Here is a 144,179-nt window from a genome sequence, read left to right as displayed (position 1 = left end):
GTATCGAACTCTCGCGGAACTTGTGTTATCTGACAAGCTATTTCGGTAAATAGGTGTCTGGTATGAAAAGATGATTGTGGTTATGAACAGGTATGTAAACTATCTATGCAAAAAGAAAGAAAATCGCGCAAGAGAAATGTTGTGTAAAAACAAGTAGAGAACGTGTTGGTCTTCCTAATAGGTTCCTGATGCTAAAACAGATGTTCTCTATCTAACAATGCCCATGTATTCCTATGTTGTCTCCTGGACTGCTAGACCCCGATTCCTCATGATAGCCTAGCCTAATCCTGATCAAGCCTCGTCCGCAGATTCCTCTTGTAAGACTAAACTCAACCAGGACCGCATTAAGACACACATACACAACTAAGTTCTTGTACCCCGATTCCTCGTGACAACACAACAACTTAGCCACGTACTATCAAGGACTTTAGAATCAGACCAATTTTCACTGTTGAATGACCCTAACAAAGCATGCATCTACGTGATCAAGGTAAAGGCATACTGGAATGAAAAGCAGATAGCACAGAGAACACACAAAACATCATTACATAGATAGAAATATATGTACATCAGGTACCTACAGGGAAGATCTAATACAAGATTTAGCTTTCCATGGTCCGGAAACCTCCTTTACAGCACGGAGAAGAACAAGATGAAAGATAGCAAAAATACAAGTGGTAAGGATGTCTCCTTCACCTCTAGGATCTCACAATCACTCACAAACTCATCTCAAGTTCTCAAAACAGCTTCCGCTTCGAGCTCTTGTCTCTGCAGATCTTCACACAACAAAATCTCTCAGAACTCTTTGGAACTTGGACCTTTCTCTCTCTAGAACTTCCTAAACATGCAAAAGCTTCAAGCCAAAGCCAAACTCTTGTGCATGCAGAGGCTTCTTCAAGAAAAATGCCAAACTCCCTCAAAAAATCTGATTTCAAGCTTAAATAGGTGGGTTGGTCCATGCTCGCGCGGTTGGCGCCAATCTGGATCGCTTAGCGTGCATAAGTGGATTATGGCTTAGCACGCTTCTCTCGCTTAGCGGATGAGCTGAAGCGGTGCGCTTGATGACCTGGAGCGGTGCACTCAGCGAACCTGATAGCTCATCTTCTTCTGGATTCTTCCTCGAGCTTAGCCACTGAGTGGCGCGCTTAGCGAATGCTCGCTAAGCCAACAACAGATTGGCTTAGCGAGAAGGTGAAAACAACACTTTTGTCAATTTGCCTAATTAACCTGAAATTGAGAGAAATTGATTATTAAACACACAAAACAAAACTATAAATTATCTATTACCTATATTTAACATAAAGTACTTATAATATTATAAAAAAACTATAAATTGGAGAAGTTTGATACAATATACACAAGTTTTATACACAAAAGTTATTTGTTTTCACCGACTAACTACAGTTTTGCTTGTCCTCAAGCAAAAGAGAACAACTCACTTGTCCTCAAGTGGTAAAACATGCAGTGTTTATGTACAAAGGTGTATGCATCAAAATTTATTGATTGCACAATGAGAAAGATGAAGCAATGTGTACCTATCACTTGTTTTCACAGAATATGCAGCTAGACAAATAGGAGAACAAAATGTGAACTATACAGTTAGATGAAGTTAATCATAAGACATATATCAAGGAAAGTAGCTCAAACCACAGTCTCATGACTACTTTTTCACTCAAGCACAAGTGTTAAACTATTCATTGATAACAACTAAGAGGAGGTCCAATCTTTGCATTTCATCTCATGCCATCAAGTCAGAAATGTATAAACAGAATCAGAAGGACTTTCTCAGGCTTGTAGTGAGGTTTGGCTACAAAAGTTCATTGGTTTTTGTAGGATTCAAAGGTTTAGGTTCTAAGAGAGCACAAATCCTTGACTTATCCCAATGGTCTTGTATTATACCAGTAGCTTTCCCACTATCTTTTCCTTTCAAGTTGCTTTTGACCTTATTGTAACAACACAATTTATTCTTTTCATTCTTATTTTTTAACATACAACTTATTTGATGCTTAACCTTTTTCTTTTAATTGGAATTGACTTCCCTCCCCCAAATTTAGAGTAAATTTGCCTTGAACCATATGCTCTCCTAGAATCTAAACAAGGTATCAGGAGATATTTATTTAAGTTTAGGGTTCAAATTTTTTTACAATATCATTCAGCTCAAAAAGGAAGCAAAGGATGCAATTATCATTTAAGGTAAGTTGTTTGGTCAAAAGAGCTTGTGTATGTACAATCATGGCCTTCATCATGTCCTCATTTATACATTTCTTTTTAAAATTTAGAGATTCATGCAAAGATTATCACTCACAGCTAGTCGTTCACTCACATTTTAAGTTCACACTCTCACCGGTTTTGGTTCAAGCTTTTCTTTCAGAATCAATCTGTCTACTGACTAACAATTCTACTGTGAGTTCACACTCTTGTTCTTTCTTTGTTCAACATGCATATTCATTCAAATTCATGAAAAGAAACACAAATCTCATCTTCAGCATGCATTCAATTTAAAACAAGGCATACATCGATTTTTCAAAATAAATAAACTATTTTACTGCAACACCAACAGAAGTTAAGTTAAACTGTTCCAAATGCTTCAGAATGAGCAACTACACTACTCATGCACAAAACTAACAAGAAGAAAATAATGTACTAAAACCATAATTATACTAATAGATCAAAAAGCACAAAAAGAAGCATAAACTCTTCAGAAATATCCACGTTCTTGTCAAGATGAACCACAACTTTCTCAATTGTCCATCCAGTCAGAAAAGTCCGAACCATCCTCTAGGTAGTAGGCTGGTGAGTCAGGAAGAGCAGCAACTTCAGCATCTTAGTAATTAGGAATGAGTATCAAAGGTGGTGTTGGTGGAGCTGGTGGAGGAGATAGTATCTCAACCTCCGGAGAAGCAGGTGGGTCTACTACTAGAGGTTGTGACTCAGCTGGTGCAGGCTTTGTCCTTGTTGGTATAGGACTGGGAGGAACAACCTCAGGGGCTCAGCCCAAAGGATGCTGGGCTTCAGGCCAGGCCACCTTGTCCAGAAATTGTTCCATGGATATTATTGGCCTGTTGTGAGCTAACTGCTACTAGTTGTATACAATCATTAGCTTCCCCCTGAATAAGCTCTGCAACATAGGAATTATGGGTAGTGCTTGTTGGGCATCTGGTTCCATGGTTTCTGTCAGAGGAAGTGGGTTGGATGATGAAGGGATGTCTTCAGCTCTTGCTCTCATTCTTGAGGCCATCTGTAAGAAAAGAAAAGAATGTGAACATTTACAAAAAAATCAAGTCAACATAAAGATAAAGGTTGCTTAGCGAAATAGCAATCGCTTAGCGGTCCCCACAAAACAATATATATTGCTTGGCGAAACAAAAGCCGCTTAGCGACCTATAAAGCCCGCTAAGCCTAAGACCAGCCACTTAGCTCTCCCTGAGCCACGCTTAGCGGTATTACATAGTAAAATTTTCACAGATTTTACTAAGTCATGGGAGCTCAGCGAACCAGGTCGCTCAGCTCAGTAACTATCGCAAAGAAAACTGCTTGGCGTAGGGATATTGGCTTAGCGTGCAGCTATTAGCACAATATAAAAATTTTCTACGTTACCTGGGCTTAGCGAATCAACCTCGCTTAGCCACAAGTACTTATCAAGAGGATGAATATTCATCCTCTACAGGTCAGATCGCTTAGCACAATGAACATGCTCAGCAAATGCTTTTGAAGAATACAACTACTATTGGTACACTCGCTCAGCACGACATGTGCTCTTAGCGAGTTCTTTCGAAAAATTCAATGAGCATTGATAATCTCGCTTAGTGCGGCAGGTGCGCTCAGCGAGCTCGTTGCATTTTCCAGAAAGACAGCAGGAAAAGCAGTGCATTTCACACATGCAAAGTTCCAAACACATTTTACAACAGACAACCTATACATAAACCTAAAGTTTAACTACTTCTAAACATACTACAATCCTATAATTCCTAAAGCTAATATTAAAGTTCGTCTAACCTGAGGTTGAGCAAAATAACAAAGACAAGGATCATATGGAACTTACTTGAATCGTTGATGCAGTAGACCAAATGCAGATGTTGGATTAGACGAGGGATGAAGAAAGAGGTAAAAGTGTTTATGTAGAAAAGAATTCTCCACTGTTCCTTACACTCAACACTTGTCAAAGTACTGAAGCTACACTTAACCAAGTGCTTTTCGACTCACCCGCTTAGCAAAGAATTCGCTCAACGGGAGAGTCGTTTGATTTCTCAAGGCCAGCTGCTTAGCGGAGCTCGCACTTAGCCGAGCTCTTTTTTTTTAGCTTAGCACGCGAATTCTACCGCTTAGCGAAATCTGCAGATAAGAAAACCTGCAAGTCTCGCTAAGCTGAGATCTAGGCCCGCTTAGCCGAAATCATGTATTTTAAGTGCAGAGGAGTTGCGCTACACGGTTAATAACATCGCTTAGCGCACATACTACCGCAAGCGATTGAGCTTAGCAACCATGAGTGGCACAAAGCTGCATCAAATCCCATTTAAACCGCAAGAATATCCGCTTAGCCAACATATTAAGCGCTAAGCTCCATGACCCTTTAATTCTGGCCGCAATGAATTGCACTTGGCGACACTGGGTCTCGCTTACCCAAGGGAAGCCATCGCTCAGCGATCAGTCTATCGCTTAGCTGAATTCAACTTGGATTGATTTTGGCTTAGCTAAACCTTGGCTAGCTTGGCGAAATTAATCAGCCTCAGATGCCAGGGTTGTGCACTAAGTGCTTGAACTCGTGGCTTAGCGCATAAATGATTATGCGCTTAGCGAGAAATAGACGCTTAGTGAAAGGACTAATTGTCAAAAAGATTTTCTAAGTTTTAAACTTAGTCCTTTCCCAAGAAATTGAAACCCTTAATCTTACCATTCAAAGGGAGGTTGATATGCTCCAATGTTTAGATTATACAGCAAGTTCCTAATGATCAAATGCATGAAAAACCAAAAATAACACAAATTAAAACTGGGTTGCCTCCCAGGGAGTGCTTCTTTAACATCATTAGCTTGACGCTTTTACCTCACTGGGCAATCTTACGTTTTGGTTCTCACCTTCAGAACCTCTTGACCTTCTCCCATTACCTGCAAGAAAACATTGTGTTCTGGAGCAAGCTTGTCTTCAACAAACAAGTCAAAATCAATTTTCTGGTCTTCAAAACCTAACTCCAGCTTTCTTTTCCCCATGTCAACTATGCAGCTTGCAGTCAACATGAACGGCCTCCCCAAGATTATAGGGATGTCAGTATCTTCAGAGATATCCATGACCACAAAGTCTACTAGAAAGATAAAATGCTTGACCCTGACTAATGCATCTTCAATTACTCCGTAGGGCCTGGTAATGGAGTGGTCAGCTAATTGTAGTCATTCGAGTAGGCATAATCTCCAACTCTCCCAATCTTCTCCACATGGAGAGTGGCATCAAATTAATGTTGGCTCCCAGATCAATTAGAGCCTTTCCCACATTGACTTCTCCTATTGAACAAGGAATAGTTACTCTCCCAGGATCTTTATGCTTAGGTGGAAGAATCTTTTGGATCACAGCACTACAACTTCCTTCCACTATGATGTTTTCCTAATGAATGTACTTGTGCTTCCTTGTCAACATATCTTTCAAAAATTTGGAGTAAAGTGGCATCTGCTATAGAGCTTCGCCAAAGGGCATGGTTATTTCCAGTTTCCTGAAAATATCCAAAAATCTTGCCAAATGACGATCTTTTTCTTTCTTGGAAGGTACCACAGGATATGGTACTTCCACACCTTTGTCCACAGCCTTTCCAATTCTACTCTTCTCTGAAATCTTATTTTTTTTCTTTTTCATTTTTCTCATTTTCTTTTTCTTTTTCTCTTTCTCCTTCTTTTTCTTTTTCTTGTTTCTCCATCTCTTTATTCTAAACCATTATTTTCTTCCCTTTTCCTGATTCCCTTTACCTTTCACATCATTTTCCTTAACCTCAGCACCTTTCTTTTCACTCATTTGCTCCTTGTACACCACACTCTCTTCATCTTTGGCTTCCACCAACCTTTTACTCCTAGTCATCACAGCCTTGCATTCCTCCTTAGGATTATTTTCCGTATTTTCTCCAAAACTGTTGGATGACTTGTCAGCTATCTGCTTGGCCAGTTGTCCCACCTGGACTTCAAGGTTCTTTAGTGCTGACTCAGTACTCTTATGATTTGACATCATTACCTGCATAAACTAAGTCAAGGTCTCTTCCAACTTAGTCATCCTCTGAAAGATGTTAGGCCCTTGTTGAATTGGCATGTTTGAGGATCCACCCTGGTCTTTATTGAACTGGTTGCCAGGGTGTGTCCTCCATTGTCCTTGTTGATTATAAGGACCTTGTTGGAAGCCTGAAAATCCTCCTTGAGTATACCCTTACCTTTGCTGATTCCCCATGAAATGAATTTCTTGAGTGTTTTCTTCAGTGGGGATGCATTGGCCTGTCTCATGAGCTTCACCACACATGGTACAACCTGCGACCTGCAAAATAGAAGAATGTGTAGGTTGTCCAATTGACTGTTTAGTTAGCAGCTTACCAAGTGTTTCCGTTTGGATCTCAAGTTGCTTAGATAGCAACTTGTTCTGTGCCAATAAAGCATCGTGTGATGTTACCTCCAACAGGCTCTTCTTTGTGGGTTGATGGGTTTTGTCCCTCATAATAGCATGATCATTGGCTGACATGTTCTCTATGAGCTCAGTTGCTTCTTCTAGGGTTTTCAACTTTATTTTTCCCCCAGCATAAGCATATAGTAATTGCTTGGTTTGTGGTCTCAGCCCATCTATGAACATATTTAGTTGGATTGGCTCGAAGAATCCATGGGTGGGAGTTCTTCTCAGTAAGTCTCTAAATCTCTCGAACGCCTTACTCAAGGATTCATCAGGGAATTAATGAAATGAAGATATTGCTGCCTTCCCTTCAGCAGTCTTAGATTCTGGGAAATATTTCTTTAGGTACTTTTCCACAACTTCTTCCCAGGTTTTAAGACTGCATCCTTTGAATGAGTGGAGCCACCTCTTGGCCTCTCCTGCCAGCGAAAATGAGAAAAGGCTGAGTCTGATAGCTTCATCTGGTACACCGATAATCTTAACAGTGTTGCAAATCTCAATATATGTTGCCAAGTGTGCGTAGGGATCTTCATTAGGTAATCCTTGAAATAAATTCCCTTGTATCAGATGGATCAAAGAATGTGGGTAGGTGATGTTGTGCGCTTGCACTTCTGGATGTGCAATGCTAGTGAAAAATTGTGGTACCGAGCTACTTGAATAGTCCTCAAGGGTAGTCCTCTGATCATGCTCATCTACCATGGTAACAATTTTAGACAAATGATTAGTGGATTCCCTTGATGATGGTGAATCAAAAAATGATGAATCAGAAAAATGGGTCTCTTCCTCAAGAATGGATGCAACTGTTCTGTCTTGCAAAAGTTTCCTTCTCCTCTCAGCCCTATTCCTTCTCAGTGTAGCTTCAATTTCTAAGTCCAAAGGAACTAAAGTTCCTGTGGGAGATCTATGCATAAACAGTACTAACAGAACAACGGTTATCTAGTTCAATAAGAGAAGACAAATATAAATTACAGAACAAATATTCATAGAAACAATCAAAGAATAACAAATAAAGAATAGACACCTAAAAACGAGCAAACTTCCCAAATAAAAAGAAGTTCCCCGGCAATGGCGCCAAAAACTTGTTCACCACCGGCAAGTGTACCGGATCGCACAAGTAGTATAAAATGGTAAGAACCGAGTATCGAACTCTCGGGGAACTTGTGTTATCTGACAAGCTATTTCGGTAAATAGGTGTCTGGTATGAAAAGATGATTATGGTTATGAACAGGTATGTAAACTATCTATGCAAAAAGAAAGAAAATCACGCAAGAGAAATGTTGTGTAAAAACAAGTAGAGAACGCGTTGGTCTTCCTAATAGGTTCCTGATGCTAAAATGGATGTTCTCTATCTAACAATGTCCATGTATTATTATGTTGTTTCCTGGACTGCTGGACCCCGATTCCTCATGATAGCCTAGCTTAATCCTGATCAAGCCTCGTCTGCAGATTCCTCTTGTAAGACTAAACTCAACTAGGACCGCATTAAGACACACATACACAACTAAGTTCTTGTACCCTGATTCCTCGTGACAGCACAACGACTTAGCCCTGTACTATCAACGACTTTAGAATCAGACCAGTTTCCACTGTTGAATGACCCTAACAAAGAATGCATCTATGTGATCAAGGTAAAGGCATATTGGAATGAAAAACAGATAGCACAGAGAACACACAAAATATCATTAAATAGATAGAAATATATTTACATCAGGTACCTACAGCGAAGATCCAATAGAGGATTTAGCTTTCCATGGTCCGGAAACCTCGTTTATAGCACAGAGAAGAACAAGATGAAAGATAGCAAAAATACAAGTGGTGAGGATGTCTCCTTCACCTCTAGGATCTCACAATCACTCACAAACTCATCTCAAGTTCTCAAAACGGCTTCCGCTTCGAGCTCTCATCTCTGCAGATCTTCACACAGCAAAATCTCTCAGAACTCTTTGGAACTTGGACCTTTCTCTCTAGAACTTCCTAAACATGCAAAAGCTTCAAGCCAAGGCCAGACTCTCGTGCATGCAAAGGCTTCTTCAAGAAAAATTCCAAACTCCCTCAAAAAATCTGATTTCAAGCTTAAATAGGTGTGGGTTGGTCCATGCTCACACGCTTAGCGCCAATCTGGATCGCTTAGCGGGGATAAGTGGATTGTGGCTTAGCGCGCTTCTCTCGTTTAGCGGATGAGCTGAAGTGGTGCGCTCATCGAACCTGACAACTCATCTTCTTCTAGATTCTTCCTCATGTTTAGCCACTGAGTGTCGCACTTAGTGAATGCTCGCTAAGCCTGCAGATTGGCTTAGCGAGAAGGTGAAAACAACACTTTTGCCAATTTGCCTAATTAACCTGAAATTGAGAGAAATTGATTATTAAACATACAAAACAAATGTATAAATTATCTATTACCTATATTTAACATAAAGTACTTATAATATTATAAAACAACTATAAATTGGAGAAGTTTGATACAATATACACAAAAGTTAGTCATTTTCACCGACTAACACCGGTTTGAGAGCTTGAGATGAGTTTGTGAGTGATTATGAGATCCGGGAGGTGAAGGAGACATCCTCACCACTTGCATTTTTGCAATCTTTCATCTTGTTCTTCTCTTTGTTGTAAAGAAGGCTTCCTGGTATGGAAAGCTAAATCCTCTGTTGGATCTTCCTTGTAGGTACCTGTTGTAAATATATTTCTATCTATTTAATGATGTTTTGTGTGTTCTCTGTGCTATCTGCTTTTCACTCCAGTATGCCTTTACCTTAATCACGTATATGCATGCTTTGTTAGGGCCATTCAATAGTGGAAATTGGTCTGACTCTAAAGTCCTTGATAGTGCAGGGCTAAGTTGTCGTACTATCACGAGGAATCAGGATGCGATAAGTTAGTTGTGTATGTGTGTCTTAATGCGGTCCTGGTTGAGTTTAGTCTTAAAGGAGGAATCTACGGATAATGCTTGATCAGGATTCGGCTAAACTATCATGAGGAATCGGGGTTTAGTATCTCAGGAGACACCATAAGAACACATGAGCATTGTTAGATAGAGAATATTTTTTTATCATCAGGCACCTATTAGGAAGGCCAACGTGTTCTCTACTTGTTTTTACACATCATTTCTCTCGCGTGATTTTCTTTCTTTTTGCACAGATAGTTTATACACCTGTTCATATTCACACTTATCTTTACACACCAGACATCTATTTGCTGAAATAGCTTACCAAATAACACAAGTTCCCCGAGAGTGCGATACTCGGTTCTTACTGTTTTATACTACTTGTGGGATCCGGTGCACTTGCCAGAAGCCGAACAATGTGCATATTCCTCTTTTCCATCTATCATCGATGATCTTGTTTTTATTTGTAAAGTTTAATCCTAATCGATCACTAGTGCCGCAAAATGGTCTTTAAAAGAGATTGAAAGTCAATAAAGAAAACCAAGATAAAACCAACTAATAGCTAAACTTCATTTCATCAAATATCACTTTAGGCCATTTTAAGGTCCAACGCCTTAATGATTCTCTCCGCTTTTTAAAATTTAAAACATCGTTTCAAGGTTCAACGCCTTAAACGACTTTTTGTTCACAATTAAAATAAATCTATCAAAAAACATAAAATCAATATAACACACAAACATTCAGACTTAAAGAACTACGTAGGTTTGAATTCCTCATCGCACCTGAGATACGTAGGAGCAAGGGCAACACCCTTGTCGACCCCCCAAAAAATAAAAAATAAAAAATAAAAAGGGAAAATAAATAATTCTGAAGTCATGTTGCACACACTCGATTAAAGGTTGTCATCCCTTGTGATAGGCGCATGGGGTGCTAATACCTTCCCTATGCGTAAACAACTCCTGGATCCTTATTTTCAAAATTCGCAGACCTCTTTTGGTTTTTCTAATGTTTTTCCTTAAATAAACGTTGGTGGTAACTCCACTCATTTTTCTCCCTAGGCGAAGGGTAGGTTGCGACAGATGGCAACTCCACTGGGGAAACCTTGTTAGAGAGTTATGCCATTCGATCAGTGTGCAATGTTTTATCGTGACTTCTTTATTTATGTTCCTTTTTCTCTTTTATCTTTTGTCTTGTCCATATTTGTATATAACCTTTGCTATGTTATTGTGTTGGGTGTGTGTTTGCCTATCTATTACATTCATAGTTAGAAATATTTTGGTTTTATGCACACATGGAACCTACACCTTTGCACACACATTGAGATATTAGGCCCTATACCCAAGTCTGTGTAAGACATAGGGAGTGGAGATCGATCTGTAGTCATGTTGGGTCTTTGACTCGCTTGATAACAGTGAAGCCTCATCTAGAGTTTTCCTCTTTTGGTGATACATTGTCACTGGTAGTCCCTATCGCCACAATGTTGTTACCTAAGAGGATGATATCTCTAGAAGCCAGTAAAGTTACATGAAACCACCCTTGGGAGTTGTCACTAGAAGTGGATTGTTGGATCCTTTCCATTAGGTTCCTGAATTAGGGGCATAGAGCAAACTCACTTTGGCTTGTTCCTTGATCTCATCATGCATCTCTTCATGGCATCACAATGGACATATCATTCTTGCATTTATCATTTATTATATTCATGCATTGCATTTGCATAAGTCATTGCATTATCATACATCTTCATTTATCATGCTTTTGTTCTGCCAATTGCATACATTCTATTTTCATCATTCGCATGTTATGTTCACTCATGCATGATCCTGACACATAGTTGCTCATGCTTTGCATTTTCCAAAAACAAAAAAAAAACAACAAACAAAAAAGAACAAAAAGAAAGTCACAATGAAGCACGAAAGTTTACACCACATTTTTAGTTACATGTGTTGGGTACCATGATGATAGCTATAAATAGACCATGTTGGGATTATACACTCATTTCTCTTGAAAAATGATTGAAAATCACGTGAACATGGTACCTAATGCGTTGTTAACTAGGAAAGGATGGTTCCTCGGGCGTCTCATGTCGATCTCATAATTACATGTGCCATGCATAACATGAGTATGCCCTAATCATTCATATCTATGATAGGTTGTCGAAGTATTGGCAATCAAAATTTCTATTCTTGTGAACATAAGGTTGAACCAAGCACATTCTTTTAAGAAAAGGATTCTTGTCCCCACCACAATCCCACACCGCTGATTTTATGTCCAATTCAGAAAATCTAGCTACAAGGCTTTCCTTTTCTCTTTGGCCAAGAGAAGGAAACTGCACACCATCCAGGGTTGGCCTTGTATAATTCTCCTCAGAAAATCTTTCCTTGAAATAATGAAGAGCTGCATTTTTAACACTGCTAGGATCATGCACCCACACACCATCTATGAGGAGACCTTGAATAGCATTTTGTCTCCTTCTATGATTGATCAATCTATGAAAGTAGTTTGAGTTGTTGTCCCCTTCTTTTAACCACTTCACTCTAGCCTTTTGCCTCAACATAGATTCAAATGCATAAGCTAGATTCCAAAGTTGGTCCTGAAGTGATTTCTTAAGAGGACTGCATGTGATCACTCCAAGTGTAGAACATTTCTTACAAGCTCACTTGTATGTCTTGAACAACAGTAATGAAGTTTTGCGATACATACTTAAGCATGAAGCTTTAGTCAAACAGAATAATCCAAAAATGTCAAAGAATTGGGTGTTGAAAAAGCACAACAAGACTTTCTGTGAATGGTTTAAAGATACAATCTTTGCAGATGAGAATGCTTCAAAAACATTAAGAAAGCTAGCATATGGGCCTAAAAGAAATGTTATAACCTGGCAAGGATACAACATGTATTCATTTTACACAAAAGCACAAGATGACAAAAGTACAATGCAGAATAGCGGGGTCACCCTAAGGGCTGAAGCTCAACACTTCACAACTTTAGTTTTGTAAATTACAGTGTAGTTTACAAAAGCAAAGGTGAAAGGAAAGATATTGAGCTGGTAGAGGAGGAAGAGCCATAGATTGGTGCTGATTGTTCTAGAGCAACCTCTAATAAATCTGAGATTTATAAGGAGGAAGCACAGAATACAGCACAGAAGCATAAACCAAAGAGGGTGGAGAGTGTCAATGCTGATGCAGAAGCCTTTGGTGATCACTGGAAAGTTCAGATTGGTCTATGCATTCTGAAGCTGAAGCACTAGAACATATGAAGAAAAGACATACAGGCCATCAAAGTGTGTCATTGGAGAATAAGACAGGAGATTCATCTGTGCTGAAGATAGGAGATTCGGCTAAAGTTGTGACAAAACAAGACATGAAGGGAGGAGAGCATAAATATGGGTTTAACAACAATAAACATGAGAAGCCAAAGAAGGTAAGGGTGGTGAATGATGAAACTGGCTACAAACATGAGCTGTTTGAAGTCCTAAGGATGCCATCTAGATGTGTATTTTTCAAGGTCTTCATGTCATTCCTTCATCATTCAACGTCTTCATGTCATTCCTTCCCCGAGAGTTTGAAGTACTATTCTGAATGATTGGTCTACAATTCCAAAAATCTAAGAAAAGTTTGCTTGCATTGATCCCACTTTGACATCCTTTAAATTCCATGGAAATGTAGCTTTCAGTACACACTATGCAATCTTCACCTGTCTACGATTATTGTTATTTGTGCTACACAATAATTTTCTTTCATGTCTTGAAACAAATTTAAAGCACAAGTATCACAAGACATCATCAACTTGAATTTATCAGACATTTTCACTACTATTACATCTTATCTTGTTTTGAATCACAATTAAAAACCACAAGTAAATCACTTATGACTTATCCTCTTTTGATTAATCCTTTTTTAAAAGCACACACACACACACACACACAGAGAAAGAGACACACACACACACCTACAATAATAAAGCATGACCACCCCCGAACCCCACTATTCTAGATTACTTACATAAAGAACTCTTGATGTTGATAATTGTCTGTAATCAAAATTTACATTTTGTATGTTGTTGTATGTTATTGTATAAAGGATCATGGCTTCTCCACCTGCCTCCCATCCTCCTCCTCCTCCTGCAACTTCGGCCGCATCGGCTTAGCCGTCTTCCGTTAAGCGGACACGCAAAGTCTCACGTTTACGATCATTGTCTACTAGACCACCTGGTGCTGAGAGACCAGTGGTCCATGTTGATCCTGCTACCGACAAGGCCGATGGTCCCCACAGGAAGAAATTAAGAACATATTTGGGGATTATGGCGCGTGATAAGGTGGACGTCACCTACGAGAATTGGAAGGAGGTCCCTATTGCTCAGAAGGACCTGATTTGGGAGGATATTCAGGTATTTTTCTTTTCTTATTTGATTTTGTTTAATTAATAGCCAAAAAATACATTATTGTAACAAATAAACCCTATTTGATGTTGTCAGGCGGAATTTGATATCCCAGAGGCTTTTGACAGTAGGACGAAAAGGAAGTTACTTCAGACCGTGGGGGAGAGATGGAGGTAGTTTATATCAGACCTCACGAGGAAATGGGCCCTTGCAGCCGATCGGGACGGTGTGGAGGACACTGTCTGTGAGAAATATGGCATCAGCAAGGAAAAATGGGCCCAATTTTGCTAGACTCGCAGAGACCCTTCTTGGGAGGTATGTTCCTTGCCATTTAAGTTGTTTTTCAAAAAACATGATGTTGTTATACTTCATTCTACCAATTTGAAAGATTATTATTTAATTTTTGCAGGATGTGCGCAAGAAGGCACAGACCATCTAGAAGCAGAATACTGCCCCCCACGTTTTGTCTTGTGGGGGTTATGACTATTTGGAGCAGAAGCTCCTGGCTGAGAAGACGAAGAAGAAGCTGGAGGAAGCTGCACAGTCAGGAAGCATTGATGGCATCATCGACCCTCCATCCCCGGTCAGATGCCACGTGAAGTGGAAGATGGCCCGCACGAAGAAAACAAGGGAGATGACGACTGAGGCCACAAAGGAAATCGCTGAGAAGATCGTAAGTCATTTTCAACTAACCATTACAATTATATTTCAATATTTTGTGAATGCCATGTACCACTGTGTGTTTTCTGTGCAGGATTCCTTTGAGGAGCAGGCGACACAGGGATCCTTCATCCCCCATGGACGTCAGAATGTTCTCACCGCTTCTATTGGACGTCTAGAGCACCCTGGACATGCCCGTGCTGCTGGAGTCGGTGTCACCATCAAGCAATACTTTTGATCAGCTCCATGGACGTCCCGCAGCTCTTCCTCCCTGCCTCCCGAAGAATTGCAGCAGCTAACCCATCAAATCAAGGACCAGCTAGAGGAGTCCATCACAGAAAAAGTGACGCAACAGCTCATGGCATCCTTCAGCCAGATGCAGTCCCAGATTCAGTCCCAAATGCAATCTTAGGGACTTGCACTACCTCCCGAGCCTCTGGTTGGTCCCTCCGGTCCTCGAGTAAGCACAAAGGGGAGTTGTGTTGATCCCTCAGGAAACGATCCTGAGACGGGTGACTCTGATAGGTGCGGCTTGTACATAGAAGCAGATCCTACCCGTCTGGTTGCCCTGAGGAGAGTTTATGAGGGATCCACTGTTGTTCATAACACTCCTTTGTTGCCTGGCCAAGTAAAGGTGAGTGTGGAGGAAGTTACAGATGCAGATGCTCTAGTTCCTGTACCCACTGATGAGGTTTCCTTAGTGGGGCAGGCACTTCACACCTTCCTTGCTTGGCTGACACATTTGGTCAAGTCTTTATCACAGCAGGTACTTTACTCTTACTATATGTTTCTTCTTTTTAAATTAATTCATTCAGCGTGCCTCAAATTAGGCCATTTAACTTTGTTTCATGAACAGGTAGCTGTGTCTCCGGCAAAACCACCTCCAAAGCCCGATCCGGAGGTCGATAATCCGCTTTATCTGATGACATTGACCATCCCAGAGCTTTTCTTGAGGCCTTACTAGGTTACATGGGATGCCACCATGTTCAGGGTCTTTAATCCAGATTTCCCGCTCTACATAAAGCACGAAGACCTCTCCGAAATCGCACACGGTGGTTAATGTCTCAGCATATCAGTGTTATAGTTGTGGATTCTGTAAGTCATTTTATATTACTTTTAATTACCCAAGTTATTGCTTTCAATTCATAAATATTTAACTTTGACTTAACATAAACAGGCATCTCACTGATACAAGTATGCGAGCGGGGAATTCTGATATCTATGGATTCCTCGAGCCATAGTCCATTCAGAGGTCTGGGCAATCGCAATTTGAGTCTGAAAGTTACATAAAGACTTGGATGCAGAGTTCAAAACGCGATGTCTATCTTAAATGGGTAAGTCACACAAAATAACTGAATTTAATTAATGTTTACTAATATACTAACCCATATTCATCTCTACTGTAGCGGACACTGGCAGATGGTGGTCATCCTGCCCAAGGAACACCTAGTTGTCTGGTTTTGTTCATTGCATGACAGGCCAGACAACTACCTTAAGGGGATTATTAACATGTTAGTGTTTTTTTCAATATATTTGCATTGAAATACCTCAACAACACCAGTTTTTAATTGTAACTCATCTGGAACAATGCTTTAAAAGGTCTTGATGATGCTCCACAGCCTAAATCAAAGGCTCCTGCTAGGTGGATTGTCGTCAAGGTACGTCATTTACATAAAACTTCCACTTATATATATTTCTTATGTGTCTGTACACTAATTGTTTAATTAATATCCAAATTTCATTATGTATTTAGTGTAATAGACAAAAAGGAAGTACTGAGTGCGGCTACTATGTCATGCACTGGATGTCCACCATCATTTTAGGAACTTTTAGGAATAACTGGGAAGCGGTACGTTTATTTCAAACAAATCCAATTTTTTAATAATTTGTATTACATTATTAACTTATTATCATTTATTTCATCATGCAGTATTTTAACGATCCTAGACCATTGGAGCCAGAGAGATTAAAGGCGTTGCGGATCCAATGGGCACAATATTATCTCCGAGTTAGAGATCAGACTTAGGGTATAGGGACATTAAGTTTAGCTTAGTTTACTTTGGTTTAACATTTTTTACATTCCCTATGTAATTTGAACATTAAATTCATTTGTTGATGGTTGTTTATGATAAATCAATTATTAAATGTTTATTGTGTGATTAAAACTGCTTGAAAGCAGAATAAAATGTTTATTTGCTGTGAATTGAGTTTGAAATTGCATTTTACAGGTAGAATTTTGGGTTTATTGTAAACACAGAAAGTTTATATAAAAAAAACTTGAAAACAACATCGGTTATTAGCAAAAACCGATGTTACTAAAGAAAACAACATTGGTTATTAACAAAAACCGATGTCAACATTCACCTTAACATCGGTTATTTATAAAACCGATGTTATCATTTTTATGTTAACATTGGTTTTTGAAAACCGATATTAACAACAATACATTCAACATCGGTGCTTTCAACATCGGTTTTACAATCGATGTAGAATGCACTAAATAACCGATGTTGAAAGTGTATTTTCTAATAGTGTCTTTTGAACCTTAGGTACCTTATAAATGAAATGAAAAATAAAAGTCCTCTCTCTGGTAGCGTCTTACAATTGAAAATAATTTTTTGTAATTGCTATTCCAACCCACTTTTTTCTATTCTCAATCTCACGTGCTCATTTTTTTTACAAATATTATTGTTGAATGTCATTAAAGGATTTAAAGTTTATGTCCTGGAATTAAACTAATGTGAATGCTTTGAAATTGTTTGTAGCAATAAATATGTATATGCTACATATTTGCTTGAACGTGTTTGAATGCAAAAGGCAAATAAATGTGAATATTATTTTATGGCCCGAAATGAAATTAATAAAATGGTTATGAATTGTTAATGACAATAAGTATGTGCAGGCCATATATTTGGTTGGAATTAAGTGTATGATAGATATGTTAGTCACCAAAGTGGCCAAATCTATAAGGTTATTCAATTCCAAATTAATGATTATTTCAATTACTCATAGAATAATGGATGCTAAATTATATGATTATTGGTTTATGGGTACATTGAAATTCATTGTTATACGACATTTACGAATCACCCAAAGGTTGATTAATTGTTCTTATAATTAATGAATATAATTGTAGGCTATTTGTGTGTATCATTAGTTTTATTTATATATCCAAAGGAAATAAGTACTATTAATTGGTGCATGTTTAATTATCAAATAATGTTAAGAATTTTATTAGCATCATCATGTTTGTATGTTGTGTTAGTGTACACCCAAAGGAGAGCATCAATATACATTGACCGTTATCGAAATGAATCATATGAATGACATGTGTTTTATGTCTCAAAACACTTATGTGAATTTTATTATGCAGAGAAAATTCATTATAAAACTTGGGAAAGAACTAACAGACTCAACCTAATATTCATGAGAATGACTATTGTAGACAATGTTAAGACAATTCTCCCTAAGACCGATAATGCCAAAGAGTTTGTGTGATTAGTGGGAGAGCGCTCTCAAACAGCTGATAAGTCTTTTGTTGGGACATTAATGAGTACATTGATCACCATGAAGTTTGATGGTTTGTGTACTATGCATGAACATGTCATTGAGATGAAACACATTCTAGCAAGACTTAAGACCTTGAGAATGGCTGTGAATGAGAATTCAATTTATTCTAAACTCATTACCGTCTGAGTATGATCCGTTCCAAATGAGCTATAATACCATGAAAAATAAATGGAATGTGGATGAATTGTACAATATGTTAGTTCAAGAAGAAACGAGGCTTAAGAATCAAGGAAGTTACTCAGTCCATTATGTAAGCCACTAAGGGAATAATGGAGTTGAAAAGAAATTTATGAAGAAGCATGATAAAGGCAAATGGCCATTAAAGATCAATGCGACTCTTTGCAAATCCAGAAGAAGGTATCAAAGGGTAATAATTGTCAATTTTGTAGGAAATTTGGACACTTCCAGAAGGATTACCTAAAGAGTAAGTCTTGGTTCAAAAAGAAAGGTGAGCTTAATGCTCATGTATATTTTGAATCAAACTTAACTGAAGTTCCCCATAATACATGGTGGGTTGATTCTGGATGTACGACTTGTGTTTCTAATACTATGCATGGATTCCTTAATCCAAACCATAAGCCCAAATGAGAAGTTCGTCTTCATGGGAAATAGAGTGAAAGCTCCAGTGGAAGCAGTTGGGACTTATCGTTTAAAACTCAACATTGGACATCATTTAAATTTACTGAAAACTCTTTATGTACCTAGTTTATCTAGGAATTTAGTTTCATTATCTAAACTTGATGTTACCAGATACTCTTTTAATTTTGGTCATGAATGTTTTACTTTATTTAAGCATAATCATATCATTGGTATTGGTGTTCTTTGTGATGGTTTATATAAATTGAAATTAGATGGTTTGTATACTGAAACTATTTTAACTTTGCATCATAATGTTGGCACTAAACGTAGTTTAGTGAATGAACGATTTTCTTTCTTGTGGCATAAACTTTTAGGTCACATTTCTAGAGAAAGCATGAAAAGATTAATAAAGAATGAAATTCTTCTTGATCTAGATTTTACAGATCTAAATATTTGTGTGGATTTTATTAAGGGAAAACAAACAAAACATACAAAGAAATGAGCTACAAGAAGCACTTAGCTTCTTGAAATTGTACATACTAATATTTGTGGACCTTTTGATGTTAATTCTTTCAGAAATGAAAGATACTTTATCACCTTTATTGATGACTATTCACGTTATGATTATGTCTACTTACTGCATGAGAAATCTTAGGCAGTGGATGCCTTAGAAATTTACTTAAATGAAGTAGAAATACAATTAGACAAAAAAAAGAAAGTTATTAGATCTGATAGAGGTGGTGAGTATTACAGAAGATACGACGAACTTGGGCAACACCCAAGTCCATTTGCTAAACTTCTTCAAAAATGTGGCATTTGTGCACAGTGCACAATGTCTGGTACACCACAACAAAATGGTGTATCAGAAAGACGTAATAGAACTTTAATGGATATGGTTAGGAGTATGTTAAACAATTCAACTTTACCCGTATCTTTGTGGATGTATGCCTTGAAAACTGACATGTATTGGTTGAATAGGGTTTGTAGTAAGGTAGTTCCAAAGACACATTTTGAACTGTGGACGAATATGACACCTAATATAAGGCATCTATATGTTTGGGGTTGCTAGGCAAAAATAAGGGTTTATAATTCACAAGAAAGAAAATTAGATGCAAGAACAATCAGTGGATATTTCATTGGTTATCCAGAAAAGTCAAAGGGGTATATGTTTTATTGTCCTAATCATAGTATGAGAATTGTCAAAGGGTTGTAAGAGAGTTGGTTGTAAGTGGGTCTTCAAGATTAAACGGGATTCTCATGGCAACTTTGAATGTTACAAGGCTAGACTTGTTACTAAGGGATTTACTCAAAAAGATGACATTGATTATAAAGAGACATTTTCACCGGTCTCACAAAATGATTCTTTTAGGATTATCATGACATTAGTAGCCCATTATGACTTGGAACTACATCAGATGGATATGAAAACTATCTTTCTTAATGGAGATTTAGAGGAGAATGTTAATATGGACCAACCAATGGGTTTCTTAGTTGAAGGAAATGAACACATGGTGTGCAAATTAAAGAAATCACATACAGTCTTGAGCAAGCTTCCTGCCAATGGTATTGGAGGTTTAATGATACCTTGGATTTAAGGAAAATATTGTTGATTGGTGTATATATCTAAAAGTCAGTGGGAGTAAGGTTATTTTTCCAACTCTGTATGTTGTTGATATCTTGCTTGCAATTAATGATCTTGATCTTCTTCATGAGACTAAGAAATCTCTCTCTAGCAACTTTGAAGTGAAAGATATGGGTGAGGTAAGCTATGTGATAGGGATAGAAATATTCCGTAATGGATCACAAGGATTGTTAGGCTTATATTAAAAATTATATATCAATAAAGTACTAGAGAGGTTTTGGATGGAAAGGTGTTCAACATCACCTGTTCCAATTTAGAAAGGAGACAAATTTAGTCTCACGCAATGTCTTAAAGATGATATAGAATGAAAACAAATGGAAGCAATTCTGTATGCATCAGTAGTTGTTGCATCTTCCATGAAAGCTGAGTTTGTAGCATATTTTGAAGCTACAATTCAGGCTAATTGGCTACAGAATTTTATTTCAGGGCTTGAAATTGTTGACAGTATTACTGGACCGCTAAAAATGTATTGTGATAACTCTGCAACAATATTTTTCTGTAAAAACGACAAGTATTCTAAGGGTGCTAAACATACGGAATTGAAGTACTTTGTCGTGAAGAAAGAAATTCAGAAACAAAGAGTGTCAATAAAACATATTAGTACAATCCTTATGATAGTTGACCCTTGGACAAAGAGATTACCGCCCAAGACATTTATAAAACATGTTGAAAGTATGAACATTATTGTTATTGATGATCATTAAGTGTAATTTAACTTATGTATTTTACTAATACTCTGAGCTCATTTATGATATGTTTCTGATTACCTGTTTGCATGCATATTTGTATTAGAGTAATGTTAAAAGGTTTTGTCTTGAATAAATACATTATGTTGGACCAATTATGTACTCCTAACTAATGGTCATATTAAGGAGAAGAGTAATTTGTAGTACATGGAAGGGACTATATCGATTAAGTGATTGTCGCAACCTACCCTTCGGCGGGAGGGCGACGCGTGACTCGCGGGATGCGTGTTCCACGAAAGGAATACGCGCGGAGTCGCCACCAATGTTTATTTGAGGAAAACGTCGGAAAAAACGGAAAAGACGCGATCTACGAACTTTTAAGTGAAAGGCTCGGGAGTTGTATTTACGCACGGGGAAGGTATTAGCACCCCACACGTCCGTCATAAGAGACGGCAGCCTTTAATCAAATGTGCAAACATGACTTAGATTTTTACGTTCCTTTTTACGTTCTTATATCTTTTATACCCTTTTTATATTTTTCCTCTTTTTGTGGTCGACAAGGGTGTTTCCCTTTGCTCCTACGTATTCCTCAATTGGGATGAGGAAATCAGACCTACGTAGTTCTTTCCTATGCGTGAATCAAGTGATTCTTTTTTACTTGAAAGGTGATCATTTGAAGGCGTTGGACCGTAAAAATGATCCATCTTACTTAGTAAGAAACAGAAATGATAAACTTTCAAAATCCTATTTTTGTGGACGAGCTTGACTAGGCGAGTTGATTTTAGCCTTAGTTTCACTTTAGTTATTAGTCAATTCAATTAAGAATGAGAAATCCCAAAGAGAAAACGTCCGATTGATTTTTCGCTTTATTTTACTAAAAGGTATTTTTTTATTATTATATTATTATTTTACCTCTTTTTTATTTCCAACGTGGTTACGGCACGACCGAACGGTCGGAATTCATTTTAACCGAAATTAACGGATGATACAATTCAAACGATCGGTGGAAATTTATTTTATTTTTAGATTAAGCGACAAATGACTTAAATAAATGGCTTAAGCATGTCAAAAGGGGGTATAAAAAACAAATGAAAACGAGAATAAAAATACATGAAACAAAATGTGGACTACCACGGGTACATAGAATGAATTGAAAAGCTTGGTTTGAGGTACTTACCCATTGAAGACTGAAGAAAACGAAGAACGAACGATGAATCTTGAAGAACGGTCGAGAATCTTCGCATAATTACTCACGGAAACGTTACGGAAGCGCCTCGGCTTGGATTTTCTTCACGGAACTAATTTTCCTCAGCTATTTCGAGAGAGAGAGAAGTGCCTAAGGGGCTGAACCCTTTTCTACTTCACTTCTCCCCCTATTTATAGAAAATTGAGGGAGAAGCTTGCCACCCAGCTCGCCCAGGCGAGCAAGGTGGCTTCCTCCAGAAGCAACAGCCTTCTGGAGGAATCTTCTGGAGGGCCCAAGTGGGCCTGGTTGCTATTTGCACCCCCATTTTTACTAAATACACCCCCTTGCCTTTTTTTGGTGATTCTTTTTTCATAAAGTTACGGAAACTTACGAATTTCGTAACGATACTTGTTTTCTTTCCGTAATGTTACAGAACCTTGCAGATTACATAATCATCCCTTTTTTGACTTACGGAATGTTACGGAACCTCACTAATTGTGCAACGATGCTTCCTTTTGATTTCCAGTGTGTCACGAAACCTCACGGATTGTGCATCAATATTTTCTTTTGATTTCCGGCACGTCACGGAATTTCACAAATTGCCTAATGATGGGTGCCAAGCACCTCAAAATGACCAAACACAAGTTGCATGCCACCAAGCAAAGGTCCCCGGACGAAATTAGGGTATGACAGTTGCCCCTCTTTACTTGTCTTTTATTGGAGATAAAAGGGAAGTAAAGATAAGACACTATTTTCGTTCCTCTCGGTTGACGAGAGTCGCGGGTGACCACAAAATCTCCGCGTGCAAATGACTTGTTGTTCCCGGGGGAACAAAGGGTGCAGAAGATGATGTCAGTCTTCGCATGCTATCAGGCTTTTCGTCTTACAAATAGCAAAAAGAATGTTTATACGAATAACCACTCGGGTATTTCCGCCCGTCAGCGTGACTCAAATGTCAGTATGACAGATCTTGTGAGCGCGGAAGATGACGTAAATCTCCGCGTGTCAACGGGCTTGTCGGCCGCGATTGATGAAGGGCGCAGAAGACGATGTTAGTCTCTGCGTGCTATCAGGCTTTTCGTCTTACAGACAGCAAAAAAGAATGTTTATAAGGATAACCACTCGGGTATTTCCGCCCGTCAGCGTGACTCAAATGTCAGTATGATAGATCTTGTGAGTGCGGAAGATGACGTAAATCTCCGCGTGTCAACGGGCTTGTCGGCCGCGATTGACGAAGGGCGCAGAAGACGACGTTAGTCTCTGCGTGCTATCAGGTTTTTCGTCTTACAGACAGCAAAAAGAATGTTTATACGAATAACCACTCGGGTATTTCCGCCCGTCAGCGTGACTCAAATGTCAGTATGACAGATCTTGTGAGCGCGGAAGATGACGTAAATCTCCACGTGTCAACGGGCTTGTCAGCTGCGATTGATGAAAGGCGCAGAAGACGACGTTAGTCTCTGCGTGCTATCAGGCTTTTCGTCTTACAGACAGCAAAAAAGAATGTTTATACGGATAACCACTCGAGTATTTCCGCCCGTCAGTGTGACTCAAATGTCAGTATGACAGATCTTGTGAGCGCGGAAGATGACGTAAATCTCCGCGTGTCAACGGGCTGGTCGGCCGCGATTGACGAAGGGCGCAGAAGACGACGTTAGTCTCTGCGTGCTATCAGGCTTTTCGTCTTACAGACAGCAAAAAGTTTTGAAAGTGCGGACAACCACTTGGGCATCTCCGCATGTCACGTGACTCCAGTGCCAGCATGACAGAACTTGTGAAGGTGGCCGACAAAAGCGAGGCTCTTGCTCCTATGTATCCTCCAATGAGGAACTCAGACCTACGTAGTTCTGGATAACTTGTGAGACTTGAAAAAGTCTCCACCGGAAGATGCTGACATCTCCGGAAAGGGCGTAGATGACCACATTGGCCTCTGCTCGTCAATCACACTTGGGGTCACTGAATGACGAGGTGCGGATAACTGTAAGGTGTCTCCGCGAGCTACCAGCTCTTGGGTCATGGCAACAAAAGGTGGTGTGGTCGACAAAAGCGAGGCTCTTGCTCCTACGTATCCTCCAATGAGGAACTCAGACCTACGTAGTTCTGGATAACTTGTGAGACTTGAAAAAGTCTCGGTGTTTTCTCCACTAAAATGCAAACATGCTTTAGTAAAGAGACGAATATTCCAACTGATTAGAGCAGCATATGCCTTTTTTGAGTGGAAAACAATGCGTCTACCGGGGAAGGAGAGTCTGCTGGTGAAACCCCCCCATAACCATAAATGAGATTTTGGATGTTAGCATTTCGTTTATAAATGACCATTTAGAGGAAACACTGGGTTCAACAAAAAAATAGAAGAAAATCACTCAGAGTGTATAAACCTCGCACAGGTAAGTGTTTCATCCTAATTCCGAACCATAGATATGTCACGACTTGACTTTGCGAATTATTTCCTATCAAATCAAAGATTACATGCATGACCATGGATCAATAGGACTTCCCTTGGAAATGGGTTCTTTTGGTGGGTTTTTCGGCTTTTGATTTTTTTTCTTTTCTGTTCTTGTTTGACGCGAGGCGAACAAGTCACCGACACACAGGTTTTTTGGTTGGTAATCAAAGGGAGAAGACCACTTTAGGTCATGGTTTCCTTTCTTTCCTTTTGTTCATTTGGTGACAATTCTGTATTGTTCAGATATTGTCTGGTCCAAAGACCTTTCTGCACATTTCTTCTGGTTTCTTTCGATCCTTGATCAGGAGCTTTCTTTCCTTCCTTTTTTACTTTCTCCCATCCTTTGGTTGGGAATTTTCTTTCTTTTCTTTTCGCTTTCTCCCACTCTTTGATTGGGAATTTCCTTTCCCCCCCTTTTTTTTGATTGGAAATTTTCCTTCTCTTCTTTTTTGCTTCCGAGGGTAAGGATTGACATTCTCACCCTGGGTCAAGGTTTATGGTGAGTCAGGATTTTGGCTCAAGGCTTGTAGAATGGCTAGACATGATGTATGTCGGGGTTTGGTTTGGCTCAAGGATAAAAGGGATGCCCCACATTATTTCCATGACACAAATGCAAAAATGATGATTTGGAAACTTTATGCAAAACTGGTCATGCATGCACCTATGCGGACACTCAAGCGTCAAATTTTTATGGTCATGTGATGCTAGGGCTCAGGATTCATTTCCTCTATTTTAGTCAACCCAATGTTTCCAAAATATGCTCTTTTATCCATTTGTGCATTCATCCGAGTCCATTTCGGGCGTCCGGGAAAATTTTCACAGCATTTACCCTTCAAATGTGTACACACATTTTTTTTTTCAAAAACTAGCTATGATCGGCGAATTTTCCTTTCAAACAAAAGTCGGAAATCATCTCTTTCAAAAACATGTTGGTTCTTTATTTTCTATTTTCCTTCTTTTTCTCCTTACTTGCTCTCTCCTTTTTTCTCTTTTTATCATGATTTTTGTTTGTTTTATTTTTTAGGACGATGTTCCTAAGCGAAAAACTCTACACGGTTCCAGAATTTCAAATAAACATCATCGATAATAATGATATAAGCACTAACGCAACAATCCAAACAAAAATATATGCGCTGTACAAAAGACAATCGAAACAACAAAAACAAACATTAGTCTCTCAAGTCAAAAAAATAACATAACATAAAAATGATAAAAGAAATATGAAAGAAAACATGAATCTGGGGATCTCCCAGTCATGTAGCTCCACTCCCTCCCAAGAAGTCAAGCAAATCGGCCATCTCCTCGTCCTCGTGGGCCTCCTCTCCATCGTTGGGAGCCTCTGGGGGTGCCTCTCCTGCTTGGGCCTCGGGCCAATCCCCGGGCCATGCGACCTCTGCCCTGAACTGGTCTGGAGTAGGGCATGAAAAAGAAGCGAAGCCCTGGCTCTGCATGCTGAGGCTCAACTGGTAAAGGCTCTCATTGGTCCGCACATGGGCCCTGTGGTTGGCCGCCTCCTGGCGAACCACATGCCGTAAATACTGCTCCATGTCAAACGACCCAGCTGGGCCAGCCTGATGAGGTGGTGGTGGCGCGCCTGCGGCCTGTGGAGCATCACCCTGAGCCTGCCTCTGGGTGCAGTACTTCTCAATAAAAGCCCGGGTGATGGGCGGTCGAATCACCTTGGTAGGTGCAACGGGAACGCCGAACGACAGGCAGAGTCCTGTGATCAGTGCGGGAAAACCCAGGGCCCTGTTGGACTTATCTGGGTCCAAAGGGTGCCTGGTCGGCGCCATACCTGCAAATAGATAGATGGCATCAGCGATCAACTGAGCCACATGAACACTCATCCGCGTCAGGATGGCGTACACCAGCTGACACTTCGGCAGAGGGAGGTCGGAATTATGATCGCTGGGCAGGATGTTGCTGAGCAGCAACGTCATCCATATCTGGGTCAGGGTGGTCATGTTGGTGCGCATGATCCACACTCGCCTCCCTGTAGCAGTTCGGGCAAAATCCTTCCTCGGTATACACAGCAACTGGGCGATGGCCTCCTCATCAAAACCATCAGACCGGTTCCTCCTCTGGCCATACTCGCACTCCTGGCCCTCTTCCAGCACTAAAGGATATCCCAGGAACTGGCTGATAGCATCCGCATCGAACGGGATCCACTAACCCCTCAACCAGGATCTCATATCTCGCACGCCCTCCTCCGTAGGCCAAGCATTGGCATAAAATTCGAGGACTATGTCTGGGTCGAACTTGGCCATGGGGGTAACCAGTGATGCCCACCGCCGGCGAACTATCTCCTCCTGGAAATCGGTATACTCATCGTCCCTGAGCTGGACGCGTCGCTCCCGGAGAAATGACCATCCCTTGATGGCCTCGAAGCGCTGCTGGTGTTCAGCACTCCTAAAGCGGTGGCTGTCATACTCGGGAGCGGAGCTGGTTCCTTCGGCCGCTTTATCCTTCCTGGACCTCTTTGAGGCAAGCTTCCTCGGGGCCATTTCCTGCGAAGGCAAACATTTGGAAATTTAGTTTTACCAAGAAATGCTACTCTTAAAACGAAAATGGCATACAGCCTCCTCCAATAAACACAAACATCAATGTAAATTTAGAGCAAACTCTAGCACATACTTCCTTACGAACATTCACTCGCACAAGATATTCTTCTAACTAAGAAAAATGCACCCATGCACAATCAAGGCACCTTCGTTACCTAGATCACTTATATGTACTTCCGAGGTGTATTTGCTACCTACATCACATGTATTTCCTTTGCTAAATTTACATACATGCATACTCAAAGCACTTTGGCTACCAAAAATTGCATACGTGCACATTCTGGTATTTCTAATACCTATACATACACAAACTTCGTGATGAATCTTGGCTACCTACACAATAAGGTGCTACATTTCATGCTTTATTCAAGTGTTTTTGCTACCTAAAGCCGCATGCAAATTCAAGTATATTTTCTTTTGCTGACTAGAATTGCATTCAAATTAAAAAGTATCTTTGTAAGGTATTTCTTTACAAAACATGCAACATATATATATTTTTGTGAGACATTTTGACTACCAAAAATTACATGTACATACATCCAAGTATTTTGCTACCATACCCAAAGTGTAAATTGCCAAAGGTATTTTGCTACCTATTCTACACCTACACGTTTATGATGAACAAAATTCCTAAACATCTAGGTGTAAGGAAACTATTGTAGCGTGGCTCATAGCTAATTGCTGGCCAAAAAGGGGAGCTTCACCCAATATGCACCCACTCTTGTGTTCTCTTGCATAAAAACTTTGGTTCCTAGGCCTAGGATATATGTGGGGCAATTACTCTAGCCCTTACGAAACTGAATACATGTCCCAAAAAAATAGAAAACATGTGAAAACCAAATTGTCCCATAGGTTGTTCCCCTACAAAATCACGCGCTAATGCCATTGAGGCATTTCACCGAACACTTGGTGGGCGCGCGTTTAGGCATCAATAGCAAGAGAACGGGGACAATGTGGCATGCCCCATTGCTTCAAAATACATTATAGGCCTAGGGCCATCTCATACAAACCCCCAATTCAACCCAATCAAGCAAGAAAACAAACCAAAATTGCCCCACATATTTGAGCACATTCCCACAATTTAGAGCACCAAAAGGAGATCAAAATACACCAATGAAAAGCTAGAAAGCTTAAGGATGGAATACTTACTCGTTGGTGATGAATAAAAGCGCAAAACGGAATCGAAAAATGCGAAAAATAGTGACCCTAGGGCTGCAAACTCGTAAATTCCGTGGGCATTGCTTTTGAATGGGGGGAAAAGAAGTTTTTGAATGCAAAAACGTCCCCCTTCTTCATTTTTTATATTTTGGTGTAGGGGTTGCTCGCCCAGGCGAGCTAACGTGCACTTTTTTTTTTGCCGTAGTTTATCAACATCGCCCAAAACCTTGATTGGACAACATCCCAGGGGTTTTTAAAAGTTGATTGATTTTAGGAGACGACTGTACACGGGAATGACTCGCGTGAGGGGACCAAAGCTTTTGATGCTCCGCCAGCCACTCCGTAAGGTACTAATCGAAACCCCCCAGGATAGATTAGGCATCGAACAAAGGTAATAATTACTATGAAATCAAAGGATACTGGGCTGCTTTACAGTAGCGCTTTCTGCTTGTCCCGGGCTAGGTTAAGGACGACGACCTATTGGTAGTGACCCTAGCCTCTTTTTGTGTCCGTCCCCAAGTATCTGAAAGTAGGAAACAACGAGGTGTGGCAAATCTCGACCGCGTCGTTGTCTTACCTTGATTGGTTTCTGCTGTTTTAACTTTGTCTCCACCCCAGAAGGTAGCTCGAGATGATCCTGCCCCTGTTTTATCACAACAATATGCATGCGTATGCGTATGCATGAACGTTCTCAAACGCAGCAAATTTTAGTGAAAGTTGGTTTAGGTTCAATTTTAATTAAGCGCTTGGGGCATCCCATGAACTGAGCGGAAGGGCTCAGGTGATCACAAACTAACGCAAGGTTTAAAACCAACGTGAGGACTAAAGCCTCGAACCCACGTTCACTTCTTTAAAAGATTGTAACGAGAGATACAGTAGACGGGGAATCCCTGGGGGAACCCAGAAAACACATAAAGATAAAGAACATGCAGCGACATCCTTAATTGCCCTAGATTCTAAGCACAATATTGCTTGACGACATCAGAGTTCACGGGTGAAGGTAGCTCTTCGCCATCCATGTTGGTAAGCACCAGGGCTCTTCCGGAAAAAGCCCTCTTCACAACAAAAGGCCCTTCGTAGTTTGGGGCCCATTTTCCTCGATTGTCCTTGACAGCATAGGACATCTTCTTTAGCACAAGGTCTCCCTCATGGAACTTGCGCAAGCGTACCTTCTTGTCGAATGCATTCTTCATTCTTTGCTGGTACAAGCGCCCATGACTCATGGCCGTTAAGCACTTACCTTCAATGAGGTTGAGCTGGTCATAGCGTGTTTGAGCCCACTCTGATTCCTTTAATCCGGATTCCGCCAAGATCCTTAATGACGGGACTTCTACTTCAAACAGTAGCACAGCCTCCATTCCATATACCAATGAGAACGGCGTTGCCCCAGTTGACGTTCGTACTGAAGTTCGGTAACCGTGTAACACGAATGGGAGCATCTCGTGCCAATCTTTGTACGACACGGTCATCTTTTGGATAATCTTTTTGATATTTTTATTTGCCACTTCCATGGCTCCATTCATCTTTGGTCGGTAGGGCGTGGAATTGTGATGCTGGATTTTAAATTCCTCGCACATTTCCCCCATCATCTTGTTATTCAGGTTGGTGCCGTTGTCCGTGATAATCTTCCTTGGCAAACCATATCGGCAGATGATCCCTCTCGTAATGAACCTGACCACTACACCCTTTGTGACATTGGTGTAGGAGGCCGCCTCGACCCACTTGGTGAAATAATCTATCGCTACGAGGATGAAGCGATGACCATTCGAGGCCTTGGGCTCAATGGCCCCGATGACATCTATCCCCCACATGGAGAAAGGCCAAGGGGCGGACATGACATTCAGAGGATGCGGTGGAGCATTGACATTGTCTGCGAACGCTTGACATTTGTGGCATTTTCTTACATGGACCCAATAATCACTTTCCATGGTAAGCCAGTAATAACCTGCCCTTAGGATCTTTCTGGCCATAGAATGCCCGTTGGTGTGCGTTCCAAATGAGCCCTCATGGACTTCCTCGATCATGTGGTTCGCCTTTTTGGCATCCACGCACCGCAGGAGTATCATGTCGTGGTTTCTCTTATATAGTATGCTTCCGCTCATGAAGAAACCGGCTGCCAATCTTCTCAATGTCCTTTTATCATTGTCGGCAATCTCTGGTGGGTATTCTTTGCTTACGACATATCGCTTGATGTCGAAATACCAAGGCTTACCGTCCCGTTCCTCTTCTACTTGGCAACAATGCGCGGGTTTGCCACGACACCAAAATTCAATGTATGGTAGATCCCCGTGCGGCGTTAGCTGGAACATAGACGCCAAAGTAGCAAGCGCATCTGCCATTTGAATTTCCTCGCGGGGAACATGATGGAAGGAGATCTCATCAAAGGTCTTAGCCAATTCCTTGATATAGGCTTTGTAGGGTATCAGTTTGGGATCTCTAGTTTCCCATTCCCCTTTCAGCTGATGGATTACCAACGCTGAGTCGCCGTACACCTTGAGTAGTTTGACATTGGAGTCAATCGCTGCCTGGACGGCCAGGGCACATGCTTCATATTTGGCCATGTTGTTGGTGCAGTCGAATCCTAGCCTGGCTGTGAAAGGTACACATTGATTGTCCGGAGAGACCAATACTGCTCCAACGCCATGGCCTATAACATTCGACGCTCCGTCAAACCATACGGTCCATTTGTCCCGATCTTCATCCAATTTTTCCTCAAACAAGGCCATGATGTCCTCATCCGGGAATTCGGGATGCATGGGCTGATAGTCGTTAAGAGGCTGCTGAGCCAAATAATCTGCCAAGGCGCTTCCTTTTATCGCCTTTTGGGTGACGTAAACTATATCAAACTCGGATAGCAGGACTTGCCACCGGGCGATTCGTCCTGTGAGAGCTGGCTTTTCAAAGATGTACTTGATTGGGTCCATCTTGGATATCAACCAGGTAGTATGGCTCAGCATGTACTGCCTTAGGCAATGGGATGCCCATACTAAAGCACAACACGTTCTTTCGAGCAAGGAGTAATTCATTTCACAGGTCATGAACTTCTTACTTAGGTAGTAAACAACGCGCTCTTTCTTTCTGGATTCGTCATGTTGCCCCAGCATACACCCCATTGACTCGTCCAAGATTGTCATGTACAAGATGAGAGGCCTTCCAGGTACTGGTGGCATAAGCACAGGGGGATTCATGAGGCACTTCTTGATCCTTCCAAAAGCCTCTTGGCAACCCTCATTCCAGCGGTCAGTTTGGTTTTTGCGTAAGAGTTTGAACAACGGCTCACAAATGGCGGTGAGCTGCGATATGAATCTGGCAATATAATTCAAGCGTCCCAGGAAACCTCGGACTTGCCTCTCGGTACGGGGTTCCGGCATCTCAAGGATGGCCTTCACCTTTTCGGGGTCTACCTCTATCCCTTTCTGGCTTACGATGAAACCAAGCAATTTCCCTGATTTGACCCCAAAGGTACACTTGGCGGGGTTCAACCTTAATTGATATTTCTTAAGCCTTTCGAACAACTTCCGCAGGTTGACAAGGTGTTCTTCCTCGGATTTAGATTTAGCAATTATGTCGTCCACGTAGACCTCGATCTCTTGGTGCATCATATCATGGAACAAAGCTACCATGGCCCGTTGATAAGTTGCCCCGGCATTCTTGAGTCCAAAGGACATCACCTTGTAACAGAATGTTCCCCACAGGGTGACGAAGGTAGTCTTTTCCATATCCTCTGGCGCCATCTTTATCTGATTGTAACCGAAGAAACCATCCATGAAGGAAAATAAAGTGAAATTGGCTGTATTATCTACGAGGATATCGATGTGTGGTAAAGGAAAGTTGTCCTTGGGACTGGCCCGATTCAGGTCCCGATAATCCACACACATTCGTACCTTCCCATCCTTCTTAGGGACTGGTACAATGTTGGCAACCCATTCTGGGTACCGAGCGACGGCCAGAAAACCAGCGTCAAATTGCTTCTTCACTTCTTATTTTATCTTCAAGGATGTTTCGGGCTTCATCCTTCTCAGTTTCTGCTTTACCGGGGAACACTCGGGATTTAGAGGTAATCGGTGTTGTACAATGTCAGAGCTCAAACCGGGCATATCTTGGTACGACCAAGCAAAGATGTCTTGGTAGTCTCTTAGCAGGGTTATTAATTCTTTACGGATAGGTGCGGTAATACCTGTGCCTATCTTTACTTCCCTTTTTCCACTGCCAATTCCCAAGTCTACTAGTTCTGTTTCTTCTTGATGAGGCCCCATTTCTTGGTCCTCATGGGCGACTATCCTTTCTAATTCCGGGGGAAGTCCCACATCCTCGTTCCCTTCATCTTCCGTTTGATTCGTTTCTTGCTCGAAGTTGATAGGCGGGTCCCAGGTATTAGTACCTTCGAGGGACTCGTCATCGGATCTGCCGTTTTAAAAATAAAGAAGTAAACATGCAAATGGATGAGAATGGGTAGAGACGTAGGAACAGATGAAGAAAGATCCTTGTATTATAAATTCAAAAACAAAAGACACAAAGCCTTAACAAAAGAAAAAAACTCTAAAGCCTAGGCCCAACTATAGAGCTTTTAAAACCGTAAAGGTTTACATTATGCTCGTCGCGTAAATGCCGGGGCGTTCTTCCACTCGCCAATTTCCCAGCTGGAAATCAGGAGGGCATGGTCGTACCAAATCCAATGTACTCGGAACATCATCTTCGTATATCGCGACCACTTGTCCTTCGTCCCTCAGACCCGCGCTTATAAAGCTCCTACTTATGTGGCAGGATAGGCTTCCTTCACCTTCTTGTCTCAACCGCGAGCTTTGACTACCGCTCTTCCTTCCCGCGATGCTTCTCTTTATATCTTCCTGAGTGGGCTTATATCAGTTGCCGGGGGCGGTCCTTCCATGGACAAAACTATTGGTTGTGTCGTGATGTTGGGCTGAGGCAACGTGCTGGGTGCCGGCCCTTCGGGGATCGGGGGATAGAACTCGACATCCCTTCGAGCATAGTCTTGAGAGTCTTCGTGGACCTCGTCAGGCTGTTGAGGAGGCTCTCTTTCAAGAACGGGAGAAGCAATATGGCCCACATCGTCTTGCAGGACAGGTGGCGAGTAGTTGGGCGGTAATCCATAAGGGTAAGCCGCTCAGTTGTATCCCAGATGAGGGTTGCCGTCATGCCCCAGCGTGTTCCTTCCCCGTCCTACTATGTTTGACGGAGGATGGCGCACGGTAGCCAAGAGAGTTGGGTCTGCTTTGGCAGCCAAACTGACAGCGGCAGCGGTGGCCACGTTTTTCTCCATGAGCTGCCTCATTCCTAACATGGAAGCCATCTGTTCTTTCAGAGCCGACATGTCGGCTTTCATATGTTCCTGTGTCTCCTCTTGATCACCCATCGTTCTAGATTTGGATCTGGTGCGATAGGGATGCCTTGTGGCGCATTTAGTTATGGTGTTTTTCCCTAAAAAACCAAACGTGAGGAGTGGGTAAAGAAAGAAAGAATGCATGCTAGAGATAAAATGCAGGAGTGATTTGATTCGCACAAGCTTTTTGGAGTAGAAACATGGGACCAACTCATTTTATTTCAGAAAGTCGTATCTAGTCAAGATCTGAGAGACCATACAAGTTTCCTAGCGGTTTCTAATTATATGGGCCATTAAGTCTATCATATGCTGACAATAGCCGAGAAGCCCATGAATTTCTTCGGGGGCGGAGTAGGTGTCCGCCATTGCCTTGGCCTTGGCTAACAATCGGGGAAGTTCTTGACTCCCGTTCAAGGTAAGAGCAAACCGATCCATCCACATGGTTGCCTCTTGGTGTAAAGAGTCGATCACCCTTCTTCTAGCCTCTTTTTCCGTGTATACTTGGGCATACTCGTCCGCGACCCTATGCTCGTGGGCCGTGGCTAGACTTAACTCTTCTTGGTACTTGGCGATGATAGCTAGCATGTTGGTCTCCGTCTCGCGTAAACGCTGAGACAAGCTCCTTTTGGACCTTGAACAGACAACTAACTCCTCTTTCAAGACCATGCTATGTGCTCGCGACTGGTCCCTCTCTTCCCTTCGCAGCTTGAGTTCACTGTTGCTACCCCATAGAGCTCCGCGAAATTTGTTACGGCCATACTCTTCCTTGCAAGCCCTCTTGGTCTCTTGTTCAAGGGCTCTTGCGGTAGCTGCATTCTCTTCCCGTAATCCGGCACACTCCTTCCGGATGTGTGTAGCGGCTAACTTGAACTTCTCCTTGGCAAGTTTCGCCTTTCCTAACTCATTTTTGAGAGCTTGGACTTCTTCGTCCTCTTCCGGTACTTCGAAACTGTCTTCGCTGACGGCTTTTAACTTGACGAGCCAATCTAAACCTCGTATATGAACTTTCAGCCATTCATGATAACCACCAATGATGCCATTACGAATGCCCCTAAGTTCTTGATCTTTCCTTAACGGGGTTTCCCATGCCTTATGGATTCTTTGTATAGCCTTGAAATTTTGCGCGCCGAAATCTCTCACAAGGAAAGGAGACATGCTTTCTTCCATCGGTGCTCCCTTCATAGGGTACCCTAGCTGTCTTATAGCGAGCGCGGGATTGTAGTTAATACAACCCCTCGTTCCTATCAGCGGAATGTTTGGGTACCCTCCACATGAGAAAAGGACTCCCTCCTTTCCTTCCTTCCATCGGGGGAACCAACTGATTGTTCTACCTCTTATCCCGGCCAAGAGCTGGTCCCAATCTATTCTTCTCTTTTCAGCACACGAGCGATGGCTTTGGAGCGGACATGGATGCCTCGTGTCTTGCTGGAACAGGTGTGAAACCAACCAAACACAGAGAGCGGGCAAGCAACAGATGATCCGTGCGCTACTCTTCTCGCACCTTTGGTCAAATGTGTCAAATAAATCTGCCAAGACAGCTACCACCGGGCTTTCCTTGCTATGGTGGTATGCAAGGAAAGCGTCGATGGCAGCTAGGTCCACCAAACCATCTACGTTTGGAAAGAGGACGACCCCAAAGATTAGTAATGCTAACACATCCATAAACGGGACCCAATCTTCTTGATTTTCCATATCCCTCGCCTTGTCTTCTAGGTACTTCCGTGGTAGGCCCGCTATGCCGTTTCGAGTTTGTTTTACGCGGTCCAAACCTCTTGCTGAATCCTTGATCGCAGTTGCAATTCTGCTCAAAGAGGGGAGACACCCGGAGAAAAGATATGGTTTTCTTCCCCCGAGAGGACATCCTAGAATCTCCTCAAATTCTTCAATGGTCGGTACCAATTGGAAGTCTCCGAACGTGAAGCATCTCAAAGGCTGGTCGTAGTATTGGGTGAGTGACGCAATGGCCTCTATGGATACCTCTGCTATGGTCAAATCTAAGATCTTTCCGTAAGTCTTACGGAAGGCTTGCATTTGGAGAGGTTCCATCAACCGCCCTAATTCCTTGACGCTGGTGGTATCTAGGCCTTTAACCTTGACTTGGTAAAACCTCTTGCCGGTTTGATTTGTCCCCATGCTTACTAAAGTGAGACAAAAAGCTGGTGCAAATCAAAACTCCGATATCTCATGGGTGGAATGGATGAATGCATGAAGGAATGCATATGACACAGATGTAATTTAGGAATACGGGAGCCCGGGAAACTGTCTCCTTCTTAGACACAACGTCTAGGGGTAGCAAAGTGCCCCAACGTATGTATTTAAGACGGTGACCCGGACCCTCGGTTGATTTGTCTATAGAGGGGATCAAGACAGAACCCGTGTGCGATGCATATGCAAAAGGTGCAATACGGGAATGTACATAGTATGACAATACTTACTGAATATAAGCAAAAGGGTATATAATACTTATGCATGGCAGTGTGAAAAAATGGCACGCAGCGTGTTTGCTCCGTGCCCCTATTTAAGGGACCTATAAGGGAGAGAGTTAACTAGGCTTTTAGTGATAACCCCCAAGGTAGTCATATCTCTCTTGATGGTTTCTAGAGGTATTATCCCATTCGAAGAACATACAGCAGCAGTAGGGACTACTAGCAACAATATGTTTTCAAAGAGAAAAACTCTAGATGAGGGTTCACTGTAATCAAGCAAGTCGGAGACCTAGCATGATCACAGATTCACCTCCACTCCTTATGTTCCCATGAACCCGGGTATAGGGCCCTTTTTCAACTCACAGTGTGTGCAAATAGTGTTGGTGTTTGTGTGCATCAAATGAATAAATATTTACCTCATGCATACATTTTAAAACGCACTAAAAGCAACAAAGAGTTTATATATACAAGGACATAAAAAATAAAGGGAAGCCAACAAAGGAGAAAGTCATGATAAAACATTGCACAAGATTAAATGGCCTAACTCTCTAAAAAAAGTCCCCAGTGGAGTCGCCAACTGTCGCAACCTACCCTTCGGCGGGAGGGCGACGCGTGACTCGCGGGATGCGTGTTCCACGAAAGGAATACGCGCGGAGTCGCCACCAATGTTTATTTGAGGAAAACGTCGGAAAAACCGGAAAAGACGCGATCTACGAACTTTTAAGTGAAAGGCTCGGGAGTTGTATTTACGTACGGGGAAGGTATTAGCACCCCACACGTCCGTCATAAGAGACGACAGCCTTTAATCAAATGTGCAAACATGACTTAGATTTTTACGTTCCTTTTTATGTTCTTATATCTTTTATACCCTTTTTATATTTTTCCTCTTTTTGTGGTCGACAAGGGTGTTTCCCTTTGCTCCTACATATTCCTCAATTGGGATGAGGAAATCATACCTACGTAGTTCTTTCCTATGCGTGAATCAAGTGATTCTTTTTTACTTGAAAGGTGATCATTTGAAGGTGTTGGACCTTAAAAATGATCCATCTTACTTAGTAAGAAATAGAAATGATAAACTTTCAAAATCCTATTTTTGTGGACGAGCTTGACTAGGCGAGTTGATTTTAGCCTTAGTTACTTTAGTTATTAGTCAATTCAATTAAGAATGAGAAATCCCAAAGAGAAAACGTCCGATTGATTTTTCGCTTTATTTTACTAAAAGGTATTTTTTTATTATTATATTATTATTTTACCTCTTTTTTATTTCCAACGTGGTTACGGCACGACCGAACGGTCGGAATTCATTTTAACCGAAATTAACGGATGATACAATTCAAACGATCGGTGGAAATTTATTTTATTTTTAGATTAAGCGACAAATGACTTAAATAAATGGCTTAAGCATGTCAAAAGGGGGTATAAAAAACAAATGAAAACGAGAATAAAAATACATGAAACAAAATGTGGACCACCACGGGTACATAGAATGAATTGAAAAGCTTGGTTTGAGGTACTTACCCGTTGAAGACTGAAGAAAACGAAGAACGAACGATGAATCTTGAAGAACGGTCGAGAATCTTCGCGTAATTACTCACGGAAACGTTACGGAAGCGCCTCGGCTTGGATTTTCTTCACGGAACTAATTTTCCTCAGCTATTTCGAGAGAGAGAGAAGTGCATAAGGGGCTGAACCCTTTTCTACTTCACTTCTCCCCCTATTTATAGAAAATTGGGGGAGAAGCTTGCCACCCAGCTCGCCCAAGCGAGCAAGGTGGCTTCCTCCAGAAGCAACAGCCTTCTGGAGGAATCTTCTGGAGGGCCCAAGTGGGCCTGGTTGCTATTTGCACCCCCATTTTTACTAAATACACCCCCTTTCCTTTTTTTGGTGATTCTTTTTTCGTAAAGTTACGGAAACTTACGAATTTCGTAACGATACTTGTTTTCTTTCTGTAATGTTACAGAACCTTGCGGATTACATAATCATCCCTTTTTTGACTTACGGAATGTTACGGAACCTCACTAATTGTGCAACGGTGCTTCCTTTTGATTTCCGGTGTGTCACGGAACCTCACGGATTGTGCATCAATATTTTCTTTTGATTTCCGGCACGTCACAGAATTTCACAAATTGCCTAATGATGGGTGCCAAGCACCTCAAAATGACCAAACACAAGTTGCATGCCACCAAACAAAGGTCCCCGGACGAAATTAGGGTATGACAGTGATGTACAACCACCATGACTCGAATTGGTTTCTATTCTTAATCATGAAATTATGATGTACCCAATGTATAGAATGATTTAATCATTTTAATGCTCATTATATGTTAGTTTAATCTATTTATTTAGTCTATAACATTTATTAATGTTTGTGAGCCAAGTGGGAAAATGTTAGAATTAATGTCTTATGTGAGAGACATGTGACTTATGTAGAGACTAGTAAATAAATAATTAATAATTAGAAACTAAATTGTAATTGGGTTAATTAGAAGAAGTTTCTAAAAGTAACTGTTACTTGATGTGAGTAGTGGTTATAAAAGGGGTTATTACTCACTAATATGAAATAAGGTTCCCTTCCTGACAGAAAAATGTTCTCTCTGAAATCTAGTCATCACAAACATAGAGTGAGAAAAAAATAGTTAAGGGAGTGAAATCTTTTTTTTTTCTTCTTCCAAGAAATTAAAGTATTGGAGAGAAATATCACTATAGAAAAATATAAGTATTGTTTATATATTATTTGTGAAAAACATAAGTTTCATAATTTTGTTGGTTTCTTATAATTGTTAATCTGGGAAACCCTTAAAATTTTTACATGTAGTATCAAAATATATGTTATGAAATTTATGATTCTTTAATAATGATTTATTTTCTCCCACTTATACATAAAGCTTAATTATAAAATCTAGGAAATTCTTAAAATTTTTATAGATTATACAAGAGTTAATGTTAGTTCTTTGTAAAAGTCTGCTACTCTTAAACCTGCACAAGATCAAAAAGGAAAAAACAGAAAACACATCAAACAAACACAGCAGAGCAATAACCCAAAGATTTACGTGGTTCGACAATGTGCCTACATCCACGGGAAAGTGCAACTCCTCATCATCACATTGATCATGTAATTACAAGTTCAATACAAGCAGCAACTAGCTTTGATCTCTCTTGGTTTCTCTTTTAACAAAACCTCTCTCAATCTCCTAGCTCTCTTTCTCTATTGAACTCTCTATTTTTTTGCAGTTTTTCAGCTTCTCTGTTTTTCAGCCACTCTTAAAAACCTCACCACTGCATTACATGATCAAGAATATATATGTACACTCTAGCTATGCTTTGGTGCCAAAACCAATTCAGTTATAATAACTGAAAACAGTTATGACAACACTACTTTAAAGTCTTCTCACTTGTGTCATTTGTGATTTTGAGTCACACACCACAAATCTCCACCTTGACTCTAAATCAGCAAGTGTCTACCTTGTGATTCAGGGCTGCACTTCTACCAATCTGCTTTAGGCATCTTCAAAATTTATCAAGTCCAAGCAGTGCTTGAACTTGACACTAGAGAGGGACTTTGTGAGCATATCAGCCGAGTTTTCTTCTGTTGAAACCTTCTCCACCTTCACCTTCTCAGATTCAATCACATCTCTGATGAAGTGTAGTTTCACATCTATGTGCTTTGTCCTCTCATGGTACATTTGGTGATTTGCTAAGTGAATGGCACTTTGACTGTCACAATGAATTGTGACACAAGCTTGTGCTATTCCAAGTTCATTAATCATACCTTTAAGCCAGATTGATTCCTTCACTCCTTCAGCTAGGGCCATGTATTATGCTTCAGTTTTTGAAAGAGCAACAACTGATTGTTGATTTGCTTTCAAACTGATTGTTGTACCAAACAAAGTAAACACATATCCTGTTAAGGACTTCCTTGTGTCTACATTTCCTACAAAATCTGCATCTACATAGCCTGTGACTGCTGCCTCGTGTGCTGTCTTCTTGTACCTTAAACCAGCTTTCAAAGATCCATTTAGATACCTTAGTGTCCACTTCACAGCTTCCCAGTGTGCGCTGCCAGGATCTCCCATGAATCTGCTTATAATACTTACAGCATGAGCTAAGTCAGGTCTGCTGCAAACCATTCCATACATTATGCTTCCAACACCACTAGCATAGGGTGTTTGATTCATTTTAGACCTTTCTTCAGCTGTTTCTGGTGCTTGAATAACAGATAGCTTTGTATGATGACCAAGTGGTGTGCAAACAGGTTTGCTTTGATGCATCCTAAACCTCTCCACCACTTTCTTGAGGTAATTGCTTTGGGACAAGAATAGTTCACCCTTTGCTCTATCCCTATGAATATCAATCCCGAGTATCCTCCTAGCTGACCCTAGATCTTTCATCTCAAATTTTGTGTTCAAGCTTTCTTTGAGTTGCCTAATCTCCTCCTTGTTTGCACTTGCTATTAGGATGTCATCCACATACAAGAGAAGGTAAAGAACACACACTTTCCCCTTTTTTCAGGATATACACAGCTGTCATATTTGTTTCTAATGAAGCCATATCTGATCAAGAACTCATCAAATTTCAGGTACCACATTCGAGGACTTTGCTTCAGTCCATACAAAGATTTTTTCAGCAAGCACACCTTGTTTTCCCCTTCTTCAAAACCTTCAGGCTGGTTCATGTAAATGGTTTCCTTCAGATTTCCATGGAGAAAAGTTGTTTTAACATCCAGCTGTTCAAGTTCCAAGTCATATTGATTTACCAGACCAAGTATGATTCTTATTGAGCAATGTTTCACAACTGGTGAAAAAATCTCATTGTAATCAATTCCTTCAACCTGTGTAAAGCCTTTTGCTACCAATCTTGCCTTGAATCTAGGCCTTTCTACCCCTGGAATGCCTTCTTTCTTCTTGAAAATCCACTTGCATCCAACAACCTTCTGCTTCTTGGGTTGATCCACAAGTATCCAGGTCTTGTTCTTTCTCAAAGATTTCATTTCTTCACTCATTGCCTGAAGCCACAACTGGCTGTCTTCACCTTTAATTGCTTCCCTCTAGGTCTTTGGTTCTGAATTTTGAATCTCCTCAGCAACACTCAAGGCATAGCAAATAATATCAGCATGACCATACCTCTTTGGAGGCTTTATCACCCTTTTTTCTCTATCTCTAGTCAATTGATAATTGGACAAGTCATGCTGAGTATCCAGCTCTTCATTATCTCCAGCTTCTCCTTGATCAATGAGATCAATAGCATCTCCACTGCCATGATCTAAAATTTCAGAATGCTCCACCTCAAAATTGGTACTCTTACCACTTGAGCTGTTATCCTTTTGCTCCTTATTTAGCATTGTCATTCTACTCTCATCAAAGGTCACATCCCTGCTGATGATACATCTTGTCTCACCCGATTCTAATTTCCACAGCTTGTACCCTTTAACTCCTTCAGGATAGCCAATGAAAACACACTTTACAGCCCTTACATCTATCTTTCCTTGTTTAACATGAGCAAAGGCTAGCGATCCAAACACCTTTAATTCTGAATAATCAGGTGGTTCACAACTCCAAGCTTCCATTGGTGTCTTGAAATCTAAGGCTGATGGAGGACATTTATTAATCAAATATGTTGTTGTGTTTGCAGCTTCTCCCCAAAAGGTCTTTGGCAGTCCTGCACTTAGAAGCATACACCTCACTCTTTCCAAAATGGTCCTATTCATTCTTTCTGCCAAACCATTCTGCTGTGGAGTGTGAGGGACTGTTTTATGCCTTTTGATGCCTATTTTCCTGCAAAACTCATTGAATTGCTCTGAAACAAACTCCAGGCCATTGTCAGTTCTTAAAACTTTTAATTTTGTACCAAGTTGATTTCCAACAAGAGTATGCCATTCTCTGAATTTTTAAAAAACTTCCGACTTATTTTCCAAAAGCATACAATCATACTCTTCTTGAGAAATCATCTATGATGGTGAGAAAGTATGAGCTTCCACCATGAGTTTTCACTCTAGATGGTTCCCATAAATCTGAATGCACATACTCAAAAGGCCTAGATGAAACATGAATACCCGTGCCAAAGCTTATTCTATGGGATTTACCAAGCACACAATGATCACAAAATTCAAGTTTATCTAGTTTATCACCACCTAACAGATTTTGTTTCTCAAGTTCATGTAATCCTCTTTCACTAACATGACCTAATCTCAAATGCCAAAGTTTTGTTTTATCAATTAATGTATTACTAGCTATCGATGCATGTCCAACAATGGTGGAACCTTCAAGAATAAACAAGCCATTACTTTTATTCTTGTTACCCTTAGCTATGATTAAAGATCCATTTGAAATCTTAAGAACACCATTTAAAATTCTAGTTGAATATCCTAGATCATCAAACACATTTATGGAAATAAGATTTCTTTTGAGTTCTGGAATGTACCTTACATTTTTCAGTAGATACTCTCTGTTATCAAACATCTTCAATCTCACAGTTCCAATACCTTGTACCTTGTAGGGGTAGTTGTCTCCTAGCAATACAGCTCCTGCTGGTTTCAATTCCAAGGTTTCAAAATAGTCCTTTCTCAGGCTGCTGTGATATGAGCATCCAGAATCCATAATCCATTCTGTTTGTGTTTTGGTATTAGAAGCTACTAAAATACCTGCACTCTCATAACCTTCAGAGGCTTCAACAATGTCAGCAGAGTCCAAAGATCCTTTCTTGATCTTGTCTGGGCAGTCTTTCTTGAAATGACCAGTTTTGTGACAATTAAAGCATTTGAACTTTGTTTTCTGGCCATTCTTTGAATCCCTTGACCTTGATCTGGACTTCTTTCCTCTTGTTCCCTTCTTTTCACTCCTTCCCCTTGAAATATTCAGACTTTCACCATTATCCTCAGATTTGGAGTTTTGTTGTTTTTGATCTCCTTGGTCCTTATTGAGGTCTGGACTTCTTCTAGGGCAATGTCTTGATCTTTGCCATAAAGAATTGCATCCTTGAAATGTTCAAAGGATTTTGGTAAGGAATTCAAAAGAAAAAAAGCTTTATCCTCCTCTTCAAGCTTTACTTCAATATTTTCCAAATCATCAAGAATCTTGTTGAAATCAGCCAATTGTTCAGTGGCTGTTCTTGACTCTGTCATCTTGAAGGTGTACAATTGTTGCTTCAAGCATAACCGATTTGCAAGGGACTTTGTCATATACAATGACTCTAGTTTCAGCCACATTGAGGCTGCTGTCTTTTCTCTTGCAACTTCTCTTAAAGCTTTATCTCCAAGGCATAGAATGATTGCACTTCTTGCTCTATCAATCATCTCTGATTTCTCCTTTGAGCTTAGAGATTCAGACATCCTTTCTTCTCCTTTAAGAGTTTCTGCACAGCCATGTTGAATCAAGATTGCTTCCATCTTGATTCTCCATAACCCGAAGTCATTTTCCCCTGAAAACTTCTCTATATCGTACTTTGTTGTTCCCATCTTTCTTGATCTTGATTTCCCCACAGACGGCGCCACTTGTTAGTTCTTTGTAAAAGTCTGCTACTCTTAAACCTGCACAAGATCAAAAAGGAAAAAACAAAAAACACAGCAAACAAACACAACAGAGCAAGAATCCAAAGATTTACGTGGTTCGGCAATGTGCCTACATCCACGAGAAAGTGCAGCTCCTCATCATCACATTGATCATGTAATTACAAGTTCAATACAAGCAACAACTAGCTTTGATCTTTCTTGGTTTCTCTTTTAACAAAACCTCTCTCAATCTCCTAGCTCTTTTTCTCTATTGAACTCTCTGTTTTTCTGCAGTTTTTCAGCTTCTCTGTTTTTCAGCCACTCTCAAAAACCGCACCACTGCATTACATGATCAAGAATATATATGTATACTCTAGTTATGCTTTGGTGCCAAAACCAATTCAGTTATAATAACTAAAAATAGTTATGACAACATTACTTTAAAGTCTTGTCAGTTGTGTCATTTGTGATTTTGAGTCACACACCACAGTTAATGTGCATTTTCAACGGGTTGCAACAAGCTTGGGACTTGGACTACGTTAAAGTTATCATATACACTGATTCCACTTCTGCTATCTCTTTAGTATACCAGCAGCAGTACCATCACTCTCATTTCCAAGAAATCATGAGTAACATTCAAGATATTCTCAATAATGATGATTGGGAAGTTGAAATAAAGCACACTCGGAGAGAAGGAAATTTTGCTAAAAAAAATTGGCTAAATTTGGTGCTAATCAGGATTCTGAGTGGATTGATTGGACTTATCCTGCTGCTGCGATTTTGTCAAGCCTCCTAGCTGATGCCACGAAGGTGCATTTCTTACGGAAATAGACTAAATAGTTCCTCCTTTCTGTTTTAACACCTCAATTTCTTAAAATTTGGATTTAAAACTAAGCTTCTCGGTTAATTTTCGTATCATTGAATCACCTATAAATGTCAGTTATTTTTTGTCATATTTATTTATTAACTTAAATATGTTTTCAGTTTCTAAATTCAAGAAATGCTTTTTAATCCATCAAATGCTTTTTAATCCACCTATCAAGACAACATGATGCAGCAAACTGTTGTATAAAGAGCACAATGGAGAAGGCCACCACAAATGCCACTAGCAACATTATTTTTTATTTTTTGAATCGGTGAGAATTTGAATTAATTCAGAATTCGATGGGAAGTTAAATAAAATTTAACGAAAAATTATTTCGATTAAGGAGTGAACTCAAATAAAACTTAAATAATTTAACTTTAATTTTAATATATTAATCACTTGTATCCAACCAATTAGTTATAATATTGGATTAATGAATAATGGTATTTATATATGTTGCAGATAATTTTTTTTGGGTATGATGGTCAGTTTGATTTGTGAGCTTAATCTAATGAGCAAAACAATGTTTGAAGAGTGCTGTATTATATATTATAGGATCAGCCACTCAGCCCACAATTTCATTTGTCCAAAATTTCAATTGACCATATCCTAGTTTCTAGATTAATGAATAGCCCAGTTTTTTTCTTTTTCTTTTTTATAAGATGGAAATCCCAGATTTTATAAAAAATGTAGTGTCAAATATAATTTCTTATATTATATATTTGAGTTTTTTATAGTAAAATTTTTATTTGACTATTTTCTTAATTAATTCACTTTTTATATTCTTTAGTTTTTAATCATATAGTGTTGTCATACAACTTAGGAAAACGATAATAGTTTTTTAAGATATTATATTTTTTTAAAATTTAAATTATTATTTGTATGAGTTATTATTGTTTTCAAATTAAAATTAAATTAAATTATATTATAATAGTTATTATTGTTGTGAATATACTATTATCTTTAAAATTCAAATTAAATCCTAATTTAGTTTAAGTTTTATATTTTTAAAATTAGCATTTTCAAATTGAAATAAAATAAGCGTAATTGTAAAAATAGTTCTCTTATTTTTAAAATTAGCATTTTCACGTTGGTCTTCTTATTTTTAATTTAGTATCATAATCCTTATTTTAGATGATGACATCTAACAATCAAGTTTTTCTTTAATAGTTAACATTCAATTTTTGCTTTGGGAACTTAAATAGTTAATTTTTTTTTTGCTTTGGGAACTTAAATAGTTAATTTTAAAAAAAAAAACTCTGATAATGAATTAAAAAATAAAAAGATTGATTTAGTGAGTTAAAAAAAATAAAAAGATTATTTTTATAATTAAGCCAATAAAATAAAATGTTACTTTTAAATTAATTTGATTCATTAAAAAAAAAAAATTCAAAAGAGGACACTACTCCCTATTCGTGGAATGTGAATCCAAGAATGTTTAAATTCAAGGAGACCAACGTGATGAACGATTCTGTTGGAGGATGTTTGGGTGATATGTACAAGATAAGGGTGATGACAATTATACGATCCCTTTCCTTCTTTTTGAGTGGGGAGGGCAATAGATTGTTTCCATTTTTTGAGGGCTTAGGTCTATTTAGTGTAAGCATAGTCTGTTGGGTAGGAGTTCTCGGTTACTCATTAATATTTATTGTCAATAGAGTGTAATTGGGTTGATTGAAGTTCGTGAACTTAGTGTTAGTGCGTGTTTAGTTCTCTCATAAATTTACTCTAACACGTCATTTAAGACGGAAGCAAGGAAGAAGATGATGATTCCTCCAAATTGGGGTTGGACGGTGTCAGGACAATTAAAATACAGCTTTTAAACAAGTTTTTTTACTTCTTTTCTCGTTGGTAGTTTTCATACCAGTGGTTCTATTATATATATATATATATATATATATATATATATATATATATATATTTTACTGATAAATTTTTTTTAATATTAATTGTATATGTAAAAATAAATTACCCCACCGTACTTCTAGAAGTGAAAATGCTTACTTGAAACAGTAAAATTAAAAAAAAAAAAAAACTATTTCACAGGAACCCGAACCCGCCCTCTTTTTGATTCACGCCGCTAAAAAATTGAATTTACCGCCTCAATAACATCAAATCTTATTGGTCCATTCACGCAGGCACGGATCACAATCCTAACCGTCCATTACTAACTAATCAACGCCTCAAATTCTATCCTCTCCACAACACAAATTTGCACTTCCCGCTTCTTTCTTCATAGTTTCCTGCAACTGTATAAATAAATCCTCACACTACTCCCTAATTCTCACAACCACTCAAATCTCAATACCTCAATTCTTCGCTTTAACGAAAAAGGACACATTTTCCCTTACAATGGCACGAACCAAACAAACTGCGCGCAAGTCCACCGGAGGCAAGGCACCTCGGAAGCAGCTCGCCACAAAAGCCGCCAGAAAGTCAGCTCCGGCGACCGGCGGAGTGAAGAAGCCGCATCGGTTCCGCCCTGGCACGGTGGCGCTGAGGGAGATCCGGAAGTACCAGAAGAGCACGGAGCTCCTGATCCGGAAGCTCCCCTTCCAGCGCCTGGTGCGCGAGATCGCGCAGGATTTCAAGACCGATTTACGGTTTCAGAGTAGCGCTGTTTCCGCGCTTCAGGAAGCGGCGGAGGCTTACTTGGTAGGGTTGTTTGAGGACACTAATCTCTGTGCCATTCACGCCAAGCGCGTCACCATCATGCCGAAGGATATTCAGCTTGCGCGGAGAATTAGAGGCGAGAGGGCTTGAGGATTTTTTAATGATTTGTCACTGCTAGGATACGTTAAAACTGGATCTGGTTTATGTAGTTTGTGGTTTTGGTGTATTTATTCGACCGTAAGGGTTGTGGTTGTTAGTATGAAGATGTAGAGTTAACATTATCTGGCTAATTAGTTGGTTAATGTTTACTTTGAATTTGCTGTTTGTGTGAATGAATTAAAAGGGTTGATTGCAATGGATTTTGGTTATTTTTAACCCTTTTTACATTTTGGCTTGCATAATCATGAATTCCCATTTGAGTTTTGAGATTGATGATAGCTGCTTTAACAGTTTTTGTGAGGTGTTGGGGAGGCAATTTTGCTTAAGCAAATTATGTGCGGTAAATACTTGTTTTTGAATGCAGATTGCTATACAAATAAATATAAGTGGTAGTTAAAATTGTATTCATTTTATTCATTACCGGATGACAGTGGTGGAGCCAGAGTATTTAAGTTGGGGTGGCCCAAATACATCAAATATCACTAAATTTCAAATTATAAATTTATGAAAGTAATATTGTAATGTACAATTTTTACCATCGATTCAGGCTTCCATTCTTATATGGCCTTCCTTTTGCCGGTTAAGTAATTTTTTCTTTTTCTTCTTATATAATCTAATGAAGCAAAATTGTTTTTTATTTTAGAGGGGTCATGGCTCCCTTACAGCTTAAGGTAGCTCCGCCCTGGCTGGATGACTATGGAAACCTTCATGTATAGGAAAATAATTTATTTCGTGTTTGATTCTTTGTAAATATTTTTTTACTAATGGGGGTCATGCAGGACAAGCTCTATCCGCATTATATATAATTCGATTTGCTACTACTTAATTGTCTTATTTGGCTGGTCTGTTTGAAGACACCAACCTCTGCCATTCACGGTAAATGCGTCACCGCTACGATATGTTAAGTTGTCTTCACTCTAGGTGTTTTAGGTTTAAATCGGATCCAGAGTTATTCATATGTTTATATATATATAAAAAAATCAGATTTGAAACACTAGTTTGAGATTTGAGCAGTTTACTGTGTAACAGTTTTAATTTGTTGATTATGCGAATGAATGAAAAATCTGATTTTAATGAATTTGGTTCTTTTTTATTGATTTATTTCACTTTTGAGTTTTAGTTTGCTATAGGTGTGTGCTTTTAGATTGAATTTGTCAAAATTGTATTGAAATAGTCAACAATTAATTTATTGAAAAATGTGACTAGGGTCACGTGGAGATTATTAATTAAGATATATGGTTGTAACATTTGGCAAAATCACCATATTGGGTCACTTTTACAAATTAATTATCAGAATGAGTCTGTTTCATTCTTATTTACCAAGGGGGTCTGCTATTATAATACAAAGTGCTTATCTGAGGGGCGTGTTCTACCAGAACGCGATACGTGGCGTGGCTTGTAGGCTTTGGAAAGCGGTGCTGACTGGGCTGGAAGCACCCTGCACCCAGGCGCTAACGCACACACACACATATATATATATATATATATATATATATATATATATATATATATATATATATATATATATATATATATATATATATATATACACCCCCACCCCCCAAGCATCCCCTTTGTTTTGCTTCTCCTCCCCAGCAGTCCCCTTCCCGTGAGGTTCCCCCTTCCCCCACAGGTTTTTTTTTTTTTTTTTTTGTATTTTTAATTTATTTAATTTATATAAATTGTTATATTTTTATATATATATATATATATATATATATATATATATATATATATATATATATATATATATTCTGTAGCGAGGTTCTCCCCCCTGTTTGCAGGTTCCCCTTCCCCTGTTTGGTTAGTTTTTATTTTGTGTTTTTAATTTATTTAATGTATATAAATTTTTATATTTTAATATATATATATATATATATATATATATATATATATATATATATATATATATTTTTTTTTTTGCAGATAGACAATTTATATTTTTTTAGTGGATTTATTTGTAGAGGTAATTATTATTAGTTTGATAGTGTGTTACATTTTTAGTGCTTTGTTATATATTTTTGTAGGTAGATAGGCAGTTTAAATTGATATATATTTTTAGTGCTTTGTTTTTTATTTTATAATAATATAAAATTGTTAATTATTGTTGAAGATAATTATAGATAATAATATTATTATTTAAATACTATATAAATTGTTATATTTTAATATTTATATATATATATATATTTTTTTTTTGCATATAGGCAGTTTATTTTTTTTAGTGGATTTATTTGTAGAGGTAATTATTATTAGTTTGATAGTGTGTTAGATTTTTAGTGCTTTGTTATATATTTTTTTGATGATAGGCAGGCTGTTTAAATTGATATATATTTTTAGTGCTTTGTTTTTTATTTATAATAATATAAAATTATTAATTATTGTTGAAGATAATTATAGATAATAATATTGTTATTTATGATTTGTTATTTAAATATTATATTATTTTTTTTGTTAATATTTAATGATATTAATTATAATTGATGTTATTTGCAATTGTAAGACTTTGTTGTTGTTGGGTTGATAATTTTAATTTCTAGAATATAATTTTAATTAAAATTAATGATAAATATTACTATAATATTGCTATTGAGCGTATTTAAATATTACATAATTAATCATAAAATCATTTTTTTAAAAATTGAACTTACCTTCAACATTATATATTAACAAAATAATTTTGAAGAAATTTTTTATTTCAATTTACTGTCATTATAATTCATTTACTTAAATTATGTGTTCATTTCTAAAATTTAAATTATGTAGTTTTTTAGAATATTGTTTGCGTACGTATTTAAAATGTATTTAAATATATTGTAATTTATTATTAATTATTTATGATATGTGTGATTATTAATTTTTTTCTTTTTATGTAGGAGTTTTAATATGGCAAGTTCGTGATCATCTAATCATTATGATGTGACATCTGGACCATTAGAGGATGATTTATTGTGGATGCAAAAAAGCCATATATCACAACATATTTGGAATGATGCTAATCAAAGGACGTTAAAGATTCGATGAGCTACACCACTGTACAATCATAGAGAAGCACCGCCCGAGGAAATTATTCCTCTATTACAAGTTTCGGGTTTGTACCCGATAATGAAATTGGCGCAGTTGAAGGTAAATGGAGCATTAGTTAATGCTTTTATTGAAAGGTGGAGGCCAGAAACACATACATTTCATTTGAAGTGTGGCAAGACAACTATTACACTTCAAGATGTTTCTGTGCTACTTGGTATTTCTGTGGATGGAAGACCTCTAACTGGCAATACAAATATTGATTGGTTTGAGTTGTGCCATGAATTATTGGGTGTCATGCCTGACGATGATGTAGTTGACGGGAACTCACTTTTATTGAGTTGGCTGACTTCTCAATTTGCAATTATTAATGATTTTATAGGCAACCAACAATGGCTTGAAAGATTTGCTCGAGCTTGGATCTTAAGATTCATAGGAGGCGTGATGTTTGTTGACAAAAGCAGCAAAAGGGTGCCAATGAGATATTTGCAATTTTTGAGAGACCTTAGAGAGTGCAGCACTTATGCATGGGAGCTGCTCTTTTGGGTAACCTTTATAGAGAGATGTGCATCGCAACTGACTATAATGTTAAATCAATAGGTGGTTTCACTCTCTTGATAATTATGGGCATGGGAACGATGCCCAACGTTAGCCCCGTCATTTATTCCTCCACAACAACAAAATGCACCACTTGCCTACAAGTATACTTTCCTTTACTATTTTGAATTGATAATTAATAAATATGGTTGCTTCATGTTAATCATTATTGTACGTAACATTTTATTTTGTTATTTGGTTTTTTGTGAAGATGGTTGGGAGGTGAATTGCATCACATAGGCAATGACAATTTACTTGAGTTTCGTCGTAAATTAGATGTCATGAAACGCGACGAGGTAATAATTGTTGGATCGAGTGGCCTCAGAATAATTAAGAAAGGGGGGGGGGGGTTGAATTAATTATTCCTAGAACTTTACCAATTAAAAATTACTCTTTTAAGGCTTTTACTAAATTGTTAAGAGAAAGAGGAGTAGAAGAGAAACTTAACAGAAAGTAAAAGCGGAAATTAAATGCACAGCGGAAAGTAAAAGAGTAAGGAAGAAGGAAACAAACACACAAGGATTTTTATACTGGTTCAGTACAAACCCGTGCCTACCTCCAGTCCCCAAGCAACCTGCGGTCCTTGAGATTTCTTTCAACCTTGTAAAAAACCTTTTACAAGCAAAGATCCACAAGGGATGTACCCTCCCTTGTTCTCTTTGAACCTAGTGGATGTACCCTCTACTAGAATTGATCCACAAGAGATGTACCCTCTCTTGTTCTCAGTCAAACCCAAGTAGATATACCCTCTACTTGTACCACAAAGGATGTACCCTCCAATGTGTTAAGACAAAGATCTCAGGCTATTACACCTTCGATACTTTGTGAATGGGGATACAAAAGAATTCTCAGGCGGTTAAACCTTTGAACGCTTTTGTATTAGGGAATGGGAAGAATCAAAAGAATTCTCAGACTGTGTCGTTTTGAATTCTTTGACAAGGGAGAAGGGAGACACAAAAAAATTCAGGCGGTTAGTCCTTCCTTCTTTTGGAAAAGAGAGAAAAGAGACACAAAAAGAATTCAGGCTATTAGTCCTTGGCGAATTCTTTTTGGCAAAGGGAGAAGAGAATGAAAAGAATGAATAGCACAAGTTTTCAAGGTTTGGAAAACCAGAAAACTTCAGAAAGCTTTTGGTACAAAGAAGAAGAAGAAGTTCAAAGAGATTTCAAGAGATTCAAGGCTTGTAAAAGATTGTATGAGTTTGTTAGAAAGATTGGAAAATGATTGATTCAAAATGCAAAAACAAAGCCTTGCTTTTATAGACTCTTCATGTCTGATCAAGAAGACAATTCAGAAGAGTTATAACTTTTAGAAAAACTTAAAACTCATTTGAAAAAGTCAAAACCTTTTTGAAGAGTTACATCTTTAGATTTTTCAGAAACAGACATTGGTAATCGATTACCAAATATGTGTAATCGATTACACAAAGCTTTTGAGTGAAACAATGTGACTCTTCATATTTAAATTTGAATTTCAACGTTCAAGGACACTGGTAATCGATTACCAAAACATTGTAATCGATTACAGCCTTTTGAAAATATTTGGAACGTTGTAAATTCAGTTTGAAAACATTTTCAAACTTATTTTGCTACTGGTAATCGATTACAACAATATGGTAATCGATTACCAGAGAGTAAAAACTCTTTGGTAAAGGTTTTGTCAAAAACTCATGTGCTATTCAAAGTTTTGAAAAAACTTTTTAATACTTATCTTGATTGAGTCTTTTCTTCATTCTTGAATCTTGAGTCTTAAATCTTGATCTTGATTCTTGAGATCTTGAATCTTGAATCTTGAATCTTGATTCTTGATTGTAGGCTTTCTTCTTGAGTCTTGAATTCTTCTTGATTCTTGAACTCTTGACTTGTTCTTGATTCTCTTGAGATGGATGTTCTTTGATTCACTTGAGCTTTTTGTTCATCACTTTTGTCATCATCTTTTGTTGTCATCATTGTTATCATCAAAACACCTTTGAATCATTGTTGATTCATCATGAAGCTTTGCTTCCACAATAATTTTGACATTTGTTTATTAAATGATGTTGTAATTGTTACTTAATTTATTAAATTTAACTTTTATATGCAATTTGTTTGGGTCCCTTATGCTGGACATGTGAAAATGAATTTGAGTCAAGTTTGTTTTATTGGGTCTGTATTATGAATTTATGTAGTAAATTGTCCACATTGACAGTAGCGCTCATTCAAGTTAACTGCCCATTTATGTCCACCTCATTGAGTCATAGGGTCGAAAGCCTCCTCAACCTCAAATATTATTCTCTGAATATCATATGTCCGAACAATGTGATAACAAGTCTTTTCTTGATTTTCCCGAAGTTTTTTCATGACGTGTGAGCAATATATTTGACCATCGTGTATTTCCCTTTGTGCTTGACGACCGCGATCAACAAAATACTTTCGACACCTACTGTATGTTGACTTCACAAGGGCAGTTATTGGTACATTGCGACATCCCTTAAAAACTTTATTAACACATTCTGATAGATTGGTTGTCATATGACCGTATCTACAGCCTTCTTTGTCATATGCCATTGTCCATTTTTCTTTTGAGATCTTCCCAATCCATGCTTTTACTGGGGGACTCAGCTCACAAAATTTATCAAAATTTCTATCAAAAATATGCTTACACGGGGTGTATCCTGCACATAATAAATTATCCACATTAGTCAAATTTGCATAAAAAATAACATATGTTATATATGAAATAATATATGTTAGATATGAAATGTTACCTAATTTTTTTAACATTTCTTTTTGTTTCCCATTCTTAAACTTGTGATTAAAATTGCTTGCAATGTGGCGCACGCAATACACATGATACGCATGAGGAGGTTGCCACCCAAGTGCTTCATTCGCAACAGCTGACTTTATACTTGCATGACGATCAGAAATGAGACAGATACCATCTTTATCTGTGACATGTTTACGCAAGTGTGCCAAAAACCATGACCACGCTGTTAATGTTTCTCCCTTAACCACAGCGAATGCAAGCGGAAGAACATGACTATTTCCATCTTGTGTTGTTGCAATTAACAGCGTCCCGCGATACTTCCCATACATGAATGTACCATCAACTTGTATGACTGGTTTGCAATATTTAAAAACCTCTTTGCATTGACCGAAGGTCCAAAAGACTCGATGAAACTGTCGGTGTTCACGACTGACAGTATTGCCAACAACAAAATCATCATCACAAATTTGATAATACGATCCTGGCGAATGATTTTGCATGTGTTTCAGCCATGACGGAAGAACGGCATAAGACTCATCCCAGTCGCCATATTCAATTGTTATTGCCTTTTGCTTTGCCTTCCACGCTTTCTTGTAAGAAATGTTGTAATTAAACATTCCATTGATCCTCTCTTGAATCAAAGAAATCTTGAGTGACGGATCTTCTTTGATCATCCCTATAAAAATAAGTACGAAAAATTATTGTACACCACACCAACAAACACAAAAAAAGGATAAATAAGAATGAAAATTTATAATCATACCTAGTACACAAGTGGCAATCAAATCAGAATCCAATTTATCATGGTCTTGAGTTATACTCATATTCAAGCAACTGTGTGGTCCTCCCCATTGCGTAACTTTCCATGTATAAGTTTTTTTTGATAAAATTGCCCTCATATAAAAAGGGCATGGGATGTCATCGCTTCTATTTTCACAACAGATGACATATTTCTGTGATTTAGATTCAACAACTTTGAAACTTTGATGCACTTTCATTACATATTGTTGTAATGCATTTTGTACTGCGCTTTTGGTATCAAATTCCATACCAACATATAATTCTTGACCCATATTAAAATTTGATCCCATATCTAAACCACAAATTTCTTCTTGGTCAGGATGACTCCAATTAATATTACTATAGTGAGAAGCAGAATCCCAGAATAGAGTCTGACTTCCACCTACAAAAACAATATACCAAAAATTTATAATTCAAGGGTAGCGAATTGTTTAAATATTATAATATTTATTTATATATAACAATAAATATACCTTCTCCCGATTGCACAACTGTAAGTGGTTCGATCAAACGGGCAGCTTCATCATCTGTGTCAGACATTTCATCAATATCCTCATCCTCATCTAATGAGTCCTCAATGTATGAATTAGATATTAAATAATCATCATCATCAAAATCTTCTTCTGAATTTGTTCCAACTGTTGCACTACCCGATTCATTGTGAGACATATTATTTCCGCATGATAACAATGAATTTGTCAAATTAATTTCAGAAGCACCCGCAACATCAACTTCAACACATAATTCTATGACAGACATTTCTTGTTGTTCAAAACTTTGAATCATTGTTTCAACATCTTCATCGTCACAAATTTGCAGTGCAATATATTTACCTGCAACTAAAAATCTACAAGTGATAGTAGATATACTTTCATGTTTTTGTAATTTTACCTTGTCGTGTATCCTTTTTTTTTTAAACTCTCTAAACTAATACCACACTTTATTTGAATAGCTTTTTTAGGGCCTTCAAATGTGATACCATCATCAGTTTCGTACATCTTACCATTTAAATAGACGAGTGTAATAATTGAATTCATTTTTCAAAAATATACCTACAATAAATAATTAATGTCGTCAACAAACAATAATATAAAAAATATATTAACATAACATAAATTATTAACCTAAAATAAATTAACAACAACAAATTACTCTAAATAAATTAAATTACTGTCACAACAATTTCCTACTTCGCACACTCATGACGCAAAACAATCGACATTTATTTTTAATGTCTATGTATAAATTTTGGTTATTAAAAAAATATACCAACAACATCAATAATTATGAGCTTAACTAATAATAATAATAATGTGCTAGACATAAAAACTACTACAATAAATAATTATTGTCATCAACAAACAAATATAACATAATTATAACAAAAAATTAAATTATTAAGTTACCAAAAATTACTAATTATCACACAAAAAATATAAACAAAATTACTATTTCATTTTATAGTTCTTGTCAATTTGTTTATGCACCTACAAAATATAATCATTATTATCATCAAAAAAATAAATATTAATTAATGCTATAATGTATCGAAGATAAAAAATATTTACTGGTTTTGAGCAAAATTTCTAACCGGTATAAAGCGCTTCAACACGTTTCAACTCAGCTCACTTCAACGATTTCGTATGAAAATGAAACGGAGGGGAAGGGGTTTTATAGGGAAGAGGGATGTGCCTGGGGGGCCCACCACTAGTGGACGCGCCTGACAGGCTACCACTAGTGGTCGCGCCAGGGGCCCCACCACTAGTGGTAGCGCCTGGCAGGCCACCACTTCCACCCCTGTCCCATCATCCTGTCAAGTCACGCCACGTGTCGCGTTCTGGTGGAACGCGCCCCTCAGGTAAGCGCTTTGTAGTAAAATAACAGACCCCCTTGGTAAATAAGAATGAAACAGACCCATTTTGGTAATTAATTTGTAAAAGAGACCCAATTTGGTGATTTTGCCTGCAACATTCCAATTTTTTTAGGTGAAGTTTTATGTGAAAATTGTTTGGGCTTGATTGATATACACTGGAATAGTATTACTCTTAGTGAAATAATGCATGTAAGAGATATAATCATCATTAGACAGTTAAATGACCTAGATTTAAGTTTAGAGCTTAGAAATAAATGGTTTAGATGTAGAAATCCTTAGTCAAACATCAGTTAACAAAAGTCAATTACAATTTAGGAAGTCAAAGTAATGAGATTTTTTATTAATGACAGTTTAGTGATTAAAGGCTTTTAAGCTAATATTAGAGATTTATACTAATTCATGGAAGTTTAGAACATTAAGTGTTTAGATGTGAGAAACTATTAGTTTAAATAATTAAGGAGGAAGAGAATTCATTTTCCATTCACTTCAATCATTTTTAGAATGAGTCTATTACTTTAGAACCAATTTAGAAGTGGGAATTAATTAGGGACTAATTGAGAGTTCAAGTCTTTAAGTATAATTAGTTTGAATAGGAAAAAGAGAGGAAAAAATCTAAGGGATCCACATGTGGGTCCCTATCAAAGGGAGAAAGAGCTCACCCCCCTTTCCCTTGTGCTTGGTGCCATCGGCCATAGAGAGAGGAGAGGTTTCTTTTTCTTCTCTCTTCCTCCATTGTTGAGGGGCTTCAAGGTTCTTGAAACTTTAGGTGAGTTTTCCCCAACCTCGTCTCATACTCCTCTCCTTTTCCCCCCTTTTTCTCCACCCATTAAAGCCTCACATCCCTCTTTGTTCCATTTTTTATGACTAAGCTCTAGGAGAGACCACCCGCACTCATCTCTTTGCTTCCTTGTGTCAACAAAGAGGCGAGGGAGGAATATTCAATTTCTTAGGATCATGTCATGTTGCTAGGCACTTGAACTTCATTTATATGATGATATTTGCATGTTGAACCCAAATCCCATAATCTAGATCTGTGACACTATGTTTGCTGAGAATTGAATTTGTAAACTCTGGGTTCAAATTTGAGTCCCTTGACCTCAAAAACCTAGGAAAGCGTACAAGATTAGGGCAAAATATGTGTTCCTTGACCTCAAATTTTTTATGTCTCATTTAGAGTTGTGTAGCCTTGGGTCTGTTTTTGAAGTTTTTGAATTTGAAGTTGGAATATGTTGATATGAACTTCAAAATTGAACTTATTAGGTCTAAGAACCTATGGTTAGATATAAAATACACCTCATTTGAGTTAGTATAGCCTATGGAACCATGATTTCAAGTTTTGTGCTTTTTTGGTAAATCCTGCACTGTTTTGAACGAATTGTACATATGGGATTGTTTTCTGTAGATTTTGACCATGGAATTTAGTTCCTCATGTTTAAAAACATAGGATTTGATATAAAATTTGCATGAAATGGATTTCTACAACTCTTGGAGTTTAAGAAACAAGTTTGTGAACTTTAGAGGTCAAGTGCAAGGCATTTTCAAAATATGACCAAATAGGAGTGGATTTGGAGAATTTTGAGTCTAAAACTGAATTCCTTACATCCAAAAACCTTGAGAAACATATATGGTTTCCCCAATTGGGTTTTTACATCAATGAGAATGTTGATTTTAAAAGCGGATAATTAAGCGTAATTTCAAATGAGAAAGTATCTTATATGTGTAGAATTGCATGGGAAATATGATATGAATTATGGATTGAATTGTTTGCTTTGATTGAGAACTATTATTTTTTAGTCAAAAGACATTTACATCCGAAAGAATGATCAAGATCCTTAATTATTTTGATTAGATACAAACAAATACAAAGGGAATATGTTGCATGATCTGCATTTGATGTTTTTCAGACGATAAGTGGATAAGATCATGATTTGATATTGCATATGGTATGATATTTAATACTTCATTTATTACTCTGTGTCTGAGATTTTGTCTGCAAAAACATTCTCTTAGGATCTGTCGAATCCTATAAAGAATAAATGAAGTCAACATTTGATATACCATCAAAAGACAAGCTCAGCTATGCACAAGACCTGCTCTGACATAAAGGTGTGACTGTCTACTGCAATCTCTTGTACATGCAAACCTTAAAGGAATAGCTCTCTACATGAGGAAAGGGCATGCATTAAATGCACCAAACGACCCTCTTCCATTATGAGACGAAGATCAAGTGAATATTTATCCATTATGAGACAACGGATTCTTGAAGACGTGATCTATATAAACCAGAAAACTTTTGAAGACTTAAGGAGTTGATTTTGTGCAAATATTTCTTTCTCTTATTCTTTAACCAATATTTTTGATTATTCTTGTAAGAATAGAAAAGCTCTCAAAACATCTTGAACATCCTAAGAGAAAAAGACAGTGTTTAGATTGTTTTATATGCCTGTAAGACAATTTTATGTTAGTCTCTGAGCCATCACTCATCACAAATCTTTTTTGATTTGTTTAGAGCCAACAGTGGTTAGGTAGAACAAAGAATACTGGGTGTTGATCAAACTTAGGGAAGAACTTGATTTATAATGGACAAAAGTGGTCCTAACATAATACTTGTAACTCATGAAAAGTTAGTGAAACTTGGTGGTTTACCAAGAATTGCACACAATCTTAGTTGTAGAAACGAACCAGTATAAATCCCTATGTTTGTTTATCCTTGCTTCCTTTTTGTTTGTTAGTTGACGTTGGGTTTGAATTGTGTTTCAACAGTTATAAGATAAATTGCATTTTTGAAAATTCATTTTCTCATTGTCTGAAGTGTTTTTGTGATAAAGGTTGTCTTTCTTTCTTACAAAGTTCTCTATACATATGAAGAACCCTATTATTTTCAAAAAGATTTGATATATTACGTTAAATCACAATTCAACCCCTCCCCTTCTTGTGATATTTGCCTTTACAATTATGTTGCTTGATTTGACTTGTTATGATTAAATGTTGTAAGACCAAGTGAGTGTGACCACTTGGCAAGGCATGTTGCATGATCATAAACTATTGTGCTTTGGGATTAGGTTCGGGGGTGTTCGATCCTCGATAAGTTTTATTTGAATGTCTTGTGATGAATCAATATTTTGGATGGGTAATTATGAATGTGCAAGTGGTCTTGTCCACTTAAAAGGCCATTTTGATGATGACCCTAGAGAGGGAAGAAAATTATTTCCCCTCTTCTTTTGTTATGTTTGTGTATGTGTGCACAACGGAGGATACTTGTAGTCGGGGACTTCATGAGGATTGACACATATTACGAGGAAAGAATCGAAGAACGAGGTAGTGTGATTATGTTAGAGTTATTATTGTGTTGGGAGTTGGGGCATGACCCTATACTCAGTGGGAATACATTCTCTAATGTCTATTCACAAGTACCAACACAACCATCATCTATACTTCTCATCATGAAGAATGAGTGAAGATTCGTTAAGTAAGGGTAGATGACACACCGTAGATACATTCGGGGACGGTCCGAATGGTTCAAAGGAACCTAGGGGAAATGTTGAGTGATGATAACCAAAAAGGCATTTTTTGGTTAGATCGGGGGACTCACGTGCCTCACTTGACATTCTTGACTAGAACAAAGTTGTATCCATGATTGGTGAGAGTGTCATGTCTTGTATCAACATGTGATGTGTCCTCCCAATCATCATCCATATGTTGCGTAAGACAATGAAAGCCTGGGAGGCTTAGTGGCAATGTTGGGCCCAAAATAGTAATAATGTGAGAGTAAAATGCAGAATAGGATGTTGTGAGTGATGTATGCTAGTAAACCATACGTGGTGATTGTTAGGTCATGTGTGGGACTTAACGTCTAGGTTTGTGGTTTCAAATAGGATCGAGTACTCAACCCTTACACCAACATTTTCAGGTTCGGATGATGAGCATCAGGACAGATCTTTGCTTGTGAGTTAGCATCTTTAAGTGTAGAATGATCCCTTCGAGAGTTCTTCATCGGATTCTTGTTGGTGGGTTCACTTTTGTCTGACATGTACCTTCTTGATGACACGGTTATGCGTAGGGCTTTAATAGATGACTACTCTGAGACTTAGGTTTTCCGCTTTGATGTATTAATTTGAATCGGCCTAGGTTTCAGGAACTTTTATATGTGTTTAATCATCTTATTTACTTACTATTTACCTTTGATACTTGTTTACTTATATTTGGCGGTCATGGAGGCTCATTTCATATCTTTATATATATATATACATGATGTTATTTCAAAGATGTAAGGCGTTATACTTGAAGTTTAACTATTTATTATGCAAATCAACTTGTGGCTTTAAATGAAACAAGAATTTGTAAATATATACATATGTTGCATATGATTTTGAAAATAGATCGTTTTCTTTTCAAGTTAATAGCTTTCATTAAAATGAAAAGGGTTGAGGAGCCTTCATGAAAAGTTTTATTTCGGTGAAAATTTACTCTGTCTTTTCATTTTCTATTACAATATTTATGAAAAGACTTTGAACTCACTTATTTATAAAGATAAATAAAAGGTATTTGAAGTATATTTGTAAATTCATATTTTAAGGTGTTACAATCATGATCTTGGACCATACAATAATTTATTCATTTAGTATCGAATCATCGATTCCTATTCCTAATTCCAATATTGAAAATTGTAAAAAAAAATCCTATATGGGAAATTAGGTGAGTTTTGTTGTATTGAATGTCGAGTTAGACATAGTATTATTTTTCTCTATTTTAGTTTTGGTTTCCTGGCATGCATTGCGCAAAAATTACGTGATTCAAAAAGTATTCCAAGAAACCAAAACTAAAATAGAGAAAAATACCTACCATGTCTAGGGTGGTCCACTAATGCAAGTGGTTCACCAGGGACAAGTTTTACTGGTTGTTACACTCATTTAGGTTTCAAGATTATATCCTACACTCACTATATGTGATTATTCCTCCCCCAACTACTTTCTTCCCCTCTTTCCTCCACAAGTACTCTCAAATGTGTTGTGTTCCGACTCTCGCCCAGTGACGACCGATGAGGTCTCCATTGACAAAAATGTTCAAGGCGACATTGTTGAAGGCAATGGGCCGCGCGAACAGCGAAGGATAGGAACTTCCTTCTCCCACTATCAAAGAAGCATCAATTTTTGATTTCATGTAATGTGGTTACCATTGTCGGCGAGTCCAACAGCCATCACCTTCCACGAAGCTATGCACAAGTAGTTCCCATACTCCCTTTGTGTTTATATTTGTTAAATAAGTTCCTTTCTACCAATTTTGACGGTTGCTTCTCGATCCAACCATCGTGATGTTGGAACAATGAGAAAGAAAGATTGTTATGGTAGATTTTGATTTCAGATCTCGTCAAAGAAGTGTACCCATCAGAGTCCACGACATTGCCTTTTCAAGTGGACCCGATGGCTGGGGTAGCTGCAAGCCCGACAGTAGTGCGTTTCCGACAAGTCAAACGTCGAGGTAATGGTGATGAAGGAAGGAGATGACAAAAGTGGGAGAGAGAAGGGGTTGAGGCAAAAATAATGTGAACGTGCTTACAATATATGGTGGTCATGAGATGAATGCAATGAAAAATAAAGATGGTCCATGAAACACTTAATTTACCAAACCACGCTAGACGTCGTACATAATATATTGGGTTCAGCCATTCAGCTATTACTGCATCAATTGTTACAATTTACAATTGTATGCTCTCAGCTCTCTTACGACAAAGATCATACAACGAAGGTTTGAAACAAAGGACTTGGATGTAATTTTTGTAAATATTTAGTTTTAATTGAGAACACTTTGATTGTAATTATATAGATATTAAATTTTATAACTGGTAAGTTAAACTATATTAGCTGGGTAAAATTTCAAAGTGTAGGAGTCCTCACTTTATGCATTGTACGATAAAAAAAGTAGGTTTGAACTTTGAAAAATAAAAATGTGACTATTCCCCAGAGGCCGAAAAACAAATTAGACATCCGCAATGCTCCTAAGAGATATTCTTGATCTTCAGAAGTCTCTATGTACAAAATAAATTTCCATAATGGAAATGGTGTATAATCTGAGGTAAAGGTGAGAAAGAATGCGAAAAAAAACCTATCCAACTCTACTATAAAAATTTTTTATGGATCAAATACTAGAGATTCCTGGGCTACTTACACCATGAAATATTAAATAAAGGGTCACTAGGTACATAAAAAATGGCAAACCTTCACAGAATAATAAGTACTTCAGGATATGGATGTTAGACTATACTGCACTAGGGTCACTGCTAGCCATCCATAATTTATAGGAACTGTGACAAAAAAAAAAGGTTAGAAAAAAGTAGCTGATAATTATCAATTAAAATTCATGTAACTAGCAGTTTAATATTGACACAAGAACAACAAAAGTATTATCCAACTAAGCGAGATTGACTACAGGAATCACACATTATTAGGCTAGGTCAATAACCAAATTTTCAGGGATATTATTCATTAAAAAGTCTCTTATTAATTTTCTCCAATAACCTTTTTAGTCTTCCTCTATTTTTTTTCAAATGGCTAAAAATCATGTAATCTACTCTCCTCACCAGTGCCTTCAGTGGCCTTCTTTGCATATGTTCAAACTGCCTTAATTGATTTTTTGTTGTCATCTTCAGGATAAGTGTCATATCAATATCTTCTCATATACAATCATTTTGTATCTTGCCCTTTCTTGAATGACAACACATTAATCTGAACATTCTCTTTTATGCTACTCTCACTTTTTTCTTGTGGTCTTTTTAAAGCCCACCACTCATTACTAGAGTATTGTTGGTCGTATAGCAGTACAATAAAACTTTCCTTTGACCTTGGTAGATTCCTTACGGTCACAAATAACCACTCGTGTTTCTACAATTTAACCACCCAACTTATATTTTGTGTGTAACATCATTAATTTTCCCATCATTTTGGAATCAAATAGTCAAGCTTAGAAACTTGTGGTATGACTTCTCCAATTTTTACCTCCAAGGCATTTTCCTCTTGTTTCTTGCTTAAACTGCAAAGCATATACTGTGTCTTCTACTTGATAAAGATCCTCTGGTTCTAATTTTTAACTCCAATTCTTAAATTTAGAATTAATCTCTTACTCAAGAATTATATTGTTTGCAAAAAGCATGCTTTCAAGGATAACCTTCAACGTCCTTGGTAAGTACACATAATACTAGATTAAACAAGTATTACTAACATGTCGTTGGTCAGAGTAAGCAAGGTCTTGAGTGTTAGCTTTGTGGATGGAACAAACGTGATTGGAAGGGAAAATTCCACTATAGATGACCAACCAAATTTTTCGGTGGAGATTAGCCATCAACAAACCCGGTGGATACTCCCACCAACGTCATGGTGAGAAAAAAATTAAGCAAGTATTGGGTGATGTTGCTAATACTTGTTTAAGGATAAGCTTGAGCCCTGATTTAAACATATTGTTATAAGGAAGTTCTTAGTCTTGCTTCTAGGAGTTCTCACACTAATAATTATCTCATATGTCTTGTACAACTTGCATATAAGTCATGGGAACACCTTTCTTTTCCAAAGCATTTTATAACACTTCTCTTGGTACTCAATCATGTTTTTTCAAGTCAATAAAAACTATATATAAGTTTCCTTCTTTGCTTTGGTACCTTACCATCAACCCTCGTAGAAGATACATAGCTTCTATTGTAGACCTTTGCATAAATCCTCCAAATTAATTCTTTGCAATCTCAGTTTTTTTTTCTTTATTTACGCTCAAAAGCCTTTTTCATATTTTCATAGTGTGACTCATAAGTTTTATCCTCTTGTAATTTACACAACTTTCAATATCTCCCCTATTCTTATATATAGTACCAAAATGAAACACTCATCTAACATTTTCTTACATCTCAAAATATCATTAAGTGGCTTTGTATTATTCTAGCAATTATTATTATTATTATTATTATTATTTCAGTGGAATAGCTGGGGAAAAAAGATGATGAAGAGCTTAGAAATTATAACTTTTATCCACTATTTCCAAGAAAAGATAAAAGTGAAGAGCTGGAAATATAATGCTTACAACTCTTATAGCTGCTCCTGGATATAGGTCACAGATCTCAGCATGGAACCCAACGTATCTCTAGAAACTTGGAATTTCAACTCTGTTTGCCCAGTAGTTGTCTTTGTATCCTGGAGCTGGAAGGAGTAGAATTGTAAAAATAAGCCAAAGTACCTTGGACTTATAGAACAAAAAATGAAAATCTTTTAGACTGCAAAAAATGCATAATTAATAATGCCTGTACAAAGAAATATGGAATTGAACTAATAGGGTCAATATCAAGTCCAATATAATACTACTGGACCATTTAAAATCCCTAACACTTGTGAATTCTATAATCAAAATCTAGTTATTAGTAGAAGAAATTGTGTAATTCAAAGGGTGGTTTAGGAAAAGTTCTCCCATAAGTAACGATCCCAAGATTCAAACCCTTAACATGGTAATAAAACATTTTATTTTGCATTTCAAGATATCATATGCTCCAGAATTAACTGCTGGATGTCCCCAAATCAGATAGATGTCCAATACAAATGATAATAACCATGTAGATATAGTTATTAGAATGGAACATTAACTATGCTAGAGAATCTAGTTCTCTTCCATATAATAACAGATAGGAATGGGGGTGTGACCCTGGATGTTGGAGAGGCCTAAGATATGGAGGGTGTATGCTAGGAGAAACAAGGGTGAGAAAAGGAAAGATGAGGTGGCAAGGGGAGTAACAGAATTGCCAAAAGCGTGAGAGGGGATCTGAGGGTATTTAGGGAAGGTATCAGAGAGAGAGAGGGATATCTGGAAATTTAGAATTTAGTTATGGAAAGAGGGCTGTAGCCTCTCTGTAGGAGTCTTGCTCTGTGGCAGTAGGATTATCATCCACTGTATTTCTCTTTTATCATCAAATAATACTTACCCTCTCTCATTTACTGTTCTATTTCCATTTCCGTGTTTTGGTCGCTAACAATTTGGTCTGATCTGCCGGATCCGACGGAGAGGAGACGTGAGTAGAAGGTGACGATACCAGCAGATGCCACCCAAGAAGATGGAGGCTAAGGTTCCAGCACTGGAGAAGGAGGTTGTGGGACTCAAAACCACTATGCAAAGTATGCAGCTCAAGGCTAAGGAGAATCATGAGAGGTTGATTGCGTTGCTGTCCAAAACAAGTATGGAAGATGGTTCTGCTATGAAAACCTCATCACAGTTCCCTAAAGGAGTGTTGGAGGAATTTCGTCAATTGGTGAAGAACGTCGAATTACCAATGTTCAGCATTGAAGACCCCGCAGGATGGATTGTTCGTGCTGAGGTATGTTTCCAAGTCCAGGAGAGTTGTCCTCACGTGAAGGTGAGCCTGGCTCAATTGTGTATGGATAGATCTACGATCCATTTCTTCAAGTCGCTTCTTGACGAACACAGCATGTTGACTTGGGAATAGCTTAAGGTGGAGCTCTTGGAGCAATATGGAGGGATTGGAGAGGGAGAATTTTTCAGCGGTTAACTTCCATCCACCAAGACGAAAGTGTCAATGAGTACATTACAGAATTTGAATGCCTCACTGCTCAGGTTCCTCAATTGCTTGATGATCAGTACTTTGGATATTTGTCCATGGTCTGAAGGAAGGCATCAAAGGCCGTGCCCATAGTATGTGCACCCTGGGACCATCACCGCGCTCAAGGATGATGAACCTCGACAGGGCGGTGGAATTGGAGTTATAGGAAAGGAAAGGGGGATGGACTGGATTTCAATCATCCAATGTGAGAGGTGGTAATGGATTGGGCCAAGGGAACCGGAGTGGTCCATCACACTCTAACGGGTTTCATGGGTTGAGGTCTTGGATCAGATTTTGGCCCACCTCGTTCGAATAGAGAAGGGGGTGTCGATAGTGGATTCAAGTTCGAGCCCAACTATTAACCACAACGCTTTACTTACTCCCAAGGACAGGGGCATCTGACATCTATCCTACCAAGAGCTATCGGAACACAGGAGGAAGGGGCTTTGCTACAAGTGTGGGGTCTATTCCATCCCTATCAATAGTGTTTGGACCGACAACTGAGAGTGATGTTGGTTGAGGAAGGGGATGAAGTGGACAGTGAGGCGAATGCTATTATAGCAGAAGAAGAGATTGACAATGAAGAAGATGAGGGCGAGTGCAGTATCTTATTCTTGGGCATGATGTCCTTGAGGAATGGGTAAAGCCCCAAACGATGAAGGTGAGAGTAAGGATCAATGGGGTTCCTGCCCTCATGTTGGTGGACAGTGGAGCTACGCACAACTTTGTCTCCCGGAAGTTGGTCAAAGCCATGGGGTGGCCTGTGGTAGCAAGCAAAGTCATGCAAACCAAATCGGGAGATGGATATAAAGCTCATGCTCAAGGAATGTGCAAAGGAGTCACCTTGGAGACGGATTCGCTGCAGTTTATAGTGGACACGGTGTTATTTGATTTGGAGGGTATTGACTTGATTTTGGGGGTTGCTTGGTTGGTCCCTTTGGGGGAAATGCAAGTGGATTGGGGTGAGCAGGCGATGAAGTTGAAATAGGGAGAGCAATGGGTCAGAATACAAGGAGAATAAGTGCGACAAGGAGGGCAAGTGGCACTTCAAACATTATTAGGAAAAGGCAAGAGTGTGGTGGAAGGGTTGCTGTGGTCCACTTAGATTGTCATAAGGGAAAACAGTGGCATAGTTGCTGGGGACAGTACCACTGTGGGAAAAAGGGAGCAAGAGTTACAGAATTTGCTGCAAGGATTTGAGGAGGTATTCAAAGAACCTCACGGACTACCCCTAAGGAGGAGCAAGGAGCATGCCATCACCTTGTTGGAAGGTTAGGGGACAGTGAATGTAAGGCCCTATCAATATCCACACCATCACAAAAATGAAATTGAGAAACAAGTGCGTGAGTTGCTTTAGTTCGGGGCAATTCAACCTAGCCAGAGCGCATTCTCAAGTCCTGAAATCTGGTAAAGAAGAAGGACGAGACTTGAAGGATGTGTGTTGATTATAGGGCCCTCAACAAAGTAATGATACCGAACAAATTTCCAATTCCTGTGATTGAAGAACTATTGGACAAACTACATGGAGCCCAATTTTTCTCCAAGCTTAATCTCAAATCAAGACATCATCAAGTGTGGGTGCGAGAGGAGGATATCCACAAGGCATCATTTAGGACTCACAGCATTTAGGACTCACAGAGGTCATCACAAGTGCATGGTAATGCCTTTTGGATTAATGAATGCCCCTTCGACATTTCAATTTTGATGAATGAAATCTTTAGATCCGTGATGCAAAAGATAGTGCTTGTATTTTTTGATGATATCTTGGTATATAGCACAAGCTGGATAGAGCATCTAATTCATTTGAAGGAAGTGATCCAATTGTTGCAGCACCACCAGTTTCAGGCTAATCGAAAGATGTGTACTTTTGGCCAGCAGGAAGTAGAATACCTAGGACACATCATTTCACAAAGAGAGGTGGTCGTAGACCCCAATAAGGTGAAGAGTGTGTGTGAATGACCACCGCTGAAGAGTGTAAAAGGGGTAAGGGCTTCCTGGGTCTTACAGGGTACTACCGGGAGTTTATTAGAGATTATGGCAAGAGGGCTAGATCTCTATCAGAATTGACTAAGGAGGAATGGTTTAAGTGGACTCCAAGGGCACAAGAGGCGTTTGATTGGCTCAAGCAACAGTTGACAACTGCTCTTGTATTGGCTCTACCGATTTCACACAAGAATTCGTCATCGAGAGTGATGGCTCGGGGCAAGAATTAGGTGCGATTCTGATTCAAAATGGCCAACTGATGGCTTATTTCAGTAAGGCTTTGGGGGAAGGAATCTGGCAAAGTCTGCTTATGAGAAGTAGTTGATGGCAGTGGCTTTGGCTATTGAGCACTGGCGGCCATACCTGCTAGGACGCAAGTTTACAGTTCGGACTGATAAAGAAAGCTTGGGGCAGTTATTATTGCAGAGGGTCACCACGATGGATCAACAGAATTGGGTGGCCAAACTATTGGGGTGCAGGTTTGACATTGGATACAAACCTGGATTGGAAAACAGGGGTGCTGATGCCTTGTTGAGGATGTTTGGGGATTCTTAATTGCAGCCATTGGTCCACCAGCCAGCGTGGGAGGGCATCCAAGAAGCCATTGAGGAGGTGCATAGTGATGAGAAGTTGTTGGCTATTATCGATGCATTGAGACAAGGTAGAGAGTCCAAGCCAGTGTTTACTTACAAGAAGGGGACTTTGTTTTATGAAGGACGTTTGGTGCTGTCCTCTACGTCATCATGGATTCCCAAAATGTTAAAGGAATTCCATGAGACACCTCAAGGAGGACACTCGGGGTACTATAGAACATATGGAAGGTTGGTAGTGAATTTGTTTTGGATCGGGATGAAAAGGATGGTGCAGCAATTTGTGATGGGCTGTGATATTGGTCTACGAAGAAAGTACTTGGCAGCAGCTCCTGGGGGTTTGTTATAGCCCTCGAATATCCCTGAGTAGATATGGGAAGAGATCTCAATGGATTTCATCACGGGCCTCCCGAAATCCAAAGGTTATGAGGCTATCTTGGTAGTGGTGGATCGACTTTCCAAGTACAGTCATTTCATTCCCTAGAAGCACTCCTATTCGGCTCGTGTGTTGGCTGAAATCTTCACCAAGGAAGTGGTGTGTTTACATGGTGGGCCAGCCTCCATACTTAAGTGACCGAGACCCAATTTTTGTCAACTCCTTTTTGGCTGGAGCTGTTCAAGTTGCAATGGACTCATCTCAAAATGAGTACAGCATATCATCCCCAAACGGATGGCCAAACAGAGGTGGTCAATCACTGTTTGGAGACATTCTCGCGGTGCTTCATGGCAGATCAGCCTAAACAAAGGGTGCAGCGGTTGTCTTGGGAGGAATATTGGTATAACACCAATTTCCATGCTTCAACGGGAACAACTCCATTTGAGGTAGTCTATGGCGCAAGCCACCAGTGCTTAGTCGTTTCCTGTCCGAGGTGTGCGTGGAAGCAGTGACGAGAAAGCTGAATGATATAGATGAAGCTCTCCGTCAATTGAAATACCAACTTCAGTGAGCTCAAAGTGGCATGAAGACACAAGCCGATCGCAAGAGGTCTGAAAAGCAATTTGAAGTAGGTGAGTGGGTTTTTCTCAAGCTCAAACCCCATGGGCAGTGATAATGGGTGCTCTAATTAATCCCAAGTTAGCACCCCGTTATTATGAACCCTTTCAGGTGTTGAGCAGGGTGGCCGCTGTAGCTTACAAATTGCGATTGCCTGAGGCTGCTAGGATCTGTCCTGTTTTCCATGTGTCATTGTTGAAGAAAGTGGTGGGCGAGCATAGTGTTGAGGAGACTCTTCCTTCCGAATTGGCTAGTGACAATACCATGACACCAGAACCTAAGGCAGTGCTAGGTTGACGACGGTCATTCCGAAAAGGTGGGGAATCAGTGAATCAAGTTAGTTCAATGGAAGGGCCAGGGACTTAAGGAAGCAACCTGGGAAGAAGAGTTCAACATCAAAAGTCAATTTCCTCAGTTGCGACTTGAGGACAAGTCTCCTTTTGAACTTTTGAAGGAGGGGTATTGATAGCGATAGAGTGTGGGCCTAGCCTGGATGTTGGTGAGAGGCCCATGTTGGATCGAGTGGCCTCAAAATAATTAAGAAGGGGGGGTTGAATTAATTATTCCTAAACCTTTACCAATTAAAAAATTACTCTTTTAAGGCTTTTATTAAATTGTTAAGAGAATGAGGAGTAGAAGAGAATCTTAACCGAAAGTAAAAGCGAAAATTAAAATGCACAGCGGAAAGTAAAAGAGTAGAGAAGAAGGAAACAAACACACAAGAATTTTTATACTGGTTCGGCAACAACCCGTGCCTACATCCAGTCCCCAAGCAACCTGCGGTCCTTGAGATTTATTTCAACCTTGTAAAAATCCTTTTACAAGCAAAGATCCACAAGGGATGTACCCTCCCTTGTTCTCTTTGAACCTAGTGGATGTACCCTTCACTAGAACTGATCCACAAGAGATGTACCCTCTCTTGTTGTCAGTCAAACCCAAGTAGATGTACCCTCTACTTGTACCACAAAGGATGTACCCTCTACTTGTACCACAAAAGATGTACCCTCTAATGTGTTAAGACAAAGATCTCAGGCTGTTAAACCTTTGATACTTTGTGAATGGGGATACAAAAGAATTCTCAGGCGGTTAGTCCTTTAAACACTTTTGTATTAGGGAATGGGAAGAATCAAAAGAATTCTCAGACTGTGTCGTTTTGAATTCTTTGACAAGGGAGAAGGAAGACACAAAAGAATTCAGGCGGTTGGTCCTTCGTTCTTTTGGAAAAGGGAGAAGAGAGACACAAAAAGAATTCAAGCGGTTAGTCCTTGGCGAATTCTTTTTGGCAAAGGGAGAAGAGAATGAAAAGGATGAATAACACAAGTTTTCAAGGTTTGGAAAACCAGAAAACTTCAGAAAGCTTTTGGTACAAAGAAGAAGAAGAAGTTCAAAGAGATTCAAGGCTTGTAAAGGATTGTATGAAATAAGTGTTCAAGATTATTGAAATGTAAAACAAAGTCTTGCTTTTATAGACTCTCCACGTCTGGTCAAGAAGACCATTCAGAAGAGTTATAACTTTTAGAAAAACTTAAAACCCATTTGAAAAAGTCAAAATCTTTTTGAAGAGTTACATCTTTTGATTTTTCAGAAACAGTCACTGGTAATCGATTACCAAATAAGTGTAATCGATTACACAAAGCTTTTGAGTGAAAGGATGTGATTCTTCACATTTAAATTTGAATTTCAATGTTCAAGGGTACTGGTAATCGATTACCAAAACATTGTAATCAATTACAGCCTTTTGAAAATATTTGGAACGTTGTAAATTCAGTTTGAAAACTTTTTCAAACTCATTTTGCTACTGGTAATCGATTACAACAATATGATAATCGATTACCAGAGAGTAAAAACTCTTTGGTAAAGGTTTTGTCAAAAAATCATGTGCTATTCAAAGTTTTGAAAAAAACTTTTTGATACTTATCTTGATTGAGTCTTTTCTTCATTTTTGAATCTTGATCTTGATTCTTGATTCTAGGCTTTCTTCTTGATTCTTGAATTCTTGACTTATTCTTGATTCTCTTGAGTTGTTCTTTGATCTTTGAGCTTTTTGTTCATCACCTTTGTCATCATCTTTTGTTGTCATCATTGTTATCATCAAAACACCTTTGAATCACATTCACCATGAAGCCTTGCTTCTACAGCCCAAGATATGGAGGGTGTATGCTAGGAGAAACAAGGGTGAGAAAAGGAAAGATAAGGTGGCAAGGAGAGTAACAGAATTGCCAAAAGTGTGAGAGGGAATCTGAGTCTGAGGGTATTTAGGGAAGGTGTTAGAGAGAGAGGGGTATCTGGAAATTTAGAATTCAGTTATGGACAGAGGGATGTAGCCTCTCTATAGGAGCCTTGCTCTGTGGCAGTAGGATTATCATCCACTGTATTTCCCTTTTATCATCAAATAATACTTGCCCTCTCTCATTTACTGTTCTATTTCCATTTCTGTGTTTTGGTGACTTCTACGTCAAGTATGATTAACTTAACAAATTTTCCAAAGCATTAGACACAATGATTAACACTTTTTGTTTAGGAGCATTCATTTCTACTTTCTAGAGACTATGCAACTGACCTTCTCCATATCATATAGACATCAAGAGTCCACTCAATGTGCTTATGAATCTGATAGATATTGTACATGTCAAGGACCAACTCTCCAAAAAGCCTAACAAACGAAGGTTTGTGATTGATTTGGCATCTAACACATCCCCTCAAAAAACCATTGGACATGTAGTGTGTCCAATACAAAGACCAACTCTACCTCATGCAAAAATTCAACTTAAGAATGGGAGAGACAAAGATTGAACTCTTCACCAATTATCCATAAAATCTCTTATACCACTTGTTGGGATTGGGACAGCCCAAATGCCACAAAGATTTGTTCCAATGGACTTGGCCATTTTTCATGTATCTTCCAACTTGTTACAACTATTAACCAAACCAAGCCATGTCTTCCACCATCTCATCTCACTGATCATCGTTGGCCTAGGACACCTGCTCATACAACCGTTTCTTGAATATTTGTTCCAGCCAAAGCCAAACCAATGGCTTTGATATTGTGTCAAGAATCAACTCCCCTAAGATTTAAAACTATTAGGTCAGGTAAGAGTTTGTGATTTGTTTTCCTAATCTAGCAATGCACATTAACTAGTTGATTCTTATCACAGTGTTGAGTCCCATGTTGAGTAGAATAAAAACCTTAATGTGGTGCATAATCCATGGAACTTTCCCACTTAATAGGGTTTGAAAATTCTTGCACAGAAAAGGAAATGGAAGGGGACATCCTGACTGTATCTATACCACCCCAAGACAATGCTATGCCTATAAAGGAGACTCCCAACCTTAGCACCCGCGGTGGCCAAATAGAACCAAAGGAGACTGAGGGTGTATTGGGCCCAAGGATACTGGGCCCAACAGAATCAGTTACTAAGGTGTACGTTAGGAGGAAGGAGGTGCTGGCTAGTAGGGGAAAGGCCCTTTGCTTTAATCCTGTGGTTAACCCAATACCGGCCTTATTAACAGACTCCACCTCAACTTCGTATGGCGCGATAATGGAAAGGCAGTTTGACCTTGTGAAGGAATTGGGTCTGACACATGGAGAGGATGATTCGAAGATTAAGGAGCTTATGAGGGACATGGACACTAATGACAATAAGGTGGCAGTAGAGATGGGTTCTAAATACCATCAATTATGATCATTCTCTCTTATAATTCAAGAGGCTTGGGGAGGGGAGTTAAATGGACTGCCATTAGAAGGAATATTTTAAAACATAAGGTGGACATAGTGTGCATTCAAGAAACCAAAAAAGAAAGTTTTAATAAAGGTATTTGTCAATCCCTATGGGGGGATTCCTCTGCATCATGGGATTATGTTCCCTCAATTCAGGCTGTCGGGGGCCTGCTTTGCTTGTGGAATAATGCAGTATTCCTGGTGGATAGGAAGGTGAAAGGAGTTAATTTCCTAATGCTAGAAGGAAGGTGTGTTAAAAGTAACCAGAAAATGTTTGTCGTTAATGTTTATGCCCCCTGTGACCTAGCTGGGAAGAGAGTATTGTGGGATGATTTGAAACTGCTGAGGGATTCTAATCCCCCTGGCCTTTGGTGTTTCATGGGGGATTTTAACAGTATTAGAAGCCAAGATGAAAGACTCAGCCTATCCCAAAGATCTGCTGACACTTTGGGTATTTCTGAATTTAATCAATGGATATCAGACATGGAATTGCAGGAAATCAAATGTGCTGGCAGCAGCTTCACCTGGATTCGACCTAATAGAAGTGTGAAGAGAAGGCTTGATCGTTTTCTGGTCTCGGATCAGTGGTTGCTTTCCTGGCCAGATAGCTGCCAATATAACCTCCCAAGGGATTTCTCTGACCACTGTCCCATCATTATGCAAACTAAAAAGGTAGGTTGGGATCCTAAGCCTTTTTGGGTAGTTGACTGGTGGATTCATCAAAAAGGGTATCACAGCATGGTGAGAGAGGCATGGAATAGTGATCAGCAAGGTGGTTGGGGTGGTATCGTGCTTAAGAACAAGCTGAGAAACTTGAAAATGACAATAAAGCAGTGGAGTCAGGAGTATGGGAACATAAATGTTAAGGAGATTCAGAAAATTCAACAGAAGTTAAATGATGTGGAAGACTTAGCTTCAACCAGAATTCTGTCTGAAGATGAAATCAAGGTTAGGAGATCCCTGCAACAACAGCTATGGAATGCTTCCACTGCCTATGAATCTTTATTGAGGCAGAAATCCAGATCAAAGTGGTTACAAGAAGGTGATAGCAACTCGGCTTTCTTTCATAAGGTAATCAATTTCAGGAGAATTTATAATGCTCTCCAAGGTATTCGCATAGATGGGCTGTGGGTCCAGCAACCAGAGGAGGTGAAGATAGGCGCTGTGAACTTCTTTCTCAACAGATTTTCTGAGCAGAATCCCTCTAGGCCTACCCTTGATGGAGTTCAATTCCCTTCTCTTGATCAAAGGCAGAGGGAGGGTTTAATTTTACCTTTCTCAGACCAGGAGCTTAAGGAAGCAGTGTGGAGTTGTGGTGGAGATAAGTGCCCTGGGCCGGACGGTTTTAATTTCAATTTTATTAAGGAATTCTGGAGTGTGCTAAAACCAGAGTTCAGAAGATTTGTGGATGAGTTCCATGTCAACGGTTGTTTCCCTAGAGGCAGCAATGCCTCTTTCTTGGCTCTTATCCCCAAAGTTAACCATCCTCAGTCCCTAAATGATTATAGACCAATATCCTTGATAGGCTGCATGTACAAAGTGATAGCTAAGCTTCTAGCAAGCAGGTTGAGACAGGTTATACCTGCCTTAATTGATGAAAGACAAACAGCTTTCATTAAAGACAGACATATTCTTCATGGCACTTTGATTCTTAATGAGGTGGTTGAGGAAGCTTGTAGGAGGAAGAAACCAGCAATGATTTTCAAGGTGGACTTTGAGAAGGCTTATGACACAGTCTCATGGTCTTTCCTGGACTATATGCTGTATAGATTGGGCTTTTGTCATAAATGGAGAAAGTGGATCTCAGCTTGTCTTCACTCAGCAACCATCTCTATCCTTATTAATGGCAGCCCTACAAAGGAGTTTACCCCATCTAGAGGCTTGAGGCAAGGGGATCCCCTAGCCCCTCTACTCTTTAACATAGTTGGGGAAGGCATCTCAGGCCTAATGAGGGAAGCAGTTAGGAAGAATCTATATAGCAGCTACAGGGTTGGTATGAATTATGAGCCCACAAATATTCTGCAGTATGCAGATGATACTGTTTTTGTGGGTGAGGCTTCTTGGGAAAATGTCTTGGTTTTGAAGGCCATGCTAAGAGGTTATGAACTGGTTTCGGGCTTGAAGATTAACTATGCTAAGAGTCAGTTTGGGGTTATAGGGGGTGCTGTTACTTGGACCTTGGAAGCAGCACAAATCTTGAATTGTGACAATTGGAAACCCCTTTCACCTACTTGGGTATTCCAATTGGGGCTAAACCTTCCAGCAGTGTTGTGTGGGAGCCTTTAATAAAAAAATGTGAGTCTAAACTATCTAAGTGGGCCCAGAAAAACATTTCTATGGGAGGAAAGGTAACTTTAATCAATTCTGTCCTTAATGCTGCCCCAATATATTTATTATCCTTCTTCAAGATCCCACAAAGGGTAGTAAATAATCTGGTAGCTTTGCAAAGGAATTTCCTATGGGGGGGGGGGGACAAAGATCATAGGAAAATCCCTTGAGTAAAATGGTAGAATGTTTGCCTGCCCAAGTCTGAAGGGGGTCTAGGAATTAAAGACATCTCTAAATTTAACATAGCTTTGTTGGGGAAGTGGATATGGGGCCTAGCTTCTGATCTGCAACAACCTTGGGTCAGGTTAATCAAATCTAAGTATGGAGGCTGGTCTGAATTTCAGTCAGGCCGTGTTCAAGGAGGACATTCAAGCTGGTGGAGGGACCTCAGAAAGCTGTATCACCAGGCTGATCAAAATGTTTTTCATCATTGCTTGAGCTGGAAGGTTGGGAACGGGGATAAAGTCAGCTTTTGGAAAGATAAGTGGTTAGGAGAAGGTCCTACTCTACAACAGAAATACACTCAGCTGTTTCTAATTAATAGACAGCAATCTGACCTTATTTCAATGATGGGATATTTCTCTCAAGATACATGGAGGTGGGACTTGAAATGGAGAAGGAACCTGTTTGACCATGAAAGTGATCTAGCTGTCGATTTTATGGAAGAAATCAGCTCTTTCCATTTTCAGAGAAATGTTAAGGACATCATGACCTGGAAAGCTGATCCTAGTGGGGTCTATTCCACTAGGTCAGCATACAAATTCATGATAACCCCCTCTTCTCCAGCCTTTGATCTGAGATCCTCAACATTACTATGGAAATTGAAGATTCCCCCAAAAGCTGCAGTTTTCACTTGGAGGCTTCTTCAAGATAGGCTCCCTACTAGAGCTAATCTCTTAAGAAGGAACGTGATCATCCAGGACACTGTCTGTCCCCTCTGTGGTCTAGATCAGGAGGAGGTGGGCCACTTATTTTTTAATTGTAAGAGGATAGTAGGCCTCTGGTGGGAGTCAATGACATGGGTTCAGGTTCAGGGACCTCTCCCAGCTTCTCCAGTAGATCATTTTCTGCAATTCTGTGATGGCTTTGGAGCTCACATAAACCACAGCTCTTGGTGTGATTGGTGGGTTGCTCTGACCAGTACCATATGGCAGCATAGGAATCTCCTCATTTTCCATGAAAAACCTTTCGAACCATCTAAAGTCATGGAAGATGCTTTGTTCCTAGCTTGGTCTTGGTTAAAAGCTAGACAAAAAGGTTTTAATACTAGTTTTAACCAATGGTCTTCTCATATCTCAGATTCCTTTGGTTAATTCGACAGGGTTAGCCTTTTAGTTGGGTTTGATTGGGTTTTTGGAGGGCAGCACCAGAGGTGCTTTGTATCATCTTCCAGTACCCCTTGTACTGTTTTTTGACTATATTAATACATATATATTATTTGCCTTCCAAAAAAAAAAAACTTAATAGACTAGTCTTTTTGGGTAGGGTTCTCCTCTTGTGCTTAAGTCATAACACACATCTATAACCAAACAATAGTTAAATTCTTGCTGCCTCCATTCTTCTAATTAAGCTATTTTTTTGGCACAAAGTATATGGGTGAGTCTTAACTTTGACAACGTTTAAAAAACTTTTCACGAGGGCACATGTCAATGAAATAAAAAATTCATTGGCCTAAATCTTAGAAATTCAAGGGTTTAGGGTAGTTGGTCATTGACAGAACATCTTTCTACAGTAACAAGTTCAGAACATACTATACAGATACTCCATAGATGGTGACAGCTAATAGTGGTAAATAAATTATAATGGAAGAGTTAAACAGTTAAGCAATAAATAATGAGGACCTCTTGTCTTCTCCAGCAAACAATTAGTGTAGATCATTCAGGAAAAGGAAAGAAAAGAAAACTATCAGTGGAACTACTCAAACTTAAAATAGGTTGTAAACCTCCTATTTTGAGGTTTCATTTAAATGAAATGAGAGCATCTGAAGGAGATAATTATTTTGACCACAAAACTTATAGTTGATTGTGAAATGTTTAGGATCTAGGAAGAGTAGAGGATCATGATCCAAGTTTACATACCCTCAGATTGATGATAGCAACTCTATTGACTGGTGCATTTAGCTGTTGACTGATGTAAGTCATAGACCTCAACATAGGCTCCAAAGTGACCCTTGTCACCCTGAATTGCACTTCTGTCTCTCCTAAAGGGCCCTTACCATAATCTTGAAGCTACAAGAGGGAGAAAAACATAATTAACAGGTAGGAAAGAATATTGCAGCACCTTGTACATGTTATGTGAACATGGAAAACAATATGGTAACTGAAATAACCTAGATTGTTAATATTTTCAGCAGAGAACATGAATGTTAAACGGATATCTGGACATAGACTGATCTCTTCCAACTACAGAGCACATTGTTAGCCACATTAAATTCAATCAGAGTAACATACATAAATATATTGAGATATCTATTTCTCAATAAATAAAAGATGTGAAGACTGTAACACAGAAGAGAACATAGCTTATAGCTTGCAGGCATACAAAGCACCTATATACATACCTTCATGTTGATGACTGCAATTTTACTGGATGAGCTTGAATTCTTATTTGAGATGATCCAAGTCATAGACTTGAAACAAGTAAGGACAACCTGCATCGATAAATGATAGTCAATTAAAGCAATGACCAGTATATCTGAACCAAATAAACTAATAATTACAAGGGTGATTCAAATCAATAGTGTTATCTGGAGGGCCACCATCCCGGTGAATAGAAACAGGAGCCATACTAGGGGTATTCAAATCAGTAACAGGAAGCCCCAGGTCATTAAGATTGAAGTGATGAGACACTGAATCTTGCCAAGGCCATAATGATGGGATGACATCAGAAATTGATGAAGGGCTATTCTTGCTATGGTCTTTCAGGCAGCTTCCATTACCCTGAGTGTTTGGAGGTGTGACTTTTGCAACATTTTTTTTCATAATACCTACCCTTTTAGCCCCCTCTCTTAAAGCATTCATTGTTGCATTATAAGTCTCTACAGAAACTGCTCCTTCTTCAGCAAGCTTAATGGCTTCTCGACATAAACTATTAAAACGTACAGTGAGATTTTCAATGTCAATTGGATCTGTTATTTTTTCATCAGTTCCAATATCAGATTTTGCATTCCTTGTCCATCGTTTCAAAATGTAGTGCGATGGAAGGGTAAGAACATTTGTAACAGTGAAGACAGTCAATATATGTCAACAAAGAACGCCTGAGTATTCAAACATCTGGCAGCTGCAATTCACCTTCATTTCAGAGATATTTAATGTGACCATGTATGCCTTGTGATCATGTACATATTTTGCAACCCTGTATTTACTGATCACACCATCATCCTCAACATTATTTGCAGTATAAGCAAAAGTTTCCACCAGTTCCTCCTGAAATTTTGCAAAAATCTTCTTAGTGTACATATTTGCTGCTTGTTGTTCCATTGGTGATGGAGTCTTCAGTACAGGTGTGTTACAAATAGTCTCATAATCTGCTTCTATTTCTTTTTCCAATGAATGTTCAAGAGATCTTTCATACTGCCTAAAGAATAAGGGTATGATTGTCTGTTGATTTACATATTCATCAGAAAAGGAGCTAACCCCATGGTTCGAAGTAATTGCAGCAAAGTATTACGAAAGTAAACAGGGGCCCATTGTTTGCGAGCATTATACACTGCTTGAAGCCAATCATTTTTCTGGAGATCATATTTATCCAGAAGAGACTTCCATGTTGATTCAAAATCCTCAATGGTCCTCAACAAATTTTGTAACTATCCACAGTTTGCATCTTTCTCTCCACCCTAAGCACTGCATTACAACTAACTATGTTCTTCCTTTTAAATACCTCCCTGGAACACGCAAAATCCCAAGTTATAATTGGACCATCAGGCTTAGCACGATTGAATTGACCAACATGGGTGCTAAATCCTACATGTCTTGCATATGCATTATAAAAAGATTTTGCAGCATCTTCAGATTCAAACAGCATGCCCACTTGTGGTTTCCTATATGCATCACCATTCTGATTATTCACTTCTCTTTCAGCCAAGTTTACAGTCATATTTTGTTCCTGGCCTTTTCCAGTTTCAACATTTTCAGAAACAGGTCTATCACTGTTTTCTCCTTCGTCTACTGCCTCAACATCCATGATAGTCTAGCTAATGATAGAGCACCTCAATGGTTCTCCTTGAAAGGACTCGAAAACATGACTTCTGCTAATCCTTTTGAAGCAATGATGGAAATTTCCTGCATTATCTCTACCTACACAATGCATTGAACAAGAACATCATGTGTGTAGCAGACATAGAAAATATATGATTATGCACTTGGGAAGTAATTTTCAAATTCTAGAACCCAGAAGGTCAAAGGAATTTCCATAAGTTTAAAAATTATAAAATCACCAATACTGTCAACCAATTAGAGATATTAATAGATCCTACTGCATGAAAATGCTAGTTTATTCTAACCTAGAAAGTGTTATTGTTGGCAGCTTGGGTAAAATAATTAAAGACATTTGTGAGTTTTGGTCTAAGATCCACAAATCTCATTTTTTTTTATAAATATTAAATATTAGAGAAAATTGATATTTATATGTTCAGAAAACCCTTGATAGAAAAGTGAAGCATTTCTCATGGAAAAAACAAATTGAAGTTAGTATAAAGTTAAAATTAAATTTCATTTTAATTTGAAAAAATAATTGTACTCATAGCTCACACATTGATGTTAGAGGTTTCTAAAAGAGTGAATTTGTCCTATATAAAGAACAGACATCGTGTTGGAAAGTTGGATATTAAGGAATACAATAATCTTAAAGTCTAACAAGTGAACAAGACTAATTAAATTTTAAGAAATTCACAACATAAAGCCACAAAGAATGTTACTGCAGGATTATTGAATCCTAAATTAAAAACTGCAAGAATTCCTCAGAAAATTTGCTCATGACAATAATTTCATTAAACCACGAGGAACTATCTGCTACAGCATTGAAATTAGACACGGGAATAATCTAGACCAGCTTTGCCTTGTTGAAAGTTGAAACAAAATGTTAATCACATAAAAACCTACAATTTGCAAAGTAAATTATTACACCTATACTTAGAGTCTGTTTTCAGAACACACCTGTCCAAAAAATACACAGAAACTCTTCAATCCAATAACCTTTTTTCTTCATCTCCAGCAACCATTTAAGCCACAATTTGCAAAGCAAATACTTCCATCTATTATTAGAGTCAGCTTTTCAGATCACCTGCTCATATTGTTGTTTCAAAATATATATAGAAACCATTCAATTCAATAACCTTTTCTTTTTCTTCATTTTCAATAAAACTACACGTTGAGAACTATCACATTATCTCCAATAAATACAGTAACTTTCACTACAGTTACTGACCCAAAATCACGTTTACACTTTTACAATTCTCAAAGAGCATTCCCATTACAACCCATTCATAATTATTTGATTCTTGGCTCTTCCAAAAGAGCAAAGGTTAAGAAAAACGATATTTGTTAATTGCCATAATGATAAATAAATAAATTCACTTCCAAAATCCAAACTTATTTGCATTATATGTCGAGAATGAACAAGAAAGCAAAATTCACTCACCTGATACGCCATAAGATAGAGCTGGGTTAGCTTGAGATTGTGAGTGAAATGGAAACGCAGCGTTTTGGTCCACAAACCCTTCGTGTTGATGATTAGGGATTTTGAGTTGAAAGGAAAACGAGCTTGAATTTCACCGTGAAAGAGTGGCAGTATCCAAAAACCAGAAACAAACGCTCTGTACTTCATAGTTCAGAATCACATTTTCCTTTTTTTTTAAAAAAAAAAAAAAAGAAATAGCTTTTATTTGAACTTTTAAAGCTATTTTCATCCACACCATGTCCAAATTCTTTTCGATTTTTGTATTTATGATTTACCTATTGAAATCTAAATATTAATTTAGACATGACGTGGATGAATATATAATATATTTAAGTAAAATAGACTTAAATTAAATATTAATTTTATTAACGTAATATTTGTATAAATATATAAATAACTATATTTTTTCTTACGTATTGTGATATAATTTTCTCATTTAATTTGATTTAAAAAAATTATTTATAAAATTTTTAAAAAATTAACATGTACTAATTTAATATTTATTCAAATATTTAAATAAATAGAAAAACATGACATGATTTTTAATTAATTAATTAAGTTTTTTCTCAAAAAATAGTTTGTAAAACATTTTTTTAAAAAGGATAAATTCAAATTATATTAATATATATATATATATATATTAAATTTAAACAAGTATCACAAACAAGTATTTGTTGTTGTTACGAAATAGGCCTAGTGCCTAACTCGCGTCCTAGATCCATTAGATATGTAAACATGGATAAATACACTAAAAATTAAAGTAATTTCACAATAATTTAACAACATATAACCCTTTTTTGTAGGCAATGGGCATTGAATAGAAATTTAATCCATCTTCACATTTATAAATAGTGTTTGCATTAGTATTACTAGTATGCATATTTATTAATATCATACATTTTGTGGGATTTCTTTGCTGACATAAGCATCAAAATTCCTTTATATAAGTATCATCATCCTCGCTTGCCCTAGTTTGAATTTAGGGAGTTATTCATTTACTAGTTTGGTCAGCTCTGTCATTAAAGTCCGCATGACCACCAACCTCACTTTAAACAAAATAATTAGTTTAGTCTATTGGAATTCGACAATTTCGATTCCTATCACCATAATGCATAGGCAATTAACAGTCAAGAACATTTATCATACTCAGTTGATCCAAATTCAAATGATTTCAGGTGGATTTGCATAGGGTCGGGATTCCTACAAAAAAAATCCTTTTATGTTGGAAATTCAAGCTAATTTGAACCTTCAAAACTCAAGAGTACGAGCGAGGCGTATGATCATCTATTTTCCTTATGAAGATTATAAGAATGCCATTCCTAAAATTGATAAACTAATGTTTATTTGAGTCATCATTACAAATGTACGTAGATATAAGAAAAGTGTTTGTAGACCAAAGAAGTTCGACAAATATTCTATATTATAAGGTGTTAAGCTAGATGAGAATTTATAAGCAACAATTTAAAACCTACAAAAGTGACTTAATAAATTTTACAAGGGACCCGATACAACCCATGAAATACTTGAAGATGTTCCACGCAGTAGGAATAAACAAGAAAAAAAGACAATACCAATTAGGTTCTTAGTGGTTGATTGTATGGCTAATATAATGTTGTATTAGGTCGACTTTCCCTAAACACTCCAGGAATAGTAGTTTCAATCAAACATTTGGCAACGAAGTTCCTAGGTGAAGGATTATAAATAGGGAGAGGAGACTAGCAAGTGACACAATATTGTTATAATTTAAGCCTTAAGATTAGTAAAAAGTAGACATGATAAGTAAATTCAAACCCGTGGGTACCTTTTTGGACATGTTTCAATTTTGACGTGAAATGTTCACTTTGATAGAGAATGAATACGGGCAATATCCGATTTATTTTAATGGATAAGGGTACAAGTACCGCAAAATTAGAACATAAAAAGAATAATGACACTCCATGTCAATGCTTTTCATTTCTCTCTAGCTCTCTCAAAAAGAAGGACAAACAACAAAACAAGTTAAACAAAATACTTTTAGAGCAAAATTAAAGTGTGCTCAATACATGACTCAGTGTAAGCCAGTAATCAAACGAAAATCTTCTTAAGGTAATATTAAAAAAAATAAGACGAACAAGAAATTGAATATAAGATGAACAAACACTATTAGAAAATATGTTTTTTACATCGGTTATTTACGACTTTTTACATCGATTCTTAACCGATGTTGAAAGTATTATGGTTAACATCGATTTTGAAAAACCGATGTTAACATAAAACTACCAACATCAGTTATCTAAATAACCGATGTTATATATTAAGAACTACACAAAAATAAGTGTATAAATGTTGAATGTTAACATTGGTTTTTATACAAAATCGATGTTAAGTTAGAAACTTTAACATCGGTTCTGTATAAAAACCGATGTTAATGTGTGAGTTAACATCGGTTTTTTTATAAGAACCAATGTTAACGTTTTGAAGATTAACATCGGGGTTTGTAAATAACCGTTGTTAATGTACGTAAATAACATCGGTTTTTGGAAGAATCGATGTTAAGTTGTATGTTCACATTGGTTTTTTTCAAAAATCGATGTTGTTAGTGTATATTAACATCGGTTTTTGTAAATAACCCATGTTATTTTAAGGTTTTTTTATATACACTTTCTGTTTTTACAAAAAAACCCAAAATTTAATCTGTAAAAAGAAATTTTAGACCACAATTCACAGCAGACATCATTTGCATTTTGCTTTCAAGCAGTTTTTAGCAGAAAGCTATAGTAAATTATGAATTGATAAATATGAATAAATGATTTATTAAGAACTATCAATAAATAACATTCAATGTTCAAATGACATAGCAAATTGCAAAAATGTAAATCAAGTAGTGTAAACTAATTAAGTAAGCTAAAATGAATTCCCTAACATCCTAATTTTCCTAACATCCTAAGTTTGATCTTTAAGTCAGAGATGATATTGTGCCCACTGGATGCGAAGTTCCTTTAATCTCTCTGGCTCCAATGGTCTAGCATCGTTAAAATATTGCATGATCAAATAAAAGATAAATTAATAATGTAATACCAATTATAAGAAAATCAACTTTGTTTGAAATAAACAATTACCGCTTCCTAGTTATTCTTGAAACTTCCTAAGATGATGGTGGACATCCAGTGCATGACGTAATAGCCGCACTCAGTGCTTCCTTTTTGTCTATTACACTAAATACATAATGAAATTTGGATATTAATTAAATGTTAACTACAATTAGTGTACACACACATAAGCAGTATATATAAGTAAAAGTTTTATTTAAATCACGTACCTTAACGACAATCCACCTAGCAGCAGCCTTGGATTTAGGCTGTGGAGTATCATCAAGTCCTTTCAAAGCACTGTTGAATACGAGGAAAATTTAAAAATTGATGTTGTTGAGTAATGTCAATGCAAATGTATTGAAAACAACATTGACCTGTTAATTATTCCCTTAAGGTAGTTGTTTGGCCTATTATGCAAGGAACAAAACCAGACAACAAGGTTTTCCTTGGGCAGAATGACCACCATTTGCCAATGTTCGTTGCAGTGGAGACGAATATGGATTATTGTAGTAGTATACATTAATTAAATTCAGTTGTTTTGTTTTACTTACCCATTTAAGTAGGCTCCAAGGTATACATCGCGTTTTGAACTCTGCATCCAACTCTTGATGTAACTTTCGGAGCAAAATTGTGATTGCCCAGATCTCTGAATAGACTGTGGCTTGAGGAATCCATACACATCGGAATTCCCCGCTCGCATACTTGTTTCAGTCAGATGCCTGTTGTTGTTAAGACAAAGTTAATTATGTATGAATTTAAAGCAATAACTTAGGTAATTAACAATAAGCTAAATTGACTTACAAAATCCACAACTGTATGACAAATGTGCTCAGACATTGACCACTGTGTGCAATTCCAGAGAGATCTTCGTGCTTTATGTACAATGGGAAGTGTGGATTAAACACACCGAACATGGTAGCATCCCAGTTAACCTGGAAGGGCTTCAAGAAAAGCTCTGGGATAGTCAATGTCATCAGATATAGCGGATCATCGACCGCAGGATCCGGCCTTTGTGGAGGTTTTGTTGGAGAAACAGCTGCATGCTGATCAAACATAGTTAAATAATTACCCTGAATAAATTAATTGAAAAAAATAAGCATATAATCAAAGTAAAATACATGTTCTGATAAAGGCTTCACGAGATGTGTCGGCCAAGCAAGGAAGGTGTTAAGTGTCTGCCCCACTAAGGTAACCTCATCAGTGGGTACAAGAACGGGAGCTTGTGCATCTTTAACCTCCTCAACACCAACCTTCACTTGGCCAGGCAACAAAGGAATGTTGTGAATTGTTGATCCCTTATAAACTATTCCTAGGGTAACCAGGCGGGGAGGATTTGCTTCGATTTACAACCCACACTTGTCTGAGTCACCCGTCTCAAGATCGTTCCTTGAGGGATCAACACAACACTCCTTTGTGCTGACACGAGGACCTGAGGGACCAACCATAGGCTCTGGAGGCAGTGCAAGTCCCTAAGATTGCATCTGGGATTGAAACTAGGACTACATTTGGATGAAAGATGCCATCATCTGCCGAGTCACTTTTTCTGTGATCGACTCCTCTAGTTAGTCCCTGATTTGTTGGGTTAGCTGTTGTAGGTCTTCAGGAGGCAGGGAGGAAGAATTGTGGGACGTTCGTGGAGCCGATCCAAAATATTTCTTGATGGTGACACCGGCTCCAGCAGCACGGACATGACCAGGGTGCTCTGGTCGCCCAAATGGCGACAGTCAGGACATCCTGACGTCCATGAGGGATGAACGATCCCTGTGACGCCTGCTCCTCCAAAGAATCCTGCATAGAACAAATATATTTGTCTTAGGCATTCACAGAATAAAGAAACATAGTTATAATTCTTAATTGACAATGACTTATGATCATCTCAGCGATTTCCTTTACTGCCTCAGACGTCATCTGCCCAGTTTTCTTGGTGCGGGCCATCTTCCACTTCACGTGGCGTCTGATGGGAGATGGAGGGTCAATGACGCCGTCATTGCTTCCAGACTGGGCAACTTCTTCCAGTTTCTTTTTGGTCTTCTACAAGTCGATGAATACGACTAACTTTTGTGTATAAAACCTGTGTAAATTGTATCAAACTCCTCCAATTTATGGTTATTTTGTAATGTTGTAATTACTTTTTGTTAAAGATAGGTAATAAATACTTAGTACTCCCATTTTGTGTGTTTAATAATCATTTCCTCTCAATTTCAGGTAAATTATGTTGGATCAAGTGGCCTCAGAATAATTAAGAATGGGGGGTTGAATTAATTATTCCTAAACCTTTACTAATTAAAAATTTACTCTTCTAAGGCTTTTACTATGTTGTTAAGTAACTGAAGAACAAAAAAGAAATTTAACCAAAAGTAAAAGCAGGAATTAAAATACACAGCGGAAATTAAAAGAGTAGGGAAGAAGGAGACAAACACACAAGAGTTTTTATATTGGTTCGGCAACAACCTGTGTATACATCCAGTCCCCAAGCGACCTGCGGTCCTTGAGATTTCTTTTTAACCTTGTAAAAATCCTTTTACAAGCAAAGATCCACAAAGGATGTACCCTCCCTTGTTCTCTTTGAACAACCTAGTGGATGTACCCTCTCTTGTTCTCAGTCAACAACCCAAATAGATGTACCCTCTACTTGTATCACAAAGGATGTATCCTCCAATGTGTTAAGACAAAGTTCTCAGGCGGTTAAACCTTTGAAACTTTGTGAATGGGGATACAAAAGAATTCTCAGGCGGTTAGTCCTTTAAAATCTTTTGTATATGGGAAAGGGAAGAATCAAAAGAATTCTCAGACTGTGTCGTTTTGAATTCTTTGACAAGGGAGAAGGGAGACACAAAAGAATTCAGGCGGTTAGTCCTTCGTTCTTTTGGAAAAGGGAGAAGAGAGACACAAAAAGAATTCAGGCGGTTAGTCCTTGGTGAATTCTTTTTGGCAAAGGGAGAAGGGAATGAAAAAGATGAATAGCACAAGTTTTGTTTTCAAGGTTTGGAAAACCAGAAAACTTTAGAAATCTTTTGGCAAAGGAAGAAGAAGAAGGAGTTCAAAGAGATTCAGAAATCAATTGACAAAAGTTTGTTGTCTAAAGAATGAATGATTGAAAGAGATGATGGATATGAATGAGATTGTTGTGTGGTTTTCATGCCAAGGTCACTGTCGCAACCTACCCTTCGGTGGGAGGGCGACGCGTGACTCGCGGGATGCGTGTTCCATGAAAGGAATACGCGCGGAGTCGCCACCAACGTTTATTTGAGGAAAACGTCGGAAAAACCGGAAAAGACGCGATCTACGAACTTTTAAGTGAAAGGTTCGGGAGTTGTATTTACGCACGGGGAAGGTATTTGCACCCCACACGTCCGTCCCAAGGGACGGCAGCCTTTAATCGAATGTGCAAACATGACTTTGATTTTTACGTTCCCTTTTTATGTCTTTATATCCTTTATACCCTTTTTATATTTTTTCTCTTTTTGTGGTCGACAAGGGTGTTTCCCCTTTGCTCCTACGTATTCCTCAATTGCGATGAGGAAATCAGACCTACGTAGTTCTTTCTTATGCGTGAATCAAGTGATTCGTTTTTATTTGAAAGGTGATCATTTTAAGGCGTTGGACCTTAAAAATGATCCATTTTACTTAGTAAGAAATTGAAATGATAAACTTTCAAAAATCTATTTTTGTGGACGAGCTTGACTAGGCGAGTTTATTTTAGCCTTAGTTTCACTTTAGTTATTAGTCAATTCAATTAAGAATGAGAAATCCCAAAGAGAAAACGTCCGATTGATTTTCCGCTTTATTTTACTAAAAGACATTTTTTTATTATTATATTATTATTTTACCTCTTTTTTGATTTCCAACGTGGTTACGGCACGACCGAACGGTCGGAATTCATTTTAACCGAAGTTAACGGATAATACAATTCAAACGATCGGTGGAAATTTATTTTATTTTTAGGTTAAGCGAGAAATGACTTAAATAAAATGGCTTAAGCACGTCAAAAGGGGGTATAAAAAATAAATGAAACGAGAATAAAAATACACGAAACCAAATGTGGACCACCACGGGTACATAGAATGAATCGAAAAGCTTGGTTCGAGGTACTTACCCGTTGAAGACTGAAGAACGATGAAGAACGTCGAAGAACGGTCAAAAACCTTCGCGTAATCACTCACGGAAACGTTACGGAAGCGCCTCGGCTTGGATTTTCTTCACGGAAACAATTTTTCTAAGCAAATTCGAAAGAGAGAGAAGTGTCTAAGGGGCTGAACCCTTTTCCACTTCACTTCTCCCCCTATTTATAGAAAATTGGGGGAGAAGCTTGCCACCCAGCTCGCCCAGGCGAGCAGGGTTGCTTCCTCCAGAAGCAACAGCCTTCTGGAGGAATCTTCTGGAGGGCCCAAGTGGGCCTGGTTGCTATTTGCACCCCCATTTTTACTAAGTACACCCCCTACCTTTTTTTGGTGATTCTTTTTTCGTAAAGTTACGGAAACTTACGAATTTCGTAACGATACTTGTTTTCTTTCTGTAATGTTACGGAACCTTGCGGATTACATAATCATCCCCTTTTTGACTTACGGAATGTTACGGAACCTCACTAATTGTGCAACGATGCTTCCATTTGATTTCCGGTGTGTCACGGAACCTTACGGATTGTGCATCAATATTTTCTTTTGTTTTCCGACATGTCCCAGAATTTCACAAATTGCCTAATGATGGGTGCCAAGCACCTCACAAGGACCAAACAAAAGTTTCATGTCATCAAGCAAAGGTCCCCAGACGAAATTAGGGTATGACAGTCACATATTTACATTTTCTTGATGACTCAAGTCAAAACTTGTAACTCTTGGCAATTCCTTTAAAACTAATCACTTGAAAAGATATGACTTTTGAAAGAATCTTCAGAAACAAGTCACTTGAAGAAATGTGACTTTTGGAAATGAATTTTTCGAAAACAGTCACTAGTAATCGATTACCATAAAGGTGTAATCGATTACACATCAACAGATGTGACTCTTCATTTTGAAAATCTTAATGTTTTAAAACCAATGGTAATCGATTACTATAATCTGGTAATCGATTACCAGAGAGTAAAACTCTTTGGTAATGATTTTGTGTAAACTTCTTGTGCTACTCAATGGTTTGAAAAACTTTTTAATACTTATCTTGATTAAGTCTTCTCTTGATTCTTGAATCTTTGAGTCTTGAATCTTGATCTTGATTATTCTTGAATCTTGATTCTTGAAATTAGATTTCCTCTTGATCCTTGAAGTGTTCTTGACTCAATCTTGAACTCATTCTTGAATGTCATCATCTTTGTTATCATGAGGTGATCTTGACTTTTGAGCTTTTTGTCATCATCAAAAATCCTTGAATCCATCTTGATTCATCTGTGTTTAATAACCATTTCCTCTCAATTTCAGGTAAATTAGGCAAGTTTGTGAAGTGCTGATTTTCATCCGCTTGCTAAGCCAATCTTCTGGCCTAGCGAGCCATCCGCTGAGCGCAACACTCCTCGGCTGAGCACAGGGAAGAATCTGGAAGAAGGATGAGTTGTGCATTTGTGCTGAGCAAAGGGTTATCTCGCTAAGCGCACCACTTCAGTCCATTCGCTGAGTGAGAGAAGCACGCATTAAGCCGAAATCCAATAATGCATAAGCAGTCCATAGTCGCGCTAAGTGCGCTAGCACAAACAAAGCCACCTATTTATGCCTGAAATCAGATTTTGGAGAGGATTTTGGCCATTTTCTCGAAGAGCTTTTGCATATGAGAGATTCTAGAGAGAGAAGGGTCCAAATCCAGAGAGTTTTGAGAGATTTTGTTGTGCAAAGACCTACAGAGAACAAAACTTGAAGAGGAAGTCGTCTTGAGAGCTTGAGCTAAGTCTGTGAGTGATTGTGAGGTTCTAGAGATGGAGGAGACATCCCTACTACTTTTATTTCTTCAATCCTTCATTTTTCTCTTCTCTTTGTTGTAAAGGAAGCTTCCTAGATATGAAGAGCTAAATCCTTTGTTGGTTCTTCCTTGTAGGTACTTGATGTAAATACCTATATATTTATTTAATGATGTTTTATGTGTTCTCTGTGCTATCAGTACGTCATTTCAGTGTGCTTTTGCCTTGATCATGTAGATGCATGCTTTGTTAGGATCATTCAATAGTGGAAACTGGTATGATTCTTAGAACTTGATAGGACAGGGCTAGTTTATCGTATTATCACGAAGGATCGGGGTACGGTAACCTAGTTGTTTGTATGTTTGTCTTAATGCAGTTCTGGTCGAGTTGAGTCCAACAAGAGGAATCTGAGGATGATGCTTGATCAGGATTAGGCTAGATTATCATGAGAAATCAGGATTTAGCATTTCAGGAGACACCATAGAACACATGAGCATTGTTAAGTAGAGAATATGCTTTTAACATCAGGCACCTAATAGGAAGACCAACGTGTTTTCTACTTGTCTTTACACATCATTACTCACGTGATTTTCCTTTTAATAGTTAGTTTACATACCTGTGCATAATTGACACATCTTTTTTCATACTAGACGCCTATTCACTGAATATAGCTTTACCAAGAAACACAAGTTCCTCGAGAGTTCGATACTCGGTTCTTACCGTTTTATACTACTTGCGCGATCCAGTGCACTTGCCGGGTTTGAACAAGTTTTTGGCGTCGTTGTCAGGGAACTTTTTTCTATTTGGAAAGCTAGTTTAGTCCTAGGTGTCTATTCTTTATTTTTTTCATAAATTATGAATATTTACTTTCAATTCATATTTGTTTTCCTGTTGAACTGGATAACCGCTGTTGCTGTTAGTGTTTTATATGCATAAATCTCCCACAGACAATTTAGTTCATCTGGACTTGGAGATTGAAGTTATGTTGAGAAGGAATAGAGCCGAGAAGAGAAGAAAATTACTGCAAGACATGACAGTAGCATTCGTTCTTGAGGAAGAAACTCATTTTTCGGATTCTTCATCATCCGACTCACCATCATCAAGGGAATTCGTGACTTATTTACCAGAAGCTGTTTCCATGGCTGATGAGCACCAGCAAAGAGTTAGCCTTGAGGACTATTCAAGCAGTTCAGTGCCATAATTCTTTACCAGCATTGCACGTCCTGAAGTGCAAGCTCACAACATAAACTACCCTCATTCTTTGATTCATTTAATACAGGGGAACTTATTCCAAGGATTACCAAATGAGGACCCCTACGCACATTTGACGACATTCATTGAAACCTGTAACACTGTAATGATTGCAGGCGTGCCAGATGAAGCCATTAGACTCAGTCTATTTTCATTTTCCTTGGCAGGAGAAGCCAAGAGGTGGCTCCACTCATTTAAGGTTAATAGTCTGAAAACCTGGGAAGAAGTTGTTGAAAAGTTTCTAAAAAAATATTTCCCAGAGTCAAAGATTGCGGAAGGGAAAGTTGCAATCTCTTCATTTCACCAGTTCCCTAACAAGTCCTTCAGTGAAGCGTTGGAGAGGTTTAGAGGTTTATTGAGAAAGACTCCCACCCATGGGTTCTCTTAGCCAATTCAATTGAATATGTTTATAGATGGGCTGAGACCACAAACCAAGCAATTGTTAGATGCTTCAGTAGGGGGAAAAATAAAGTTGAAGACCCCTGAAGAGGCAACTGAGCTAATTGAGAATATGTCAGTCAGCGATCATGCCATTCTACGCGACAGAGTTCATCAACCCACAAAGAAAAGCTTGTTAGAACTATCATCTCATGATGCTTTATTGGCACAGAATAAGTTGCTTTATAGGTAACTTGAGATTTTAACAGAAACACTTGGTAAGTTGCCAACTAAACTGTCTATTGGTCAACCTACACATTCTTCCATTTTGCAGGTTACAGGTTATACCATCTGTGGTGAGGCTCATGAAATAGGCCAATGTATTCCCATTGAAGAAAACACTCAAGAAGTTCACTATATGGGAAATCAACAGAGACAAGGATATACTCAAGGAGGATTTTTAGGCTTCCAGCAGGGTCCTTATAACCAACAAGGACAGTGGAGATCACACCCCGACAATCAATTCATCAAGGACCAGGGTAGACCTTCCAATAGACCAATTCAACAAGGGCCTAACATCTTTTAGAAGACGACTAAGCTAGAGGAGACCTTGACTCAGTTTATGCAAGTAACAATGTCAAATCATAAAAGCATCGAGTCAACACTGAAAAATCTTGAGGTCCAAGTGGGACAACTGGCCAAGCAGATAGCTGACAAGGCATCCAACAATTTTGTGGCGAATACAGAAAAGAATCCCAAGGAGGAATGTAAAGTTGTGATGACAAGGAGTAAGAGGTTTATGGAGGCGGAGGATGAGGATAGTGTTGTATCCAAGAAGAAAGCTGCTGAAAAGAAAGGTACTGATGAAAAGAAAGATGATGTGGGAGGTGAAAGCAATCAGGAAAAAGAAAAATAAATAACGGTCAAGAAAAAGAAATTAAATGACCAATAAAAAGAAAAAGAAGTAGAAAAAGAAAAAAAAATGAAAAAAAATGAAAAAGACAAAAAATAAGAATGAAGAGAGGAGTAGAAGTGAACAAGCTAGAGAGAAGAAAAGAGAAAAAGCTGTGAATGAAGGTGCGAAAGTACCATACCCTGTGGAACCTTCCAAGAAGGAGAAGGACCGCCATTTGGCGTGATTTTTAGATATTTTCAGGAAACTGGAAATAACCATGCCCTTCGGAGAAGCTTTACAACAAATGCCACTCTACTCCAAGTTTTTGAAGGATATGTTAACAAAGAAACACAAGTATATTCACCAGGAAAACATTGTTGTGGAAGGAATATTCACCAGGAAAACATCAGTCGCTAATCACTGTTTACAGCAAAACACAAAACTGAAATAGTCGCTAAACAGGTGTCGCAACATGCCCTTTTGCGGGCGAGCGAGGCGAGGCTCACGGGTGCGTTTTCCAAAGGAGGAAAATGCGTGGAGTCGCCACCAACGTTTATTTGTAGAAAACATCGGAAAAACCGAAGGAAACCAGTCAAAAAGAATATTCCAAGTTCGGGAGTTGTATTTATGTTTGAGGAAGGTATTAGCACCTCTCACATTTGTCTCAAAGGACAACAACCTTATTTTTAGAATTGTGTGAAATTGTGTTACCCTAACTTTTATTTCCTTTTTTATTTTTGAGGTCGACAAAAACGGGGCTCTTGCTCCTATGTACCCTCCATCGAAGAGGAAATCAGACCTACGTAGTTCTTCTTTAAGGGTGAATCAAGCGATTCTTTTTACTTGGAAGGTGATCATTTTAAGGCGTTGGACCTTAAAAATGATCCATTTACTTGGTAAGAAAAACTGAGATATTGAACTTTTCAAATCCTTTTTTTTAGTGATTTTTTTGTGGACGAGCTTGACTTTGCGGGTTGATTTTAGCCTTAGTTTCACTTTAGTTATTAGTCAATTCAATTAAGAAAGAGAAATCCCAAAGAGAAACGTCCGATTGATTTTTCCGCTTTATTTTACTAAAAGGTATTTTTTGATTATTATATTATTATTTTACCTCTTTTTTGATTTCCAACGTGGTTACGGCACGACTGAACGGTCGGATTTCATGTTAACAGAAACTAACGAATATTACAAATCAAATGACCGGTGGAAATTTATTTTATTTTTTGATTAGGCGAGAAAACGGCTTAAACGATCGGTTAAAGCTCGTAAAAAATGGAAGAAAAGAAACCGCAATTGAACGAAATAAAAAAGAAAGCCAAGAAACAAGAAATGAATTAAAAGTCTCGGATTTGGAAACTTACCCGTTAAAGAACGAAGAACGGATGAAGAACGGTGAATAACGGAGAAAAACCTTCATGGATTTGCTTACGGAAACATCTTGGAAGCGTTACGAAAGCACCTCGGCTCGGATTTTCTTCACGGAAACAATTTTTTTCACCCAAAACAGCTGAAATACATCACTAGGGGGATTCGGGACCCTTAGAACAACCCCCCTTCAGCCTGTTTATAGGAAAAAGGGGGAGGAGGTTGCCGCCCAGCTGGCCCAGGCGAGCTGGGTTGCTTCCTCCAGAAGCAATCCAGCTTCGAAAATACTTTGGAAGGCCCAATTTCAAAATTGCTATTTGCACCCCCCATTTTTTATAAGTTCAACCCCTTCTTTCGTAATTTACGGAAAAGTTACGGAAGCCTATAGGACTTGATTTTCTTCTTTTTTTTTTATCTTCCTTCTCACCCATATTAAGTGAAATATGCTTATTTAGGATTATGGGAATTTTACGAAAGCATTACGGGTGTCTCGGAAGCCCCGGAAGCCCATTTTTAACAAAACAGGGGAGGTGGTTGCCACCTAGCTCACCCAGGCGAGCTAGGTTGCTTCCACCTTAAGCAAGAAATTGCACAGAAACCCCTAGAAGCGCCCAGATTCAAAAATTACTATTTGCACCCACCATTTTACTAAATACACCCGTTTGCTTTTTTTGGTGATTGTTTTTCCGTAACGTTACGAAACTTTACGAATTTCGTAACGATACTTGTTTTCTTTTCGTAAGGTTACGGAACCTTACGGATCATATAATTACTCCTTTTTTAGCTTTTGAAGAGTTACGAAAACTCATAGATTGCGTAACAATACTTCCTTTTGATTTCCAGCACGTTACAGAATTTCACGGATTGCGTAACAATGCTTCCTTTTGATTTTCGGCACGTCTCGGGACTTCACATATTGTGCAACAAAGGGTGCCAAGTACCTCGAAGCGGTCAATCAAAGGTTGCATGCCATCAAGCAATAGTCCCCGGATGAAATTAGGGTATGACAGTTGCCCCTTTTTACTTACCTTTTATCGGAGATAAGAGGAAAGCAAAGATAAAACACTGATTTCGTCCGTCTTCGCCCTTTCCGTGATTAGTCTATGACGACTCCCATCTCTCCTTCTTCTTTCTCCGCACAACACAAAACAAACACAAACAACAAAAACACCAATAACAAAATATACATATATACGCATGTTTGGCGAAGGAACCGATCGGGAAAATAACAAAAACCACATTTCCCAGCCACCGGAGGCTCCGCACTTGATGGTGGAGGACGCATGAACAACGCTAGGCAATCAATTCATGGGTTTCCGAAAGATTGGAGGATGGAGGATAGGCGAACAGCGCTAGGCAATCAATTCGCGGGGCTCCAGCCTTGATGGTGGAGGACACATGAACAACACTAGGCAATCAATTCATGGGTCTCCGAATAAAAGTGGAGAATGGAGGATAGGCGAACAGCGCTAGGCAATCAATTCGCGGGGCTCCAGCCTCGATGGTGGAGGACACATGAACAACACTAGGCAATCAATTCATGGGTCTCCGAATAAAAGTGGAGAATGGAGGATAGGCGAACAGCGCTAGGCAATTAATTCGCGGGGCTCCAACCTCGATGGTGGAGGACACATGAACAGCGCTAGGCAATCAATTCATGGGTCTCCGAATAAAAGTGGAGAATGGAGGATAGGCGAACAATGCTAGGCAATCAATTCGTGGGGCTCCAGACTCGATGGTGGAGGACACATGAACAGCGCTAGGCAATCAATTCATGGGTCTCCGAAAGATTGGAGGATGGAGGATAGGCGAACAACGCTAGGCAATCAATTTGTGGGGCTCCAGCCTCAATGGTGGAGGACACATGAACAACGCTAGGCAATCAATTCATGGGTCTCCGAATAAAAGTGGAGAATGGAGGATAGGCGAACAGCGCTAGGCAATCAATTCGCGGGGCTCCAGAGTCGATGGTGGAGGACACATGAACAGCGCTAGGCAATCAATTCATGGGTTTCCGAAAGATTGGAGGATGGAGGATAGGCGAACAACGCTATGTAATCAATTCGCGGGGCTCCAGCCTCGATGGTGGAGGACACATGAACAGCGCTAGACAATCAATTCATGGGTCTCCGAATAAAAGTGGAGAATGGAGGATAGGCGAACAACGCTAGGCAATCAATTCGCGGGGCTCCAGCCTCGATGGTGGAGGAGACATGAACAGCTCTAGGCAATCAATTCATGGGTCTCCGAAAGATTTATTGGCAGGACCGAATGGTCCACCGGGTTTTTTCCCCCTAAAAAGGGAAACATGCTTTTTGCAAAGAAAAATAAATCATTCGCGAGAGCACCATATCTTAGAGAAACAATATACCCATGCCAAAGGTAATTTTCCTTGTAACCGAACATGAAGGGCAGGATGTCAACATTTAGCTTTTAAATGAACATTCAGGGGAAACATCGGGTTAAGCTGAAACTGGGAATAAATCACTCATAGTGTATAAAAACTCACACAGGCAAGTGTTTTACCCTAATCCCAAACCATAACTGCACCATGACTTTATTTTGCACACGATTTCCTATCGAACCAAAAGATCACACGCACGATCACGGATCAATAGGATTTTCTCGAGGGTAGTGTTTTTGGAGAGGAAACTGGGTGTTTCGGTCTTTTCCACTTTGTTTAAGTGGGATGGGATATCGCCAGTCGAGAATGACTTTGAATGGAAATCCCAAAGGAAGAACCACCTTAAAATGGGTTTTCCTTTGCCGGCAGCCATTTACCTTGCCGAAAATTTATCTGGTCTGAAGATCCTCTGTTCTCTTTCTTTCATTGATCGGGAATTACTCTATTTTCCTCCGATCTTTTCCTTTTTACTTCCTTCCAATCTTTTGATCGGGAATCCTTCTTTTCCTTTCTTTTCATTTTTTCCTTTTCTTTCTTTTCATTTCTTCCTTTTCTTTCTTTTCATTTCTCCCTCTCCATTTCTTTCTTTGGGAAATCAGGTTTTAGCATTCGTTATTTGCTCTCCCTTGAGGAGATTCCGCTGTCCTTTGCTTCGGGGGAAAGGATGAGGATTCTTTTTATAGGCCAAGGTTCAAAGTAGTCTAAGGTTGTGTCTCAATGGGGTCTTTTATGGTGGGAGCTCGATCTTGATATCTGGGGCAAAACAAATTCGTGGGTCAAGGTGTCGGTCTCGGGTTGAACTTCCATATTATTTCCACAAGGCACGCACAACAATGATGATTTGGAAACAATGTGCAAAATTAGTCACGGCCACAGCCAGGTGGGCACTCAAGCATCCTGTTTATGGCATTGTGATACTAAGGTTGGGAATTTACACAAACAGACCCAACGTTTCCAAATTATGTTCTTTCATCAGTTCAATGAATCCATCCATTCTTATCTCGGTTATTCAGGAAAATAAACTCTTAGCGTCAGTCCCTTGTTTCCAAAAGATATGTTTGCTCTCTACGAATGATTTATGCTTCCTAACCATAACATGCCGACCTTCGAGGTCTTTCTTTCTTTTTCCTTTTTGTTTCATCTTTTATGTTCACAAAAACTATACATCCATTGCCCTCTATGAGAAAAACTTTTCTTTGTACACCTACATTCCTATACATGACGAACTTTTTCTGTACACACTCGCATTAAAACTCTTTTTCTTTACGTCAACACGGTCTATATACAAACCCTATTCATGTTCAAAGATTTCTCTTTTCATTTTTTCAAACACACCCATAGTTTATACAAAAGTTTCTTTATATACACTCGTCGCTCACACACACAAGAATTTCTTTTCACACATTATTTAAACACACAAAATCCTTCTATACACATTTTCTTTTACATATATAAAAAACTCTTTTCTTTTCTTTGGATACATAGACACGACATTCGTTCACAATGCTTTATTTTTGGCGTTATCATGATTTTTTGTTCATTTTATTTTTAGGACAACGTTCCTAAATGAAAAACTCTACATGGTTCCGGAATTTCAACAAACACTATTGACAACAACGAAGTAAGCACTAACACAATAGTCCAAACAAAATATATGCACAAAACAAATGACAATCACAACAACAAAAAACAAACGTTAGTCCCTCAAGTCATAGAAATAAAATAGCATGTAAATGATAAAGGATGAAACATAAAAAGAACATGAATCTGGGGATCCCACAGTCATGTGGCTCCACATGCCACCGGACTCTTGGGTCACGGTAACAAAAAGTGGGGTGGTCGACAAAAGCAGGGCTTTTGCTCCTACGTATCCTCAATTTGTGATGAGGAACTCAGAACTACGTAGTTCTTGATAATTGTGAGACTAAAAATAGTCTCGGTGTTTTCTTCACTAAAATGCGAACATGCTTTAGTAAAGAGACAAAACTTCCAACTGATCAGAGCAACATATGTTTTTTTTTTTGAAAAATGATGTGTCTATCGGGGAAGGAGAGTATGCTGATGAAATTTTCTCATAACCATAAATGAGATTTTGGATGTTAGCAGAGGAAACACTGGGTCCAACAAAGATAGGAGAAAATCACTCAAAGTGTATCAATCTCACACAGGTAAGTGTTTTATCCTAATTCTGAACCATAGATATGTCATGACTTGATTTTGCAAATCATTTCCTATCAAATCAAAGATGACATGCGTGATCATGGAACAATAGGAATTATTTTGGGAATGGTTTTTAGGTGGGGAATTTGGCTTTGAGTGTTTTTGCCTTTTCCTCTTCTGTTTTTGTTTAGTGCGTGGCGAGAAAGTCGCTAGCGCACAGGATTTTTTCGGCAATCAAAGGGAGAGGACCACTTTAGGTCGTGGTTTCCTTTTTCTTGTTTACTTGGTGACAATATTGTATTGCTCAGATATTGTCTGGTCCAAAGACCTTTCTGGATGTTTCTTCTGTTTTCTTCCGATCCTTGATCGGGAATTTTCTTTCCTTTTTTTGCTTTCTCCCACTCTTTAATTGGGAATTTTTCTTTTCTTTTTTTTTTTTGTTGTTTTCCGAGGTCAAGGATTGACATTCTCACCCTGGGTCAAGGTTTATGATAAGTTGGGATTTTGGCTCAAGGCTTGTAGAACGGCTGGTCATGATATATGTCAGGGTTTGGCCAGCGGTTTGGGGATAAAGGGGATGTCCTATATTATTTCCATGATACACATGCAACAATGATGATTAGGAATTTTTATGCAAAACTGGTCATGCATGCACCCATGTGGACACTCAAGCATCAAGTTTTTATGGTCATGTGACACTAGGGCTCAAGATTCATTTTCCCTATTTTAAGTCAACCCAGTGTTTCCAAAATATGTTCTTTTATCAAATCATGCATTCATTCGAGTCCATTTTGGGCGTTCGGAAAATTTTCACAGCATTCACTCTTCATGTGTATACACATTTTTTTTTTCAAAAACTGGTTAAGATCAGTAAAATCTTTCAAAGAAAAGTTGGAAATTATCTCTTTTCACAAGCATGTTGTTTTTTAGCTAGACAACTTTTTATTTTTTTATTATTATTTTTTATTATTTTTTTTCTTCCTTCTTTTTGTTTTCTTGCTCGCTCTTTTTTTTTCATGAGGTATTTTGCTACCTAAACATATGTATATTTTTGTGAGGTATTTTGCTATATACATGCGTGTCCAAGGTATCTTGCTACCTAAACATACATATATATATTTTGTGAAGTATTTTTTGCTACATACATGCATATCCAAGGTATCTTTCTACCTAAACATATATATATATATATATATATATATATATGTGAGGTATGACTACCTTCCGAGCTTGTGCTTGTTTTATTTAAATTCTTAGGATCATGAGCAACTAGGTGTGTCCTGCTATGACTTGAGAAACAAAAGTGATCAAATAACAAGCAGAGATTTAAAAGGTACTAGGTTGCCTCCTAGTAGCGCTTCTTTAACGTCTTGAGCTGGACGTGTGATGGCTTGTCGGTCACGGACCTAGTACTTTGCTTACCTTTGGCTTTGGACTTGGTCGCCTATTGGTCGGCCATGGGTCGTAAGCAACGCTCTAACCTTTTTGTGGATGAGCTGAGGTGAACTCTAGAGGTGATGGCGGTGCATCTGTTGCCCACTGTCGGCCATCCCCAGGCTGTTGTGGCGTTTCGCCCTGCGGCTGCCTGGGGACGCAGTACTTCTTGATGAAAGCTCGATTAGTAGGGGGCCTGATGACCTTGCTGGGGGCGACAGACACTCCGTAGAACTGACAGAGGCCCGTAATTAGAGCTTGGCAACTCCAAGACCCTGTTGGACTTCTTCGGGTCCACTGGGTGTCTTGCGGGCGCGATCCCTGCAAACAATAGATGACATAAGAAATCAGTTGAGCGATGTGCATACTTACGTATGTCATGATGACGTGACCTTGCCGGGGGGAACAGGCACCCTGTAGGACTACAAAGGCCCATAACCAGAGCTGGAAACCCCAGGGCCCTGTTGGACTTCTTGATGGAAGCTTGCTTGTGGAGCTTCTATGGAAGCTGGATCTTTGAGCTTCAATGAGGTCCTTCAATGGTGATTTTTCACCATAGAGATGCAGCGGAAGGCAAAGGAGAAGAGGAGAGGGGAGGCACCATCCACTAGGGAATAAGCCAAGGAAGAAGGAGCTTCACCACCAAGAATTGCCTTGGATAAGAAGCTTGAAGAGGATGCTTTAATGGAGGAAAAGAAAGAGAGAAGGGGGGAGCACGAAATTGAAGGAATAAAAGAGGGAGAGAAGTGGAACTTTGAAGTATGTCTCACAAGACTCTCATTCATCAAAGTTACAACAAGTGTTACACATGCTTCTATTTATAGACTAGGTAGCTTCCTTAAGAAGCTTTCTTGAGAAAACTTCCTTGAGAAGCTTCTTTGAGAAAACTTCCTTGAGAAGCTAGAGCTTAGCTACACACACCCCTCTCATAACTAAGCTCACCTCCTTGAGAAAATTCCTTAAGAAGATTCCTAAAGAAGCTAGAGCTTAGCTACACATACCTCTCTAATAGCTAAGCTCACCTCCTTGAAATGAGAAGCTAGAACTTAGCTACACACCCCCAATAATAGCTAAGCTCACCCCCATGACAAAAAACATGAAAATACAAAAAAAAGTCCTTACTACAAAGACTACTCAAAATGCCCCGAAATACAAGGCTAAAACCCTATACTACTAGAATGGCCAAAATACAAGGCCCAACCAAAGGAAAAACCTATTCTAATATTTACAAAGATAAGCGGGCTCATACGTAGCCCATGGGCTCGAAATCTACCCTAAGGCTCATGAGAACCCTAGGGCCTTCCCTTGGATCTCTAGCCCAATCTACTTGGAGTCTTCTACCCAATGCCCTTGCGGGATAGGATTGCATCACTTCTCCGGGTCCACTGGGTGTCTTTGTGGGTGCGATTCCTGCAAACAATAGATGGTATCAAAAATCAGTTGAACCATATGTATACTTACGTATGTCACGATGGCATGACCTTGCTGGGGGAACGGGCACCCTGTAGGACTGACAGAGGCCCGTAACCAGAGCTGGAAACCCCAGGGCCCTGTTGGACTTCTTCGGGTCCACTGGGTGTCTTGTGGGCGCGATCCCTGCAAACAATAGATGACATCAGAAATCAATTGAGTCACGTGCATACTTAACTATGTCACGATGGCATGACCTCGCTGGGGGGACGAGCACCCTGTAGGACTGACAGAGGCCCGTAACCAGAGCTGGAAACCCTAGGGCCCTGTTGGACTTCTTCGGGTCCACTGGGCGTCTTGTGGGCGCAATCCCAACTGATACATCTGCAGGGGGAGATTGGCATTGGGGTAGCCGGGCAGAATGTTACTAAATAGCAACGTCATCCATATCCATGTAAGAGTGGTCATGTTGGTGTGCATGATCCGCACTCGTCGTTTTGCAGCGGCACGGGTGAAATCTTGCCCCAGTGTGCATAGTAGATGCGTGATAGCCTCCCTCTCTGGATGTGCTCACACAGTTGGTCGCCCTCCAATATCAGGGGGTGGCCCAGGAACTGATAAAAGGAAACTACTGGCCCCTTAACCGGGAGCGCAAGTCTCGGTTAAGCATCTAAGGGCAAAGGACCTTATATTCTCTTAAGGTGTGGATATGGAGCACACTGAAAATGAGGACACGTAGCCCTCTAAAGGCGCGGGCATGCAGCCCTCTGCAGGCGAGGATGTGCAGTCCTCTGATGGCGAGGACATATAGTCCTCTAAAGGTGATAAGTACTAGTACCCAAGATTGGACACGAGATCGACTCATCGAGGGGGCCGGTCATCCAAAAAGATTGGACACGAGATCTAGGAAATCTATGCAGTTAACATGATTTTTAGGGATGCAGACGCATGCAACCTTTGTCATGAAATTTGGTAATGCTGACCTCATATGAAACAATGCAATGCAATGGAAAGTTGTACAATGTTCATGACATTCTTTCCCTATTTTGAGATTTTGATTTTGATTTAATTTTTTTGGAAAACACATATTGAATGTCCTTTTGAAAAAGGTGATAATTCATGCAACCTTATCCTATCTTTTGCAAATCTCTCCGGGAACTCCCTCAGAGTGTATATTCTGTTTGATTTAGTCACTTTACCATTTTGGAGTGACGACAATGGAGCCGTTTGACGTTTAATCAATCTATTGAAATTCCAGGGTTTGTCTCCCCCCTTTTTTTTCTTGTTTAAAAACATTGACGGGTGAGAACTTTTGATCTGCCCCTATGTTCACTTGAGGCTCATGCACGATGCCCCTCATTGCCCCAGTGTAAGGCTTTGAGGTACCAATTGTTATCTTTCGTCATGACCTTGTAGCTGGGAACCTATTAGGTGAGAACTTCTAATCTGCCCCTAGGTTCACTTGAGGTTTTTGCATGGTGCCTTTCATTGCCCCAGTGTAAGGCTTTGAGGTACAATCGTTGTCTTTCATCATGACCTTGTAGCAAGGAACCTATTGGGTGAGAACTTCTAATCTGCCCCTAGATTCGTTTGAGGTTTATGCATGGTGCCTTTCATTGCCCCAGTGTAGGGCTTAGAGGTACCAATTGTTGTCTTGTTTTCACAACCTCGTAGTGAGGAAGAATGAAAGAAACAGTTGATTCTTGCAAAAAGAATTTTTGAAGGACGAGAAATAGTTGAAGGATTTTTCAGTTGATGGATTAAGTCAAATGACTCCTATGTAGAAGCAAGATGTTTTGATGTCTTGATGATGCTAAAGGATCAAGTGCTTCTAAGTTTTATTCAAGACAAGAATCCAAGAAAATAAAGATATATGATCAAGTTGATTTCTAGAATCTTTAGGAAGAAGTTTCCAAATTGAAAAAAACAAAAGGTTTGACCAAAGAATTCTATCATTTCAAATTGAGATTTGCTCTCTAGTAATCTATTACCAGCAGCTGAAAATGTTTATAACAATCACTAGAAATTTGAATTAAAAATTTATAACGTGTAATTGATTACACATGGATGGTAATTGATTACCAGCAGTTTATTGAACGTTTTAATTCAAATTTTTAAAGCCTGTAATCGATTACATAAGTCTTGTAATCGATTACCAGAGGGGATTTTCAGAAAATAATTTCCAAGAGTCACATCTATTCAAATGTTTTATGAATGGCCATCAAAGATGACTTGGAAACACGAATTTAAAGAGAGTTTTCATTGCCCAAAAAGGTTTTATCCTCTCAAAAGATTAAGAGAGTTAATGAATTGAAATGTCTTTATCCTCTCAAAAAGATTCCTTGGTCAACCACTTGCATATTCAATAAGGAATTTTGATTGATCTTCATTGTACAATCTATCTCTTTTAAAAGAGATTTCTTCTTCTCTTCTTCTTATTTCTGAAAAGGGATTAAGAGATCGTGGGTCTCTTGTTGTAGAGGATTCTTGAACACAAGGGAAGGGTTGTCCCTGTGTGGTTCAGACTTTGTAAAAGGAGTTTTACAAGGAGAGTGGAAAATCTCAAGTGGGTTGCTTGAGGACTGGACGTAGGCATGGGAAGTGGTCGTACCAGTATAAATCAAGTTTGCATTCCTCTCTTCCCTTAAAGTAATTCATGTTAAGGGTGTATTGTTAATCCAAAAAGAGAGAGTGAAAGTTTAATTGGGGAATAGTCTTTGTATCTTAATTCAACCCCCCCTCCTTAAGATAACTGAGGCCATTTGTCCAACATCCTATTCTTGATAACTCACTTCTCTCTAAAAAGACAAACTTTCCGAAATGATAAAATGAGGTCACATGAACGTCTTGAAAACACAGTCAATCAAATGCATTTTTTCCTTTTTCTTTTTGAACTTTTTTTTTATTTTTGAAACTTATTTGTTTTGAATTTTACTCATTGTTTTACGGCACCCCCACCAACGTGCAAGTCGAGTAATTTTTTATTGAACGGTCTTGGAAGTCCAAACTCAGGAGCACAGGTCGCTTGAGCAAAAGACCAATGGCTTGCACCCATATTCCAGTGAAAGTTGAATAAGCAAAGATGCGTTTGTGAGAGGATGAGGGACAAAGATATCAAATTTATCCATTTTATTTAGCATTGTAACTGTGGTTTACAATAATGGTATAAACTTGAAAATCCTGATGAGTCATTAGAGACATCTAACAACAGCTTTCAAAATTGCCCCATGTGTGGCATCTCTTGTCAATGTCAGGATTTACACGCGATTCTCCTCAAATTTCAGCCAGCCCGCATCAATTAGACCTTGCACCTTACGCTTCAGGGCCTTACAATGCTCAATGGAACGCCCCGGGGCTTCTCCATGACAAGCACACGTTGCGTTCGAGTCGTATTCTCGGAGAAATGGAGGTTGATGAACCTTGGCTGGGGTTATGGCTACAATTGAATTATCAAGTAGATACAAGAGCAAGTTTAGCATATGACACCGGAATTTGGGGTGAATCCTACAGGCTTTTTGCTACAAAATTCCTTTTTGGTTGGTGTTTTGGTTCGTGCTAAAGGTGGTGTTTAGCATTGGTTGTGTGGTAGACAGACTTTGTGGTTGATTTAGGGATGGCCTTTGTGGATAATTGGGTGGTGGGGAATGAGAAGGTTCGATATTGGCTGAGTAATGACATTGTTGGGTTGGTGGGAAATTTGGTTGTATAGGAATGTGAGTCACAGCATGGGTTTCTCCCTCATTCTCACCCTCTTAATTTGCCCCAGTTTTTTTGCATTTATCAAAGTATGATGATTAGATTTGCCTCTTTTTAGACCCACTTCGATCATTTCGCCAGCGAAGACCAAATCCGCAAAGCTTGAAGGAGTGTAACCCACCATTTTCCATAATAGAACACTAGTAATATGTCTACTATCATTGTTATTATTTCTTTCTTCGTCATTAAGGGAAACACTTGGGCTGCCAGGTCTCTCCACCTTTGGGCGTATTCTTTTGAAAGATTCGTGCCCCCTTTTTGCACATGTTCTGTAGTTGCATCCTATCCGAAGACATTATACTGACACTGCCTAACGAAGGCAACCACTAGGTCCTTCCAAGAATGGACTCGGGAAGGTTCCAAGTTAGTGTACCAGGTAACAGTTATCCCAGTAAGACTTTCTTGGAAGGAATGTATCAGCAATTCCTCATCTTTTGCGTATGCCCCCATCTTCCGATAATACATCTTTAGATGGTTCTTAGGGCAAGTAGTCCCCTTGTAATTGTCAAAGTCCAGCACCTTGAACTTGGGAGGGGTGATGATATTGGGTACTAGGAACAACTCTTCTAGGTTAGCAAAGGCATAATCTTCACCTCCTTCAATGGCCCTGAGCCTTTCCTCTAGATGATCCAACTTTCCCATTTCTGCCATAGCATGAGGGTTTTTACTTGTTGTGGAATGCAAGAGGTGTAGCTGGGGATGATACTGAAGGCCCTCCAAAGGGTTTTGTAGGGGTATACCACTAACTGCTTGCCCTTCAGTGGCATATCCGAGGCGAGGCTCGAAGTCGGCTAGATTGTGGTGGGGAATTTCATGTGTCTCCCCCACGGTTTAAGAGACATGTGCATGATCAGTTTGGGGTTGTTGGCTCTCAATGGGTATAGGAGTGGAGTTATTGACATTCTTATTGGGAGTGTACGCCACATTGGGTGGTGTATAGTTGAGAGGCAAGCCATATGGCGGGAAGGCATGCTCGTTTTGAATTTGCACATCATGGGGGCCGCCCGTACTTCCCAAATCTTTGCCTACCATAGCTGAGGTTGGATGATTCATTTGGTTGAGGCCAAATGGGGGCATCGGGTTCACCTTAGCAACAGTGCTGGTAGCGCAACTGCAACCGCACTGGCTTCCATTATCTTCTTCATGATCATCATGGCCTCCATCATTGTGGCCATTTGCTCTTACATGGCCTCCATGTCGGCCTTCATCTTCTCTTGTACCTCCTCTACTTCACCCATTACTCTAGCTCTAGCACAGGTTCGGTGAGGGCACCGTAAAGCATGTTTTTTTTTTTATAACAATGATTAAGTTCATTTTATTTTATTTTATTTTTCAAGGAAAGAATGTAATGAGCAATGCAACCAATGAAAAGCATGGATGTATGTGAATGATGCATAGTTGTAGTATTGCGAATTTTTACGCAGGACATGGGGTTGAATCGATTTAGATTTTCAACATGGTCCATGACATCTTTGTCAAGGTGAAGCTGGAAGTAACAAGGATATCAACAATCCTAAACGTGTTTGGCAGTAGACGAAGCAATGATGTAACACGATCCATCTTTTGCCCCAATTTTGCAAGATGGTTACTTCCTTACTTCAACTTGACTCGATGAACCTTTTCGTAAAAGCACGAGCTTGGTTCAACCCCATAACCCAGGGAATGGCAATTTTGATCGCCAATACTTCAACAACATTTCATAGGGATGAAAGACTCGGGAATACGCATGCTATGCATGGAAAATGTAATTATGAGATTGAGATGCCCGAAGAGACATCCTTTCTTAGTTAACCACCCATTAGGTACCATGCTCAATCATTTTGTTTTGTTGTTTGTGTTTTTTTATTTATTTTAGAAATGGGTTTATGATCCCAACATGGTTGGCTCATGGTACCTAACACATGCAACTAAGAATGCATCATGAATTTTCATGCTTCCCTTTTTTTCTTTTTTTTGTTTTGTAGAGGAAAACACAAGGATCATGTATGAGCAAACATGTAGAACAAAAAGTATGTTGAATGCATATGCATGATGATGCAATGACTCATGCAAAATGTGAGGCTGGAATGTGATAACAGACAAATGCAGGAACGATATGTTCATTATGATGCTGAAGAGATGTTTATGCGATGCATGATATGAATGCATTTACGGACATGAGAGCCCGGAAAATCATCTCTCCTTACTTGCACATTTGGGGGCGCAGTGCCCCATGTGTGCAGTTAAGAAGACGATATGGATCTTCCGACTTCCCACAACAAAAGACGAGACCCACATACAACGCATGTGTGACGGCATGATCCAGATGCGCAAAAGCGCAACAGGGGGATTTACACAGCATGACAATATCCTCAAATAATCATACAACAAAGGCGTACATGACATTTAGGTTATATGCATGACAGTGTTTAAAAGGCACGCAGCGTGTTCGCTTTGTGCCCCTATTTTAGGGACCTATAGGATAATATCTAGGGGTCTCTAATAACTACTCCCAACGATCCATATCTCACATGGTTGTTTTCTAGAGGTATCATCACTCAAGATAATAATATTGCGGCGGTATGGAATACCAGCGACAACGCATTATAAAGAGAGAAAGCTCTAGACGAGGTTTCACTATTATCAAGCAAGTCGGAGACCTAGCATGACCATAGATTCACCTCCACTCCTTAAATTCCCATGAACCCGGGTATAGGGCCCCTTTTTTACTCAAACCCGTGGGTGCTTAGAATGCAATGTAAAAATGCGGAAAAGATAGCAGTTATTATATTTACACAGTTCAACAAAATTCACACACGAAGTTTCACAATTCCACAATTCCCTAAAATAGGCCTAACTCACAAAAAAAGTCCCCAGTGGAGTCGCCAACTGTCGCAACATGCTCTTTTGCGGGTGAGTGAGGCGAGGCTCACGGGTGCATTTTCCAAAGGAGGAAAATGTGCGGAGTTGCCACCAACGTTTATTTGTGGAAAACATCGGAAAAACCGAAGGAAACCGGTCAAAAAGAATATTCCAAGTTCGGGAGTTGTATTTATGTTTGAGGAAGGTATTAGCACCTCTCACGTTTGCCTCAAAGGACAACAGCCTTATTTTTAGAATTGTGTGAAATTGTGTTACCCTAACTTTTATTTCCTTTTTTATTTTTGAGGTCGACAAAAGCGGGGCTCTTGCTCCTACGTACCCTCCATCGAAGAGGAAATCAGACCTACGTAGTTCTTCTTTAAGGGTGAATCAAGCGATTTTTTTTACTTGGAAGGTGATCATTTTAAGGCGTTGGACCTTAAAAATGATCCATTTACTTGGTAAGAAAAACTGAGATATTGAACTTTTCAAATCTTTTTTTTTAGTGATTTTTTTGTGGACGAGCTTGACTTTGCGGGTTGATTTTAGCCTTAGTTTCACTTTAGTTATTAGTCAATTCAATTAAGAAAGAGAAATCCAAAGAGAAATGTCCGATTGATTTTTCCGCTTTATTTTACTAAAAGGTATTTTTTGATTATTATATTATTATTTTACCTCTTTTCTGATTTCCAACGTGGTTACGGCACGACCGAACGGTCGGATTTCATTTTAACAGAAATTAACGGATATTATAAATCAAATGATCGGTGGAAATTTATTTTATTTTTTGATTAGGCGAGAAAATGGCTTAAACGATCGGTTAAAGCTTGTAAAAAACGAAAGAAAAGAAACCGAAATTGAACGAAATAAAAATGAAAGCCAAGAAACAAGAAATGAATTAAAAGTCTCGGATTTGGAAACTTACCCGTTGAAGAACGAAGAACGGATGAAGAACAGTGAATAACAGAGGAAAACCTTCACGGATTTGCTTACGGAAACATCTCGGAAGCGTTACGGAAGCACCTCGGCTTGGATTTTTTTCACGGAAACAATTTTTTTCACCTAAAACAGCTGAAATACATCACCAAGGGGATCCGGGACCCTTAGAACAGCCCCCTTCAACCTATTTATAGGAAAAAGGGGGAGGAGGTTGCCGCCCAACTGGCCCAGGCGACCTGGGTTGCTTCCTCCAGAAGCAATCCAACTTCGAAAATACCCTGAAGGCCCAATTTCAAAATTGCTATTTGCACCTCCCATTTTTGATAAGTTCTTCCCCCTTCTTTCGTAATTTACGGAAAAGTTATGGAAGCCTATAGGACTTGATTTTCTTCTTTTTTATCTTCCTTCTCACCCATATTAAGTGAAATATGCTTATTTAGGGTTGTGGGAATTTTACGAGTGTCCCAGAAGCCCATTTTTTAACAAAATAGGGGAGGCGGTTGCCACCTAGCTCGCCCAGGCGAGCTCGGTTGCTTCCACCTTAAGCAAGAAATTGGCCATAAACCTCTAGAAGGGCCCAGATTCGAAAATTACTATTTGCACCCCCATTTTACTAAATACACCCCCTTTGCTTTTTTTGGTGATTGTTTTTCCGTAACGTTACGAAACTTTACGAATTTCGTAACGATACTTGTTTTCTTTTCGTAAGGTTATGGAACCTTACGGATCATATAATTACTCCTTTTTTAGCTTTCGAAGAGTTACGGAAACTCACGAATTGTGTAACAATACTTCCTTTTGATTTCCGGCACGTCTCGGGACTTCACATATTGTGCAACAAAGGGTGCCAAGTACCTCGAAGCGGTCAATCAAAGGTTGCATGCCATCAAGCAATTGTCCCCGGACGAAATTTGGGTATGACAATAGGGAACACGACTGAAATGCAAAACAGAACACTACTCAAAACAAAACAACACACACTCACAACCTAAACGACAAAGCTACACACAAAAAAACTAAACACTATTATGAACCTTTGGCCCACTGCTCCCTGGCAACGACGCCAAATTTGATCGAGGCCGTACCCGAATCAAATAAACATTAAAAATGCAGTATCTAGGAAGTGATCCTAGGTCGTCTCCCAACGAGCAATGGTCAACCAAACGTTCATAACAAATAGTAATAAAATAGTAACGAATTGGGGGAGGGTTGTTTGTTTTTGTAAATTAAACAGCAAACAAATTTGAATTAGAAAGTGACAGAATTAAAACATGTTATTTCCCCTTGATTCACAAGCAAGTCTCTTATCCTAGGTTTTGAGAATTTATCCTTAATTAGTTCAACCACTTAATCCAACCCTAAATTAAATTACTAAGTGAAAATTAAGATAAGGCTGTCATTATGTGATTAAGCAACACATACACCAATTAATCATGAACGAAACTGATCATTAAGCATGAACGTAAATTAAGGGCAGAGACAATTAATCAAGTACTAAGCATGCATGGATTAATAGCAACAAATACAGAGTAATTGGTGAAGAAGAAAAACTGATCAGAATTCAATAGTAATAACAAAACCTCAAAGTGAGTTGTGCTTGATCCTCAAGAGAAAACAACACTAGAGACTTAGCCTTCCATTAATCAGTAGAAAACGAAATTGTAGATTGAAGCAGAAACGAAATTGCAGAAAATGAATTTTATTCTACGTGAACAGTGCGCATGAACAGTAAAAACTGGAATTCTAAAACCCTAAAATTATTCTCCTCTCTCAAAAAAACTCTCTAAATTTAAACCCTGGTGCTGTTATATGGGTCCTCAGCCCCAAAGCTTACAAATCTGTTTTAAGTCTAAGCCCATAAATAAAATAAAATACGGACAAGATAAGATAAGATTGAATGGAATAAAATCTGTACAAGATAAGATAAGATTGGATGGAATAAAATCTGGACGAAACAAAATCTAGATGAAATAAAATTTGGATCAGATAAGATTTGATAAAATAAAATTGTCTGCTCTCTTCAAGTCCAAGCCCAATTCTGGATTCAAGCCCAATTGCTTATAATTCTCCTTAAATTTAATTAAAAACACAAAATTAGTCAAGTAGGCCCAAATGATAAAACTGCATAATTAATTTGACAATTAAGGCTAATCAATAATTAAAATGGTGACAAAAAGGGTTAAGAAATAGGAGAAAATAATGACACATCAAATCCCCCCACACTTAGCCTTTTGCACTCCTGGGCAAAATCAAAAAGCAAATCAAGGAAAAAATTTAAAGACATTAAAGAGAAACAAACAAACACAAAAACAATTACATATTTCTTAATGAATCTCGAGGAATGAAAGGAATGGGCAACATCCAACACATAAAGAGTTAAAGAATCAAGGCAGCCATGAAAATCATCCAAGCATCTCAAACATGGTAAGATAGTCAATCAGCTCAAGAATGAAAAGTGATAAAGCCTCATAAGATATGCACTCTATCTCTCAAGTGTCTAGGCTACTATTTACTCTCAGAGCACCCATGAAAACAAACACCACATAGACTTGGCAAGACTCTAAAATTGACAACCACATCACAAACATATGCATATGAGGATTAAAAAGTCTTTTAAGGTTGTAATCGGGCCAAGGACAAGGTAAAGGAAAGTATGGGATAAGTAGCTAAAACCCAAAGGAATAGAGGAGCAATGGGGAATAAGTGAGAACTAAGAAAAAGTAGTAAACCCCAAAACCAAAATTAAAAATTAAGCATAAAAAGTAAACCCAAAACAAAGTCAACCAAGTCCTGAAACCAATCCAAGTCTCAAACCAAGACCTCATGTATTCAACTTCATTCTTTTTTTGTTTTTTTGTTTTTTTTTTGTTTTTTCTTCTTCGTTTTTTTAACGTGAACAGTAGCAATTGAAAAGCAATTGAAAAATAAATCAACAATTAGGAAATATATGTATATACATCAAGCATGGCCAAAATACATCATCAAGCATGGCCAACAAAAACATATCATCCAATGAAACATACCCCCCCACACTTATTCCCAAAACAATTCCAAAGCTCCAAAATTCCTTAAGGGTAGGGTGAGATCATGGTTTTTCACTTAAGGCTTGTAATGAGCTTCAAAACAAGGAAAGGGGAACATAGGCTCAAAGGGGCTATCAAGGGAATTAATTCAAGGTAGGCTCATTTGGCTAGAGGATTATAAGAACAAAATGCCTAAATCATTTCCCAACATGCATGTGAAGCAAGAAGTATCAACAAGAGTCAAGCCAAGGCTATTGTGCAAGCAATCAATGGGGCAAAACACACCGAATAAAATAGATGATGATGGCTCAAATTCTCACCAAGGGTAAATCTATCACTTCCAATTTGAACTTTCAAAACTAACTTGACATGCAGAGAAAAACAAGGATTTCAATTCACAAAATGCCAAGAAACTCCTATTTCAAAAACAATTACCCATTACCTGTACATAAACTATAATTCAAAGAGAAACATGCAATGTTGTACATAAAACATAAAACCAAAATAACAAAATTAACCTAGAAAACCTAAAAAAATTAAACTAGAAAACCCAACAAAATCAACAAAATTAAAGAACAATCTCCCCCCCCCCCCACACTTAAACAACACATTGTCCTCAATGTAGCACAATCACAAGATCAAAAGCAATCAAAACAATCAATAAAATTGGACAAGTGCAATAAAAGTAAAGAAGGAGACAGAAAAAAAAAAAGAAAAGAAAACTCCCTAAGTCATGGCGGAAGAGAAGTAGGGTGAAGTAAGGAGGTCTCCTCCACCACGGCATCCACTAAGGAGGGATTTGTGAGGAATGGTTTCAGCTGGTGTCCATTGACCTTGAAGCTCTTATCTGTGGGATTCACTTTTGATCTCAACTGTACCATAAAGGAAAAACATTAGTCACAACAAAAATGACCAATCCATTTTTACCTCAACTTACCACTCATGAGTTCGAGCCTAGAGTTAAATACAATAAAACTTTCTGTCCCAACCACGAAGTCCTTCTTAGCCATCAAGCTGTCATGGAACTTCTTGGTCTTCTCCTTGTAGAATTTGGAATTCTCATAGGCTTCTAAACGGATCTCATCTAGCTCACTTAGTTGCAACTTCCTTTCCTTTCTAGCCTGATCAATAGAGAAGTTACAGGTCTTTACAGCCCAGTAGACTCTATGCTCTATCTCTACAGGAAGATGACATGCCTTGCCAAAGACAACCCGATAAGGAGACATTCCTATGGGTGCTTTGTAGGCAGTCCTATGCGCCCAAAGAGCATCATCCAGCCTGGTGCTCCAATCTTTTCTGTTCGGCTGCACAATCTTCTCCAAGATCCTTTTTATCTCCCTGTTTGAAATCTCAGCCTGCCCATTAGTTTAGGGGTGGTAAGGTGTGGAAATTTTGTGCACGACCCCATAATTTTTGAGCAAGGCATACATGGATCTGTTACAAAAATGGGTACCTTGATCACTAACGATGGCTCTAGGGACTCCAAACCTGCAAAACAGATTAGATATAACAAAATCCATAACAACCTTAGCATTGTTAGTTTTGGTGGGTTTGGCTTCCACCCATTTTGAAACATAATCAACAGCAAAGAGAATATAAACAAAACCAAAAGAGACAGGGAAAGGCCCCATAAAATCTATACCCCAGACATCAAACACCTCACAGAATAACATGGGTTGTTGAGGCATTTTTTGTCTCCATGAAAGTGAGTCACCTGCTCTCTGAAAAGGCTCACAAGTGCTACAAATTCTCCACGCATCCTTGAAGATGGTGGGCCGATAGAAACCACAATCAAGCACCTTGCGAGCTGTCCTCTGTATGCCAAGATGGCCACCTGGTGCGGAAGAATGACAAAATTGCAGGACTGAGTCAATGTCATGGTTTGGAATGCATCTCCTAATAACCTGGTCACTGCATAACTTCCACAAATAGGGGTCATCCCAAATATAATGCTTAGCATCACTCTTAATTTTATCATTTTGAGCTTTAGATGCTAAGGGAGGAAAAACAGAAGCAACCAAATAATTCATAATATTAGCAAACCAGGGAGTGGGGAAGGAATCAGAAATACTATACAGAATGTACAAATGGTCATCCGGAAAATCATCCTGAATGGGTGAGTCCTCATACACGCGCTCAATCCTACTCAGATGGTCATCCATGAGGTTCTGTGCACCGCTCCGATCACGGATCTCCAAATCAAACTCTTGGAGCCAAAGCATCGACCTGATCAATCTAGGATTTGATTCAGCCTTCTTCAACAGGTACTTCAAAGCTGTATGGCCAGTATAAACAATAACACGAGTACCAAGTAAATATGAACGAAATTTCTCAAGAGCAAAAACTATCGCTAATAGCTCCTTCTCTGTGCTAGTGTAATTTGCTTGAGCAGCATCCAAAGTTCTGGAAGCGTAGTAGATCACCCGAGACAGTTTATCAATCTTTTAAGCAAGGACGGTCCCCAATGCGCAATTGGATGCATCGCACATTAGCTCAAATGGGGCTGTCCAATCAGGTGCCTGAATGATAGGGGTGGTAGTCACCGCACGCTTGAGGCAATCAAAAGCCTCTTTGCATCGGTCATCAAAATCAAAGTCCACCTCCTTTTGCAGCAGATTGGATAGTGGAAGGGCCACTTTGCTAAAATCCTTGATAAAGCGCCTATAAAACCCTACATGACCAAGAAAAGAACGAACCTCTCGCATGCAAGAGGGGTAAGGCAATTGTGAAATAACATCTATTTTTGCAGGGTCTACCTCTATGCCCCTACTGGAAATGATATGCCCTAAAACTATACCTTGTTCTACCATGAAGTGACATTTTTCAAAATTCAGCACAAGGTTAGTTTCAATGCATCTATTAAGAACTCTATCCAGACTATCCAAACATGCATCAAAAGAGGATTCATAAACAGTAAAATCATCCCTAAACACCTCTATGTAACTCTCTAAAAAATCACTGAAAATGCTAAGCATACACCACTGGAAGGTACCAGGGGCGTTGCATAGGCCAAAGGGCATCCTCTATAGGCATAAGTGCCAAAAGGACAAGTGAATATGGTTTTTTCTTGATCCTCAAGAGCAATATGAATTTGTAAATATCCACAAAAACCATCAAGAAAATAGTAATAAAACTTACCTGCCAAGCGCTCAAGCATTTGATCAATGAATGGCAGGGGAAAATGATCTTTTCTAGTTACCTGGTTCAACCTCTTGTAATCAATGCAGACTCGCCAGCTGTTCTGCACTCTTGTGGGGATAAGCTCATCCCTCTCATTCTTGATCACTGTGAGGCCTGTCTTCTTAGGAACCACTTGGGCTGGACTCACCCACTAGCTTGTAAGAGCTTGGTCACTTCCTTTTTCACCACATCTAGAATGACGGGGTTGAGTCGCCGCTGTGGCTGCCTCATTGGCTTAGCTCCATCCTCTAAAAGTATCCTATGCATGTAGGTAGATGGGCTAATACCAGGAATGTCTACTAAAGTCCATCCAATGGCTTTCTTGTGCTTCTTGAGAACTAGCAACAACTTCTCCTCTTGCTCAGCAGCAAGGGAGGCAGAGATGATCACTAGAAATTTTTCCTTGTCCTCCAAGTAAGCATATTTGAGGGTTGCTGGTAAGGGCTTCAACTCTGGTGTGGGTGGTGGCTGAACAGTAGGAGGAACTAGGGTAGGAGAAGAAGAAGGTTCCTCAGCCTGTACCTCATAAAGCAAGTCAGAAGTATATGAACTTCCTGCAACATGGTTAGTGCATTCTAACTCTAAAAAATCAACATCAAGAGGTACAACACCCAGAACATCAGAACCAGACTCAAATTCAAATTCATTCTCAGCATAAAAATCAGATACAAGATCAAATTCAAACTCAGATTCAGATTCAATGCATAAGGAATGACAAGTATGCAAATCAGATAAAAATGGATGTTTCCTACCATGAAGAACATAATCAAAATCAAACATATAATCATCAACAATCTGATCAATTATCTCAGCACGAAAAACAGAATGATCCTCAGATGGATGTTTCATGGCATCAAGAATGTTAAAGTGAACAACAATATCACCAAATTCCATATACAATGTGCCAGCATAAACATCTATCTTGGTTCGGGCTGTTTTCATAAATGGCCTGCCTAAAATAATTGCAACTGAACCATGGGAAAATCCCTCTTCCATATTAAGAACATAAAAATCAATAGGAAAAATAAGTTCACTAACCCGAACCAGCACATCCTCTATGAGACCTGGGGGTAAGCAACACTTCTATTTGCCAAATGAATCACCACATCTGTAGATTGCAAAGGTCCAAGAGATAAAGAATTGAAAATGGACAGAGGCATGACACTAACTGATGCTCCTAGATCTAGCATGGCATTCTCAAATTTATTGTTCCCAATAATGCAAGGTATATAGAAAGTACCTGGGTCCTTACATTTCTCAGGAATGTGAGGAACAGATTTACCTATCAATGATGACACATTTCTGCCCATGCTAATCCTTTCATTGCCTTTGAGCTTCCTTTTGTGGGTGCATAGCTCCTTTAGAAACTTGGAATCTGCTTGATGGCATCTAGCAGAGGTATGTTCACCTCTACTTTCCTGAAGGTCTCCAAGATCTCCTTTTCCACTTCTTCCATTTTTTTGCTTGGAATTGCTCTAGGTGGGAATGGAAGAGGGATAGGAGGCTGCTGCAAGTTAGAGCTACTAGAAGAAGGTCCACCTGCATGAAAATTTTTGTTTGCTCCCTAATCAGGAAGCTTCCTCTTTTGTGCAACTATCTCATCTTCTTTTTCAGGTGTAGAATGAGGCTTGACAGGTTCAGGTGCAGGTGCAGGTGCTGCTACTGGTGGAGGCACTTCAATTTGCTTGCCAGACCTCAAGGTGATGGCACTCACATTTTTCGGATTCTGCACAGTCTGTGAAGGCAATTTGTCAAAATTTTGGGACTAAGCTTGGTTCAACTGAGTAGCCATCTGCCCCATCTGATTTGTCAAACTCTGAATGGAGCCTCGTCTCTTGCTGAAATTGCATATTCTAGATGGTCATTTGCCTCACTAACTCTTCTAAGGAAGGTTGAGAAGGGGCCTCAGTTGCTTGTTGTCTTTGTTGTTGCTGTTGCTGTTGCTACACTGGAGGAGGAACATATGGCTTGTTTGGACCAGCATCATTCTGGAAAGGAGGGACATGTTGTTGTTGTTGTGGAGGACTTGCCCATATCAGATTTGGATGATTCCTCCAACCTGGATTGTATCTATTGCTTGAAAGGTCATAATTATTCTGTTGTTGTTGGTTTTGCTGCTGAGGGGGTCTATTATAAATGTTTGCAGCATAAGCTTCAGGTTGCTCATTGACTCCAGATTGTTGCAAAGAAGGACATAGATCTGTATGGTAATCTGCAGAAGAACATAAACCACAGACTCTTGCAACAGGTGCAGATTTCTAATTCATGGCAAGCTGAGTTACTAGGTTGACCAAGGCATCAAGCTTTCCCTCAAGCTTTTTATTTTCAGCAAATGAAGATGAATCCGTGGCCACCTCATGGACTCCTCTAAGTACAATAGCATCATTTCTTGCACTGAATTGTTGGGAGTTGGAAGCCATCTTCTCAATCAAATTCCTAGCCTCAGCAGGGGTCATATCACTAAGAGCTCCACCATTGGCAGCATCAATCATACTCATCTCCATGTTGCTAAGTCCCTCATAGAAATATTGTAGAAGAAGTTGCTCAGAAATCTGGTGGTGAGGACAGCTTGCACCCAATTTCTTGAATCTTTCCCAGTACTCATACAAGCTCTCTCCATTAAGTTGTCTGATGCCTAAAATGTCTTTTCTGATGGCAGTGGTCCTAGATGTAGGAAAGAATTTCTCCAAGAACACCCTCTTAAGGTCATCCCAGTTGAAAATGGACATGAGAGCAAGGTAGTATAGCCAATCTTTTGCCACTCCCTCTAGAGAATGAGGAAAAGCCTTTAGAAAGATATGATCTTCCTGGACATTAGGGGGCTTCATGGTGGAACAAACAATATGAAACTCCTTAAGATGCTTATGAGGATCTTCACCTGCAAGACCATGAAACTTGGGCAGCAAATGTATTAGTCCAGTCTTGAGAACATATGGAACACCCTCATCAGGATATTGAATGCACAAGCTTTTATAAGTGAAATCAGGTGCAGCCATCTCCCTAAGAGTCCTCTCACGAGGTGGAGGTTGAACCATGTTCTCAGTATGAAAATTAGTAGTCGAATGCTCAAAATCAGAATATTCAGAATTACCAGCAACAGAATACTCAGAATGCTCAAAATACTAAAAAATGCTCAAAATGCCCAGAATGACCAGGATGAACACTATGCCTAACTAATCTATAAAAGGTTCTATCTATTTCAGGATCAAAGGATTGTAAATCACCTAGATTACCCCTAGTCATGCACTATATGTAGCAAATCATGTATCTCTCAACAAGCACCTAACAAGGTGGTAAAACTACAGCTATACTTAAACGATATCCAAATAAGCTGAAATTTTGTGAGCAACACCCTAAAATCATGAAAAGATATCACAAAAAATTTCAAACAAAAATTCAAAGTCTAACTATGAAAACTACCTAAGCAAAGTTTAGAAAAATAAGACAAAAATACTTGAAAAATAAAAAAAAAAACTTAGTAAACGGTTGATTTTTCAAGTTTAAAACGGCAATGCACCTCTGGTCAATTTTCAAGGCATGGGAAATTTTCTTCTACCCCAAATGCATATATAATAATAGTCATTCTGATACCCGGAACAAAAGTTATGACCGTTTTAAGTTTTGCTAAAAACAAGTTCCCAAATTTTTTGTCTCTCTCAAATTCAGCCACACCAAGTGCTCCTGATATATTTCACACAAAATATGGACCAAAAGAAACTACCACACAAAAAATCAGAAAAAATAACAACTCTAACTATCAAAACAAAAATCGCCAATTAAATTTCAAAATTAGTCGCTAATCATTGTTCACAACAAAACACAAAACTGAAACAGTCGCTAACACAGTCGCTAAACAGGGAACACGACTGAAATGCAAAATAGAAAGCTACTCAAAACAAAACAACACACACTCACAACCTAAACGACAGAGCTACACACAAAAAAACTAAACACTATTATGAACCTTTGGCCTACTGCTCCCCGGCAACGGCACCAAATTTGATCGAAGCCGTACCCGAATCAAATAAACATTAAAAATACAGTATCTAGGAAGTGATCCTAGGTTGTCTCCCAATGAGCAATGGTCAACCAAACGTTCATAACAGATAGTAATAAAACAGTAACGAATTGGGGGGGGTTGTTTTTTTTTGTAAATTAAACAGCAAGCAAATTTGAATTAGAAAGTGACAGAATTAAAACACGTTATTTCCCCTTGATTCACAAGCAAGTCTCTTATCCTAGGTTACGAGAATTTATCCTTAATTAGTTCAACCATTTAATCCAACCCTAAATTAAATTACTAAGAGAAAATTAACATAAGGTTGTCATTATGTGATTAAGCAACACATACACCAATTAATCATGAACTAAATTGATCATTAAGCATGAATGTAAATTAAGCGCAGAGACAATTAATCAAGCACTAAGCATGCATGGATTAATAGCAACAAATACAGAGTAATTGGTGAAGAGGAAAAACTTATCAGAATTCAATAGTAATAACAAAACCTCAATGAGAGATGTGCTTGATCCTTAAGAGAAAACAACGCTGGAGACTTAGCCTTCCATTAATCAGTAGAAAACGAAATTGTAGATTGAAGCATAAAAGAAATTGCAGAAAACGAATTTTATTCTACATGAACAGTGTGCATTAACAGTAAAAATTGGAATTCTAAAACCCTAGAATTATTCTCCTCTCCCAAAAAAACTCTCTAAACTAAAACCCTGGTGCTGTTATATAGGTCCTCAGCCCCAAAGCTTACAAATCTGTTTTAAGTCCAAGCCCATAAATAAAATAAAATCTGTACAAGATAAGATAAGATTGAATGGAATAAAATCTGGATGAAACAAAATCTAGATGAAATAAAATCTGGATAAGATAAGACTTGATAAAATAAAATTGTCTGCTCTCTTCAAGTCCAAGCCCAATTCCGGATTCAAGCCCAATTGCTTATAATTCTCCTAAAATTAAATTAAAAACACAAAATTAGTCAAGTAGGTCCAAATGATAAAACTGCATAATTAATTTGACAATTAAGACTAATCAATAATTAAAATGGTGACAAAAAGGGTTAAGAAATAGGAGAAAATAATGACACGTTAGTGGTCTCAGCCCATCTATAAATATATTCAATTGAATTGGCTTAGAGAACCCATGGGTGGGAGTCTTTCTCAATAAACCTCTAAACCTCTCCCACGCTTCACTCAAGGACTCGTTAGGGAATTGATGAAATGAAGAGATTTCAGCTTTCCCTTCCGCAGTCTTTGATTCAGGGAAATATGTTTTTAGAAACTTTTCAACAACTTTTTCCCAGGTTTTCAGACTATTAACCTTAAATGAGTGGAGCCACCTCTTGGCTTCTCCTGCCAAGGAAAATGAAAATAGATTGAGTCTAATGGCTTCATCTGGCATGCCTGCAATCTTTACAGTGTTATAGATTTCAATGAATGTCGCCAAATGTGCATAGGGGTCCTCATTTGGTAATCCTTGGAATAAGTTCCCCTGTATTAAATGAATCAAAGAATGAGGGTAGTTTATGTTGTGAGCTTGCACTTCAGGACATGCAATGTTGGTAAAGAATGACGGCACTAAACTGCTTGAATAGTCCTCAAGGGTAACTCTTTGCTGGTGCTCATCAGCCATGGAAACGACTTCTGGTAAATAACTCGCGGATTCCCTTGATGATGGTGAGTCGGATGATGAAGAATTAGAAAAATGAGTTTCTTCCTCAAGAATGGACACTATTGTCCTATCTTGTAGTAATTTTCTTCTTCTCTCGGCTCTGTTCCTTCTCAATGTAGCTTCAATCTCCAAGTCCAAAGGAACTAAATTGCCTATGGGAGATCTATGCATATAAAACACTAACAACAACAATGGTTATCCAGTTCAAGAGGAAAACAAATATGAATAGAAAGTAAATATTCACAGTTTATCAAAGAATAATGAATAGACACCTAGGATTGAACTAACTTTCCAAATAGAAAGAAGTTCCCCAAAAACGGCGCCAAAAACTTGTTTAAACCCGACAAGTGCACTAGATCGTGCAAGTAGTATAAAATGGTAAGAATCGAGTATCGAACTCTCGGGGAACTTGTGTTACTTGGTAAAGCTATATTCAGTGAATAGGTGTCTAGTATGAAAAGAGATGTGTCAACTATGCACAGGTATGTAAACTAACTATTAAAAGGAAAATCACGTGAGTAATGATGTGTAAAGACAAGTAGACAACAAATTGGTCTTCCTATTAGGTGCCTGATGTTAAAAGGATATTCTCTACTTAACAATGCTCATGTGTTCTATGGTGTCTCCTGAAATGCTAAACCTCGATTCCTCATGATAGTCTAGCCTAATCCTGATCAAGCATCATCCTCAGATTCCTCTTGTTGGACTTGTAGAAGCAAGCTTCATGATGATGAACCAAGCAATTTTGATGATGCCAAAAGCCCAAGTAATTGATTCAAGATTGATTCAAGACTTCAAGATCAAGCATCAAGAATCCAATCCAAGATTCAAGAATCAAGAGAAGAAATCAAGAAGCAACAAGTCAAGACTTCATATAGGATAAGTATTAAAAGATTTTTTCAAAAACCAAATAGCACAGTTTTGTTTTAGAAAAGAATTTTCTCAAATTTTCTAAGTTACCAAAGTAATTACTCTCTGGTAATCGATTACCACTTATCAGTAATCGATTACCAGTTACCAGTTTGATTTTCAAAATATTTTCAAATGGTTTACAACGTTCCAAAATGATTTTCAAATAGTGTAATCAATAACACTATATTAGTAATCGATTACAAGTGAATCTGAACGTTGGAATTCAAATCCAATTGTGAAGAGTCACAACTTTTCATAAAATGAATTGTGTAATCGATTACACCTTTGTGGTAATCGATTACCAGTGAACAATTTTGAAGAAAAAGTTAAGAGTTATAACTCTTAAAATGGTTTTCTCAAAAGTCATTACTTTTCCAATGGTTTCTTTGACCAGACATGAAGAGTCTATAAAAGCATGACTTTGGCACACATTCAATACGTATATGATATTCTTCCAAACAATTATTTTTCACAATCTTTCTCTAATCACTGCCCATTACTTTTTCTTTGCCAAAAAGCTTTCTAAACATTGTTTTTTCTGCAAGTGGAAATTCTGCAGAAAACAAAAGTGTGCTATCTTTTCATCCCTTCTTCCTCTTAACAAAAGATTCAAAGGACTAACCGCCTGAGAATTCTTTTGATTCTTCCCTTTCCCTTTAAACAAAATATTTCAAAGGACTAACCGCTTGAGATATCTTTTGTTTCCCCTTATAAAGATTCAAGGGACTAACCGCCTAAGAATTATTTGTCTTAACACATTGGAGCGTACATCCTTTGTGGTACAAGTAGAGCATACATCTACTTGGGTTGTTATACTAAGAACAAGAGAGAGTACATCTCTTGTGGATCAGTTCAAGTGAAGTGTACATCCACTTGGTTGTTCAAAGAGAACAAGGGAGGGTACATCCCTCGTGGATCTTTGCTAGTAAAGGATTTTACAAGGTTATTGGAAATCTCAAGAACCGGTGGTTGCTTGGGGACTGGATGTAGGCACGGGTTGTTGCCAAACCAATATAAATCTTGTGTTTGTCTTCTTCTTCCCTACACTCTTTAATTTCCACTGTGTACTTTTTATTTCCACTTTACTTTTGTCTAAGTTATTGTTTCTGTTCTTTACTTTCTCATAACTTAGTAGTAAAGCCTAATTGAATCTAATAATATTAAGAAGGATAAATTTTTTAGTTAGTCAAGAGACATTAATAATTAATTCAACCCCCTCTTCTTAATTATTTCGAGGTCACTTGATCAAACAAGACTAAACTCGACCAGAACCGCATTAAGACAAACATACAAACAACTAGGTTACCGTACCCCGATCCCTCGTGATAATACGATAAACTAGCCCTGTCCTATCAAGTTCTAAGAATCAGACCAGTTTCCACTATTGAATGATCCTAACAAAGCATGCATCTACGTGATCAAGGCAAAAACACACTGAGATGACGTACTGGTGATAGCACAGAGAACACATAAAACATTATTAAATATATATACATGTATTTATATCAAGTACCTACAAGGAAGAACCAACAGAGGATTTAGCTCTCCATATCTAGGAAGCTTCCTTTACAACAAAGAGGAGAAAAAAAATGAAGGATTGAAGAAATACAAGTAGTGGGGATGTCTCCTCCACCTCTAGAACCTCACAATCACTCACAAACTCAGCTCAAGCTCTCAGGACGACTTCCTCTTCAAGCTCTGTTCTTTGCAGGTCTTCGCACAACAAAATCTCTCAAAACTCTCTGGATTCAGACCCTTCTCTCTCTAGAATCTCTCACATGTAGAATCTCTTCGAGAAAATGGCCAAAATCCTCTCAAAAATCTGATTTCAGGCTTAAATAGGTGGCTTTGTTTGTGCTAGCGCGCTTAGCACGACTATGGACCGCTCAGCGCGCATTAGAGGATTTCAGCTTAGCGCGTGCTTTTCTCGCTCTGCGGATGGACTGAAGCGGTACACTTAGCTGGATGACCCTTCGCTCAGCGCAAATGCACAACTCATCCTTCTTCCAGATTCTTCATCGCGCTCAGCCGAGGAGTGTTGCGCTCAACGGATGGCTTGCTATGCCGACAGATTGGCTTAGTGAGCAGATGAAAATCAGCACTTCACAAACTTGCCTAATTAACCTAAAATTGAGAGGAAATGATTATTAAACACACAAAATAGGAGTACTAAGTATTTATTACCTATCTTTAACAAAAAGTATTTACAACACTACAAAATAACCATACATTGGAGGAGTTTGATACAATTTACACAGGTTTTATACACAAAAGTTAGTCGTATTCATCGACTAACAATTATTGATGGGGGTAGTTGCACCAATGTAGCTATCCAAAGATTGATTGAAAAGTTTGCTTTGAAAACTTCCCCATATCCTAGGCCTTACAAACTACAATGGTTGAGTGAGAATGGGGAGCTAGTTGTAGATAGACAAGTTTTGATATGTTTCTCCATTGGAAAATATATTGATGAGATATTGTTTGATGTAGTCCCTATGGAGGCTAGCCATCTCTTACTTGGAAGGCCTTGGTAGTATGATAGGGATGTTGTCCATAACGGTGTCACTAACAAATTTTCATTTGTACATAAAGGGCAAAAGGTTACCCTCACACCTTTGTCTCTAAGTTGTGAATCATGCAGGTTTTGATGATGCTGAAAAGAATTCACTTGATAATGATTGTCATCATCAAAAAGGGGGAGAATGTGAATGTATGAGTACATGATTTTGATGATGTCAAAGAATAATCAAACAAGGTTGCGTTCAAGATTACTTCAACAAACATTCAAAGGTTAAGCATTGCTTCAAGATTAATACATGGTTGCTTCAACAAACAAGCATTGCTTCAAGATTAATTCAAGATCAAGTTTTGCCTCAAAACAAAGTGTTTACAAGACATCCAAGGCTCTGGTAATCGATTACCAGAAGACAATTTTGAAGAAACAACTTTTAGAAGGGTTTTGAAATTTGAATTTTAAAGTTGTAATCGATTACCATTGATGTGTAATCGATTACCAGAAACGAAACTCTTGAAATTCAATTTGAAAAATCATGACCCTTCAAAATATAACTGTGTAATCGATTATCAGAAACATGTAATCGATTACCAGTGAAGAATTTAAAAAAAAAACTTTTTGAAAAGACACATCTCTTCAAACCATTTTGAAAAGGCACGAAGGGTCTATATATATGTGTGTCTGACTTCAAAAAGCAAGAGAGAGATATTCTAAGAGAACTTCATTGTCAAATGCTCTCTCAACAACTCTTGGGCAAACACTTGCAAATCTATTGAGAGTTCATCCAGGAACTTCAATTTGTATCATCCACTCTAAAGGAGAGAAATCTTTCTGTTCATCTCAGAAAGTCAGTTGTAATCAAGAGACTGGTTGTCTCTTGAATTGTGAGTTTCTTGAACACAAGAGAAAGGGATTCCTCGGGTGTTCAGAAGTTGTAAAAAGGATTTTTACAAAGTTAGTGAAAATCTCAAGTGGGTTGCTTGAGGACTGCACGTAGGCACAGGAGGTGGTCGAACCAGTATAAATCGAGTTTTCATTTCTCTCTTCCCTTATCTCATTTACTTTATTGCAATTAATTTTATCTTACACATTTAAAAGAACATTGTTAAATTGATTTCTTCTTCTTCTTCTTCTTCTTCTTCTTCTTCTTCTTCTTCTTCTTCTGCATTATAAGCTTATCATTTAAAATGGGGGTTAAAGTTTGTTAGTGGAAAAATTTTGAAACTTAATTCACCCCCCCCCCCCCTCTTAAGTTATTAAGGTCACTTGTCCAACATAAGTAAGGTTTGTGAGGATCAAATAAAAATGAGAGTGAAAAGAGAATACAAGAGAAAAGAAGAGAAAAACAAAATTGATGAAATGAGAGAGAAACATTAAAGGAGAGAAAAGAAAGAAAAGAGTGGAGATAAAAAAAAGAGTGAAACTATAAAAAAATGAAAATCAAGAGGAGATAAAAATAAAGAGCTTGTTTATGAGAGAAAAAGAGGTGAAGAAAGTGATGCTAGCTAGGCAACCTATGTATTTACTAATGCCTCATGATTACTGGTTACCTTCTATTGCTTGTTCTTTGCCTATAGGTGTGGAAGAATTATTGAAGGAGTTTGGGGATGTCTTTCCAAAAGACAACCCTCATGGGTTACCTCATTTGAGAGGGATAGAGCACCAAATTGATCTCATGCCAGGAGCTTCCTTACCAAATAAGCCAACATATAGAAGCAATCTGAAAGATACAAAAGAGATCCAAAGGCAAGTGGAGAGCTTGATGAAAAGAGGATGGGTGAGAGAAAGCTTGAGCCCATGTGCTATGCCCGTCATCCTGGTAAATCAAACTCTATCTCAACTTCTAAGGTAGTTGGTAGGTATGAATTTGAAAGCTTGGGAAAAATGCCTATCCCATGCTGAATTTTCTTATAATAGGGTAGTAAATTCTACTAATTATTCTCCTTTTGAGGTAGTTTATAGTTCTAGTCCATTGTCCCCTCTTGATTTGTTACTTTTGCGTCGGCACCGTCTTAGAAATAAGATATTTCTACGTCGGTTCTTAAGTGAGCACCAATGTTAAATATTTAATAACCTGCAATTAAAAATTGATTAATTAATAATCTTTTTTTATATTTTCAATGTTATCAATATTGCTAATAATCAATAAATATTATTATATAATATGAAAATCAGTATTTATAATTACAATATTATCAATATTACTAATAATCAATAAATTTAATTATATAATATGAAAATCAATATTTATAATAACAATATTACAATATTATCTACATTAGAACTAATAAAGAAATACTACCTTTTCAGGCTCAATTTATTCTCACCACCACATCATCAATTCCCCTGCACTTAAACAAAACATGAAAACCTTAAAACACCTAACCCGAAACAAACAACAAATTTAGAATGCATTTTGTTGAGATAAAAAAATTTTAATTGAATGAAGTCAAACATAAAACAGAAATTAGGATCCTCATGCTTGTGAAATTTAATTGAATCGACTCAAATATAAAACAGAAATTTAATTGATTTTATGTTAGGAAGCATAAAATTAAGCTTACAAGAATACAATGAACATCCTCAAGAAATGGCACAAGCAAGGAAACCAAGATCTGCATTTTGTCCTTCCAACATGGAGAGTGTCACCAAGGAATATGACACCCATGGCAACAGAAAAAAACAATTTGGAGAGGTGAGAATGCACAGGCCCCTTTAAGTGCAGTGCCCACGTGGAAAGTATATAGCCCATGACTTTCTGAATTATTCCCTAAGAAGAACAAAAAGAAGAAAAAATATGTGCCTTGTCTTCAATAAAATATATTAGCTTGCAAAGTGTAGTACTGTTTTTTTTTTGTCAACGTGCAGCAGCAGTTAACTTAGAAAGGTATCTTACAGTGCAAACAATGGAGATTAATGAAATATTCAGTCCTACTTTCCAAGCATGTGCCAGCAATGACCCAATCTGCATCCCTAGATTTAAGAAAGCTAAATGGTTGTTGAAGTGGTAAGGAAAGATCATGGGAATGAGCTTTGATGATTGAAGGGCTTTTGTACAAAGTCAATACAAATGCTCCTGCTATTGATATTATGCTTCCAATTACCTTAGCTTGACTACTTCTGCTTTTGGCAGCTATCTTTTCCATCCTTAAATGGGTGTTAAAGAGGATAAGAGAAAAAAATAAGTGGACAATAATAGACTGAGATATTCACCACTATCAAATATCAATAGTGTACTTTATTTTAATTCATCATTGCAAACAAAAAAAAGTTAGTATATATGTAATGTATGTTTTTTTTCTTTTTTAGCTGTAAAGAATCAAAATATCGAACATTCTACTAGGAGATAATTTAAAACACTCACACATCCTCTTAGCTTCAACCAATTTAGCTAGAATTTTTTGGTAATGTAATATATGGTTTAATTAAAATAATTGTTAGATATCTTGCCATAATATAAATACTCATGCAGGAAAAAACTAAAACAAGAAATAGTTAAGAATTTGATAAATATAATTAACCAATTAAGGGGAGTGAACCTGAAAATAATGGCAAGAATGAAGGTGAAAGCAGGGCCCAGATTGGCGATTGATGAAGCAAGTGTTGGAGAACTGTAGCTAACTCCAACATAATACATTATGTGACTTGAGGTTCTGCAGGAAACTCTTGGCCATCAAAATGCAAAACAAGAAACACAGTTTCAGAAGTGCTACTGAATACTGATCAACAATCAATTTCTCATCCAAAATCCATCAAGTTTCAAAACTTATTTCTAAAACCAGTGTTTTAAAAACCAAAAAACAGAAATAGTTGAGAGATGTTTTCTCATCTTTTTCCTTAATTCCACTCTCTCCTCTATGCCTTGCACTACCTCCACCACCATCAGAGAAATCCTTGTTTAGTTACATTTTGAAAACTAATAACACTTTCTGAAATTAAAAATCAAACACGTTGTAAAACTGATAAGATTCCTTGGACCACAATTAATTAAAAGCTACACTCATGACTAGAAAACTTGTACAAGAAGGTCTTGAGTGACAAGTGTGGTTTAAAGTAAAATGCCATTACCCAATCATCCCAATGAGAATCATTTTGGATGCTATGGAGAAACTAAGTGTAGGAACCACTCTTGATCTGCAAAGGGACATGGAAAGAAATCATTCAAGCTAGGGTAAAAGCTCTGTCATATTATTTATATGTTAATTTGTTTGTGATTAATTAGCAATAAATTAAAATGGCCAATACTTTCTACTGAAAAAACTGATAGGAAAGAGTAGAGTGGTAGCAACAACAGAAGTATAAGCAACAAAGACATGGTTGTTCATCCCTTGCAGCGTGGCTTCTTTGAACAGTGTGAGTAATTGGTTACCAAAATTAATCGGTCAGTCCTCCACCACTCTACCATATTAAAATTTCATAAGTCATTAAGTAGTTTTATTTCTAAAGAGAAGAGAAAAACATGTATTTTTTATATAAAAAACTAGGTGAAGAGAAAATTATCTCTGATACAACATTTTGCGCAATATCTCCGTGGTCATTATCAAAACCTGAGCATCCTTGTTCACTGCAGAATCACCCGTGAGAAGGCCAACATTACTGCTTCCAAAAGTCTCGCTGAAATTCCACAACAAAAACCAGCAAAAAAATTAACTTCCAAATAACATTATAACAGTAACTCTCCCTCACACTCACTGACTCAAACTCAAACACACACACACACATAACAAAAAACGCAAAAAGCTAAAACAAAGGCAATTCAGATACTAATAATTGCACATCGGAACTCGCCAAATTTCTGATTGGACAGCGCCTTCAGCGGCGTCATGTAGAATATTCTCTATCCCCTAGCCACCGTGGCCACAGCCGCGGCCTCCGCAATCAGCATCTTCCCGCTGCTCGTCAGAGTGGAAACCACCACCGAGAAGCGTCTCAGAAAAGCCAATATCGCCTGCCGCTGAAACTCAATAAAAACAAATCAAAATCTCAACACACAAGTTTCGAATTTCTCGAAAACGAAGAGAAACAAAAACAAAAGGTGAACGAACCTGAAACTTGTCGATGCGGAAGTCGTAGACGGAGGCGAGCTCGTCGACGTCGATGAGATCGGCGCCGAACTCCATGACTTCGTTGCATAGCTTGTCGACTCTCTGCCACTTGAATCCATCGTGCCGAGCGAACACGTCGGCCTCGTCGAAAGCCTCACCCGAAACGTCATCGTATTCGTCAGCAAAAACGTTGTCTTGGTCTTCTTTTTCATCATCGTCTTCTTCATCCTCCTCGGCGTTGGAGAAGGCGCAGAAGGTTGAGGTCGAGGACTTGAAGGAGAAGGAGGCATGAAATTTAAGGGGAAAAGGAAGGGATCAAGGGCGAAGGAGAGAGAATGAGAGAGTGGTGGATGAAACCAGTTTTGATTTGATTCCGGAATACTCTACGAGATTGAATGAGAAGAGAGAAGTGAGAATAAGGAAAGAAATGAAGGGTCACAAAAATAAAAAGTCTTTGCAGCTTCCAACGATAAGATGAGAGAGAGAAAAAAAATGATAAAAATATAACCATTTAAAGACGGTGGGGTAAAACCGTCTTTGTAGGAGAAGCACTAAGACGGTCTTTTTAATGACCGTCCTTAAATTTACACTTTAATTATGAGAATGCCATCCCATTATTTTCAAAGATGGTGGTATACCAACCGATGTTATTAGCGCGTCGTAATAAACAGGTTTTGTAGTAGTGGATCCACCTTAGGGATAAAAATAAAATGTCTCCAAAAGATGTCTACCATACCTTCTGAAAAGGCTTTGTTCCCCATTTCCAAGAGATCCTTACCCACCACATGCCAATATTGTTGGAAGAAAAAGGTTGGAATCCATCAGGGCTAAGGGCATTGAAAGATCTCATACCATCACTGCATGACGCGCCTCCTCCATAGTTACTAGGACCAGAAGGGACATCCTTGCTTCTTAATTTAATTGAGGAAGCTGATTGACCTGCAAAGGATTAGGGAAACAGGGATATCACAAGTAAACAAATTAATGTAATACCTCAAGGTTTCTCTTTCTCTGGATAAGCGTTTGGGTATGAAAAAGTTGGCGTTTGTATCTCCAAGCACTCTTACTCAACGTGATAATTTTTTATAATTAAATATTTTATAATTATTGAAGGTAATAATTCAGGATGATATTTATTTACTTCTACGATTAAATAATACATGCATGGATCATGTAAAACTTTTGTACATTATCATTTGATTCCAAACCGTCAAATATGGTAAGTTTATCAACTTTTATAATAACTATTTAAAAGTCATTAATTATATCAAGATGATTTTGATTTTTATACTATCAATGCATGCCTATTAAACTTTATGCAATTCTAATCTTTTCAAAATATGACATAAATTTCTTAATCCGTACACCATGTGGGTCAAAATCTAGTTGATATGATTTCTAGAGGATTTGATAGTCATACAAAAAGTTGCAAATACCAACAGTCTTGATATGTGACAATGCTTCTAACCATTTTGCTTTCCATTGTGTGTGGTGGGTGGAACAAGTTGAGAGGGATCTAAATGTTGTGACAAGAGCTGGAGAAGCTTCACAACCATATTTTATCACAATTTGAAATATAAATTTTTGTCTTTATAGAACTCTTTGATTGTCACATATACATTTGTTTGTCTAAATGAAACAAAGAGATAAAGCAGGGACTCATAATTAATAACACTTTCACTAGTAATTATGTATGCTCAAATAACTGATATATCCCACATCAGAAGATGAATCCTTAACATTTTCTTGCCTCCATTTCCTATCTTGCATCTAACATTGTGATGGAAATATCATTAACTGAGTACAATTTATAATTTTCCAATGAAGAATTTGCTTCAGATTTATTATCTGTTTCAGTGTAAAAGCCAGGAACCTTTGGCTTTGGCAACAATTTATCACCATTCAACATTAAAACAACTGATGACATGTCTGGCCTATCTTGTGGTCTTTGTTGCACACATAATAGGCCCACCTGTATGCATCGTATGACTTCAAAGGGTTCACATTGTTCTTCTAACAATTCATCCAGTAGTTCTAGCACCCTCTCTTCAGTCCATAATTTCCACGCCTGAGATGGTGAGAATTAAATCAATAGGTCAGAAATAATTCCTCATACAAATTAGAAGCATAATCAAATTAGTAGGCTTACATGTCCTAGAAGATTATTGTAGTGTTTTGGGTCTGAAAATTCCCAGTTTTTCTTCCCAGTTACAATCTCTAATACTATCACACCATAACTGAAGACATCGGATTTCACGGAAAAATGCCCACGGGCAGCATATTCAGGAGGCATGTAACCACTGAAAATTAAATTTTCAGAAGTAAAATAATTAAAACTTGATAGCACAATTTCAAACAATCATAATCAGAAAGAAACTAGCTTACTAAGTTCCAGCCACCCTATCTGTGTTTGCCTCAACTTGATCTCCCAAAAATGGTCGAGCCAAGCCAAAGTCTGATATTTTCGGATCCAAATTGTCATCTAGTAAAATATTGCTAGGTTTTAGATCTCTGTGAACAATCCTCAGCCTAGAGTCTTGATGAAGATACAGAAGTCCTCGAGCAATGCCACTAATAATTTTGAAACGCTTATGCCACTCCAAGAACTTCCTTTTCGTTTCATCTAGTCAAATACACACATTTTAGCATAGCAGTTGCAGACTACATAATTTCCTAAACTATAAATAAGAAATAGAAAGGTTATAAGGGCTCCAACCAAAAACAAAGTAGTCCAAGCTTTGGTTGGGCATGTATTCATAAATCAACATTATTTCTTCTCCTTCAATGCAGCAACCAAAAAGCTTTACAAGATTACGGTGTTGAAGTTTCGCAATCAACGCCACTTCATTTTTGAATTCATCCACCCCTTGTCCTGATTTCTTTGAGAGCCTTTTCACAGCTATCACTTTCCCATCCATCAGTGTACCCTGAAAAATAGCTTCAGCTTTAGTTAGAAACTTAGAATGTTTTTATGGAAACAGTAGTTCTGGTATCAGTTTTCTATATCACCTTGTATACGGGTCCAAATCCACCTTCTCCAAGCTTGTTTCCAGTTGAAAAGTTTTCAGTGGCATTAACCAAGACGGACAAATCGAAAGTTGGCAAATCAATGTCCTCCTTCTTCAGTATATGTTGGTAATTTCTGTTGTAAAATTTTCTTGCAGCTCCTGATTGATCAGAAAATAACAGTATATAAACATAACTAATACGGGTACACACATCCATATATTTTGTTCCTAATTCCTGTATTTGATGCTAAATGATAACTATATACTTACCTGGATTTTTAATTATATATATGCAAGGACATAAGATGATTAATCCAAAAATAGTCACACCAACAGTGATTCCCACTATCATTTTCTTGGTGTTTCCGTGGCCATGATCTGAAAGAAATAGAGCATGATTAGTTACCGAATTTAAACAAAAACAGTTCTATTAACTGAAGCTAATTACTAATTTGGAAAGCAAAGTCTATGCAGTTACTAATTACTTTCTATGCAGTTGTTAGCAAAATTTTGCAACCCCCAGATCTTTATTTCAATCCGCAATTAAAATGAATAATGCAATATACAACAAGAAATTAAATGTATAAGAAAGCAAAGAAATTAAAGGCAAAAATCAATATCACAATTTAAAAAAGAATTGATGGAGTACCTACCTAATTCTGAAGAAGGGACTCTAATAAACAAGTCTTGTCCCCATTGAGAGAATTTTCTCAAGTCAACTAGAGTACTAAACCAAAGTAGACAACCACTTCCTCCATCACGGATGTCTAAATTGGCATATGCTGTACAAGAACAGTTTTGAAGACATAACTTGCGACATTCATCAAGGTTCATGGTCTTGTTAAACCACGATGAAGACGTGTCAGGCAACTTCATGTATGTGTACCTCCAGAAGCCATCTGTATAACTGCTTTTGCAATCTGATTTATTCCTTGGAACACAACCGTCCAACCGAATTCCTATATTCCATTGATTAGGGGACTTGGGAACATATCCCCTCAGGCATTCACAAGTTGGACGGTTATCAACATAGTTGCATATAGAATTTACACCACAAGAGGCATAATTCTCGCATTGATCTTGTTCCCCGGTCGAGATGATTTTTGGAATCCTTGTTTGAGTTGTCCAAAACAAGGTCTGCAAATTGCCTGAAGGGGTAAGTGAATCTATGATAAAGGCTGAACTATCAAGAATCTTGAAGTCATAATACACCTCTTTTTCATTGAACACAATTTCTGGCGACATATCAGAAGCTGTAGCAGGATATCCAACAAGAGACAAGCCATTCCATGACCCAGCTCTGAACCTTATATCAGTTCCCTTTAGCTTCATTAACTGAGGATACCCTCTAACATCCATTTTTACAATATATTCTCCCTCAGCAGGATCATCAACACTTTTCCAAGATGTTAGAAACCTTTCTAGACCAGTCTCCAAGTTCCATCCAATTTTCATTCCTGGCAACAACGTATCACCCGGATAATCAAAACTCTGCCACAAGACATCGCCACTGTCATCCTTGTTACTTTGTCCATTTTTTACCACGAAATTTCCTGAATCCAAGAGCTGAGCAATTGGATTGTTCCTTGCTTTGCTTGATACTGTGTTGTTGGATGATGACCAAATGGTGGTGTTTGTAGCATTGAGAAGCACAAGAATCCCTTTTTCATTGAGTTTTAGAACTCCTGATTTGTTTTCAAGAGGTGTGTTTCGGTTAGCCACCCACACCACTGTTAAAGGGGACACATTTCTGTACCAAAGACCCAAGTATCGTCTTGTTGACTTTTCGGGACTGAAGAAACCCGCTTCAATAATTCCACCTGCTGAAACCAAAGTCTCACCATCTCGGATAGATTCATCCACTGCTAAACTGTCTACTGAAGTGGAAGCTCTAGTCATGTGGGAGAACAAGAAGAACCAAATAAATAACGTGGTCACCATTCTTACTAGTACAAGGTTGAGGAAGATAATTTCTGAGAGCAAGCACTTATGCTGAGGTCCAGAGGAAGAAGACTATAACATAATATAGGAAGCAACTAAACCATCACGTCATTGATCCAAGTGGAACATTACTCAATTCCTTTAAGGAGGTCTTGAGTTTGAGCCTTGCAATAGAAAATATGTAATTGGAAGACGAGATCCTACTAAAGATGGTCAACTAGTTATCAGTAAAGCTGGTAGATACTCCGTACCAATAGAGGAATGTTACAATGATAGATCATCCAAACTCCATACAGTAATACCATGAAAATGCTTATTGTTGTCAGAGGAAGACTAGTGACCGAGTCCATTGCAGAATTGAAATTTGCAGCTTAAAAAACTATATGTGATAGATGTTGGAATACTTGGCACGGAAGATATCCTTCCAATACCAAAGAACAAGTCTTCCATAAAATTTTATGCGGGACTTAACAATGAAGTGTGCACTGAAAATATTATGTTGCATTTCATTTTCAGAATAAAATATATCATGATGTCATACATTTAATTAAAAACTTTAGCTGTATCATTTGAATTTCTATCTGTTTCTATATGCGAGGAAAAACGACCATAGAAATTCTTATTAATTGTCCATCTGACATTAAACGTGTCTGATTGTTTAGACTCTAGAGTTATGCAAGTTATATAATAAATGCACATATTAACTTCTTGCATATTAAAATGTTGAAATTGCCTCATAAGCTTCAGAACGTCAGATGTTATCGGGATTTATTTTTTATACTGATCTTGTTGAATCTTTCTTTTGGCTTTAAAATGGTGAGAAAATCTTTATTTCTATTTGTTTGACTGTATTGCCTTATCACGCACCAAAGCTAAAACTCGAACACATACATACCAAGACCTTTTTATCTGCACAAAATAGCAAGGTCAACGTTGATTGTTCTTAGAGACATCCGGGAACGTTGGGCAAGCTTTTTACTTGAGATTATTAATTATTAATTTGGAGAAACTCTTGGCTGGGCACAAACTCAACACAGACACGACTAATAAAAAATTTACAAGTCATAAAACAAAAAGAAAAGTGTTAATTATTTAGTTGATTTAACTTTAATAATGATATAATTAATTTCATAATTTGATATTAAATATATATGGTAAATATTTATAGAATAAAGAATTTCAAACTTCTCTTATTGTTGTTTATGTAAATAAAATAAAATAAGGAGCCACTAACAGGAGGATTGCAGGATAGACTTTTGCAGATGCAATAGGCATCTTCCTCCCTCGCTGTAGCTAATTTTCGTTTGTTCCTTGTTTTAAATTTCTGACGTATAAAAAAATGAAATAAAACATAATTCTTTTTCGTTTGTTTTTCTGCATTCACATCTCTCTAATATATATATATATATATATATATATATATATATATATATATATATATATATATATATATATATATATATATATATATATATATATATATATATATATATATATATATATATATATATATATATATATATATATATATATATATATATATATATATATATATATATATATATATAATATTTCATTACACTTTTAACACATTTAAATTTACTTAAAGTTATTAAATAATAAGTTACAATTTTTATTTAATGAATTTTATTTTTAAAGATGAGTCTCTTAGAGCATTTCCAATAAAATATCAAGTTACGTGATTTTAACCAACATTTTGGTGAACCTTACGGTCACATAACTCTGGATATCTTTTCAACTTTTTGTTCTAATAAAGTATCAAACTTTGTGATCTTAAATTACTTTTTTAGATCCCACAATGAAACTACTTTCTAATATTTATTTATAATTTATTTTAAAATAATTAAAACTAATTAATCACTTTTTTAGTTTTATGGAGAGAGACATTAAAATATCATTTTTTGGATTCACGTGCAGATCTTGTTTGTTCTTGTAGAAGAATAGATTTCCAGGGTAGAGATCTATCATCTTGCTCCTACAATAGATCTTAACAAGATAGATATCGTATGGAATATCAGGGTGTAAGAACACCTATTGGAGGTGCTCTTATAAATTTTTAACTAATAATGCAAAATATATTAAAAATACATAGAGAATATATATATAATTTCTCGTTTAGTATAAACTCATGCATAAAATAACTTGATTATTCTTGTTGATCCTCAATATATTTGAGTTTGTGCGACAAATAAGTATTTAATGTAGTTATATACTCAAGACTTGAACTTGAGACTTCTGGTTAAGCTGAAACAATTTCGCATGATTGACTCATGCATTTAGTGGTGTATTATTCTTCATAATTGATTTTTCATTTACATAAATAAAAGATAACAATATTTTTTTTTACTTTATGAAAATATCTAACATTTCATCATAAAATTAAAGTTTTATTAAAGGAAACTCATTATATCATATCCTTATTAGAAGGAATCAAATTAAATCCAATAAATAATGAATATTTTTTCTTTTTATTTTACCACTTGTAAATTCTCTATTGGTTGTGTCTAAGGATGAAGTGTTAGGTTCATTCTTAACATGTCCCTTCACTTTGGCAATAATGAGGACAAATTGACATGATACCTTAGTAGAGATGGCAACTATTATGTAGAGTTAGAATATTATCATGCCATGGAGAATCTAATAGATAATTCATCCTTTTAAAAACAAGGAGATTGGAACTCATTATGGAATCTTAATGTCCCTCAAAAAATCAAGATTTTCATCTGGCGTATGGGGAGGGACAACTTCCCAACAAGGCTCAGATTGAACTCAAAAGAAGTGTGATGTACTTCTCTTTGCCCTTGCTGTGAAAGCTGCACCAAATCATAATAGCATACATTATTTGGTTGCTCCCAAGCTACATAGGTCTGGATGCATTCTGGTTGTTGGAAGACCATGCGCTAATGCAGAAAACATTAAATCATGCATTTTCCAACTCTTGAAACACCTACAAGATGGAAAGTTCTTTCACTTATAGTTGGATAGTGGTGCCTATGGCGTCGAATGAATGGAAAGCTCTGGCAAAACATTGAAAATCCTCTTCACATATCATTTAATCTCTCAAAGGATTATATCTATTAGTGGCGACACCATGCCATAGAAAACCGCACAACTACGTACCAATGGTTGTCCTCCTAGTAGCAAAACATACTCTCAAGCATGGAAAAAGCCATGTGCAAGCACGTTCAAATGCAACATGGACGTTGCCATGTTCCCTGACTCGAGTATCTTTGGAGTGGGTGTTAGATTAATTAATCTAATAATGGCTCATGTAATAATGATGCTAATGATGTTGTTACGTTACATGATGTAAAGAAGTATCTCTCTAATAACTTTGAAATGAAAGATATAGGTTAGGCACCCTATGTGATAGGAATAGAAATATTTTGTGGTAGGTCACAAGGATTGTTGGGATTGTCTCAAAAAGGATATATAAATAAAGTATTAGAGAGATTTAGAATGGAAAAGTACTCTGCAGAGATTGTTCCAATTCATAAAGGGAACAAGTTTAGTCAAATGCAATGTCCTAGAAATGACTTGGAACGAAAGGAAATGGAGTCTATCCCCTACGCATCAGTGAATAGAAAACTATAAAGTTGCAAAGAAAGTTTTTAGGAATTTACAAGAAACCAAGGATTACATGCTCCCATATAGGAGGTCAAATCACCTTGAAGTGATTGACTACTCAAATTCAGACTATATTGGATGCCTAGACTCAAGGAAGTCTACATTTGGATACATCTTTCTTTTTTGCTAGAAGAGTGGTATCATGGAAAAGTGCAAAACAATAGGTGATTGTCACTTCTACCATGGAGGTTGAGTCTGTGGCATGCTTTGAGGCCACAGTTCAAGCATTGTGGTTGTGGAACTATACTTCAGTGTTTTAAATTATTGACAGTATAGCCAAACCATTAAGAATTTATTGTGATAACTGTACAAAAATATTCTTCTCTAAGAATGACAAATACTTTGAAGTATTTTTCAAGTAAAGAAGAAATGCAAACACATAGTGTCAATTAAGTATATTGGTACAAACTTAATGATAGCATATCTGTTGACTAAAGGTTTACCACCTAAGACATTCATTGGCCATGTTGAAAGGATAGGCATTATGGATAAGTCCTTGTTAACAATGTAATGTGACACACACACACACATTATAGTTGTAATGCTTGTACTATATGACACTTTGAATTCAATTACATATGTGCTTTTGATTGTTATGTCATTCACAATATATGGTATTCATTATGGTTTTAGTGAGATGACAAAATGTGTCTTAGAAAGGATATTAAAGACACATATTAAAGTATTAATTAAAATTGACCAAGTTGTTTAGATAACTTGCAACTGCTATGATTCAATCATTTTAATTCAATTAAGGATGATGACTTATAATTTCAACGCATGGTGCACACTTAGAGTTTAATGTTGAATCTTCAAATCATCACATGAGCCAAGTAGGAGAATGCTAGATTATTTAATCTAATAATGACTCATGTAATGATGGAATGACTTTAATGAAAAGATGTCTAATGTGATAGTTGTTAGACTTGAAATTATATAAAAGTCATAGGGATTTATTTTAAGTTATTAAAATAAGCCTTTCTCTTTTCATTTCATTAAGGTTAATTTTGGCATTAAAGAAAAAGGGATTTGAAAAAGGAGGTTATCAAAAAAGAAATAAAAGATAACTTATCTCTCTCTCTCTTTACACATTTTGAAAATATTTGTTAGGTTTTCTCATCAGATAAAAAAGGGGAGAACACAGAAAAGGCCAACAACATGTTCAAAGGGTTTCTAGACCATCAGAGAGACCAAGTAAAGGAAGTTAGAGAATAGAGAAACATTGGTAATGATTTTTGAACAACACTATGGAACTGGGTAGATATTCTAAATTTTATCATAGAAATTATAGAGTCTAGTAGATATGAGTATTATATTATCCAAGATCATGTAGTGTAATTTCTTGTATGATAAATCCTAAGAAATGACACATCAAAGTAAAATTATGCTAACAATTGGTATCATAGCTCATGTTACAAATATCATTTTTCTCCATTTACATTGTTCAAGCTTATGTTATATATATATATATATATATATATATATATATATATATATATATATATTGCATAAATAAATGCAAACACACGTTATGCAAATGTTATGATCGAATGATTTTATTAGCATTAAATAGAATATATCATTGGTGTTTGAAAAGTTATGGCTTGCACATGAAAGTATATATACGATAGAAAAATAATTCTTTTCTTCAATGAATATTGCACCGACAAATTTATATTCTTTTGGTGATGTTAAAAAGTAGTTTGTAAAATTGTTATTTCAAAGAATGAAATTGTAATATTTTTAAATTTTTTTTTACAGAAAATAATTAATTTAGAATTACATATTGAAGAGAGATTTGTTATTCACCAAAGTGATCAAATCTATATGATTTTATATTTTCAAATTATTATTGATTGACATAATGATGTTGTATATTTTATGTTTGGGTTGAACAAAAATTTTAATTATAAGGCTTATATGGATTACCCAAAGGTAAATCATTGCTTATAATTAATGATATTAAGAATTTGTTTTCATACTTGTTGAGTGTATGTTTATCCAAAGATATCATGCATGCCAAGAATAGTATTGTTTAATGCTCGTTAAAGTAATTTTTTTGGCATCATTATTGATAAGAAAATGTGTTTCTTTATCACCTAAAGTTGAACTTAAATACATGATTAAAATCTATATAGTTTAAATCCATTATGTTTACTAAAAGCATTAATGTGTAAGTATGTTTAACTATATGCAGCTATGGCTAACATGTTTGATTTTGGCAACTTAATGATCAAGTTCAATGGGTTGAGTTATAATTATTGGTCTGAAATGATCCAATTTCAACTGGGTGTAATGGACTTATACTTGACATTGATAATGGATGAAATCCCTTCCATCATTACAGAGACCAATATTGATGATGACAAGTCTCTCCATAAGACTTGGGAGTGGTCTAACAGATTGGCATTGAACCTCATGAGATAGCAAATGTGAAGCAATATATGCCCAAAAACAAAGAATGCAAGGAGTTCATCAAATTGGTCAAGGATTGCTCACAATCTAACATTACTGACAAGTCGATTATGGGGAACCTATCAAGTGAGTTTAACCAACAAGAAATTTGATTGGTCTTAACCAATTTATGATCATGTCATAGAAATGGCTAATTTGGCAGCAAAGTTGAATTCCACTAGGATGCAAGTGAGTGAGTCCTTTCTAGTACAATTTATTTTGAACTTTCTTCATGCTGAATTTGACCAATTTCAAGTGACCCATAACACTCTTAAGGAAAAATGGAATTTTCAAGAAATTAAGGCCATGTTAATTCCATAGGCATGGAGATTGAAGAAAATGAAGAACAACTCAATTCATCTCATGATCCATGATGAAGCTAGTACCAGTAAGAGCAAGCCGAGTAAAAAGGACAAGGACAAATCCCATATAAAGGTTAAAGAGGGAGGAGTCCATAAAGAAAAGAAGTATTGTGTCTGCAAGTAGAGTGGCCACTTCAAGAAGGATTGTTTGAAAAGAAAGGTATATTTTATAAATCAGTAAATTTCTAATCAAATCTTATTTAGGTACCTAATAATACTTGGTGGCTTGATTCTAGAGCAACTACGCATGTGTCACATATTATGCAAGGATTTCTTTCAATCCAAACCATAAAAGGAATTAAAGAGTTTCTCTACATAGGAAATAGAATGAGGGCAAGAATAGAGGGCATTGGGACTTACAAATTAATCTTGGACATTAGGTGTCATGTAGATTTGGAAGGATGTCTCTATGTACCTAGATGTTTCAGGAATTTAGTTTATGTTGCAAAGTTGGATGAATTAGGTTTTAGTTTCAAGATTGGAAACAATGTATTTTTTTTGTTTATGGATATGTACTATCATGGATATGGTACTTTAATAGATTGTTTGAATCTTGATGTAAAGTTTATGGAATCCTTGTTTAATGCTGAATTGATGTTGGTAGTAAGCGAAATGTGCATGATGATAGTTTTGCTTATTTGTGGCATCAAAATTAGGACACATATCCAAAGAAAGGATAATGAGGTTAATGAAAAATGAAATTTTTCCTCAACTAGATATTAGTGATTGGGATATATGTTTCGATTACATTAAAGGGAAGTAAACCAAACAAATATCAAAGAATTTTGCTACAAGAAGTAATGAACTTATAAGATTGATACAAACTGATATTTGTGGACCCTTCAACATTCCATCTAGGGGTGGTGAAAAGTAATTTATCACCTTTATTGATGACTTTTCACGTTATTGTTATGTGTATCTTCTACTTGAAAAATCTCAATCATTGGATACCTTAAAAGTGTTCATTGATGGGGTAGAAAGGCAATTGGACAGAAAAGTGAAAGTTGTAAGGTTTGATAGAGGTAGCAAATTTTATGGAAAATACAATGAAAATGGATATTGTCTAGGTTCATTTGCAAGGTTCCTTGAAAGTAGAGACATATGTGCATAGTATACTATGCTCGACACTTTGCAATAGAATGGTGTGGCTGAAAGGAAAAATTGTATTCTAATGGATATGGTTAGGTCTATGTTGAATTATAGTATTGTACTTTTATCTTTGTGGATGCATGCATTAAAGACCGTTGCATATTTGCTTAAAAGGGCTCCTACTATGGTAGTTCCTAAGACTCTTTATGAATGGTTGATGGGAAGGAAACCCAATTTGAGGCATCTCCATGTTTAGGGTTGTCCGATAGAAGTAAAGGTGTATAATCCACATGAAAAGAAGCTTGATGCAAGACCATTATTTGTTTCTTCATTGGGTATCTTGAAAAGTCCAAAAGTTACAGATTCTATTGTCCTAACCATAGTATGAGAATAATTGAGTCTGGTAAAGCTCAGGTCATTGAAAATGGTCAGTTTATTGAGAGTGAGAAATCATGAAAGGTGGATATTGTAAAGACTCGTGGTGAATTTTCTTCACCTAAAGTCCCTCATCAAGATGTTGTTCCTTTTGTTATATTACATTCAATCAACACCCAGAGACAACATAATATTGAAAACCCAGAGGATGATGAACCAGCAGACAATGTGCAATTCATAAATGAACAAGTGATTGAAGAGAAACAACAAATAACACCAAGAACAAAAAGGCCTGAAAGGCAAAGAAGGTCAGCTATTTGTGTATTCGCTTGAACATGAATGCGACTTGAGCATTGGTGAATATCCATTTTCTTTTAGACAAGATGTAACATGCCTTTTATGTAAAACAAATAAAGACTTTTATCTAAAAACTAATAGAGTTTTTAGAAATTAAATAAATGAGAGAAAAGGATTTTTGTTAACTAAAATAAGGGTTTCGTAATATTAGAAAATAAATAGAGTAAAATGATGTTTTAGAAAAATAAACGAATATTTAAATTGGTTATTTATTTAATGAAGTAGTAAAATAGAGTTCTTTTTTATAAAATAATACAATAAAGAAAAATAGACTAAATAATAAGCTCAAAGTACCCTAACTATAAATAAATAAATATTCGATCAATTTTTACACTTATGATATGTTTTTATGCTCTCTTCCTCCTAAATTTGTTCTCTCTTCCTCTCCAAAAATCCTATCTTTTTCCCGCATATACCCAAATCCATCCTAGTAAAACTACAATCTTAAACTCGTTAACCGTTGGATTATTTTGAAACTCAGAAATCGTTTATGGTACTCAATTTCGTAGGTTCATACCATTGGGATTTGCTAATGAATGCCTGTAGAGAGAGAAATACCCCTCACATGGAGACAATGAAATTGAGGCTTCAATTCCTTCGCTTTCTCTCTAATGCTTGGAAACTCTAGTAGAGCAACCAAATGAAAAGCTTGAGGAATCTTAGGGAACCTCTAGAGATTCAACTATCACTGCTAGATTACACACGTGAGCCCACTTAGAGTTAAGGGATTAGTTTATCGCAATTGGGGTTAGAGTGAACATGTCTAGGGATCCTTAGATGTTCAAATTGGAGTTAGAGTGAACATGTGTAGGGATCCTTAATTTTGGGGTGTTTTATGCATTTTAATTTTGCATGTACAATGATAACTACGAATTGCTCATGTTTGACAGGTCAATTAATGCTCTAATGTGAATTGGATGATTTAATCAAGTGTTTGTCTTTGAATGTTAGAAACCTAGAAATTTGGGAATTCTTGATTGTTGCATGTTTTCTTCAAATTGATTGAGGGGTTTTGTTCCCCATGATGTGATCACATGGTCTATGCTATTAACCGAATGAATAAGTGAATGATTATATGCCTTAAATGTTGAAAGATTGTTATTGTATGATATATATATATATATATATATATATATATATATATATATATATATATATATATATGATCGTTTCGAGAAGTGAGAATGTGTTAGTGAAAAGGTGTGATGAGACATGTGTTGTGAACAAGTGTGGGATTAATATGTTCCTGAATGTGATTATACATGTTATTGTGAAGTGTGAAGTGATGAAAATGAGTTGTGAGCTATAAGTTGTACAATCACACAACTGTAAGACCTTTTAAGGGCGACAAATTTTTGCGCGATGAGTCTTGTGATAGTATCCATTGTGGGAACCCGACGAGTTGAATCACTTTAAGGCGCAACGAGTTAAAATGATTTTAAAAACATTTAAGTAGTTGTGTGTATTGCATAACTCATCGGTAAAATTTATGTTTGTGTCATGTATATATTAATATTGTGTGATTTGTATATGATTCATGAGGTGTGATAACATGTTACTTTGTGATTATAACATTGTGATTGAGATTGGGTGTATGTGATAAGTTGAGTCTATGTTAAATTATGA

General features: G+C 37.9%; 3 protein-coding genes, 1 non-coding gene and 2 pseudogenes across 4 annotated transcripts; 2 read left to right on the top strand and 4 right to left on the bottom strand.

Moving 5' to 3' along the window:
- Positions 1–46,765: 46,765 nt before the first annotated feature.
- LOC100810646 (histone H3.2) lies at positions 46,766–47,460 on the top strand. Its single transcript, XM_003546627.5, has one exon. The coding sequence runs from the start codon at positions 46,845–46,847 to the stop codon at positions 47,253–47,255; it is 411 nt and encodes a 136-aa protein (XP_003546675.1). The 5' UTR covers positions 46,766–46,844; the 3' UTR covers positions 47,256–47,460.
- A 14,701-nt stretch (positions 47,461–62,161) lies between these two features.
- On the bottom strand, positions 62,162–79,682 carry LOC100816339 (protein FAR1-RELATED SEQUENCE 3-like; annotated as a pseudogene).
- A 5,362-nt stretch (positions 79,683–85,044) lies between these two features.
- On the bottom strand, positions 85,045–120,808 carry LOC106796170 (uncharacterized; annotated as a pseudogene).
- Positions 117,715–117,821, top strand: LOC112999650 (small nucleolar RNA R71). Its single transcript, XR_003264861.1, has one exon. It is a non-coding gene; the product is annotated as a small nucleolar RNA R71 (small nucleolar RNA).
- A 6,345-nt stretch (positions 120,809–127,153) lies between the features above and the next one.
- Positions 127,154–129,099, bottom strand: LOC112999615 (WAT1-related protein At3g28050). Its single transcript, XM_041009613.1, has 6 exons — positions 129,059–129,099; positions 128,822–128,888; positions 128,520–128,635; positions 128,343–128,408; positions 127,814–127,927; positions 127,154–127,421 (listed from the first exon to the last, which is right to left on the bottom strand). The coding sequence occupies exons 1-6, from the start codon at positions 129,097–129,099 to the stop codon at positions 127,154–127,156; spliced, it is 672 nt and encodes a 223-aa protein (XP_040865547.1).
- A 1,669-nt stretch (positions 129,100–130,768) lies between these two features.
- LOC100814745 (G-type lectin S-receptor-like serine/threonine-protein kinase At4g27290) lies at positions 130,769–134,717 on the bottom strand. Its single transcript, XM_006597982.4, has 7 exons — positions 132,981–134,717; positions 132,598–132,705; positions 132,329–132,486; positions 132,036–132,246; positions 131,705–131,942; positions 131,469–131,619; positions 130,769–131,387 (listed from the first exon to the last, which is right to left on the bottom strand). Exons 1-7 carry the CDS (start codon positions 134,266–134,268, stop codon positions 131,079–131,081), a joined length of 2,463 nt encoding a protein of 820 aa, XP_006598045.1. The 5' UTR covers positions 134,269–134,717; the 3' UTR covers positions 130,769–131,078.
- Between the last annotated feature and the right edge of the window lie 9,462 nt (positions 134,718–144,179).

The sequence above is a fragment of the Glycine max genome, chromosome 15 (assembly GCF_000004515.6).
Source record: "Glycine max cultivar Williams 82 chromosome 15, Glycine_max_v4.0, whole genome shotgun sequence".
Classification (NCBI taxonomy): Eukaryota; Viridiplantae; Streptophyta; class Magnoliopsida; order Fabales; family Fabaceae; genus Glycine; species Glycine max.
The sequence above is the reverse complement of the archived record's forward strand: the minus strand, read 5'-3'. Positions and strand labels throughout refer to the sequence as shown.

Excerpts from the sequence above, each read along its gene's own strand:
- LOC100810646 (XM_003546627.5), top strand. The coding sequence starts at position 46,845 with ATGGCACGAACCAAACAAACTGCGCGCAAGTCCACCGGAGGCAAGGCA.
- LOC112999615 (XM_041009613.1), bottom strand. The coding sequence starts at position 129,099 with ATGACGCCGCTGAAGGCGCTGTCCAATCAGAAATTTGGCGA. Across the intron at positions 128,636-128,821 it reads CAGTGAACAAGGATGCTCAG|TTACTCACACTGTTCAAAGA; the intron begins GTTTTGATAATG and ends TTTGGTAACCAA. Across the intron at positions 127,422-127,813 it reads ATTCTTGCCATTATTTTCAG|GATGGAAAAGATAGCTGCCA; the intron begins GTTCACTCCCCT and ends CACCCATTTAAG.
- LOC100814745 (XM_006597982.4), bottom strand. The coding sequence starts at position 134,268 with ATGGTGACCACGTTATTTATTTGGTTCTTCTTGTTCTCCCACATGACT. Across the intron at positions 132,706-132,980 it reads AGTCCCTTCTTCAGAATTAG|ATCATGGCCACGGAAACACC; the intron begins GTAGGTACTCCA and ends TATTTCTTTCAG. Across the intron at positions 131,388-131,468 it reads ACAATAATCTTCTAGGACAT|GCGTGGAAATTATGGACTGA; the intron begins GTAAGCCTACTA and ends TCACCATCTCAG.